The sequence below is a fragment of the Hevea brasiliensis genome, chromosome 5 (genome assembly GCF_030052815.1).
Source record: "Hevea brasiliensis isolate MT/VB/25A 57/8 chromosome 5, ASM3005281v1, whole genome shotgun sequence".
Lineage (NCBI taxonomy): Eukaryota > Viridiplantae > Streptophyta > Magnoliopsida > Malpighiales > Euphorbiaceae > Hevea > Hevea brasiliensis.
This window is the reverse complement of record NC_079497.1, coordinates 103,283,361-103,412,485: the sequence shown is the minus strand read 5'-3', so window position 1 is coordinate 103,412,485 and position 129,125 is coordinate 103,283,361. Positions and strand designations below refer to the sequence as shown.

Here is a 129,125-nt window from a genome sequence, read left to right as displayed (position 1 = left end):
AAAATAATTAATGAGATTTTATTTGTAAAATATTATTGAAACTTTCAAACAGGTAAATAGTAAAATACGTCAACTGGTAATAAAATAGGGGAAACTCCGCTGGTTTCTCCGTCGAAAAATTTATTAACATTAAAATATATCGAGATCAAAATATGAAAGGAATAAAGTAAGATAAGATAGGGTGCTCCGGCACCGAATGTAGCACACTTTGCTCGGCTACACTGTAGTCGGGTGAGGGGTGTTACAAGAACTCACCATGAATAGCTTGTCCTTGCATGTAAATGGTTGTTTGAATGTTGATTTAAATATTTAGTTGTATTGAAGTTGAATTCCATGTGTAAAGTTGGATTTGTAAGCTTGAAAAGTGAAAATGGAAATTGATGGGTATGTGTAAACTTGTGGCAGCCTCATGAAGAAGATTGAAGTGTTTAAGTTCATGAAATATTGTTGAATTATGTTGATTATGGTGACAGCATGTGTATATGAATAATTGTTTGGATTTGGACATGTAAATGAGGTATGTTCATGTGGTTAAATTATTGTAATTGGACTTTAAAAATTCTGAGTTATAATGTGTATGTTGAAGGTGGTTACAAGCTGTCCAAAATAACCAAAATGTGTTGTTATGTATGTTAATGGTATGGTACAAACCAGAATTGGCATGAAAGGTTAGCTTGGTAAGTATTGAATGTGTAATTGGTAAGTGTTGAAGAATGTGTAGCAGGGCAATGTGTGTTTTAGCTTAGAACCTTAAGTGTGTGACTCCAATTGGTACGAGACTAATTGAAGATGAAACTAGGCACAAAATGTGCCAACTTTCATGAAGGAAGCTTACCTAAATTATGCCTAGACGGTAACTTGAAAAATGACCAAATCTGGATTAGTGACTTGAAAGCCTGAAAATTGACCATTTGGGCAGTAGTTAGTATTTTGACCATAACTTACTCAAAACAGGTATAATTGACCTAAAATTTTTACCATGAATACTTTATACATATATCTACAATTCTTATGAAGACACCAAAGCCCAGAAATGACCAGAACCAAGTCAAATCAAGTACCAAAACTGGCCGAACCAAAAGTGACCTAAAAATGACCTAAGCCTACCATTTTAGTGCATTCTGTCCAGCATTGGTAAATTGACCATATTTTGGTCTATACAACTCAGAATGATCTGAAATTTTGCCCCGCGTGCAATAAGACATAGACGTACAAGTTTGTAGTTTGGACCGAAACCCGAAAATCGAGGGAACTAGGTCGTCCCGCTAGGTCAAAATAGTACACCGAAATTCGGTAAATTACAATAAAATGCAATACACTTGGAAATAAAATTGGTAACATATACTAACACCAAAGGGCTATAAAATGTGATATATTGGTAACATTAGAATTGACTCACTTAGAGTGTATCAAGGGTTAACATTATAGGTTGACTAATGAAATGAATTGAAGGAAATAGTACCAAGAAAATTTAAATATTGGATTTTATTGTTAGAAACAAATTCATTGAGTACTGAAACACTTTAAATTGTGTGTTTCAGTTGAAAAGGATATTGAGAAGCGTAAGGAACACTGAGTCAGGGCCAAGAGGCATATATCAAAGGTTTGTGCATAATAATTTTGATTTCTCATTTTTTACTAAAAAATTTAATTGAACATTATAGTTTTAAATTGTGTCTGTGAATAATACTTTTTATATTCACTGCTTTTACCAGAAAATTTATTTGGAGAAATGAGTTATGAATAATTTTTTATTGTTTGGCTTTGGGAATCTTAATTGGAAATTATTGTGTTGCCTACTTTGCAAATGGAAATTTTGAGATAAAATATGATTTGTGGTTTATATGAAGTATTTAAATATTATGATTTGGAATTGTCTTGATTCACACTTGGCATGACAATATTACTATGTTCCTCCTTCATTTATGGGGTGAGAGTGATTATATTCCTACCTCTTTGACTTGCTAGTCTGAGATGAGTGTGGATGAGTTCTCATTATCTAGCTAGCTTCCTCCTTCATTGATTTCGATTAGTGGGGTGAGTGTGCCTTATCGTGATGTACACACGGCATGTTCGGAAAAAAAAATTTGTGTCATGGCCTAAATTGTGTTATTGATTGGCAAAACTGTGTTATTCAGTTATTTGATCAAATTGTGTTATTGATTGGCAAAACTGTGTTATTCAGTTATTTGATCAAATTGTGTTATTGATTGGCAAAAATGTGTTATTCAGTTATTTGATCAAATTATGTTATTGATTGGCAAAACTGTATTATTTAGTTATTTGATCAAATTGTGTTATTGATTAGCAATACTGTGTTATTCAATTGTTTGATCAAATTTGTGTTATATGAGCTTTGAAAAATTGTGAATTGTTTGGATTGTAAATTGTCAATAAAAGTTTTACATACCGCATTTTAAATTGTTATTGTGCACCACTGAGTAAATTTTACTCAGCGATAGCTTTTCATTGCTGTCGCAGGTAGACAAACGGACAGAGTAGTAGAGTAGGCTACTTGTATCATATTTTGAGATTTCACCGGGTATATCGAGTATACCATATTGTGTAGTTTCTGTTGTAATGTATTTGCACTGTATGTATATATTGTACTTGGTCTTTAGCAGTTGTAAACTAAAATTATAAATTATTTTGGCTTGTAAAAGTATTGTGATAAATTTATCTTGTCTCAGCTTTTGGAAACACTGGAGAATTGATTGTTGAACTGAGTTGATAATGTTGAGAAATTTATTATGTTGAACAAATTATTGGAGTTTGGGATTGAGGAATTATATATTTAAAGTGCTTTTTATAGGTTTTTGAAGAACTATTTTATTCAAAATATAGATGGCACTCTACCAAAATTTTTACAGAAATTATTAATACTTCAAATGTGTTATTTGGTTTCACTTCAGTTAAAGAAAATTTAACACCTGTCAATAGTGCTCACCACTGTAAAAAGAAGTAAGAAAAGTTTTAAAATCTCTTGTAGTTTATTTAATGGGTTATCAGTAGACGAAGTTGGTAATTCATTAGGTATACTACAGGATCATGTTATGCTTTACGGAGGGGTAGGGTGTGATATGTTTTAGTGGTATCAGAGCTAGTTTTTAAATTCTGTTTTCACCTATAATGTGAATATTTTTTCTTCATGGTACAACTGCTCAATGTCATTGTTTGATACATACAGTACATTACATTATAAATATGCACTACCGGGAGAAAATCTCCTTGTGTTATTTGTCAGGAGGTCTAAGATCCTAAAATTGACTATGAAAGAGGGGGATCATTCAGTCGATCAATCTATAGAGGCTGAGGTACAAGGGGATGCCCCAGCCCTACACAATGTGAGTGGATCAGCTACACCAATCCCCTCAATACCACAGTTCCCTGCTCAATTTGCTCAGCAAATGGGTGCGATGTTCTAACAGATGGCTGGTAACATGCCTACTCAAGCCCCACTGTAGACACCAGTGGTACAACCACAACCTTCAGTTAGGTAGTACGACAAGCTGATTAAGTATGGCACTACTGAGTTCAAGGGGACAGTGGATCCGCTAGAGGCAGAACAATGGTTAGAAAGGATGGAAAGAGTTTTTAGGAAGCTGTACTGCACCGATGAGCTGAAGTTTGAGTACTCAGTCTCACTTCTACAGGGAGATGCATATGACTGGTAGAAAACCATTCCCTACAGTTTGGTGGAATCCCCAGTGCTGACATGGGAAGACTTTCTTAAAGAGTTCAGACAAAAATATGTCCCAGATACCTATGTGGACCAGAAGCTACAGGAGTTCTTAAGCCTGAAGCAAAGGAACAAAACAGTGGCAGAATATGAGAGAAACTTCTCTCGATTGAGTCATTATGCAGGAAGCCTGCTTACCACTCCTAGAGACAGATGTAAACGCTTTGAGACCGGGTTAAGGCCTAGTCTAAGATTGCAAGTTATGGGGTTTCGACACCAGAATTTCTCAGAGTTAATATCGCAAGCCCTGGAATTGGAAAGAATTGAAAATGAAGAAATAGTTAAAAAGGGTATAGAAGAAAAAGAGAAAATTAGAAAGATTACTGATCAAGTTCCTAATAGTGGGTCAGGAAAGAGAATGCACTTTGGAGGATCTAGCTCACGCGAATCGGTTAAAGATAGATCTTCTGGACAGAAACCACCTCGATCGGATCAGCAAACTCAGCAAAGACCCAAAAATGCGTTGTTGGATCAACTTTGTGAAACTTTTGGTAAACCACATAGTGGGATATGTTGTAGAGCCATAGGAGCATGTTTTAATTGTGGAGAGACTAGTCATTTTGCTAGGGATTGTATAAATCCACGTCGTTCTGGATCATTTATTACACCAGAGGGATCAACCCAAGTTTCTACCCCAAAGAGTTCACCATCAGTTAGTAGAGACAGAGGTAGAGGTAGGGGTAGTACACCTAGAAGTCAGAGTACTGTGAATCAGCCAGAACAGGGTGATGCTTCAGCTAGAGTATACGCTATACAACAGAGGGAAGAGGCTGAGACTTTTGACATCATTACTGGTACTCTCTAAATTAGTAACTAATATATATATATATATATATATATATATATATATATATATATATATATATATATATATATATTGTTTAACCTGGGGTCTGCATACTTTTATGTTAGTGCCAGTATTGTTTGCCTTCCTGCTGTCCCTCATATAAAAAAATTTGTTAGTCACCTAGGAGTAAGTTATAATAATGGAATTGCTCTAGATGAGGGCAAAGATGTTACAGTTAGTAATTGTCAGTGGATATTGTAATCAGAATAAGTTTCGGATATTAGTGAATTCGAAAAGGATAAAAGATAGGAAAGTATGATCTATTGGGATGTATCGTAGTAACTATGCAATGTTCTTGATGTTTATATTGTAAGTTGCAGATTACAGTACTGACTTGAGATTATTATGTAGAACTACGTACTACTCGATAGTACACCAAGATGAGAATAGTTGTTAACGGCATCTATTTTGGTATAGTTATGCTAGGACAGAATTTTATTGTTGAAAATAAAACTCAAAAGTTAGAATATCGAAAGATTATAGTTTAGTACAAAAAAAAGTAAGTTATAGAATATTAATAGATAAAAAGAGTTGTGGAAGTAAAAATTTGAACAGTTGGTTCAGATATAACAAAGAAATATTACGAATATGAGTAAGATTATTGACTAGAATGGTGAAAGGACCCATGACTAGATAAATAATTCTAACATGACCTCAAGGGTCATTCAATAAGGAAACATGAACCGAAATATTAGACAGAACAATAGTAAGAGAAGATTGGTGTTATGCAAACAAATTAAATGTTGTATTAGATTGTTAAAAGTCTTATACAAATTCAAAGGAAAGAAGATTGTACGATCATATAGAAAGGAGAAAATAAACGTATGACTATTATAAGATGGCTATTGCATGAAATTTCGCGGACAAAATTTATTTTAAGGAGGGGAGAATTGTAACACCCCTATGTTCGGTAGTGCGTTCTACTGTTCTGGTGACCAGTGTCTGTCTGGACAGCTAGAATGCCTAAAACTACACTTAAATATTGGTGAGAAGACATAAAATAATGAAATACGAGAAAAACAAAGGAAAAATAATAGTGATGAAATGTAACCAAGTTAAACGAGCCGAGAACCATAGCGATGGGTGACCGCAGCGGGAAGTTGCGGCGTGGACCGTTGACTAGCTCTGGATAGTGGGGAACCCTGGAAAATATTTTTAAGACATAATCAAAGACCTATTGAAGTATAAATGTCATTAGAAATATCAAACAAAAATTAATTAATTAGTACAACGAAAAACGAGAAATCGAGAAAACGATAAAACTCGGTATTATCGAAAAATAGGGAATGCAACCCGAATAGGGGCATTGTGGTCATTTGACATCCCGAGTTGCCTTTTGACCTAAATTTTCATTAAAAATACATGATATTACACTAGAAAAATGTCATGAAAAATTAAAATGGTGGTACATAATCTAAATAGCAAAAGATAGGAGGAAAATGTGCAAAAATTAGAAACTAAATAAATAACTATTAAAATGTTTAATAGTGCTCCACTAACTTCAGCATTTGGACACCTAAAGGGACACTTGGGAGGTGCAGCACTCATCTTCAACCTTAGGAAGAGAACCAGCCGAAACTCCATGGAAGTCCTCCATGGCCGTCCACACTCCAAGCTCAAGTTCACCATGATTTAGCCTTACACTAGCTTTCTTCATTAAAGTTAAAGTACACACCTTGGGCAGCATACTAGGAGTAAGAAAGATAAATTTTGGTGGAGTTTTGAAGAAGTCCCAAAGAGGTAAGTGTATATTTTTCATTCTTGCTTCATTAAACTTTGAGTGAATGTTGTGGGTAGTTGATTTATGGAAGAATTTTTGAAGTTTGATGTTTTAATGGTGGTACACCATTTCGGCAGCCATGAGAACTCACCATGAACAGCTTGTCCTTGCATGTAAATGGTTGTTTGAATGTTGATTTAAATGTTTAATTGTATTGAAGTTGAATTCCATGTGTAAAGTTGGATTTGTAAGCTTGAAAAGTGAAAATGGAAATTAATGGGTATGTATAAACTTGTGGCAGCCTCATGAAGAAGATTGAAGTGTTTAAGTTCATGAAATATTATTGAATTATGTTGCTTATGGTGGCAGCATGTGTATATGAATAATTATTTGGATTTGGACATGTAAATGAGGTATGCTCATGTGGTTAAATTATTGTAATTGGACTTTGAAAATTCTGAGTTATAATGTGTATGTTGAAGGTGGTTACAAGCTGTCCAAAATGACCAAAATGTGTTGTTATGTATGTTAATGGTATGGTACAAACCAGAATTGGCATGAAAAGATTAGCTTGGTAAGTATTGAATGTGTAATTGATAAGTATTGAATGTGTAATTGGTAAGTGTTGAAGAATATGTAGCAGGGCAGTGTGTGTTTTAGCTTAGAACCTTAAGTGTGTGACTCCAGTTGGTATGAGACCAATTGGAGGTGAAACTAGGCACAAAATGTGTCAACTTTCATGGAGGAAGCTTACCTAAATTCTGCCTAGAAGGTAACTTGAAAAATGACTAAATCCGGATTAGTGACTTGAAAGCCTGAAAATTGACCATTTGGGCAGTAGTTAGTATTTTGACCATAACTTACTCAAAACAGATCCAATTAACCTGAAATTTTTATCATGAATAGTTTAGACATATATCTACAATTCATATGGAGGCACCAAAGCTCATAAATGACCAGAACTAAGTCAAATAGCTTGCATAATTTTAGGTACCAAAACTGGCCGAACCAAAAGTGACCTAAAAATAACCTAAGCCTACCATTTTAGTGTATTCTGTCCAGCATTGGTAAATTGACCATATCTTGGTCTACACATCTCAGAATGACCTGAAATTTTACCCCGCGTGCAATAAGACATAGACCTACAAGTTTGTTTGGACTGAAACTCGAAAACCTAGGGAACTAGGTCGTCCAGCTAGGTCAAAATAGTACACCGAAATTTGGTAAATTGCAATAAAATGCAATACAATTGGAAATGAAATTGGTAACATATACTAACACCAAAGAGCTATAAAATGTGACATATTGGTAACATTAGAATTGACTCACTTAGAGTGTATCAAGAGTTAACATTATAGGTTGACTAATGAAATGAATTGAAGGAAATAGTACCAAGAAAATTTAAATATTGGATTTTATTGTTAGAAACAAATTCATTGAGCACTGAAACACTTTAAATTGTGTGTTTTAATTGAAAAGGATATTGAGAAGCATAAGGAACACTGAGTCAGGGCCAAGAAGCATATATCAAAGGTTTTTGCACAATAATTTTGATTTCTCATTTTTTACTTAAAAATTTAATTGAACGTTATAGTTTTAAATTGTGTCTGTGCACAATACTTTTTATATCCACTGCTTTTATCAGAAAATTTATTTGGAGAAATGAGTTATGAATAATTTTTTATTATTTGGCTTTGGGAATCTTAATTAGAAATTATTGTGTTGCCTACTTTGCAAATAGAAATTTAGAGATAAAATATAATTTGTGGTTTGTATGAAATATTTAAATATTGTGATTTGGAATTGTTTTGATTCACACTTGGCATGACAATATTACTATGTTCCTCCTCCATTTATGAGGTGAGTGTGATTATATTCCTCCCTCTTTGACTTGCTAGTCTGAGGTGAGTGTGGATGAGTTCTCATTATCTAGCTAGCTTCCTCCCTCATTGATTTCGATTAGTTGGGTGAGTGTGCCTTGTCGTGATGTATACACGGCATGTTCAGAAAAAAAAATTTGTATCATGGCCTAAATTGTGTTATTGATTGGCAAAACTGTATTATTCAGTTATTTGATCAAATTGTGTTATTGATTGGCAAAACTGTATTATTCAGTTATTTGATCAAATTGTGTTATTGATTGAAAAAACTGTGTTATTCAGTTATTTGATCAAATTGTGTTATTGATTGGCAACACTGTGTTATTCAATTGTTTGATCAAATTTGTGTTATATGAGCTTTGAAAAATTGTGAATTGTTTGGATTGTAAATTGTCAATAAAAGTTTTACATACCGCATTTTAAATTGTTATTGTGCACCATTGAGTAAATTTTACTCAGCAATAGCTTTTCATTGCTGTCGCTTGAGTAAATGAGACAGACAGAGCGTGAGTAGGCTGCTTGTACCACATTTTGAGATTTCGCCAGGTATATCGAGTATACTATATTGTGTAATTTTTTTTATAATATATTTGCACTATATGTATATTTTGTACTTAGTCTTGAGCAGTTGTAAAATAAAATTATAAATTATTTTGGCTTGTAAAAGTATTGTGATAAATTTATCTTGTCTCAGCTTTTAGAAACACTGGAGAATTGATTGTTGAACTGAGTTGATAATGTTAAGAAATTTATTGTGTTGAACAAATTATTAGAGTTTAGGATTGAAGAATTATATATTTGAAGTGCTTTTTACAGGTTTTTAAAGAACTGTTTTATTCAAAATATAGATGGCACTTTGTCAAAATTTTTACAGAAATTATTAATACTTCAAATTTGTTATTTGGTTTCACTTCAGTTAAAGAAATTTCTAACACCTGTCAATAGTGCTCACCACTGTAAAAAGAAGTAAGAAAAGTTTTAAAATCCCTTGTAGTGTATTTAATGGGTTATCAGTAGACGAAATTAGTAATTTATTAGATATTCTACGGGATCATATTATGCCTTACGGAGGGGTAGGGTGTGACAATACTTCTCAAAATGGGTTGAGGTAGAAGCATTGGCTACCATCACTGCAATTCGTTTGGAGGCATATCACTATAGAGTTGGAATATTGAAGGTCCTCATTTTAGATAATGATAGATAGTTCAACAATAAAGATTTTAAAGAATTCTTACGTGGACTTGGTGCAAAGCACCAGTTTGTTTTAGTAGCCTATCCATAAACCAATAGGCAAAAAAAAAAAAGTCATCAATAGGACCATCTCGAATGGCATGAAGAAAAACTTAAAGGAGCCAAGACAACATGGGCTGACTAGCTGCATAGCATATTATGGGCATGCAAAACCACACCAGGGACAATAACTAGTAAAAACCCTTTATCTCTTTCTTATAGGACAAAAGTAGTGATTCTTGTAGAAATTTAAATCTCATCTCATAGAGTCTAGCATTGTGAAAAGGTCAATAATGAGAAGAAACTTATACAGAATCTAGACCTACTAAAAGAAGTCAAGGACAAAGCAACTAGCAAAACTGCAGTATACTAGTAGAAAGCAGCTTGATATCACAAAAAGCAAAGAGAGGAAGATCTAGTATTACGAAGACTAGAAGCAATAGATAAGTGAAAAGGACAAGTGAAGTTAGGCCCAAATTAGGATGGTCCCTTCAAGATAATTAAGGTGATAAAACTAGGAGGTTATCATCTTGAAGACATGCAAGGGAAACCTCTACCACGTGCTTAGAAAATACAACATTTGAAAAGATATTATAAATAAAGGATAAGTCATAAAAGCTTAATAATTATTTTGTATTAAACTCCAAAATTTTAATGATATTGATTGATTTACATGTATGATCTCACGAGTTTTCAAAGAGCCAAAACTATTCTAACAGTTAATTTGGACCCACATACACTAGTCATATAGCCATCACAAGCACACATATATGGGAGTTGACCCTAATACAAGCTTTCTCATTCCAACTCTGCCAATAAGTTAAGCTAAGCATAAACTTTCTCTTAACAATATCCATATGTTTGGGTTAGTGACTATTCTCAACCACAAACTTATCCCACTCAATCCATAACCATGGCCAATGAGCCTAACTCAAGCATGACCTGTCCAATCCATGCCATATATACAATACTGGCTAAAGAACAAATGCTACAAACAACATCCTATCCATCCATATATATGCTCCAAATTATTCCCAAAGCGATCAACCATAAACATAGACAGATAATCATACAATATAGAAATGTATATACAGTAAGTAACTAATTATACATATATAACTCAAGGTTGGTCTCTACTCAAAGCCTAGAAGGAGAGAAACGTTTTACGCTTAAGCTCTGTCTTGAGGTGACTAGAAATAAAACCAATGAACCAAAAATCAAAATGATCTTGTAAAAGGGAAAACGTGAATTTTCAACGGGTTTTCTAGTTTTATGCAACTTATTAGCAGCTGCTACAGTTGTCAGATGCTGAGGAAGGGTAAGAGGAATGTTGGTTGTTCAATGGTGGTGGAGGAAGAAGAAAGAAGAAGGAGAAGTGACATGTAAGAGCTTTGCATGGGTTAAAGAAAAAAAAGGAAAAAGGACTGATTTGATTTAGTCCAATCCAATTCAAGAATAGTTTAATTCAGCACAATTTAGTTCAATGCTTTTTCCTAGCCTTCTCTACCTTGGGACGTTAAAAGATTCTCAAAGAATCTAGAAAAATTCCCTAAGGTCTAGAAAAATATTTAAACTATAAAAACTATTTAGAATGTGCCACTTGTTCTTTAAATATTTAAATAAATTCTTAAAATAAAATGCATTAAATATTCAAAAATCAAAAAATTATACTCTAGAAAATTTGAATAATTTTTAATACTTCAAAACACATAATAAAATTATAAAAATTCAAAACGTTACACTCTCAAAGGCAACTCGTTGTTCAATGATAGCTGTGAGTATGAGTTGAACTCTACTTTTGCAGTAACTCCCTTAAGGTCTAACCCTGCGACTTATTTTCTACATAAATTTCTTATTTTGACCATTGTGGCATCAATTTTACCATCCATAACTCTTGTGCAATTGCAAAACTTGATCAATAGAAAATATATTTACTATCAAGTTATCCTATTGGGTGTGCTAAAGAATTGTTTATGTGCTAAATAGTTTTAAATTCGCTAAACATGTAAAAAAGCTATATGGCATTTTCCTCACATGTGAATGGATTGTAGGTGTGTCAAGGACACTAGGATCTCAATGTGAATTGAGTATGAATACACCCTCCTAATTTTTGCTTAAAATGATTTTATAATGGGCAATAAAGAATTCAGTTGCCCTAGATTATTAAGCATTTCGTCAAGACTATTTACAATGTCAATTTTACAGGAAAATATAAATTATTTGCTTGCAAGAAATGCAAATTGAGTGTTCTTTAAAAGTAAATCAGGATGTGTTGAAAAATAAATTAAGAGTTTTGTAGGAAATGTAAGTCATTGCTTGCAAAAGTAAAAGATCATTTGATTGCATGAAAAGTAAATTTATGCACTTGAAAAAGTCAATGATGGATTTGAAATTGTAAAGGTAACGCATGAGAAAAATAAATCTATGTAATAAAAGTAAATGAGAGTTGATTGAACTTGAATTGGAATATATACCGGTAGATAAAAAATAAAGTGTAATTGATAGGAAAAGTAAATTGAAAATGTTAGAATTATGACTCAAAATCTTAATGAGATTTGGAGAGAGATCTTTTCCTATATAGAATAGAACTCTTATTTTATTGTTATTCTTGAATTGAGTGAAACTTCTAATCAAATCAGGATTAAGGAAATTAATACTATAAATAGGAGAATGGTGGAAAGGTTATTAGGCTTTGCCTATAAGGAGTGACTTTGCCCATGTAGAGTGGCCTTGCCTATAGAGGGTGGCTTTGGTCTAAGGTGGAGAAAGGGCATGGAATTCAAAAAAAAAAGGAATTATTGTCTATTAGTGAGAGGGCTCTTGCCCATATAATTGAAGACACCCTTTGTAGTGTAATAGTAAATATGTTGGGATATGTTTAGAGAAGAATGAGAAGACTAACTAATGTACTATGAGCAATTATGTAGTGGGGGTTCTTTTGGGTGTAATTGAGTTGATGGGTAGTATAGATTGAACTTGTAATTAATATGATTTCTTTGAAGATAGTGAAAGATGGCATGTCCGTGGATAGGGATGATCTTGGTGAGTTCAGTTAAAGGTAGAGCTGCTGTGACATGTAGAAGTTGCACATGGTGATGCAAACTCAAGGTGGTGGAAGGTTAAAATTAAAGTGGAGCTCTTGATGTGAAATTAAGATGGTTGAGGATGCAAAAATTTTTTGAAGAAAGAAGCAAGTTACACCCAAGATGAAGAATGAAGAATGGAGATTTGAATGGTTCAATCTCAAACATGAAAAATTAATGATTTGATAACGCCTAAGATTTTGAGATATGTCGACAACATATTTTGCCGCCCGAAAATCAATAGGCTTTGAAGTAGACCCCCAGCACCAAGTCTCCAGTCATTTTCGATCTCTCTTTGCCAGTTAATCACATTTTCGATCCCTCTTTAAAAGGAATCGAACCAGTACTAAGTCTCCATGTCATTTACATCCTTACCGATCTCTCAAATCAATTACCAAGTTTCCTGGCCAGTCAATCACACATCCGATCTCTTGTCAAACGAAATTGAACCAACATTAGGTCTTCATGCCATCCGATCCCCCTTTCATAAATATTGTAGATAGTTGTTCAATAAAGTTAAGGTTTTAATCCTGCTTAATGGTGCTTCCGATCTTATGTGTTCAGATCAGGTTTCCAATTTTAATAATCTAAAGTTCCGTTTAGTGTTTGTTCTCGGTTTAGGCCGATCTCATGTTTACAATGTTTTGCCGTTCTCTCAAACATAGATTAATAATTGCTTTTAAGTTATTCTAATATGTTCAGACAATCAGGCGCTTATGCAACTTAGATACTTTCCGATCTCATCCAGTCATGGAACAAAAAAGGAACTTCATTTCATTTCAAATTAAAATATATACAAGTCATTCGGCTGGAGGATCACCCCCAGCCTGTTCTACATTTTGTTCACCCCCTCTATCACCTTCAGCCTCCTCCTCGCTATCCTCTTCATCTTGGGGAGCTAGGTCCACCATCCAGGAAAAGTCCTCCTCGGGATAACGCTTCCTGAGCTCGGCCAAGAGATCCCCATGGCCGTTCACATAAGCACCGGCCTCCCTTGTCACTGCCTCTTCTTCTTTTGCTTTGAGTTCCTCAGTGAGGCGAGCGACATCAGCGGCTCGGAGCGCCCGAACCTCTTCAAGAACATGAGCTTGCTCGGCCAGTTTATCCTCGTAGAATTTCATCTGCCCCTCAATTTTAGCTATGTAGTTTTGGGCGGATGAAAGTTGGGATCGGAGGGAAGCGGCTTCCTGACCCACCTTCTGGATCTCCTGCTTTAAATGATGAGCCTTTTCCCGGACGATATGTTGGTTCACCAAACTCTCCACACTCAGGCTCATAGTCTGGGTCAGGATATCATCGAGACTATTCGGGGTTAGCCTATCCCAATCCTTCCAAAGGCAGATGGAGGCCCCCAAAACCTTAGCCAAACCCGGATTCTCCCGAGCAGTTTGGTTCTTCTCCAGGGAGTGGATCAGTACTTGAGTGCCGCGGGAGAGGGTCTTCGAGGTAGGTTGGGAAGGACCTCCTTCCGCACTCGAAGTAACTGGCAGAGGTGGTGGCGGCTCTTCATGTCGAGGAGGAGACCGGATCACTTCTACTTCAGGGATCGGTGGTCCCGAGGGTCGGGACAAGCCTCCCTGCATCTCCTCTGGGTCGTGCCTTAGCGTCTGAGAGGCCTCGGCGAGCTTCATCTCTCGCACTTTTCTGGAGACCTCTCTCTTCCGCTTTCGGCTCTCCTTGGAAGCCTCGCCGCTCGCCATACCTGCACAAAGGAAAAGTCAGTGAGTTCGCTAAGGCCCAGAGATCAGAGATATAGAAAATACTGAGGCCGAGGTCAGAGAGCTGAAGCCCGCGTTCTTTGCCGGTAATCAGCTGCATTGTCTAATGATGCAGTTTGGCCGTCACTGCATCTAAATAAGAGAACTTCTGTGTGGCCGTCTGATCTTTCAGCTCCATTACCATTATGCCCTCTTCCCTATTTAAGGTGATGCGTTTTGGAAGTGAGGGGCCCAGATGCAGCCAGCTACGTGGGAAACCCTCAAAACCGTTCGGAATCTTGCTCCTCAGAATAAAGAAGCGATTCTTCCAATTCTTCAGGGAGGAGGGCAGGTCGGTAAAGGGCTCGCAATGCGATTTCACTTGAAAGAACCAGTACTCATCGTCCTTTTGACGAGTTAACCTATGTAGCTCGGCGAACACCTTTGCTGTAGGACTGAGTCCCTTAGCTCGGCAGAGGCCTCTGAAGGCTACCAGGATCCGCCATGAGTTCGCGTGAACTTGGGCTATGCATACTTGGTGGAATTTCAGAACTTTCTTGAAGAAGTCGTTAAGAGGGAACCGCAGCCCGGCTTTTAATTGCTCTTCGTATACCATGATCATATCATTTTCTTCGAAGAAGTGATCGGCTCGGAGATTGCTATGACACTGATAAGTTTGTATGAATCGCTCCGAATGTTATACTCTTCGCTAAACGACTGCAGGTCGATTTTTTGAAGGATTGACGGCAACTCATCCACCGAAAGGTTTTCTCTCCCTGAAGAATGTGTTCGTCTTGAGGATACTGTTTGACCACGGGCTGGAACGGAGGATGTAGGAGGTTTGGATTGCACACTTGGTCCGACCACCTCAACTTCATCTGATGACCACGAGACGTGAACAGAAAGGGGGCTCGTTACTCTCTGACCATCGGCGCCGCTCATTTTCAAAGAAAAGAGAAAATTTACACTAAAAGAAAAATCAAAACCCTTACCGGAGTGTGATCGGTGTCGGAAGAACTTGAAAAATTGAGAGAAATTTGGAATCACTTGCGAGATGCTGAAAATGACATAAGGGAGCAATTGGCTGTCCTTTCCCCTATTTATACCCATCTGAATATTCAATGCTCACGGTATCCCAAGCGACGCATCGGTCAGCGAAATTAGCCAGCTTTTCTGACACGTCGCAAGAACATTCCAGAAACTCATTAAATAAATAAGGGGAGATCGGTTAGTTAAAGATCGGCGAATTAAAGTAGATGGTCAGAATTATAGATCGATTAAGGGATGTTCAGTTAGGAATCGGATCGGATATGCACATTAGAGATCGGAAAATAACCAATGCAATAATAATAAAATAATAATTATCAAAATAAAATTTCATTTCCAAAAAGTCAGATTACATCATTTGGGCAATCCCAACAGATCGGATTACATTTCCAAAAGGTCAGATTGCATCATTTGGGTGATCCTAAGAGATCAGATTACATTTCCAAAAGGTCAGATTACATCATTTGGGCGATCTCTAGAGATCGACAGTACATTCTATCTAGTAAAGGCCTATGTCAAAGCCTAGTCTCGTAACTGAATCAAAAGATGTGTTTGATCAGGAGACCGGCCATCGACATTGGATAGATGTACAACTCAGATGGGGGGACTATGACTCTCATGAGGATAGGAGAGGTCATTGTCAATGTTATCGCTTTGAACCGAGCCGCTGTCGGGACACCCAATGTGGTAAGAAGCCAAATGAACTTCGAAGGGCAGTCACCAATAATAGGAGGGAAATTAGCAGTCTTCTCACCCAAAATCAGTTTGCCGATTATATCGGACGACCGACTCGAGATTGACACGATCGATATTCTTGATCTGGATCGGTAAATTAGTCCGGTTCTCTCACTATCATCAAATATGGCCATCATAGTTTTCCGATCACCAGGGTCATAAATTTTCAATCGATGAATAAAGTAAACAGTTTGAAAAAGATCAAAAGCAGCTGCCATGGCCGAAATCATTGCTGGAGCAGCTAGAACAGGAAAGTGAGAAGCGGGAGGAGAAAATGAGATGCAGAAGAATGTCTCATTGAAGGTATATATATAGAGAAGGTATGAGCATTTATTGCTAACAGAAAACGAAGTGGATGCCTTGGAAACCGAAGGAATAAATGCTTTGACTGAACCGGCCAGGCATGAGAGATCGGAAAAGGATCGTATTAGAAAGATCGGAAGGGAGGGGAGATCGAAAAGCAAAGAGAATAAGACAACTTCCAATAACTGTCGTCATAATCAGAGCCGAGGTAGTTAAAGTGTTGCAGACGAGATCAAATCTCCACCGCACGCCTCATTTGCAAAATCGCCCACATTACTGACAGGTGCCAAAGTGTGTCATGACAGTCCTGTACATCTCAATCTCTACCGTTGATCTTACTTGTAAGGACAAGCCCGGAGCCCTTGGATCTAAGAAGAAGGCGACAAGACCAGCGCTTTTTATTCCTAGCCCTCGGATCGCCCTCGACAAGAAAATTTTGAGCCGTCAGATTAGAAAAGAGAAAGGACAAATATTCTGAAAAGGATCTCAGCCGTTCATTCTGATTCTCTTTAATTCCCAAGCATCAGATCATGTCCTTTAAAATCCAAACCTTCCATCTCCCTCAAAGAAAATCCTGACCCTTCATTGGGAGCACCCGGTCCTTATAAATACCTGCATGAAAACTGTTGAGAAAAAAGAAGAAAAACAAAAAAAAAAAAGGGGTGGTGATTATAGTGGAAAGGCTCTGAAAATTGATTCAGTTTTGCTACTCTGCTATTTTTTTTTTAAGCTAGAAAGAAACTTCAGAAATCAGTTTTCTAAAGTATTTTTTCTTTGAAAGAGTGTTGGACACTGGAACTCTTGATTTTCAGTTTGTTCATTGCTCTGTGATACCCTTTCTTAGTTCCAGTTCTATTTTTATCACTTTTATATCCACTTTTATTTTTCGAGCTCAATCTCATTCATTGTTATTCTGGTTCGATTACATTCTAACTTGGTATTCTTCATTTCAAGGCAAGCATTAGTCCCCAGACTATTAGCACGTAACTCTGCAACATCCGTGACTCCATAGTTAGTTCAATAGGTTCAACTTCCTACAGGTGAGTGTCTGAACCGTTGCCCTATTTAGTGTTTGTCTTTATTTTCTTCTTTTTATATTCGTAATTTTCGTTAAAGTTTGTCTTATGTTAGAAGGTCCCACGTAGGTGGTTATTCTCTTGAGTTTATCTTTTGATACATAAGTTCATGTTATTTATTTGTTCTTGGTCTTTTATTATCTCTTAATGTAGCTGTTCTGGTTACGGGTAGCGTATAGGTAGTTTGATAAAATATTGGTAACTGTATCTTAACACAAGAGTTTCTTTAAATAAAAGTTCGGATAATAAATAAGAGAAAATTATAAAGATGAGCCACTAAACTAGCTCAAGAAGGTGACTGGGTAAGGTGGGGAGTCAGAGTAAAATCGAATTTTAGACTAGCAAATGAAATAGAGCAAATATGGCTTGCCGAAAGGTACTGGTAAGGCGACCACATAGGAGATCGGTAAAAATTAAGTCTGGTTTCCCCTATCTAGTCACAAGGTACCGATGAGTTAAAAGAAGCTTAATCCGGGTTCCCAGTGTCTTCGGATGCCAGAACCCTTAGCCTAAGGTCCTTGCGCGATACGAACATAATTAAAGTTCAAGAGGTCGGGGGAGAGTTCTTATCTGATCCTCATCCAAACCAAATAGGAGATCAGAGGAGAGTTCTTATCCGAGATCCTTTATCAAAACTCTAAAATTACATATTAAAAGAGATCGGAGGAGAGTTCTTATCCGATTCTCAATTAAAAATTTTAATAAATATTAAAGAGATCGGAGGAGAGTTCTTATCCGATTCTCAATTAAAAATTTTAATAAATATTAAAGAGATCGGAGGAGAGTTCTTATCCGATTCTCAATTAAAAGTTTTAATAAATGTTTAAAAAAGATCGGAGGAGAGTTCTTATCCGATCTTTAATCAAAATTTTTAATAATCATTTAAAGAGATCGGAGGAGAGTTCTTATCCGATTCTCAATTAAAAGTTTTAATAAAGATTTAAAAAAGATCGGAGGAGAGTTCTTATCCGATCTTCAATCAAAACTTTTAATAATCATTTAAAGAGATAGGAGGAGAGTTCTTATCCGATTCTCAACCAAAATTTTAATAAATATGTAGAGATCGGAGGAGAGTTCTTATCCGAGATCCTTCATTCAAACTTTAAATAGAGTATCCCCAGAGATCGGAAAAGCTTTTACCCGGATTTTCTCAAATTCAAACTAAGACAGCACAATACGCAAAGTAACCCCCTAAATAAAACTGCTACGCAACACCAACTCACTAAAGGTCGTCTCATTTATTTATGTGTCTGGGTAACCCGAATTAGTGAAAAATCAAATATTCCCTTTTATCAAAGGGATTAACATCTTCATCCTAACCCCCCCCTAACTATCGATTTTAATAAATAGCGTAAGGTTAAATCTGCTCACCCTTATTGAGGGACGAGGTGGGGTGCCTAACACCTTCCCCACCCGTTTACGGACCCCGAACCTAGAATCTCTATTTTTGAAGTGGTTTCATTTTAATTTATTTTCACAAATGGTTTTCTTTAATTTCCCTCAGAATTAAAGTGGCGACTCCTCACTCTTTTCCACTTCGGTGAGTGTTCGTCCAAGCGACCGCAAAATACCTTGTGACAAGGTATGCAATAGTTGATGGATTTTGAGTCAAGATGGAGATTGTTAGAATTATGACTCAAAATTCTAGTGGGATTTAGAGAGAGACCTTTTCCTATATAGAGTATAACTCTTATTTTATTTTTATTCCTAAATTGAGTGGGATTCCTAATTAAATTGGAATTGAATGAATTAACACTATAAATAAGAGAATGGTTAAAAAGTTAGTAGGCTTCACCCATAAGGACATGGAGAGTGGCTTTGCCCATGGAGGGTGACTTTGCCCAAGGAAAGTGGCTTTACCCATAGAGAGTGGCTTTGCCTATTGATGAGGGGCTTCTGCCCATTGTAGTTTCATAAAAGGAAAGAGACTTCCACCTAAAGTGGAGAAAGGGCATAGAATTCAAAATGAAAGAATTCTTATCTGTTGGTGAAAGGGCTCTTACCCATATAGTTAAAGACACCATTTGTAGTGTAATAGTAAATATATTGGGTTATATCTAGAGAAGAATGAGAGGACTAACTAATGTATTTACTATGAGCAGTTATGTAGTACGGATTATCTTGGGTATAATTGGGTTGATGGGTAGTATATATTGAGCTTATAATTAATATGATTTATTTGAAGATAGTGAAAGATGGCATGTCCATAAATGTAGCCCTATGTTAAAATGGTGAACCACGCAAATATTATTATTTTGTTTACACGACTTTCGTGGTGCACAACAAAAAACTAATGTAAATCTACTGAAAGTTTGTTAATGAATTGACATTGTAAAGATATATTTGTTTGTTATGTTATTGATTGGATTGAAAGAGGTCTAAAATTATATTGTCACGACCCAACCTATGGACCGGACCGGCACTAGGACCTGGGCCAGCCTAAAGCCCCTGAGGCCTGTAGTAAGCCTAACTATTCCTCAAATCCATAACCAGGCCCATAATTTAGGCCCAATATGCATATAAGATAATTTAAATTAAACTGTTATAACTTCATTTCGGGCCAACTTAGCCCAGAAATTTTCAGAAAACTAAAATCAGGGGAGCCCAGCTCAACCCTGTTACCTCATTTACAACTGTTTAAATACCATACAAATCTTCATTTATAAATCTCAAAAATTTAAATTAATATAATTTCTAACAAAGCCCACACTATTACAAACACATGCGGAGTTCTAGATTTTAAATTTAGAAAAGATAGTAAAACAATTAAATAATCGACGTTAAACCTGCGAGGAAGAAAACAGGTTGCTCTGTAAAATAACTCCTCCTGTGGCCTGGAAAAAAATATTGAACAGGAGTGAGCGTTCGACTCAGAGAGTAAAATATCAATTTTAACCATAATCTCTATAACTATCTAAAACTAATGCACCCTGTAGAGTGAAATGCAACATCAGCAATAAATTCACATCATAACAGCAAAAAGGTAATTTGGAGCACTCACACACCCAGTAATATCAATCATAATATATGGGAGCTGATCCCCTATACAGCTCTCTTAAATCCAACCTGGTGCCAGCGAAGAACTCAAGCCGGACTTTCGCTTAATAAACCAAATCGGGGTCCCAGCGAAGAACTCAAGCCGTGACTACCCCGAAGGACTGGGTCCCAGCGAAGATCTCAAGCCGTGTCTACCCGTCCTATCCATAGTCCACACCACATCACACGCACGCCAACGCACGCACACTGCTCCAAATTACCACAACAACATCCATGGCACTTTAACAGTTATGAATGCAACATAAATCGTGCCTAGAGTTTAACTACATAAATATATGCATATAAGTGATGCATGGGCATGCTTGAACATATAATAATAGTGAAATTACAATTAAAATTAATATTTTACTCACAGTATACCGATGACTATTGTGGCTGCTAGATGCAGAAAAATAGCTGACCTCGATCACCTAATAATTAAATTATAATTTTATTAGTGCTAAGTTAAGATGAAACTCTGAAGAGGCAATAGACAGCCTAATTCATGCCGAAAATCCGGCAGATTTTTCCCCATACCTGGGACCTACCCAACCTGCAAAAAGGCTTAAATAACACTTCTAAATTCTCAATTTCCACAATCACATCTCATCAATATCACATGGCCCCTCCTGGGCCCTCCAAATAAGACAATACTCAAAATCTTAAAAATTACATTTTAGTCCCTATAATTGACATTTTGTTAAAATCTACTCAAACAAGCTCTAAAAATTCTAAAATTTTGCCCCGCGGTCCTTAATAATATTATAAGACTATTGCAAAAGGAATTATAATTTTTAGATCATCCACGAATATTTTATGAATTTTATTCTAAATCGATATTAGTCGAAAATGAGCAACTTAGAGTTCGGGTTTACCTATGCCAATTCTGACACCTGGAACGCGTCCAGAACGTTTGAAAATGCTAGGATTCACTGTAATATTGATCACGTTCTGAGACTGGCCGTCGGATCTGGCTGAAAATGCAGTCCCGACGCCGGTGAGCTATCCTCGATCCGATCGCACCTAAATTAAGTCCAAAATTTGTTAATAATTATCATAAAATTATTTTTAAATTTTAGAAATCGAAAAAGTTCGAAAATCTCACCAAGCGATCTGGATCGTCCGATTATCGCCTTTTTCAAACAGTGTCCGATCGGAGTGGGACCAGTCCTATCTCGAAGATCTCGTCATCCTGAGTCCATTGGTGGCCTCAGATTTTCGATCCGGCGGTCGGATCACCGGAAAAGTGAACGGAAATTGAGAAACCCATATGATTTTCTTCCAACTTTCCCTTGCTGGTTCTCTTTCCTCCGGCCACCAAACGGGGTGCCACTGGTCTCATCTGAAAGCTCATCATCTTGGGAGTCCGTGACACTTGGAATCACTGAAAATGGCCGCCGGAGTCGGCCGGGGCGATGCCGCGAAGTCGGGCCCCCGATCGCACGCTTTCCCTCTCTCCTCTCTTTCCTCTCTCCTTCTTTCTCTTTTTGTTGTCTCCTTTCATTCGCCACGCCTAGTAGTTGTTCGGCACGGAAGGAAGGCGGTACCTCGCCACTGGCTGCTACCGAGGAAAATGGGAGGGAGAAAGTGAGGGGGAGAGTGGAGTCGGGGAGAGAGAATGGGGGGGGGGGGGGCTGCTGCGTTTTTTAAGTTCTGCATTTTTTTTTTCTGGGTTGTTACATATATCTACTCCTCCTTTTATAATATTCCTTAATTAGTGATCATACTCACTATACCGACAAATTTAATTGAGATTTTTATTATTTAAACTCGATCTATTATAGACTTAAAATATAAGATGTATGGTAGGATTCACCTATAAAATATATGGATTTTACATATTTATATTTTGAATTCATGATAAATTAGGTTTAGATAATAATTTTCCATTTAATTGTCTTAACTACTATGAAGATTTGTTATGTTAATAACTACTCTAATTTTCAACCGTTTATTATTCTTGTCTTAAATAACATACTTATTTTAACATAATGTGTCTATTTATTAGGGCTATGCATAGTTTTCAGAGTCCTTAATCGAACTAAAGAACCGCACTGAACCAACATAAACCTTACCTAACTGAAATGATTTTGATACTTTGGTTCGGTTCTGGTTCTTCACTAAGAACCGAACCAGAATCGTACCAAAATCAAACCAGAACCAAATTTAGACATATGTTTTTCTATCATTTTTAGATGTATTTTATATTTTTAATATAATTATATATTTATATATGTATATATAATTATGAACTAAATATAACTTAATATTATATTTTATTTTTATATATTCTCTTAACAATTTTAGTTGTAAATACATTAAATTACCTTATAATTTTTAATTATAAAGGTAATATTATATATATGTGTGTGTGTTTATTAATTCATAATTATATTTGTATCTTATAGTTAAATATTGTATAATTAATAAATAGTTATAAAGTATATTATATGATATATTTATACTATTATATTATATAATATATTTAACTCTAAATGATATATGCATTTTATAGTTCAACTCAACTCAACTCAACTCAACTAAGCATTTATCCCAAAAATTTGGGGTCGGCTATATGGATTCGCTTTTTCCACTCTGAACGATTTTGGGTTAAATCCTCAGAAATGTGTAATGCTTCTAAGTCATGTTGTACTACTCTCCTCCAAGTCAATTTAGGTCTACCCCTTTTTTTCTTTCTATCTTCTAACCTAATGTGCTCTACTTGTCTATGACCAAACCACCTCAATCTCCTTCTCTCAACTTATCTTCAATGGCACTACTCCTACCTTTTCTCTAATACTTTCATTACGGACTTTATCTAGTCTAGTATGGCCACTCATCCACCTTAACATTCTCATCAACTCTTATCTTAGATGCATCGACTCTTTCAGTGCTCAACACTCACTACCATATAACATAAAATTTTCCTTTTAATTTGTTGGGAATCTTACGATCACATAAAACTACTTCAACCATCAGGCTTTAATCCTATGACTAACATCCTCCTCACATCCCCATCTACTTGAAGGATGAGCCTAGATATTTAAAGTGATTACTTTGGGCCATTCAAACTAACTCCTTCCCTATCATACTTAACTTAAAACCCTTTGACTCTAGAGTACTTCTCTAAAGTTCTAGCTTCCTATTGACTGTCTCATCTATCGAACAATATCATAAACATCATGCACCAAGGAATACTCTCTTGTATATGTTTCATCTAAAACTAATGTGAAAAGGTTTCATACATATCTTTCAATACTTGTATGTACCTAATAGATACCCTCTTTTGTTCTAACACATTCCATAAGACCTCTCTTGGAACACTATCATAAGCCTTCTCCAAATCAATAAAAACCATGTGTAGATCTTATAGTTAAGAATTACATAATTTAGAAATAATTAAAAGATATATTATATAACATATTATATATTAATAATTCAATTCAAAACTTAAATCATAATTTAAATATGACTTTTTAAGAAAATAATTATATAAAATTATTTTAAAAATCAATAATCGAACCAAATTGAAGCAGAATAAAAAAATCAATAAATTGTACTAAATTGAAACCAGAATAATGAAGAACCAAATCAAAACTATACTTACTTTTTAAGTTTAAACTCAATTAAACAATCTATTTTTAAGTTATGGTGCAAATAAAAGTATTTTTATCTTCATTTACACGCTTGATAATTGAAAATATAAAAAAGAAAACATAAAACCAATATTAAAAAAATTAAATGTTCACTCAATCTACTTTTAACCGCTGGTTTTTTAAAAATTATTTTATTTATAGTATTACAAAATATTAATTATTTGTTTTTAATTTTACTTTATTTTTATTAAATATGATAATTATTTTTGTAATTTTTAAAATTTATTTTATTGTTATTTTTATTAAATATAATAATTATTTTTATAATTTTTAAATTTTATTTTATTATTATTTTTAATTAAATAAGATAAAAATTAATTTAATTAAATTAAAAAATTTTTTTATAATTTAAATAATTTAATTATTTTTTTAATTATTTATAAAAAAATTTTAAAATAAAATAAAATAAAATAAAAATATTAATATTTACCGTCAGATAAATTTTTATTTAAATTTTATGTATTATAAATTTAAAATATAAAAGTATAATAAATATATATATATATATATATATATATATATATATATATATATATATCACTTGTTTATATAAATCAATTAAAAAAAAAAAATCCTTGATGTAATAGATTTGGACTTGAAATTTAAGGGGCAACTGGACACCAAATTGCAGTTAGTGGCGAAGCTTCAGCGATTGAACGCGTCACCATATAAAAATTACACCTTTCACTTTCACTTCACCCACCCACGTACTCTCCTCCAAAAATTTACAAACTTTACCAACAGAAAAAACCGAAAAACATCCAAAAATATTCCATTGATGAAGCTCAGATGAGATCATCACCTCCGGCAAATCCATCTACAATGTCATCATTATCTTCTTCTTCCTCAAAGAAACAAGCCCTTTTCATTACTTCCCTTATTGTCCTCTGGTACTCCTCCAACATTGGTGTTTTGCTTCTCAACAAGTTCTTGCTTTCTAACTATGGCTTCAGGTTCCCAATCTTCCTCACCATGTGCCACATGTCTGCTTGTGCCATTCTCAGTTATCTATCTATTGTTTTCTTCAAGATGGTTCCTCTTCAGCCTGTCAAATCTAGGCATCAGTTCTTCAAGATTGCAACTTTGAGCGTTGTCTTTTGTGGGTCTGTTGTCGGTGGCAATATTTCTCTCAGGTATTTGCCTGTTTCCTTTAATCAGGCTGTCGGTGCTACGACTCCGTTTTTCACTGCGGTTTTTGCCTACTTGATGACCTTCAAGAGGGAGGCTTGGGTTACATATGCTGCTCTTGTGCCTGTTGTTGCTGGTGTTGTCATTGCTAGTGGGGTGATTCTCTCTCTCTTATTTTTTTTTTACCTCTAGATTTTTTTTATGATTAAAATTCTTTTTCCTTCTGAATTTGATCCGAACTTTTGTTTGAGTTTTGAGATTTCTGTTTGTAAAAAATGCAACGCCAATTTGATGATTACAGTGCGGATCTGAGATCTTGTTTGCATGTCTCTGTGTGTTTTAATTGATGCTTGCCGTTGTAACCATTATGTGCTATGATCTTAGGTATCAAATGTTACAAGCAGGTCTTCTAGTGCTTGATATTGTTTGGTAGAACAGCAGTCACTGATGGAAAACATTCCTCACCTTTTCCTCCCTTATTGAAGCTATGAAATGGTGGGTAAAATGTTAAAATAGACTGACTAAACAGTGTTAATAGTTTTGAACTTTGTAACAGCAAGAATGCTGATTTGAATTCCCTCGAACCTTGTCAAGAGTCCTACATTAGAAAGAAGCAAGAGGGCTGGGTTAGTTCTAACCTTTTTGGTTGGTTCAAGTATGCCCATCTCACACTTCATGACCCACTCACTCCCCTCCGCCCATTCAATTCAAGTTTGTAATATGATATAAGAGCAGGTTTAGCCCTGTTCAATTCAAGTATCAAAGTTTCAGTTGTTGTAGCTGCATCAAAGTTCAAGGTTTAAGGGAGAGAATTTCAAGGTTCAAGGGGGAGAATTTCAATGGTTGCCACTTGAGGGGGAGTGTCAAGGGTCTCATATCGAAAGATTATAATGAATTCAATGGGCTTATAAGGATGAACAATATTGAGATAGCTACCTAATTGGTTAGTTTTAACCTTTTAGCAATGTCCTAACTTGAGTGAGCCTATCTCACTCGTCATAGACTCTTGCCTCGGCCCACTCACCTCCGTCTGTTCAATTCAAGTTTGTAATACCTATTTTGAAGAAGCCTCAAAACATATCATAATTTGTTAAATCATAAATTATCTTGACGAAACTCCTCCTTACCATGTTTCTTATCTGTAAATTTGGAGTGCATTGTTGCCAGTATTGCTGTAAAAGAATAGCAAACCTAAAGGGATCGCAGACAATATGATTGTCGGCAGATATAAACTAAGCATTGCTAGGTTCTTTGGAGCTTAAATATTTATAAAATGTCATTGGCTTTATTTTAGGGTAATAAATGGTTTCTAGCAGAATGATCAATTATATGTAATCCAAGTTGGGTGTCTGACTAGAGGATTTTGGACTTATTGAATTTTTCTTTGGTTTTCTTTTCTGATGATAAATAGCTGGTAATGAAGTAATGGTTGAATGTAATCTAAATTAGTGTAAAATAAGTGACCAATGCTTGAATTCAAGTAGGCAATGCATTAAGTTGCTAATTCTGTTATTGGAGGGACATAACAGAGCTCTCACAATTTAATCATCACCAAAATGTTGAATGCAACTTGGACTGAAGATACCGAAAACCTTATAATTTTTCATGTTTATATAAGAATTAATTTCAGATGGCCTAAACTGTCCTGTTTTCCATAAATGATAGTTCCCTTCATTTATTATTGATCTCCCACTATGTATAATGATTTCTTGTAACATTTTGTTATGGTTGTAGACCCTTTATGAGTAAATGCTTGATGGTTGCCAGTTTAGTTTTCACATGTAACCCATTTTTCAGAGAGACAATGGTCGATTCAGTTGTTATACCTGTGCATGCCTCTAGCTAGCCTCTTGGGTCCTATAAACAGCCTATGGAGTTTGCTGTCTTCCTATATTTGAAGGACAAAAATCTTGTGCACATTTTGTCAAGTAGCTGCAACATATAGTCTTACTCTCTCTAGGCCATCATCTTTCAGTTTACTTTTTACTATATATTCCACACTAGAGGAAATTATTTATATTAGCTCGAACACTGTCTATTTTTGGTATTTTTATATTTGTTAGCTACATTTTTTTTAAGGTAACCTTTAGTATTTTAGGTTTTATTCTGTTTTAGTCTTGCAACTTTTGTTGCTTGGTCAAACTTTACTAGTGTCTAAAGTCATCTATGCTGTCTCCTAATCCCAACAGGGCTTTAGGCTTACAATTCTTCTGTTGGTGGCAGGGTGAGCCAGGTTTTCACTTGTATGGATTTATTATGTGCATAAGTGCAACTGCTGCAAGGGCCTTTAAGTCTGTTCTTCAGGGCATCCTGCTTTCTTCTGAGGGGTAAATGCATTTATTTCTTTAACTTGATTTTCACAATGAGTGCATTTCTGTCTTTTTATGTGTATATTAAAAAAGTACGTTCATCATATAATTTTTTAAGTTTTAATCTTCTATTTAAGAGAATTGAAGAAAGAAATACTCTTACTAGTCTTCTCATTATATAATGTAATAGTTGGATACTATTTCATGCCGGTCTTTTTTTTAATCTCTCCCCTCCCCCTTGCGTCCATGTGCGTTGGCATTTTGTATACTTACTGAGATCAGAGCATATTTCTTGTATTATTAATTCTTTTTTCCTTTCATGTGCTATGTTATTAATTCTTAATATAGAAAACATTGTTTCAGAGATTTGAGGCATTTGAAATGAAAATGGTGCGGACACAATGTATAGGGAAAATTGAAGCTGATGCTCAGTTTCAAAATGGATAAGCTCATGAAGGGGCACAAAATAGTTAACAATAATAAAAGTATAAAACAAAAGAATAGCAGAAGACAATCCTAAAATTACAGAATGCTTCACCATTAAAATGACTTCTTTCAAATTTAAATTTCTAAATTAACTTAATAAAAATCTTTTTTACTTGCAAATTTCATTCATGCTGGTCGGACTGTAAACTTTTACTAATATTCACTACTACCTAGTATGTGGGTGTATAGGAAAAGTCAATAGGATATGAGGATATGATATGGCACAATATATATGATATACTGTGCTACTTGAACTTAGGCACAATTATTGAAAACATGCAGGTATCTGGGTGTTTGACTATGCTATTTTCTAAAACTTTTTGTAGATTTTATCAGTTAACTGCACAGCTTCATACTTATATCTTCGTTGTTATCTTATCTGACATGAACTGCAGAGCGTCATACTAATATCTTGGTTGTTATCTTATCTGACATGGACTGCAGAACTTCTTACTTATGTCTTGGTAGTTATTCTATCTGATTTGGTTATCATAGGTTAAAGTGAGGGGTTAAAGTAATTATGCAATATGCATATTTGCAGATATGATAGCTCCTGAAAGAGTAGATATATTATGATGAGGATGCATCAATATGAAAGCGTACATGATGTATTAAATGTTATACAGTTGCAATTTACAATAATAAAATTCGATCAGCAATTGTATGTTTTGTCAACACATGCATTATAAAAGCCATTTTAAGTATCAGGGATGGGTGATTGATTTTGTTTATTGGTCAAAGTATTCATATATAGCAGCAATTTAGAATAATTATATAAGATTGATATGGCTTGAGAATAGAATCAGTTAAGACGTTGCATCTCATTATTGATATGCTCTACTTTAATTTGAATATTATTTGTTTTCTTGTATGTGGTGTTCCTTAGAACTCTGTCTAGGTATGAGTATAGCCTCAGTTAGAACACACATAGCTGGTCCCATGCCTGGTTAAAGAAGGGGGGTGTTATTTAGATGACAACAAGTGTAAAGCTTTATCACATCTTATGATATGGATCCAAAAAGGTATAATGTTGAGGTGTAGATGTAGCCCTATCTGGGTGGAATGGAGAAAATGGACCCATATAGCTGAACCGACTAGTTTAAGATTAAGGTTTGGTTGAATTAATTTGTCATAAGTGGTGTTCCTTTGGTGTTAAGCTATGTCAGAGTCAGATGGATGAACTTTATGGTGTACACAGTTTATCCATTTTACATTTCTGGAATTAAAAGTTGAAAGTAAATTCATATGGGAGGTGCTTACAGTCAGGTGGCAACTTGGTTCGCCATATTTCTTCTTGTTTTTTGTTACAGAAATAGGGAAGAGACATCCAGTGCCATGAAGCATCTTGCTCACATGGTTAAAGTTCTGTTCTATATGGATTATAGCTTATCATTTGCACCAGACATTTATGAATATGTATCTATGTGATACAAATTGCACACTATCAGCTTGTCACAATTAATATATCATCATGGATGCTAAGTTATGCAACAATAATCCTTCCCTTTTTATTGTTACCCGATATTAAATGTTCTAATGATTTTCTATTGTCCCTTTTTCTTATGTAATAATGAATCCTTTTGGGGTTGAGAGGGATGAATTAAAATGAAAAGAATTTGGTAAATATTTTAATTGTTTGGATTGTGATGCTATTTAATATCAAATTCTCTTCTTCTCCTATGTCTTCCCAACTTAAGCAGAGGGTTTCTTAATCTTAAAAATTCCAATACTGAATTTAGCTTAAACTGGTGGATGCCTCATATGTCCAATTCTTTTGCATTGCAGAGAAAAGTTGAACTCGATGAATTTGCTGCTGTATATGTCTCCTATTGCAGTTTTAGTATTGTTGCCTGCAGCACTTATAATGGAGCCCAATGTGCTAGAAGTCACCTTATCCCTTGGAAGGCAACATAAATATATGTGGGTACTGCTGGTTCTTAATTCAACAATGGCCTACTCAGCTAACTTGTCGAACTTCTTGGTCACTAAGCATACAAGTGCACTAACACTCCAGGTTTGGCATTGTTTACCCTCTTCACTATTTTTTCCAATTTATTTATGCGAATTGGAGGATGCATTGCTGAATTTGAAGAAATTGGAAATGCTTATTATTTGATGATTTCAGTAATTATAATGTCTAGTCTGTGTTGATCATGCATAGAATAATTGTTCAGCTGCTGTATTTAGAATCCTGATCCTAAATTTTTTACTAGTAGTAAATAACGCAAAGTTGCCAAATTCATGGGTCAATGGTTGTAGTTAAAAGAAGATGAAGAAAGGTTCTTTTATTGATTTCTTTGGTGCGATTTAAAACTTGAACTGAAAACCAAATGGCCGCCTCCATATTTGTCTTCCCCGAGTGTTGTATGAGTTTTGCTGCTGCTTATACGTAATACCTTGTACAACTGCAATCCCATTGAAACCTGCAACTAACAAAGACAACTGTGTGGTTATAATTTTGGAGAGTTACTTCCATTGGTGCTTTGGCTAGTTTCCAACCCTCTTGAGCCTAAACTTTGAATGTTTTATGGAATGTTGTGATCAGGTTTTAGGCAATGCAAAAGGTGCTGTGGCTGTTGTTATCTCAATCTTCATCTTCAGGAATCCTGTAACGTTTGTGGGCATTGCCGGTTACACGATGACTGTTGCCGGCGTCGTCGCTTATGGAGAAGCAAAGAGAAGGTTTAGATGAATGGGTTTCTAGATGTTTCATTTTGTATATTTGTTTTTGTTTCCACAGAGGTTAGTGGACTTATGTGAGCCAGATTATCATATTTTTAATTTTGGAGGAGAGAGAATTGCATTATCATGTTGTATTTACTATACATGAGGCGTATGCTTCAGTATATTCAATTCTATTCTGATTCAGTGATTTGATGGGGAAGGGTGTTTTTAGGATCTCCATTGTATTCTCCCCCAGTGTTGTATGACAAGGAAGAACTTGACACTTACCTGACATTGGTGAAAATCATTTGCCTCTAAAGCAGAGTAAGGAAAACACGACGTTATTGTATTTGCATCTAAAGCATAGTAAGGAAAACATGACGTTGTTGCACGAAAATACTATAAATTAATATTGAAAAGAGTAATATATTGAAAATAGTAAGGAAAAATATAAAAGTACAATGTGATTTCGAGCTTTAATAAATGTGATTTAAATTGTTAGTTAACATTAAATAATGCAATGCAATATTCATATGGTGATACATAGGTGTTCTGTGCTCATCACATAAGCGCCGTATAAGCATCACGTCTATCATGTGTCGTTACGTCAATGTCATATATTTGATGCGTTAAATATGATGCCATGTGTTCTTCACATAAGTGCCATATGAATATTATGTAAGTATCACCTCTATCATTTATTGTCACATTATTTTTATATATTTGTCACATGAATATCATTTAATGATAATTAACAATTTGAATTATATTTATATAATTTTTTTTATATTTGAATTATATTTATATAATTTTTTTTATATTTTTCTCAAGAAAGAAATTTAATATGATTCTGAAAAAAATTAGTATTAAAAGATTTAAAATTTTTTAATATTAATATGAAATTAATTTTAAATAATAATTTATTATTATTATTATTATTATAGTATACTAGATTATAGTATTAGTAGGAAATTTAAAAAACAAAAAAGCACCTAAAATATCAAGGCATATGCTCCAGTATATTCTGAGTCCGTGATATACTTGAGAAGAATGTGTTTAGAAACTCCATTATATTCTCCCCAAATGTTGTAAACGAGGAAGAACTTGACACTGGCTTGCCATGGTGAAAATTATTTGCATCTAAATGGAGGAGAGGAAAACGCATTATTATTATTATTATTATTATTATTATTATTATTATTATTAAGATGGTTTGATCATGTTCATCAAATTCTTTAAATTAACAGTGAAAAAAAAAAGAAAAATAAAAAAATCTAAAATGATGTGATTATGAAGAAAACTATAATTAAAATATTTACAATTTTTTAATATTAATATAAAATTATTATTATTATTATTATTATTATTATTATAGTCTAGGCCTCTAAAGGCATATACCCAAGTATATACCTTTTTCCCTAACCCAAGCCTCTTCCCAAGTCAAACCTTTTTATTTTTTCACTTTTGTTCCTTCCCTTTGAAATTATCTCAATTGTAACACTTTAATTCAAATTAACATAAAAAATAATTAAAAAAAAAATCATAGAACTTTCAAGAATCATCAATTTTAGATAATCTTTTTGTAAATTTATAATTTTAGATATATATTTTTTTAATTTCATAGATTAAAATAATGTAAAAGTTAATTTTACCATGAAAACTTATGATAACTTCATAAATCAATTTAAAATGTGCAAAGCAGTATGCATTGGAGATTTATGGAGTTTCTACTTGGTCTCTGTCTTAGTGCGGAAGGAGTCAGCATTGTGAGCTTTGGGGAAAGTTTAAAATCAACTCTCTTCGGGCCTTGCAGTAAGGCTATTTCTGTAGTTATAGAAAAGACCAACCTTCTCAAGCCAGTTCGGGACCAGTAGGGAAAACATCATGACCATTATGGTGCTTCGCTGTGTCTCTTTGGACACCAAATTGCAGTTAGTGCCAAAGCTTCAGCGATTGAACGCGTCACTGCATAAAAATTACACTTGTCACTTTCACTTTCACTTCAGCCACCCACCCACGTACTTTCCTCCAAAAATTTACAAACTTTACCAACCGAAAAAACCGAAAAACTTCAAAAAATTTTCCATTGATGAAGCTCAGATAAGATCATCACCTACTGCAAATCCATCTACTTTCTCAAAGAAACAAGTCCTTTTCATTACTTCCCTTATTGTCCTTTGGTACTCCTCCAACGTTGGTGTTTTGCTTCTTAACAAGTTCTTGCTTTCTAACTATGGATTCAGGTTCCCAATCTTCCTCACCATGTGCCACATGTCTGCTTGTGCCATTCTTAGTTATTTATCCATTGTTTTCTTCAAGGTGGTTCCTCTTCAGCTTGTCAAATCTAGGCATCAGTTCTTCAAGATTGCAACTTTGAGTGTTGTCTTTTGTGCGTCTGTTGTAGGTGGCAACATTTCGCTCAGGTATTTGCCTGTTTCCTTTAATCAGGCTGTTGGTGCTACGGCGCCGTTTTTCACTGCGGTTTTTGCCTATTTGATGACCCTCAAGAGGGAGGCTTGGTTTACATATGCTGCTCTTGTGCCTGTTGTTGCTGGTGCTGTCATTGCTAGTGGGGTGTGTCTCTCTCTCTTATTTTATTTATTTATTTATTTATTTTAATTTTTTACCTCTAGATATTTTCTATTGATTAAAATTCTGTTTTGTTTTTTGAATTTGATCCGAACTTCCTTGTGCTTCTGTTTGAGTTGTGAGATTTCTGTTTGTAAAAAATGCAATGCCTGATATTGTTTGCATTTGATGATTACAGTGGGGATCTGAGATTTGGTTTGCATTTGTATTGCCGTTGTAACTATTGTATGCTATGATCTTAGATATCAGTTGTTACGAGCAGGTCTTCTAGTGCCTGATATTTTTTGGTAGAATAACAATAACTAATGGAAAATAATCCTTACCTTTTCCTCCCTTATGAAATGGTGGCTCACAATGTTAAAATAGACTGACTAAACAGAGTTAATAGTTATGAACTATGTAACAGTAAGAATGCTGATATGAATTCACAGAAATCTGAAGCATTCTGTTTTGAATAAGCCTCAAAACATATCATAATTTGTTGAATCATAAATTGTCTTGATGAAACTCCTCCTTACCATGGTTCTTTTCTGTAAATTTGGAGTGCATTGATGCCAGTATTGCTGCAAAAGAGTAGCAAACCCAAGGGACCATAGACAATATGACTGTAGGCAGATATAAACTAAGCATCGCTAGGTTCTTGGAGCTTAAATATTAATAAAATGTCGTTGGTTTTGTTTGAGGGTAATAAATGGTACCTAGCAGAATGATGGATTATATGTAATCCAAGTTGGGGGTCTAAAGGATTTTGAATTGTTTTCTTTTCTAATGGTAAATAGCTGTTAATGGAGTAATGGTTGCATGTATCCTAAATTATTGTAAAATAAGTGACCAATGCATAAATAAAAGTAGGTAATGCATTAGTTTGCTAAATCTGTTATTGGAGGGGCATAACAGAGCTCTCACAATTTTATCAGCATCACCAAAATGTTGAATGAGAACAGGTCGGATGTGTCATGTGGCAACTTAGACTGAAGATACCATAAACCTTATAATTTTTTAATGTTTATATAAAAATTAATTTCAGATGATCTAAACTGTCTCTTTTTTTTTCTTCCATAAATGATAGTTCCCTTCATTCATTATTGATCTCCCACTATGTATAATGATTTCTTTTAATGTTTTGTCATGCTTGTAGACCCTTTATGAGTAAATGCTTGAAGGTTGTCACTTTATTTTTCATATGTAACCCACTTTTCAGAGGGTCGATTCAGTTGTTATAGCTGTACATGCCTCTAGCTACGCTCTTTGGTGCCATATACAGCCTCTAGAGTTTGCCATCTGGGCCATCATCTCTTAGTTTACTCTTTACTATATATTGCACAGTAGAGGAAATTCTTTATGGTAACTGTCTATTTTGGGTATTTTTATATTTTTTAGCTACTTTTTTTAGGTAACTTTTGGTATTTTAAGTTTTAATCTGTTTTAGCCTTGCAACTTTTTTTGCATTGTCAAACTTTACTAGTGTATAAAATCATGTATGCTGTCTCCTAATCCCAGCAGAGGTTTAAGCTTAAAATTCTTCTTTTGGTGGCAGGGTGAGCCAGGTTTTCACTTGTATGGATTTATTGTGTGCATAAGTGCAACTGCTGCAAGGGCCTTTAAATCTGTTCTTCAGGGCATCCTGCTTTCTTCTGAGGGGTAAATGCATTTATTACTTTAAGTTGATATTCACAATGAGTGCTTTCTGCCTTTTATGTGTATATTATAAAAGTGCATTATAAAGCCATTTTAAATACCAGGTATGGGTTATTGATTTTGTTGATAGGTCAAAGTGTTCATATATGGCAACAATTTAGTATAATTATATAAGATTAATATGGCTTGAGAATAGAATCGGGTAAGATTAGACTAGAGAAACTTATCATAGGTATCCATATCACCATGTTGACATGCGCTTCCAATGGCTCTCTACAATTTGCTAGACTTTGCATCTCATTATTGATATGTTCTGCGCTAATTTAAAAATTATTTGTTCTCTTATCATAACGATTTGGTGTTCCTTAGAACTCTGTCTGGGTATGAGTATAGTCTCGGTTAGACCACACATAGCTGGTCCCATGCTTGGTTAAAGGAGAAAGCTTGTGTTAAGTGACAACCAGTGTAAAGTTTTATCACATCTAATGATATGGATCCAAACAAACATAAAGTTATGGTGTAGATGTAGCCTATCTGGGTGGAATAGAGAAAATGAATTGTTATAGCTGAGCTGACTAGTTTAAGATTAAGGCTTAGTTGAATTAAGTTGTCATAATTATGTGGTGTTCCTTAGGTGTTAAGTTATGTCAGAGTTGGATGAACTTTATGGTGTGCACAGTTTATCATTTTCACATTTTTGGAATTAAAAGTTGAAAGTAAATTCATGTGGGGGTTGGTTATAGTCAGGTGGCAACTTGGTTCCCTATATTTCTTCTTTTTTATTGTTATAGAAATAGGGAAGAGACATCCAGTTTTATGAAGCATCTTGCTTGCATGGTTGAAGTTCTATTTTATATGGATTGTAGCTATACTATTTGTATCGGAAATGTATAATATGTCTCCATATGATACAAGTTGCACCTAGACCTGGCCAAGGGCCAATTCTGGTTTGGTTCTGGGTTGGAACCAATAGTTCTTGGGCCTTGGCAAGGTTGAATCCGAAATGGCCCTTTTGTAGACAATTCAAGGTGGTTCTGATTCATTCTAGGTTTCAGTCCAGTTCGAAGGCAGTTCCAATTTGAAGGCGGTTTCGGTTTCAATTTTTGACGGTTACAGTTCCAATTGTGTCGCGATTTTATCCAATTTAGGTCCGGTTCCAATTTTCAAAGAATTATTTTTTTTTTATCGACAAGAAAAATTAATTACATTGATTATTAGAAAAAAAAATCGATTTTTATTTGAAGATAATTTTTTTTTGAACAACTTGTATTTTGATTGATATAAAAATTTGTTACAACAAATTGTGAAAAAAAGAAAAAAAAACATACAATTGAACTTATACAAATATATTAATCTCGATGGGAAAAAAAAAAGGGCTTATACTTAATTATGTTATTAGATTACGCTGCCTATGTATCATTTTAGGTAAAGGAATCAAAGTTGCCGTACTTTGCTTATCGTGTGCTTACAATTTTTTTTCACTAACTTTGACAGGTCCCAGATATCTCTGTGTTATAACTTATGAATTCTTCACCTGTGGAGTTGATTACTTTATATGGTTCATGAGTATCAACTTTTGTCCAATCATCCAAACAAGATTGTGCCTCTAAAGTTTGTGGAATCATACTAGTATAAATTAGCTTTTCATCTAGTGTGAATTTTTTGCACTAAGTGATGGATTGATAACGTTGATACTAGAACTGCCAAAATTTCCCTTACCATTTTTGATAATATTGGAAATTGTGATTTATAGCGTTTCCACCATACTACGGGAAAGGAATAATCCTTGCTGTCCTAAAATTCATAGTAGATAAATAAAGGTCAATTTTATTGTGACAACCTATTCTTCATATTCTCTTTTGCCTCCACATTAGATATTGTGAACCTCTCCTATATTGAGAGGAAACCTCCATCTATTGAAGTGGATGACCTTCCACTTGCAGTGGGCGTTCACCGAAAGTGACCCGTCATGCCGGCATCCGAGTGTGGCATTAAATGAGCAAGGGTTCTCACATCATGGATGGGTGTGGGTAAAGAAGTTAGTCCATAGGACAGATAGTAGAACAAATAGTGGAACAGAACACAAGATAGACATAGAGAACAATAGAAGATATCATAGAAGGAGATCAATTAGGAAGGAATAGGATAGGAGAAGAATCATGGTTGGTACTTGGAATGTTGGATCATTTACAGAAAAATTAATGGAGCTTGTGGATACCTTAGAAAGGAGAAGGGTGAATATTGCTTGCATTCAGGAGATTAAATGGGTAGGAGAGAAAAGCAAGGAAGTGGGTAATTCATAGTACAAACTGTAGTTTATCGGAAAGAAGAGGAACAAGAACGGAGTAGGCATAATCATAGATAGGACATTGAAAGATGTTGTAATAGCTGTGAAAAGAGTAGGAGATAGAATTATACTAGTAAAGCTAGTACTAGAAGGAGCAACAATAAATGTAGTTAGTGCTTATGCCTCATAAATAGGACTAGATAGTGAGAGTAAACAAAGGTTTTGAGAAGATATGGATGATCTAATGCAAAGCATACCGAATGAAGAGAATGTTTTCATCGGTGGAGATTTGAATGGACATGGAGGAAGTGATAGGCAAGGTTATGAGAATGTCCATTGAGGTTTTAGTTTTGACAGCTGAAATGAGTAGAGAAAAAGTATCCTGAATTTTGCTATGGCATACGACCTAATACTAGCAAATAACTACTTTATAAAAAGAGAGTCACATTTAGTGACTTTTAAAAGTGGGCAACATAGAAGCTAAATTGACTTCCTTTTAACCGGGAAGACAAATAGAGCTCTATGCAACGATTGCAAGGTCATTCCAGGTGAGGCTTTAACAAGTCAACATTGGTTGGTGGTCTTGGATGTCAAGTTTATGAACAATTCAAATAAGGTTAGAAGAAATAGCGTAGCTCGAACAAAGTGGTGGGAGTTCAAAGGAGTAAAGCAAGTGAATTTCAAAAATGAGCTTCTCAAGTCCGAAGCATGGAAGCCGAATGTGGAGGCTAATGATATGTAGATACAAATGGCATCAAAGATTAGAGAAGTAGATAGAAAAGTACTTGGAGAGTCTAGAGGACATGGACCACCCTCAAAAGAGAGATGGTAGTGGAATGAGGAAGTACAAAAGGCAGTGAAGAGAAAGAGGGAATGGTATAAGAAATTACCTAAGTGTGATAATAATAAGGCATATGAATAGTACAATATAGCAAAGAAATAGGCAAAAAAGGCAGTTAGGCAAGCAAGAGCACAGGCCTTTGAAATTATATGAGAAACTTGGAACTAAAGAAGGGGAGAAAGATATTTATAGATTAGCAAGGAGGAGAGAAAAGAAATGTCAAGATCTCAATCAAGTTAGATGCATTAAGGATAAAGAAGGAAAAATGTTAATAGACTACAGAGCATGAATATAGACTACAGAGCAGTAGAAAAGAATGTGAATTATACTAGAAGGATTAAATCTTTAGAAGTAAAGAAAGCACTTAAGAGAATGAAAGTGGGTAAAGTCTGTGGACCAGATGGAATACCAATTGAAGTGTGGAAGTGTTTGGGAGATATGGGAGTGGCATGGTTTACTAAATTATTTAATAAAATTCTAAACTCAAAGAAAATGCCTAATGAATGGAGGAGGAGTATTTTAGTTCCTATTTTTAAAAATAAGGGAGATATACAGAGTTGCTTAAACTATAGGTGAATTAAACTCATGAGCCATACTATGAAGTTGTGGAAGAGAGTTGTGGAACATCGACTACGTCATGACACTTCTATCTCTCCCAATCAATTTGGCTTCATGCCTGGTCGTTCAACTATGGAAGTGATCTTTCTCATTAGAAGCTTGATGGAGAAATATAGAGATGTGAAGAAAGATCTACACATGGTTTTTATCTATTTGGAGAAGGCTTATGATAGTATTTCAAGAGATGTCTTAAGGAGAGTGTTAGAACAAAAGAGGGTATCTATTAGGTATATACAAGTGTTGAAAGATATGTATGAAGGAGCAACTACTATTGTGCGCACAGTGGGAGGGGACACAAGAGATTTTCTATCTCAATTGAATTACACCAAGGTTCAGTTGTAAGCCCTTACCTTTTTACATTAATTTTAGATGAATTGATGAAACATATACAAGAGAGTATCCGTTGGTGCATGATGTTTGCAGATGATATTGTTCTGATAGATGAGACGCGAGAATGAGTCAATAGAAAGCTAGTGCTTTGGAGAAGTATTTTAGAGTCAAAGGGTTATAAGTTAAATAGAACGAAGACAGAATACATACATTGCAAGTTCATTGAAGGCCCAACTGATGATAGGAAAGGAGTTAGTTTGGATGGAGTGGTACTGTCCCAAAGTAATCACTTTAAATATCTTGGCTCAATCCATCAAGTAGATGGGAGATGTGAGGAGAATGTTAGTCATAGGATTAAAGCCGGATGGTTAAAGTGGGGAAGTGTTACGGGAGTTTTATGTGATCGCAAGATTCCCAATAAGTTGAAAGGAAAATTTTACCGTACAGCCATATGATCGGCCATGTTATATGGAAGTGAGTGTTGGGCATTGAAAGAGTCGTATGTGTTTAAGATAAGAGTTGCGGAGATGAGAATGTTAAAGTGGATGAGTGGTCATACTAGACTAGATAAAGTCCATAATGAGAGTATTAGAGAAAAGGTAGGAGTGGTGCCAATTGAGGATAAGTTGAGAGAAGGGAGATTGAGGTGGTTTGGTCATGTGAAGCGTATACATACGGAGGCTCCAGTTAGACAAGTAGAACACATTAGATTAGGGAATAGAAAGAAAAGAAGGGGTAGACCTAAATTGACTTGGAGGAGAGTAGTACAACATGACCTAGAAGCATTACACATTTTCGATGATTTAACAAAAAATCGTTTAGAATGGAGAAAGAGAATTCATATAACCAACTCCAAATTCTTAGGATAAAGGCTTAGTTGAGTTGAGTTGAAGCTAATTTAGGTGCATGAAATTCCATTTCAATTGCTCCATAATAGTCAATTTATAAATCACACATTCCATCTAATTTAATTCTAAGGTCAAAAAATGCATCAATAAGATAAATCATTGATAAATCTTGAAAAAAAAATTATGCCACTTATTTTTTATTATTTGTATGTAATTTGTAAGGTTAGAATTTTTACTATGTTCTTTAAAAGGAGAAACAATATTTACAAATTCAACTAAAAATAAATTACATGTTGGTTTATAAACATGTGATAAATTATCAATTGCATCATTAAAAACTTGAAAAAATGAATAATTTTTTTTTTTACAAATTATCCGATTATTTGAAGAACATGTAAAAGATACATATCTATTTCCAAAAAAAAAGAGATCAAAAGATTTATATAAGGAAAATATTGAAATAAAATTTTGTAAGTAGAATTCCACTTTATGGGAATAATCCTCGAAAATTTTCTTGGTTTCATTAAGTTTTCTTTGCAAGATGACTCCCAATCCTAGCTTGTGCATTTGCCCACAAGAAATTAAACATATTTGTAATAGGTTCAATATATATATTTAAAATACTAATGATATTTTGAACACACAAATTAATGTAATGGGAAATAGATGTAACCTGAAAAAATTTACTACTTAAAAGTGGTTAACAAATATTTGTTAATGCACCAAAAGATACGATATTCATAATATTATTGTCAAAATCAATAGAAAATATATTATAAGTTAGAAAATATTTATCTCAAATATTTTTCATTAGCAGTGTAATATTTTGTGTAGTGCATGTTTCATTAAAAATTTTAAAATGTAATTTTTTTTTACCATAAACTCATCATCAATCCAATGGCAAGTTATTCCAAAAAATAATTAATTTGCCATTGATCACTCTAAGTTTTAGAACAATTTGAAACCCTATGTTTGAAATGTTCCAACAATTGAATGATGTCTCTTTTCTTTGTAGTATAATGACTAATTAATGCAAATCTTAAATTATGGAAAGAAATCTTTATCCCTTGAATATTATGCATGTATTGCTCAATTTGCAATCTTTTATCAAAAGTAATAGATATTCGATATTTACCTATGAATTTTCATTGACCTCCTTATCTTCTAGCAAAATTTGGCCAATATTCGGCAATTGATTAAACTCTTTGAAATCTTGAACTTTTGCCTTTTCCTTACCAAATATGTACCTCCTTGAAGTATTTCCATGGCTCGACATTTTTGCTAATAAGTATATAAATAAAATAAAATAAAATAAAATAAAATGATATTGCCTCCAAAACTATGAAAAATGATTTTGCCTTCAAAATATAAAAAATAATAAATATTTTTATAGAACTCAAATTAAATAATGTAAATCAACAAAATGCATAATTTAAAAATTGTAATAATTAGAAAGCAAATAATTGAGAGTTTAGAGAATTTAGAGATTTTAAGTATTGGTATTTTTTGGAACATGTTTATAGGCATATAACGGGTTGAGCAAATTTTCCTATTCCCAAAAACTCCCTAAATTATGGCTGTTATTTTACCGTTGAGAGTGGTATTTTTGTCTTTTTCTTTTTTAAATGAAAAGAAAAAAGAAAAAAAAAAGTAAAATGATCGTTGCATGAGCCAAATGAGAGAGGCTGCCATGTGGCAGACTCTGTGCATGCCACGTGCCACACATGAAGTGGTCCACATGGTAATCTCTCATTCATCCTCCAATACAATGACCAATGATAGGCTGCCACATGGACCATTAATGCACATGCCACATGGCAGATGGATAGTCTGCCACATGGCAGCCTCCTATTGGCCAGTTTAAGTGAAAAAAATGGGGAAGGAAAATAAATTTGAACCAAAACTGAACCAGATTGCTGGTTTGAATCGGACAGCTTCAGGCTGGTTTCAGTTTTTGGTTCAAGCAAAAGGGGGTTGAACAGTAACCAGTCCGCCCTCCCTCCGGTCCAGTTCATGGTTCGAACTGGACCGTGTCCAGCAATGATACTTCCCTTTTTCTTGTTGCCCGATATTACTTGTTCAAATGATTTTTCTGTTGTCCCTTCTTCTCTATGTGATATATCCTTTTGGGGTTGAGGGGGATGGATTAAAATGAAAAGAATTTGGTAATTGTTTTAATTGTTTGGATTGCGATGCTATTTAATATCCAAGTTTTAATCTCTTCTTCTCCTATATCTTCTCAACTTGAGCAGAAGGTTTCTTAATCTTAAAAATTCCAAAACTGAATGTAGCTTAAACTGGTGGATGCCTCATGTGTCCAATTCTGTTGCATTGCAGAGAAAAGTTGAACTCGATGAATTTGCTGCTGCATATGTCCCCTATTGCAGCTTTAGTATTGTTGCCTGCAGCACTTGTAATGGAGCCCAATGTGCTAGAAGTCATTTTATCTCTTGGAAGGCAACATAAATATATGTGGTTACTGCTGATTCTTAATTCAACGATGGCTTACTCAACTAACCTGTCAAACTTCTTGGTCACTAAGCATACAAGTGCACTAACACTCCAGGTTTGGCGTTGTTTACCCTCTTCACTATTTTTTTTCCCCAAATCATTTGTGTGAATTGCAGAATGCACTGCCGAATTTAAAGAAATTGAAAATGCTTATTATTATTTGATGTTTTTGGTAATTATGATAATGTCTAGTCTGTGTTGATCATGCATAGAATTATTATTCAGCTGCTGTATTCTTCAGCTCCTGATCCAAAATTTACAATTAGCAAATGATGCAAATAGTTGAAGATGAAGAAAGGTTCTTTTCATTGATTCCAACCCTCTTGAGGCTGAGCTTTGTGTGTTTTATGAATGTTGTGATCAGGTGTTAGGCAATGCAAAAGGTGCTGTGGCTGTCGTTAGCTCAATCTTCATCTTCAGGAATCCTGTAACCTTGGCGGGCATTGCCGGTTACACAATGAGTGTTGCTGGCGTAGCCGCATATGGAGAAGCAAAGAGAAGGCTTAGATGAATGGATTTATAGCTCTTTCATTTTATTTATTTATTTTTGTTTCTACAGAGTCTAGTGAAGCTGTGTGAGCCAGATTATCATATTTTTAATTTTGTAGGAGAGAGAAAACGGTCAAAATTAGTAGGGATTTTTTTTTTCTTTTTAAGTTTCAACTTGTAGAAATAAATTAAATTTTAATTTTCCCTTCTTATGTAAACAACTTAATTAAATTTTATTTTCATCCATTCAAAAATTTGTATACTGTAAATTTATAGTTATATTTCTTTTTTACCTCTTTTTTTTTTTTTTTAAGTTTGTTGTTAATTTATGTATCAATAAATATAAAATTTCATTTCTAATTTTAATTTTGTTAAATTTCAAATTTTCCATTAACGTTTATACAAAATTCATATCAAAAAATGGAATTGAAAATTGAGTCCAACCAAAATCATAATAGTCAAAAATGGAAAACAGATCCCTTTCAAAATCAATTTGAAACCAAACTGAAACCATTAATAAACCAAAACAGCTCCGCGCCAGCTTCTCAAAGGTTCGTTTGTATTCGACTCTTGACCAAGAATAGTCATAGTCTATTTAAAATAATGTGAAGAAAAATAATATTAAAAATTTATAATTTTTAAAAATTAATAAGAAATTAGTCCCAAACATGATTAAATTATAAAAAAATATATAATTAATTTTAACTAATTTAAAATTAAAACTTTATTATTATTATTATTATTATTATTATTATTATTATTATTATTATTCATAAAATCAATGCGTAAACACTTTATTAAAATTGTAATGATTTTAACAGTAATCAATTCTTATCACTGAGTCATTGTCTGTCTTTTCTATGTAAAAAAAAAAACTATCTATGCAAATCACTCTTTCTTTTATACATATTTATTCATAACATAAATTTGATAGGATAAATTATTATTTAGTTTTTATATTTTAATGAATTAATTATTTAGTCCATATATTTTGAAAATATATTTTTTAATCTCTATAGTTTACTTTCATTAAACTATTTAGTCCCTCCGTTAATTTTTTTTTTTAGTCAATACCGGTCAAACTACTATTTAGTCCCTCTATTTTAGTAAAACTAATTAATTAATCTCTATATATTTTTTTAAAATATATTAATCCTTGTAATTTAACTCCATTAACTATTTAATCTTATTATTATTTTTTATATCTAAACTACCATAATCTCCTCCCATTATTTTTCTCTTATCTTTCATTATTTCTCTCTATGTTTCTTTTCCTATACACTTATGTCCTTTTTCCCTCATGCTCTCTTTGTTTTCATCTGTTAATAAAAATAATACAAGCTTTCTATATAAAAAAGTTAATTAGTTTTTTTAAATTTCTAAGCAATCAAGAAAAAATAAATTTTAATAGAGAAAATATAAAAATGATGTATAAGAAATTAAAAATTAAAAAAAATATATTTCAAATTTAGTATTCACATAGCAAAATTTATATTTTTATCCAAGGATATATTTTCAAAATACATAGACCAACTAATTAATTTTACTAAAATAGAGAGATTAAATAGTAATATTTTTTAAAATACAGATATCAATTAATTAATTAATTTTCTTAAAATAGAAAGACTAAAAAGTATATGAATAGCATGAATAACATAAAATTTAACGAAAGAACTAAATAATTTAATTGAAGCAGAATATATAAATTAAATAATATATTTTATAAAAATATAATAACTAAATAATTAATTTTATTAAAATATAAAAATTAAATAATAACATTTTCAATATGATATTGTCAAAACCAATTAAATGTGGTTGTCGTGTTGCATGTCGTATTAAAATTAAAGAAAAAAAATTTTATATTAATTAAATAGTATCTAATATCTATAAACTGCCAGATTATGTGCCCATTCAGCAATATAATTAGAAAGCCAAAACTGCTCGTTAAAAAAAATTATTTTATTATTTTATTTTAATATTTTTATAACTAAATTTACTAAATTTAATTTTAAATATTTTTATATACAATTAATATACTTTAGAAAAATGTTTTTCATAATAGCAATGGTAAACAGAACCTAAAATATTTCCTTCATTAGAAGGAAATGAGAACAACTTCCTTAATAACACCGAAAATATCAAGAATCTGAAAAGTTTTCGAAAGGCATATACGAATGGTGCTTGTAACAAGTATATACAAGCAATAATTTTACCCAACCCTAAGCCAGACCTTTTAATTTTATCACTTTTATCTTAAATTCAATTTTAACAATTTAATTCAAATTAATACTAAATAATAACTAAAAATAATTCACAAATGATCAATTTTAGGCAATTCTTTTGTGAATTATTAATTTTCACTAACCCTTTTAATTTCACAAATAGATCACAATAATGTAAAAGTTAATTTTACCATGAAAGCTTATGAGAACTTCATGAATCGATTTTAGCATATGCAATGCTTCGGCAATTTATGGAGTTTCCACTAGTCATCATGGCAAAAGAAAAAAATAAACCTCTACATTATTTTCACATATTTACAAACTAAAAGAATTAGCTAAAATTCATAATTCATGTAAAAAATTATAGCTTTTTCCAATCATTTGGTATCAATTTGAATTAAATTGCTAAAATTGTAATCATTCGCACCATAGGGAATAAAATTGACAAAATTAAAAGATTTGATTAAAATTGACAATCCGCTAAAGGGTTGTGGCTTTTTTGGTATTTGAAACAAATATGTACTGGTGCACAAGGAGTCAGCATCGTGAGCTTTGGGAAAAGTTTAAAAACAAGTCTCTTCATGCCTTGCGGCAAGGCCATTTCTACAGTTTCAAAACTTTCTGGGTTATAAAAGGCCAACCTTGTCATTCCTTCTTTCAAGCTAGCTCAGGACCAGAAGGGAGAGCATCGTAACCATCATGGTGCTTTGCTGTGCCCATTTGAACAGGTATGCACTTCAGGACAACTGCGACTGGCATGCTAACTGCGCCGATTAAGACGCTGAGAAGCCACAGTTGCCAGCTTATTGGCACAGTGCCCGCAAAAGTTCCCAAGAACTCCACTATGATGACTTGGAATGTTACTGTTGAAACAATAACAACTACAAATACCGAGCTGTTGAACATGCCCCGGAATACATTTATCTTCTCTACGTCGCGGCTGTTTATTTCATTAAAGACCTGGAACAAAAACAAAATTAAACACCATGCTAAACAAACAAATCAGAAAATTATATCTCAAAAGATTTTAATCCCCTAGAGAATTTGCATATTGACTACTGGCTTTCAACATAAAATATCTGAGCACCACAAAAATGAATTTGTGCACTTATGGGCTACATGCATGAATATACAGACTAGAACTTCATTTTATCAAGATGCACATATCACTCTAGTCATTATGAGAGCCAAAAAATTATAAAATCATCTACATGTCTGAACATTATTATAATGAGCAAAAGAAGTATAAAATCACTAGAATAATCAACTTTGCTTCAGATAATGAGTTTCATTTTTAACAGCATCTGAACATTATTTATGGAAAACAGAGAGAAAAGGGTTTTCTCAGGCTAATTCTTGGATCTGCTCTTTGCAGTTCCAAACTTGCAAATGAAGCAGGAATACAAGAAGTGTTTTTAACATGTAATGAAAAATTCTGCTCATTAGCGACTAGCAAGATTTGACATAGGAATGGAAAAAAGGTGAAATTCCAGACTTTGCAAAATGGAATAGTAGAACATAAACTGAAGCTAAGCTGACAATAGAATGTGAGTTGGGCTATGTAGCAGTTGCATCAGCTCCGCTTCCTAATTTATCCCATGGTTCTTTTTAGCATAGAAATGCCATTGGGCTTCTAGCCTAATGGTCAAGTGCTTGCATTTTAGTGCATAAGGTCAAGCACTCACACCTTGACAGACCCCTCATGGCCTCTCCCTTTAATACTTTCTGAATTACCAAAAAAGCAAAATAATACCAAAAAAAAAAAAAGGCAGAATCCAAAACTATACCTGGCAAAAAACAAAAGAGTTGAATATCAAAGTATTGACAATTTTAGTGGCATCTGAACCACTAAGTCCTAATAGGTGCTTCCCATCAAAATTGAGAACTGCAAGGACAACCAGTTGATAAATACTCTGGCCAAATATATTCCTCCACATGGCCCTTGTGATGAAACTTTCACCCCTGCCTACAGGAGGTCTTTTCATCAATTCATCAACAGGAGGTTCTGTAGCTAGTGCCAAAGCACCAAGAGTGTCCATTATCATGTTGACCCAAAGCAACTGCACAGCTGTTAAAGGAGCAGACCCTAAAACAATGCGAAACAGAAAGGTGACAACTATTAGTATAATACTTAGCATAGCCATCATAGACTATACGATCAAAAGCTTCATAAACCAGCACACCTGAAATGCATGCAGAAACAAAATTGATTACAAGAGCTACAACATTAACTGTTAGCTGGAACTGCACAAATTTTTGAATGTTTCTATAAACTGCACGCCCCCTTTTAGCAACATTTACAATGGTTGTAAAATTGTCATCCATTATAATGACATCAGCATTCTCTCTTGCAACCTGCAAAAAGCATCCATGGAGAAAGGCAATGTCAAATGTGAAGTTACATGGTGAAGACACAAATCAGGTACACAGAAGAAAAAGAAAAGTTACATCTGTGTAGTATCTAAGGAGCTATGGGTCATAAGCAAGGTTTTCAAAATCAGCCTAATCATTAAATAGGTAAAAGCAAAGGGCTAAAGATTTAAGGTTCAACCAGAGTCAAACCAAGGTTTAACCAATATATTATAAAATCAGTCATCTTTTAAAAGGCAATAACAATACATTGTTACAATCATTAATTTGATATATTTTACAAATAATTATTAAATAAAGCAAGTTAAATTGTAATATGTTTTAAAAAATTAATTATAAAATTTATCTAAAGTTTTAGATTTTAAATAATAATATTCTATAATAAAATACTTTTAGAACAAAATTTTCATAACAATAAATTTTGATATATTAAAATTTTATAGCACAATAAATAATAAGTAAAGAAAATTCATATTTTTTATTATGTAAAAGGTTATAAATTAGAAAAATAATTCAATAATTCAAGTTAACATACTAATAAAATAAATTACTGACATTATTAATTATTCATGTCACAATTTAACAAAATAAATAAATTTTAATCTTTTTTATAATTATCATAGTTAGTTATTAATTATTTTAAATTAATATAATTTTGATATATTTTATATGGTAATTTAATAGATGTAAAAGAGAGAGAGAGTGTGTGTATGAAGAGAAATGCACAAATCTAATGCCCAGTTTAGTTGGCAACAACTCATTCCTGAATCACATGGTGCTAGGTTCAAGTCCTCCCTCTGCAAGCTGATTCTAAATTTTTTTGGATGACCTGATCAACCCATTTAAACAAGATCGGGTTGACCAGTTCATCGGTTACCCGGCCGGTTCACAATGATCAACCCCAATTTGTACAAAAAGAGGATTTTATACTTTAACTGGACCAATTAAACTAATTCAACTGGTTGGACTGGTCGAGTTCTTACAAGAATGGTCATAAGAACAATTGTTTCAGTTAGAATCAACTAAGTTGCATAAACCTCAGACTTCAATTCACGATATGCAAAAGGTATAGAAGAACTACTGCCACATCAACAACAGGAATTAGGTTGTGAAATTGTAGAACAGGGTGAAAAGGAGGATATGTACAACACCCCTAAATGAAAGTTTGAGATATACACATTTATTTGAGTCTACATTAATTAGCTCCTCCATAGAAGGTGTTGGACTTAGATTAAAACTCAACTCAACTCAACTCAACTCAACTAAGCCTTTATCCAAAAAATTTGGGGTCGGCTATATGGATTCGCTTTTTCCACTCTAAACGATTTTGGGTTAAATCCTTAGAAATGTGTAATGTTTTTAGGTCCTGTTGTACTACTCTCCTCCAAGTCAATTTAGGTCTACTTCTTTTTTTCTTTCTATCCTCTAACCTAATGTGCTCTACTCGTCTAACTGGAGCCTCCGTGTGTCTACGCTTCACATTACCAAACAACCTCAATCTCCCTTCTCTCAACTTATCCTCAATTGGCACCACTCCTACCTTTTCTCTAACACTCTCATTACGGACTTTATCTAGTCTAGTATGGCCACTCATCCACCTTAACATTTTCATTTCTGCAACTCTTATCTTAGACGCATACGACTCCTTCAGTGCCCAACACTCACTACTATATAACATAACCGGTTGTATGGCTGTAAAGGTAAAATTTTCCTTTCAACTTATTGGGAATCTTGCGAACACATAAAACTCCCGTGACACGTCTCCACTTCAACCATCCGGCTTTAATTCTATGACTAACATCCTCCTCACATCCCCCATCTACTTGAAGGACTGAGCCGAGATATTTAAAGTGATTACTTTGGGACAGTACCACGCCATCCAAACTAACTCCTTCCCTATCACCAGTTTGGCCATCACTGAACTTGCAATGCATGTATTCTATTTTCGTTCTACTTAACTTAAAACCCTTTGATTCTAGAGTAATTCTCCAAAGCTCTAGTTTTCTATTGACTCCTTCTCGCGTCTCATCTATCAGAACAATATCATCCGCAAACATCATGTACCAAGGAATACTCTCTTGTATATGTTTCGTCAATTCATCTAAAACTAATGTAAAAAGGTAAGGGCTTATAGCTGATCCTTGGTGTAATCCAATTGAGATTGGAAAATCTCGTGTCCCCTCCCACTGTGCACAGAATAGTAGTTGCTCATTTATATATATCTTTCAACACTTGTATGTACCTAATAGATACCCTCTTTTATTCTAACACACTTCATAAGACATCTCTTAGAACAATATCATAAGCCTTTTCCAAATCAATAAAAACCATGTGTAGATCTTTCTTCACATCTCTACATTTCTCCATCAAGCTTCTAATGAGAAAGATCACTTTCATAGTTGAACGACTGGGCATGAAGCCAAATTGATTGAGAGAGATAGAAGTATCACGACGTAGTCAATGCTCCACAACTCTCTCCTACAACTTCATAGTATGGCTCATGAGTTTAATTCCCCTATAGTTTGAGCAACACTGTATGTCTCCCTTATTATTATTTTTATTTTTATTTTTTTTATTTATTTTATTTTATTTTTTTATTTGTTGGACTTAGATTAGCTTTAAAAAAATTTCCCCAATAGGAACTGTGTAATTAGCTTCAAGTTTTTTTTTTTTTTTTTTTTGATGTCCACTGTCCAAACAAATGGAGGTTGGAATAAAAATCTTGGAGCACCTCCTCAAATTAAAAAATCACTCCCAGAAGAAACTAATTCATGTTTTCACTCGATAGCACGTAGCAGACATGATAATGAATAACAGCGTTATAATGGAAGAGACAAGGAATAAAAATAAATCACCTTGGTGCTATAATTAACAACAGAAATGAGACCAGAACTCACAAGAATTTTTCTTTTCTTGGCTGAAAAAATCTAGTATTTAAATATTAATTAAATTTGATATGATGCATATAGGAGATACAAAGATAATAGTGTGATATATATTATATATGAAGAGGCGAGAGATTATAAAGGTTGTTATTCAAGATGTAAACAGCATGAAAAGCAAAATAAAACACTAACAATTTTTTGAAAAAATAAGCTTATAACAAATATATTACAGGGATGGAAATACACGTCTTAATATAGTACCAATCAAAATAACTAATGGTGACTCAAAGCTATAAGAGAAAGAGTGTCAAACATCAAACTTGTCAGAATCACCAGTGTGAATTAGAAATAAGCAAATACTCAAACCTCTGTTCCTGATTTGCCCATTGCAAGTCCAATGTCTGCCTTACGCAAAGCCGGAGCATCATTGGTCCCATCACCAGTTACTGCCACAACTTCTCCAAACATATTCCTCAAATTAGTTACCAAGGTGTGTTTGTCCACAGGTGAAGATCGAGCCATCACCTGTTTCCATGATAATCTATTAAGAAATTTATGCATCTATAAACACATATAACTAAAAGATTAAATGTTCCATGCAGTTGTTCAGAAACCTGAATGTTGGGTATGATGCTCCTCATCTCCTCAGAAGTCTTGCTACGTAAGTCTGTTGCTTCCCAGGCCAAGCCATCCTCAGTAAGTATGCCACATTCTTTGGCTATAGCTTTAGCTGTATTTATATTATCACCAGTTACCATTCGAACAGTAATTCCAGCTTCTAAACAAGTCCGAACTGCATCCTTGACTCCAGGGCGCACCGGATCCTTGATTCCAACGATGGCTACCAATGTGTAGCCAAAATCAGGGATGCTGCTTTCTTCAGAAGTGTCATCTAGATCTTTAAAAGCCAAGCATAGAGTTCTCAGAGCTTCAGAGGCAAAGCCATTTATAACATCTGAGATATTCCTCTTCTGTTCTTCAGACAGGTTAGCAACTTTTCCACTATCATCAACAAACTTGTCACACATTTTTAATACTATTTCAGATCCACCTTTGCAAGATGCCTGCAACCTGCCTTCAGGAAAAGCCACAAGCACAGACATTTTTTTCCTGACTGAACTGAAAGGCTCAACCTTGAGTATCTGAAACTCTTTCCGCTGTGCATCAAAATCACCACCCAAAAGCAAACCAAATTCTAGCAGTGCTTTTTCTGTTGGTGTTCCAAAAATTGTAATCTGTCCATCTTCATCCTTACTTATTTCACAACCTGTATTTTGAAATATAACCTGCAAAAGGAAGCTCAAGACACTTTCAGATATTTCCAATCCCAAAATGTCTTCACTGTTATTGTTGTTAATAGCTTTAGCCTTTCCACATATCCATATTTTATCAACTACCATGTGGTTAGTGGTTAAGGTCCCTGTTTTATCCGTGCAAATACAACTAGCAGAGCCCATTGTCTCACATGCAGAGAGATGCCTGACTAGCGCCTTGTCATACATCAATTTTTTCATTGCAAAGGCAAGACTCAAAGTCACTGCCAATGGTAATCCTTCAGGAACAGCAACAACAATTATTGTTACTGCAATAGCAAAGTAGTCCAGAAGTGTGAATGCATCATATGAAGACCAATGCGTGAATTCCTTATGAAGCGCTTTCTCCACCAAAAACCTTGCAGTCAATACCAAAAATGTAAGCACAGCAAAAGCCAAACCAATTTTTCCAATAATTGTAGCAACACCATTCAGCTTCACCTGTAGAGGGGTCTCATCTTCTCCACCTTCATTCAGAGTTTCCATCAATTTTCCCCATTCAGTCTTCATACCAACAGCTGTCACTAGCATCTTGCCTGAACCATCTTGCACTTTGGTTCCTGAAAGATGAAAAGGGTTTTTTTCATCTATATTCACAGGTTCACTCTCCCCTGACAAGCTTGACTCATCAATCACTAAGCTATATCCCGATATGTAAATCCCATCAGCTGGAACTATGTCTCCAGTAGATAATTGAACAACATCTCCAATAACCAAATCATAAATGGAGACTTTTTGTGTTCTCCCATCCCTTATTACTTGGATAGAAATCTTCTTCTTCTCCTTGTCCAGGTCCCTGAATTGCAAGGACTGCTTATAGTCACTAATAGCAGTAACCATGACTACCAAGAATACACTGAGTATGATTCCTAAACCATCATACATGCCCTTTGGCCATCCTTCAGTAGCAATTCCTACACCTACAGAAACCACAGCACAAACCATAAGGATTATTAGTGTCAAGTCCTGCAGCGCTTCCCAAACAAACATCCAAAAACTCTTAGGAGGCTTTTCAGTATAACGGTTGCACCCATAAATCTTTTGCCTGTTAGGTAAGCTGCTCTCGTGGATGCCATCTTTCAGTGAGACAGAAACTCGCCTTGCAATCCCTTCAACTCCGCCATTGGCTCTCAAAGCCTTAATATCATGGTCACGAGTGACAGATGCAAGTTCATCTGGCTCAATTTCAAAACCTGCTTGTCTGACCTCATCTGAAAGCTTGTGTTCAGCTGGCAAACCAACTGCTGCAGCAGCTACAGAATACAAAACCAAGCAAGAAAGAAAACTTAAGAATCAACATCTTAGGACACAAAGATCTTCATGAAACACAAATTTGAGGATCATACCATCAATGAAGTGCAGAGCTGCTTTTTTGACATACAAAGCGACTCGTATCTTTTCCTGGTTCAGTGAGAGAGAGAAGAGGGGAGGCAAGAAGTTAAATACGAATACAACATTCACTCACTGGTTTCATGCTAGAAAATTTCACAAGTCCCATCACTGACTTCTCATATTTTTATATATTTATTTATTTATTTTGATGAATTGCAGTGTCTCATATTTGTGTTAATGTCCATGCACTATACTTTGATAAATATTGCCACAAAAAATAATGAAATACAATTAAAGACCATATTCAAAGGAAAAGCATGGTTTACACAGTTATCAAGCATCCAGCTGTCTTTTTATTTATTCCTTCACTTCTAAAGGCCATAATCAAAGGAAAATCACTTAGTATCATAATTTTCTAGCAAGTTGATCAGCATATTAGATTGTCTTTGTTAAAATGATAGGATAACCATCTAGAGGATCCTACTAAAAGATGAACTTTAAAAAAATCAACTAAAGGATATGAGACCAGATTAGAACATCATGCTTTAAAAATTCAGACTACTAATTCTGACGTTGATAGTATTTGGAACTAAATTTTGAAAATATAATTTGATAAAAACCAACTATAAAAAATTATAAATTAAAGCTCTTTTAATATATGCTTCTTCATTAAGTGAACGTCGAATTCCACATGGCAATAGCATGGATTTAAGACTATGAAATTGTATAACCACAATTTTGTCATGTCTCATTGGTTAATCCATATTTATTGAAGCAAAATTTATCATCTCAATATTGCCACATGGCCTTCTAATTGTCTCTCTATTCCAAACAACAATTCTCAGCATTGTTATTCAACATATTTATTTCTCACTCTATGTTTTTCTAATTAAGATAATTAAGTTAAATCAAACTACAAACCAATATTTCACATAAGAAAACTTAAAAAAAAAAACTAACAAATATTTTTAAAATTATATCAAAAAATTCAAATTCATCTACTGTCAACCTCCCAACACACAAGTTGACAACCAATTTTTTCCAAATTCTAACAATTCATCTTCATGTCATCATATGCATACATAATTTTAATGTTTGGAAACATAATACAAACTAGCTAAATGCTCATGTGCTGCACAATATATTTAAAATTCTACATTTTATAATATAAATAATTCTTCAATTTTTATAGTGAAATGAAATATTAAAAACTTTAGGAAACATTAAATAAATATTAATGAAATATATCTAATATTTTCATCACACACACACACACACACACACACACACATATATATATATATATATATATATATTCAATTTTATTTAATTATCTAATTTTAAATTAAATTATCAATCCCTCTAAAATTAGTTCAACAAAATATGATTCAACTAACATTAGTAAAAATCTATTCATCAATCTTATAAAATTGATGTATAACATTCGATGAAAATATTAAGAAGTTGAAAAAAGAATGATCCAAAATAAATAAATAAATAAATAAATAAATATATATATATATATATATATATATATATATATATATATATATATATATATATATATATATATATGTGTGTGTGTGTGTGTGTGTGTGTGTGTGTGTGTGTGTGTGTGCATATTGCGAGATCTATAAGTATTAAAGAAAAACAATATTTTTGCTATCTTGATAAACTAAAAAAATAATATAATAAAATTTTAAATAATAAATTTAATTATAAAGGCTTTGAGATTTGATAACCAATTGTTAAAAGAAAATAATTATTTAATCATGAAAATTGAGATAATAATGATAATAATAAAATATAAAAGTAAAATAAAAAGAGAATTAAATAAAAAAAAGAAAATTAAATAATTAACATAAAAGATAATAACTATTCTATTACGTGCCAATATCAAAAAAAAAAAAAAAAATCAGCCTACATGGCAACACAAAGGTATTTTTACATATATTGATAGAACATTGCTTCATGACAAAACAGTTAAAATACATGGAAGGTGCCCATTAAAAAAATAATGGGCCCAGCAGCTTCCATGCCGTGTCTCAAATCAAAATGACAAAAATAAGCAACTAAAGAAATTTGAAGGAAGTGGATCAGACGCCGCATGATATGATGATAAGAATAGAAATCATTGCATTGGAGATCTAACGCTTCAACAGCCTATCTTTGTATTCCCGGCCCGACGCGCAAGGGTGATTCACTTGGTCAAAATATCTGATATTTTAATACAGCACTACGACAGTACATAATTAATTTCCTTTGTATTTTTAGTAATACTACAGGATAGGAAATTTCAAGGAAGCTTCGCGGGTTGCCATCATTTGACGCTAAATGTCAAAATTTAGCTTTCATTTTCATCTGGTGCCAAATTTCCCTTATAAAGACCCCACAAACCCATGAAATGAAAATTTTCCCTGTGGAGAAAGGAAGTCCGTGGAAATGAGTGGTCGGCCATCGAATGAAAAAAAAAAAAAAAAAAAAAAACCTAATAGGGTTCATATTATTATTATTATTATATTATTCAACTTTCTTTAATCAATCCAGCGAATCTTAACTGGAATGATTTTTTTTTTTTTTGTTTTTTACAATTAGCTTTAACTAACATTCGAACTTCAAAATTCACAGTTCACAATTCTAGAGATGACTTAATATCATAGTTATTTAGAATGATTTCGATAATTGTTATTTTTAATCTAACCATCAATTCATTCTTTTTCATTGAATCATAGAAATTCTCTAACTTTCTTTTGAAAAAATGTTATCTAATAGGTAAAGGTTTTTCTATAAATCCAGCACAAATGAATAAAAGAACATGCAAAATGTTGAAGAAGTATTTGATATTTCTGTTTGGTCGCCTAGCAAGAAAGGAAGAAAATGAGCTAAATAGAACCGTAGCGTACTGTAGTCAAAGGTAGAAAATTCCAAAAGGAGAGTAAAAAAACCTGGATGCTCCTTTTCTTCTTCTCGGCTACAGATCGCTTGACGAGATCGGCGACATGACGGAACCTTCGCCGTGGATTCTTGACGATGGACACCGCGTTTCTCCATCTCCGCAAGGCTTCCTCAGATGGATTTTTGTGCTCCACTTCAAAGTCCTTCAACAGGCTCTCCATTCTCCTGATGACTGTAAAGTCTACAAATGAAAATTTCGCGGACGGAGAAGGCCAACAGTGCTAAGAGGCTATTCGGTTTGAGGGAAAGAACAATAAGGTAGATAGTAGTAATAATAACGAAAAAGCTTTCGTACCAATCTCGTACGTTCACAAGGTTGTGGACCAGTACGGTGGGTCCACTTTGGAACTCAATAATTAAATATAAGTAAAAATATAACTATTATTTAAAAAAAAAATAACCATTCATTATTGAGTTACTATTACATCTAAGATATCAGTGAAATAACTGCTTTATTAAGTAATTACTCTCATATTTTCTGCTGAAAATATGTCTTCTGTTAATTGTTGGAGTTTCTTGTTGGCCATGGTTGGGTTTCAAGCCTTGCGTGGTTATGGCAGCAACTCCTTCTTTTGTAGTCTCGTTCGTGTTACTCTGATTTGATAGGTTTGGATGATGCCAGTGTTTGAGGTTTCTTCAACCAGATTTGGGAAGAGTTAGGGTTAGGATGGAGAAGGGATATAGGCTTATTTTGCTCAACTAGAATTTGGGTTTGGGTCTTTGTATAAATCAAGCTTGTGGCCTTAATCTCTGTAACTTGCTCAATAGGTTTTAATGCAATGTTAAATTAATTTTTTTTTTAAAAGTAATTACTCTCATTTTACAGGAAAATTTATTAAATGCTAATGGTACAAACCGACTGGTTGGAGTCAGTTTTGGGTTAGAATAGAGATGGTCGAGAGGGAATAAATCGAAATTAAATTGGACCAATTTGATTCCAATCGTTATTAATTTTTAATTAGTTTTGGTTTTGTTTTATTCTGTTTAAAGATGATTATGACTTTAGTTTTAAAATGATTTGATTCTTGTGACACACTCTAAAACTATAAAAAAAAAAAAAAAATTGGAAGAATAGCATTCTCAAATATATATATATATATACTACTCGTTTAAGATTCAAGTCAACTAATTAAAATTTTATGTGAATGTCTAACATAGTAGTGGTTAAAAGATCAAGCGAGTCAAATAAAAGTATAATGAACTAAAATAAAATCAAACAAAATACCTTTAAGGCAAACAAAAGACAAACCAAGTAATAATTATGTTAAGTTCGGATCTCACATACCGAACAATAATCACGCCAGTAATTAAGTAAAGAGCAAATTTTATACAAAAAATTTCGGAGATTCAGTTAAGATTATCTCCATAAATAAAGCAGTGAGTATTTTCCTAAAAAGTATATAATTACCAACCAAGTAATCAGAAATAGATATGCATATTTTCATTTTCAAATTCATATTATTATTCTTTCAATATTCTCACGTTTAGTATTTTGATTTTAGTGTCGGAGTGGCCTATCAGAAGGTCATCACCTTCATCCTCTTTTTATATTGTAGATTTATGTGGTATATGATCAGGCTCCTGAAACTCTCCAATAGCATCAAAATATATATATATATATATATATATATATATATATATATATATATATGAAAAAAATATATAGTTGTGGTCATTATTTATTTCATATTCAATTTCCGGAAAGCATTAATGGGAATTTTGCATTTTTGAATTTGAAAGATACCATAATAAGGAGGTCCCTTCCAGAAATGTCCAAGCTTCAGACAATCACTGACTTGCAAATTAACAGGACAAGGGAGAAACTTGTTTATGCTTATGAGACCAGACCTCAATTTTAAAAAATCCCATAATGAAAACCCTCATTAAATGTTGGGCTTTCAGTTCTTCAATGAGAAGATATATCAAATCATGATAAATGTCGATCAATTAATTTTATTTTTAAATAATAAAAGTTTATTAATAATTATGCCCTTATTTTAAGAGATAAATAATTATTTATTTTTATATTTAAAAAAATAAAAATATGCATAATAATGTATACATAATATAATTAAAAATTGTCACATCATATTTTTATATAATAAAATAATCAAATAAATAAATTAATTAACGCGGTGAAAATAAAATGTGAGATTTCTCCTGCTCACAATAATAATAATAATAATAATAATAATAAAATGATAAAAATATATTCTCATTAATCAAAATTTTATCAGTATTATTAATAATATTAATAAAAATTTTTTTATTTTATTAAATAATTTTATTATTTTAAAATTTTCATAAATTTATAAATCATATAATTAAAATATAAATATTATTTAAAAATAAAAATAATTATATTTAAATATATGTAAAACATCAATGCTAATAAAAGCTAATTTATATAAATAAATTTAAATAACATACTCTTTATATTGATATGAATATTTTTTCATAAATTTAAATTCATTTAAAACTCTATTATTCTATTAAAATTATTGAAGTCATTAGAAAACGATTTCAATAAAAAAAAAAAAATCTTTCTTTTTATTTTTATATTTATTTTCTTTCATGTCTATCAATATCTTTATTTAGTCCGATAAGAAAGAAGTCTATCATTTCTTTACACGTAATTCAATTAGGTATCATTCTTTTCAAAAACTTTTCTCACTCTCATTGTTTCTCTCCCAGTTTTATGTATAAATTATAATTTATTCCTTAAAATTCAAAAAAACATGCCGCTTAATTCTTAATTCTTATATAACTCAACTCAACTCAATTAAGCCTTTATCTCAAAAATTTAAGGTCGGTTATATGGATTCGCTTTTTTCACTCTGAACGATTTTGGGTTAAATCCTCAGAAATGTGTAATGCTTCTAAGTCATGTTGTACTACTCTCCTCCAAGTCAATTTAGATCTATCCCTTTTCTTTCTTTCTATCATCTAACCTAATGTGCTCTACTTGTCTAACTGGAGCCTCCGTATGTCTACGCTTCACATAACCAAACCACCTTAATCTCCCTTCTCTCAACTTATCTTCAATTGGCACCACTCCTACCTTTTCTCTAATACTTTCATTACGGACTTTATCTAGTCTAGTATGGCCACTCATCCACCTTAACATTCTCATCTCTGCAACTCTTATCTTAGATGCATACGACTCTTTCAGTGCCCAACACTCACTAGCATATAATATAGCCGGTCCTATGGCTGTACGGTAAAATTTTCCTTTTAATTTATTGGGAATCTTACGATCACATAAAACTCCCGTGGCACGTCTCCACTTCAACCATCCGGCTTTAATCCTATGACTAACATCCTCCTCACATCCCCCATCTACTTGAAGGACTGAGCCTAGATATTTAAAGTGATTACTTTGGAACAGTACCACTCCATTCAAACTAACTCCTTCCCTATCACCAGTTTGGCCTTCACTGAACTTACAATGCATGTATTCTGTTTTCGTTCTACTTAACTTAAAACCCTTTGACTCTAGAGTACTTCTCCAAAGTTCTAGCTTCCTATTGACTCCTTCTCGTGTCTCATCTATCAGAACAATATCATCCGCAAACATCATGCACCAAGGAATACTCTCTTGTATATGTTTCGTCAGTTCATCTAAAACTAATGTAAAAAGGTAAGGGCTTATGGCTGATCCTTGGTGTAATCCAATTGAGATCGGAAAATCTCTTGTGTCCCCTCCCACTGTGCGCACAATAGTAGTTGCTCCTTCATACATATATTTCAATACTTGTATGTACCTAATAGATACCCTCTTTTGTTCTAACACATTCCATAAGACCTCTCTAGGAACACTATCATAAGCCTTCTCCAAATCAATAAAAACCATGTGTAGATCTTTCTTCACATCTCTATATTTTTCCATCAAGCTTCTAATGAGAAAGATCGCTTCCATAGTTGAACGACCGGGCATGAAACCAAATTGATTGAGAGAGATAGAAGTATCATGACGTAGTCGATGCTCCACAACTCTCTCCCACAAATTCATAGTATGGCTCATGAGTTTAATTCCACTATAGTGTGAGCAACTCTGTATGTCTCCCTTATTTTTAAAAATAGGTACTAAAATACTCTTCCTCCATTCATCAGGCATTTTCTTTGAGTTTAGAATCTTATTAAATAATTTAGTTAACCATGCCACTCCCATATCTCCCAAATACTTCCACACTTCAATTGGTATTTCATTGGGTCCACAGGCTTTACCCACTTTCATTCTCTTAAGTGCTTCATTTACTTCTAAAGATCTAATCCTTCTAGTATAATTTACATTCTTTTCTATTGTTCTATAATCTATATTCACGCTATTTCCATTTTGACTATTATTAAAGAGATCATTAAAATAATTTCTCCATCTTTCTTTAATGTCCTCATCTTTCACCAACACTTTCCCTTCTTTATCCTTAATGCACCTAACTTGATTGAGATCTTGACATTTCCTTTCTCTACTCCTTGCTAATCTATAAATATCTTTCTCCCCTTCTTTAGTTCCAAGTTTCTCATATAACTTTTCAAAGGCCTGTGCTCTTGCTTGACTAACTGCCTTTTTTGGCTCTTTCTTTGCTATCCTGTACTGTTCATATGCCTCATTATTATCACATTTAGGTAATTTCTTATACCATTCCCTTTTTCTCTTCACTGCCTGTTGTACTTCCTCATTCCACCATCATCTCTCTTTTGAGGGTGGTCCATGTCTTTTAGACTCTCTAAGTACTTTTCTAGCTACTTCTCTAATCTTTGATGCCATCTGTATCCACATATCATTGGCCTCCATATCTAGCTTCCATACTTCGGACTCGAGAAGCTCATTTTTGAACTTCACTTGCTTTACTCCTTTGAACTCCCACCACTTTGTTCGAGCTACACTATTTCTTCTAACCTTGAATTGTTCCTAAACTTGACATCAAAGACCACCAACCTATGTTGACTTGTTAAAGCCTCTCCTGGAATGACCTTGCAATCCTTGCATAGAGCTCTATTTGTCTTCCTGGTTAAGAGGAAGTCGATTTGGCTTCTATGTTGCCCACTTTTGAAAGTCACTAAATGTGACTCTCTTTTTATAAAGTAGATATTTGCTAGTATTAGGTCATATGCCATAGCAAAATCCAGGATGCTTTTTCCCTCCTCATTTCGACTGCCAAAACCAAAACCTCCATGAACATTCTCATAACCTTGCCTATCACTTCCTACATGTCCATTCAAATCTCCACCAATGAAAACATTCTCTTCATTCGGTATGCTTTGCATTAAATCATCCATATCTTCCCAAAATCTTTGTTTACTCTCACTGTCTAGTCCTATTTGTGGGGCATAAGCACTAACTATATTTATTGTTTCTCCTTTTAGTATTAGCTTTACTAGTATAATTCTATCTCCTACTCTTTTCACAGCTACTACTGCGTCTTTCAATATTCTGTCTATGATTATACCAACTCCGTTCTTATTTCTCTCCTTTCCGGTAAACCACAGTTTGTACCCTGAATTACCCACTTCCTTACTTTTCTCTCCTACCCATTTAGTCTCCTGAATGCAAGCAATATTCACCATTCTCCTTTCCAAGGTATCCACAAGCTCCATTAATTTTCCTGTAAGTGATCCAACATTCCAAGTACCAACCCTAATCCTCCTCCTATCCTGCTCCTTCCTAATTGGTCACCTTCTATGATATCTTCTATTGTTTTCTATGTCTATCTTGTGTTTTGTTCCACTATTTGTTCTACTATCTGTCCTATGTACTAACTTCTTTACCCACACCAGTCCATGATGTGGGAACCCTTGCTCACTTAACACCACACCTGGGCGCCGGCATGGCGCGTCACTTTCGGTGAACGCCCTACACCCTTGCATATTTATCACTACACCCGGGCTCCGATGTAGCGCGTCGTTAGTAGAGGACGCCCCAACGTTTATATCTTTTGAATCCATATCATAGGGTGTGACGAAATTTTTAGGCTGGTTGTCACCTACCGCAACCCTCTTCCTTTATCCAGGCTTGGGACCGGCTAAGCGCAAACTACTTAGGCGGAGTTAATTCTTAATTCTTATATTTTTAAAATTTATCTATTTAATTATTTATATTTTAATAAATTTATTATAATTTTCATTAAATCACCGTTAATCAACTTAATATTAAGTTGGTCAATATATCAATTTATTTTTAATATTTTTTTAATATCTTAAAATATTAATATATTTAAAAAAATTTATGAATAATTTTATAATATTATCGTGATTTCATACAAGTAAATTTATATAAAATAATAAATAAATAAATAATTTATATATAAATAAAAATTATCATTTTCACTCATTCTTTTTTTTTATTTTAAATAAAGTTATATTTTTTTCCAAATTCAACAACTGTATCTGCTTACGTGTAAACTACCCATTAATTTATCATTCTACTCAGGAATGTCTATGTGCAACAAAATCCAAGATAACAATTACCACTTAACAAGTCTGAAAATCAAAACAATATACCCATTTCTCAAAATCAAAACCACCCATTCTCACACCCACCCACCACCGAAGCTTGCAATTATGAAGCCTAAAAAATCCAATACCCATTCGTCTCATGTTGCGGGGCAGTGGCAGTGACACTCCGAAAGGATACTCTGGAACCAAATGGGCGACTTTTGGAGGAGAAGGCCCTAATGACGTAGCGGACACTGCAAATACTAACAAGGAGAAGTAGGAGGAAGAGGTGCAGAGTAGGACCGTGATTTAATTGCTTTCAACGATTTTTTATTAATTTTAATTTCTGAAATAAATTATTTATAATTAAATTTATTTTTTAATTTATAGAATAATGTGTATAATCAAAACAATTTAGAAATAAATCTATACTTAAAATTCATAATACAAATTATACATTAAAAATTAATTTCTTCTCATTTATTATTATTAATAAATGTAAATATATGATAATTTTATTATTTATTATTATGAATAGTTTAAGATGTTCAGAGTAGTTTAATAAGTAGAGTGAGCAATCTGTTAATCAAATCAAACTTTTTAGCACAATATGTACATTATTTATGTTTATTATATGTATTCATAATTTAATTTTAATTTTTTTATGTATGATATAATATTATTTTAATATATTAATGTTTAATAATCAATTAAATTTAGATTTCCATCGTTATAATATCAAATCACCGGTTTTATTTTACTTCAATTTAAAGTTAGCTTATATATATATTTTTTATTTTTTATACATTTTGTTTGCTAATTATAAATAAAGTTCAATTATATATATATATATTAAAAATCGTATTATTATAAGGATAAATCATTATATTATTATTAACAACGCACATATTATGTTATTTTTATAAATAGTATTGATAATGCACATATTGGAGATAATCAATTTTAAAAATATCCATCCATCATTAAAGCCATAAATTGAAAAAAAAATTGATATAATAAATCTAGAATATGTAACTCCAACAAAAAGACATACAATTTCTAATTAACCAATTAGTCTCGGAGTGAATGAAATTCCTAAAAATTAATGATAATTAATAGAAAATATTTATACTTCAACATAACTATTTTAATTGCTTTGCTAATATCCTTTAATGTGGTATATTTTTAAACTTTCGTTAATTATTTACTGTAATAATTAATATTTTATTCATTTATTTGTTTAAATAAAATTACATTTAATTTGCACTGCAGTTGAAAAATAATATATAAAATTAATTTAAATTAAAAATTTTGTAAATATTAATATAAACTTTGTTTTATAATAGAACTCAATAGAAGCATTCTTCCATATTTGTTCCCTAAAATCGGCTTTTTTTTTTTTTTAATTAGATGTGAATAACAAGTAGACTTCCAAAATAATAATTAATTTTTTTTTTTTTTATAAGTAGAGTAACACGCTGTTCGCATTATAGAGGTAGCCTCGTTCCACTAAAATTGCCATGATAATATCATTAATGTTATTTCAGAAGTCTAATCATTTTTACTGAATTTTATTAAATAAATTACTTAATAATTATAAAATTTAAATTAAAATATATAAAAATATAAAGGTAAATTAAAATACTAACAATTATTTTAAAAGTAAAGAAATATTAGAATTACCGAAAATATCTGTTATTATTTATATTATTTATAATATTATAAATAATATATATATATATATATATATATATATATAAATTTATACATAATAATATATTTAGCAATGCTAATACTTTAGCAATAAGAGGGGATTCATTTTATTTCGTCCTTAATATCTTTTAACGATAATATATCTGTCGTTAAATTTTTAAATAATTTTAATTTTTAATACTATTATAATTATTATAAATTAACATTTTATTATTATTTTAATAATAATTATTATATTTATACTCAAATTTTATTATAATTCTTAATACAATAATTCTATTATCTTAATCCTATAAATTTTATTAATTCACTAAAAATTATTTAATTTATAATAATAAAATTAATAAAATACTTTAAACACCAAATCTAACTTCTACTAATTTTTTTCTCTAAATATTTACAAAATTTGTACTATTAAATTTTATATATACAGGAGTAATAGGATAAACAAAAATATTCCTAACATTATTGATAAAAAATTAACTATTTAATTGAACAAAAATTTGTAATACAAAATTCTAATTTGTAGCTATTTTTTTAAATATTAATAATAGATAAGCTTTAACTTAATATTAAAATAAAAAATTTGAATTTTTAATCGAATTTAAATATAACAATCACTTTATTAGTTATAAATTTATAATTTTTTTTAAATAATATAGATATTGATAAAAATATATCTTTAACCAAACTTAGAATTTGTTCTTATATATAAACAAATCTTCATTTATTGTATTTTCATAAAATAAAATATTTTTAAAATTTCAAATTATTTTCAAGTATAATAAATTAAAAAATAATTTTTATTGAAACATTAATAAAATTATTATAATTGCAATTGAATTTTCACTGATTTAAGTAAATAAAATAAATCTAACACTAATTTTACAATCTTTATAAAATCACTAAATTAACAATTAAAAAAAATAAAAAAAAAGGTGCATAGAGTTTTTTTTTTATTAATTAGTTGTATTTTCAATTAAATTTTAAATTTTTGTGTCAATAAAATATTCTAATTTACAAAGTTATTAAAATTTTTTTTAAAAATTCTATTTATAAAAATCATTTAGACTTTAGTTACATAATTAATCATTCAAAACAAAAATAAATTTTAATTTTGCATTAAAATACAATAAAATATCAAATTTAAATGGCTGTTCATTTCAAATTTCTATAATAAGTTTTATATTATTACCTAACTATTCAAATATATAAGCATTTAAAGTTATATTAAATAATAAAATTAATATATAACATATAATTATAATAATGTATTTTAAATTATATAATTTAATTTTCATTAATATATTTATGATATATATTTTTTATTATAAATATTTCAATTCACTAAAATTTTTAATCATATCAAACCAAATTTGTATTACGACTTTGGTTCTTTATCAATGACGGAATCGAAAATAGTATTAGACCGTACCAAATAAAAGAACTAAAACTAAAATTAATTTTGCATATTTATTTTCAACTTTTTTATATATTATAATAAAAAATAAATAAACTTATAATTAAGTAATTTCAATTGATGACCATTTATAAATAGGGATGGTAATGAGACGAATTTTTGGAGGTATCTGATCTGACAGAACTCTAATAGAATGAGTTTGAATAATATATAATAGGGTTTAGAATGGGTTCGAGTTTGAAGTTTAATACTTGTAATGGGTTTGAGTCAAATTCAGATTTTACATATTGAGTATCTGTCACCCAAACTCATTTATATAAATATTTAATAAAATATAAATATATGTTTTTTAATAATATTTTTAAATTTTTATATATTTTATTTTATATAAAATAGAATTTATATATTTTATAGAATTATTAAATTTTTAAAATATAAATTATTAATAAAAATAATTTTTTATATATATTATTAATTAAAATATACAAAATTAAATGGAATCAGTATTTTTCGAGTAATAATAATTGAGTTTGGAACGAATTTTGAGAGTTAAAAATGAATTTTAATTAGATTTAGAACGAATTTAAATTTTAAAAACATTAATTAGATTTGGATTTGGATATGATAATTTTCACGGATACCCTCTTCATTATCATCTTATTTACTACTCATTATCATCTTATTTGTAAACTGTGAGATATAGTATCGTTGTATATAAAATTTGAAAATTTATTTTCCTCGTTTATCACATGGATGAGATGAAAAAAGATTGCATGGATGACTTTGAATGAAAGAGAAGTAGAGAACCTTCTTTTTAAGATTTGACTCTTCCATTTCATTCATTGTTTGTTCAAAAATGGCTACTTGATCTTCAACCACTCAAATGTTTTATGTTCTCTTCCATTTTCATCAAATGAATCCGATCCTTGCTTTTACCAAGTTCTTTAAAGATTCAGTCAATTTATTTTAAAAAATTCTAAATTTTGATTTTATTTTTTTTTATTTGATTAAAATTTAAACTCAATATTTCACAGTACTGCAGGGATTCTAATATTATTATAATAAGACCTTATTTGATCCGAGGGAAATTCTTGTCTAAATTTAATCCACCATGAATTTAAAATATAAATACGTAAAACTTATGTATTTAATAGATGGATCTCGTAATACATCTTATATCTTTTATCCATAATAGATCAAATTAAAAAAAAAATTCCTTGATTACATACATTTTCATGTGCCGTTGGTCAAAATTACGAAAAGCATCATGTTCACATGTTGTATTATGTTTGTTGAAATTTACAACATTACCACCATCTCTTTTGATAAAAAGATTGCCGCCTCGTCTACTTGGTAGTAAAGTAGTTATTCTCTTTTGTGAAATTGCCATTAGAATTGCATGCCTTTGATTTTATTGGACAATCACAATTTGCCACAATGACCTTCAAGTTCCTATATGGCCACATATGTAAGGGTATTTACAAATTTTAAACATTTATTATTTATTTTAAATAGTGGATTTATCGTTTTTTTTTTCCTTGACGTGTGAGAGTTAACCAATGAAAACGTACAACTGCACAATGAAGCACATTATAATTGCAATATTAATTTTAGTCCAATTGAGACTTAAAAATGTTTATTTCTATGATATTTTATGAATTATTACCTAAAATTAATGAAAAGTAATCGTTAAAGTTTAATTGAATTAAATTTTTTAGGTCAATATTATCATTAATGATAAATAACGAGTTAAGGGGGCATCTAACTTTATTTTAAAGTTTATTTCATTAAATTTGTGTGCTTTGATATGATCATTCATCCTATATTTGACTTTACAATAGTACAAATTTCAGCTTTTCATTGACATTTAATTTTATTTTACATATATGCACATAAATGTATAAGTATTTCAACACAAGAATAATTTGTTACCCCCGAGTCTTTCTTGAGTATGAAGGCCCTTATTATTGATTAAGATTAAATTTAGACCTCATTGTAATATGAAATACACACTTGATGAAAATATTGAAACATTATTTTTGCAGATAAATGTTCAAAACCCATAGTGCTCACTAGACCACCAACGAACCTAAAGTGTAAAATTGTATGTGAACACTTATCGAGTAAATTTGTTTACACAAGAACTTAAGGTGTAATTCTGCCTATAAAAAATTCTGCCTATAAATTTGTTTACTCAAGAATTTAAGGTGTATATGCATCTACCTAAGAAACTAAGGCGCATATTCGCCTGCAAAGAATTAAGGCATCTATTTGCCTAAAAAGATTGCAAATCTGCTTGTTAAGACATTAAGGTATAAATCTATCCAAGTGGCATAGATAAAGTCATCTAAGACACAAATTTGCTCAAATGGCATAAACACAACCATTTAAAGCATAAGTCCATCCAAATAGTGTAGATAAAACCATCAAGGTGCAAATCTGCCTCAATGATGTAGACACAGCCATATAAAGCACAAATTTGCCTAAATGGTGTAGACAGTCATCTAAAGTATAAGTCTGCCAGAAAAGGTATCAATAAGCCATTTAATGCATAAGTTAGCCATAATAGGCATTGACAAGTTATCCAAGGTATAAGTTCGCTATAAAAGGCATTGACAAGCCATCCATGGCATAAGTCAGCCCAAAGCAGTGTTGACATGCCACCTAAGCATAAGTCCGTTATTAAGGTGTCAGACAAGCCTCTTAATATAGCAAAAGTTCGTCATATCAAGGCATTAGACTGCCCAACCATTTTAGGTAATAGTATGTCAACAAAAATTTTAAGGCCATGTTTCATCAAAATATCTCAAAATGCTATATCACATGGCTAGAGCTTTGTCTTTTGACACACTATCTAACATCGAACCCAAAGATTCATAGTCAAGGGGGGGACTAATGATATAATACCACTCCAAAATACCCAAATAATAAACTCCTAATCCAATGCAAATATTATTCATTAGGGATAAGCGTCCCTATTTACCTGGATTCCGAATGCCATTCAATTGGACTTCCTCTAAGATTGAAATCCTTTATCGCAATCCTAATAATAATAATCTAAATTTATTCGATGCCTATATAAGTAGCTCAAACCTCCATAACCAGGTGCATTGTTCTCTCTAATCAATGATCTATACTCAATACCATTACTGACTTAAGCATTAGAGAAATTGTCCAAGACAACTAACCCGGTGTTTTCTCCCTTATCTTGCAAGTCCAGACTCGCAAGGAAAATTCATGAAAAACATCATTTGTGACATCCTTTACCCGTCTACAATGTAGCCGAGCAAGATATGCCACTTATTGTGCCGGAGCACCAAATCATATTTCAATTCAATTTACCCTTTTTACTTATTTATTTACAATTTTTGATTAATCTGAATTTTTCGCAAATTTTATAGAAAATCCGGCAGAATGTCGGCTATAAATTGGAAAAACAGTTCTTCTGAATCTGTTAAAAACACTTCCAATAAAATCATCACATCATTCTCAGTCAACCACCAATGTATTCTCAACAATTTCTCAAATGACTTTAGTATCTCAAAATTCAATTCATTTCATATCACACTCAATTCAATGAGAAATGCTCACATTTAGTACTGAACATAGTTCATAGATAATTACATCAAAAACATAATTACATTAATTTATAATATACATTACAGAAGTTTACAAAATACGAAATACTAAAATACCAAAAGTGGCCTAATGTCCTACCAAATGCACTGCAAATGTGAGGTGACTCTGGACTCCATGTGCAGATCTGAAAGCTCACCTTGTATGAGATCTGCTGGACTCCCCAGCTATGTCTCCAGTACCTGCGCGTGGCAAAAGCGACGTGCTAAGCAATTCTGCTTAGTGGTGACAATATGAAATAAAATAACTAAAATAAAGTAAATATGCAGAATGTATGTTTACATTTTTTGTAGACTAAATTTCTGATATTTATTGCAGTATTATTTGATTAAAATTTGGTAAGATTTATTATCATTGCCCGAGTAACCCTTACTAGTTGATTAGACTGGATAAACGGGTAAACTGGCACTGGGTACTAAGTACCTCGGACTATCACACCATCGGTCACATTATGTCTCTCGGTGTGCAACAGAACAGCTAATAAGTTGTAATAATTATTAGGGATAAAACCCAAGTATACTATCTCAATCAACATAGCCAAAGGCTATTTTATCACAGAATGGCACGTAAGGCCATAAAACACAGAATGGCATGAAGCCATATGCAGTACTGCTAACAGAACCCTATTGGCATGCCAATCTATCCAAACTAATCTTGTTAGGTATACTAGGGCATATTACACTTTTAAGTTTTACAATTCTTGAAATTCAAGTTTTGGATTACTATTCAATTCATTAGTCAACAAAATGTTGACTTTTACATGGACAATAGGTACATTGGTTTTAATACTCCCAACATACCACATTTTTCATTTTAAAATTATTGGTATTGGTTGCCAATACCATTTCTAAGCTTAATGTTAATTGTTCAAAATTTTCAGATTTCAAGCTTTGTGTTTACTGTTCCATGAGTCATTTTTGCAGTGGGAATTTGGCAAAATGATCAACATGAAAGTTGTTCCTTACTTTGTCTAGTTATATTTCATTTTTTGAATCACTCCATTTGGAGCTTTGTAACTCAAGTTATAGCCTAAAAACCACAACTGGCCGGATTATAATTTTTTCATAATTTCTGGATTGACCAAATCTATAGTATTTTGAGCAGTGACTGCAGGTCACTTTTTGAATATGTTATGGTCATAATTTGGGTTAGGTTTCTTTATGAAAGTTGTATGTATATATCTCAGCTTGTTGCTGGTAAAATTTTAGGTCAATTGGACCTTTCTACATTGAGTTATGACTAAATGACTAAACATTGTTCATTTGGTTATTTTGCCCAGGCAGAATGCAGGTCACCCGGATTAGGGCAATCTTTAGGTTAACTTGGTTTGGTTTTCTAGGCATGGTTTCTTCACCAAAGTTGTGCCATTATGTGTTTAGTTTCATGTCCAATTGGCCTTGCACCAATTGAACCTCTACAATTCTAGTTATTGCTGCCCAAACCTGCTAGACTCATGCCTAATCCTGCAGGTCACCAAGGGCAGCCACACCAAACTCAATTCCCACTACACAACCCACTTCATTTTTTATTCACACACAGCCAATGGTCAATAATTGACCATTAAAACTCTCTTTTACCAAATACATGAACAAGTCTCAATTTCAAGCTCAAACCTTAGCTCAACTATCTCAAAACTTGCATTCACTTACCTTTCACTATCCTAACCAATAAATTAATGTTAAGGGCAGCCACTATACCACTTTAATTCTAAGAATTCTTCAAAACACTACCAAGTTCAAGGCTGCTGGAATTTAGAGCAAGACATACACATAATGTTTACTAAATTTTCTTGCAAATTTGCATCAATTACCACTCCTTCAACATGAATTTAAAGAGAAAAACAAGTTTAAGTCACTAACCTCTAATGGAGTGAAATTGCAACTTGCTAGGGTTCTTCTTTTTCTTTTCTTTTTGCTCCCAAAAGATTTACCAAGATGAAAGAACAAGTTTTTGTATTGGAAACATAGGGTTTAGTTGGGTAAAAACCAAGCAAATCAAGCTTTGTAAAGCTTGAAAATTGTGGACAATGGGAGAGGAGGGAGACGGCAAGGAAGAAAGGGATAAGGCTTTCTGATTTTTTTTCTTTTGTTTTCTATCCATTAAGTCTTTTTAAACATATTAATGCTATGTGTCAACATTTGATTGGGTGGGAGAATAGTAATGACATCATAATGATGTCAAAATCCTCATTTTTTCTTATTTTCTATTCTTTTCTTGTCTATTTAATTTCAATTAAATTTTTAACAATATTTATTCATATTTTATATCATATAAATTATTTATTTAACTGGACAAGTTAGCCAAAAATAATATCTGAAGACAAAATGACCAAAATGCCCTCCGTTTGGCTTAACGAGCCAAAATTGTGTGTACCGATAGAAAAGTTTTTTTAAGCATTTTCTTGGCATTCTAATGCCATAAGAACCTTAATGACCCTTCTTTGGAGTCCCAAAAATTATTTTATAATTTTTTCCCTGGGTCTAGGGTTGTTAACGGCCTTCACCGTCACTTCCCCTTCGGATTACTCATCACTGGGGTTTTGGCTCGTTTAACCTTAGTGTATTTCGTTTCTAAAAATTTTTCTTGATTTTTATGAGCATTATTTAGTTTCTTTATAACTCCCCACTTTAGTCTAATTATAATTTCAAACATTCTAGCTGTCGGGACCGACATTGATCACCGAAACAGTAGATTGTACGAACTAGCTAAAGTGAGGATGTTACATCATTTATGATATTTAAAGTTATTGATTTTAGAAATTTGATCGTTTATTTTAAATTAGAATGATAAATTATATTTATCAATAATATCCTTTATTTTGCCCAAGTAAGACTTGAAATATCCATCTTATTAGATAAAATACTTTTTCCTCCAATTTTTTTTTATTGTTCATAATTGTTTTAAAAAATATTTAAATTAGTATTGATAACAAAAAAATTTTTAATTTTTCAAACTTTTTTTGCTATAATAGCCAAATCTTTGTTTTTTGAAAAATTTAACTTATTTTAAATATTTATTATTTTTAGTAAGCGGTGAAAATTTACAAAAATTGATAGTCAAAATTAATATAGGTCAATTAACGGGAAAAGAAACTAACAGTTAAAATTATGTCATATTAGCTTATTTAAATCAATTTTGATTATGGGTTAAAAAAAAATTTTAAACCAAGCTAAAATTGTAAAAAAAAGAAAAAGCTATAACTGTAAAAATGAGAATTTTTTTAAATATTAAGTTTTTATATTACATAGTATTATTTATATTAATAAAATTGTTTATAAGTTAGGATACCTATAAATATTTTTCAAAATAGGATTTACAATAAGATTAAAATTTTAATTTATTAATTATTATTTTTTGTAAAATAAAAAATTACAATAGTAATTTGATCAGTTCATTAATTATCCCATTCATACATTTATCTTTATTAATTAATTATCATAAAAGAATACAAAACTACAAGTGTAAAATTTGATTGATGATTGGATGAATTTTATAATTTTTATTATTATACATATAATTATATATAATTTCAATTCTTTAATTTGACTGCCCTACTTGAGTAAGGATATTATGGAGACGGGGAAGACATTTGTAGTTGAAAGAGCTAAGTATTCTACATTTGATGTTGGCCAAAGGCCTATATTAGCCCTTAAAGTATAGGCCAATAGTTATATAAGTCCTTGAAATGTGTTGGGGTCTAATTAAACCCTTTAACTTTTAAAAAAGATCAAATAAGTTCATTTTAAAAAATATCACGCAAGCCCTTCTACTATTTTATGGACAAATAAACCGTTTAACTTTTAAAAATAGATAAAAAATAAATTATAATTTGTCTATAATATAAATCCAGCCCGTGCATGAAGATCTTCTATTGCACAGGTTTTCATCAGTAATCATGCATATCTAATTTGCAGCATCCTAATGCACTAGAAGATCTTCGTGTACGGCTATAGTTGGATTTACATTAGAGGCAAATTATAGTTCAATATTTTTTTATTTATTTTTAGAAGTTAAAGGACTTGTTTGATCTATTTTTAAAATTTGAAAGACTTATTTGATATTTTTTAAAAGTTGAAGGGCTTAATTAAACCCTGAAACACTTTAAGGATTTACATGACTATTTGACTTAACTTTATGGGCATAAATAGGCCTTTTTCCTTTGATGTTCTATGTGCACATATATAGAAGATAAGATCTGCTTATAGAATTTATAATTCAATTGATAGAAATGAAAATCTAATTTCTATAATTCATGCAATTTGCTTATAGAGTATATCAAGAATTCCAAATTCATAATTTAAGAGAGAAATAAATGGATTCCAAACAATAATAAAATTTTCAAATGAAAGGGAAAATAGATAAACTAGCATTGGACATCCATATCAATGACTCAATAATATGATAAAAGTAGTACCAAAGAATGTGAAAATGCTTAGCTAATTAATAAAGGGCCAAGAGCATGATAGACATAATTGATCGTCCTTATCACATAAATAACAATTTGTTATTATCTTGTATTCTAAGTAGTCCTTATCATAAACTCTTGTAATTATGCCGTATCGAAACTCTATGCCTTGTGCCCTTATATATATATATATATATATATATAGAGAGAGAGAGAGAGAGAGAGAGAGAGAGAGAGAGTACACATCCATGCAAAGTTAATCGATTCCCAAACTCATGCATCTCTTTCACACAATACCCTGGACTTTCATGCACTTCAGGGTTGGAACTAAGTTTCATTGCAATTTAGAGATGAAACTTCCTTGTTTACATCAATGCCATGTTAGAATCACGTTAGTAATTTTTATGCCTTTTTATTTTCTCACCTAAGAGTAAAATGTTGAAAGTACATATCCTTAAATTGTAATAAAAAAGTTTAAACCCTAAATGCTAAAAACACGAAAATTTCGATAGTTAATAAAAAAAATTAGGAGAGAAAGAGAGAGATCTCCCATGCCTCCCTTTGTTTCCTATTTTTTATTCTCTCTCTCTTTCTCTCTCTCTCTCTCTCTCTCTAATTTATCAAGTTAGACTTTGTATAGGACTTATACTCAAAATACTTGTAAAGTTAAAGCCTATAAAAGGGCTAATACTTGTTCTAATCAATTCATCCCATACATACAACACAAGAATCCTTAGTTTTTTTTTATCTTTTTCCTTTCCCAGAGATCACCTTATTACTAACTTTTAAAGGTTAGTAAAAACCCATATAGTTTTTGTCATCCCTTAAGCAACCCAAGAGGGAGGGGGGTGAATAGGGTACTAATTAAAATTTTAAAGGTTAAGAGGGATTTTTTAAGAGAAAGTGCAAGGAAGAGAGAAAGAAGAAAGACATAAGAATTTATTGAGGTTCGGCTATCCCAAGCCTACGTCCTCTCCTCAAGGCCCTTCTTAAGAGTTAACTCCACTATATTTCTTCTTTGGGTAAAAAGTAATAACCTCAAGAGCAAACCCTTGCTCTTTTATAGACCCTTATCTCACAAAAGCAACCTAATGCTCTAACACACTCTTGATACAATGAATACACTCAACAACCTCACTTTCAATCTCAGAACACAATAAAATTACAGCTCAAAACAAGCTCTTAAGAAATTAATTGCAAAGGCTCAAGTTCTAGAAATGCATCATTTGATTTGTATTCCTACTAAGATACCGACTTTGATGGAAGTATTCTTGATAGGAAGACTACTTCAAGTACTTGTTAACTCCTAGGACATTCTTTAGTTTCTTGGTGTAGTAAGAAACAAAGCTTGATTGCACTTTTCACTGCTAAAGTCGAATATGTGTCTGTGGGTCTTTGTTGTAGCCAAATTCTTTAGATTAAGCAATAATTAAGAGACTTCAAAGTGTCTCTTGATCACATTCCTATTAAATGTGATAATACAAGTGCAATTAACTTGACCAAGAACCATATACAACATTCTAGAACCAAGAATATTGACATCAAATGTCATTTCATACGTGATCATGTGGAAAATTGTGATGTTATTCTTGAGTTTGTTAATACACACAACCAACTGGCTGACATTTTTATTAAACCCTTATGTGAAGAAAGGTTTAATTTTATTGAGAGAGAGTTGGGTATGCTTAATAGCCATAATGCTTAAGATTGTCTTGTTTTTAATACTTATATGTTTTATTCTTGTTATATGTGCTCTCTTGACACTCTTCCCATACTTGTTTTATTTAAACAATTTTCTTAAAATTTTTAAGGTTTTAGGTTTTTTTTTTCAATGTCCTTAAAAGTTTTTGTGATTTAAGGTGTTTAATTATTCAAAAGGGTTTTTAAACTTTTTTTTTTTTGCTTTAGAAGTACGCTTTTAATTTTTCTGGCAGAACCAAGTTCGGTAGCCGAAACTTTGTTCTTTGGTAGTTGAAAGTTTTAAAGGTTTTAAATTTTCAAATAGAAGCAGCTGTGAAAAAAATTGAGCAGAACCAAGAGCAGTAGCTGAAACTCTTGGGTCCGGCACCGAAATTCAAATTTTTGTTTTGTTTTCAAGCAGTCTTGGCTACGGCAGTTGAATATCATTCTTCTAGTTGTCGAACCTTGATTTTAAAAAGGCCCAAAACCTCTTTCCTCAACACTTCAACTTTCCCTCTCTCATTTTTCTCTCCTTATTCTCTCCTAACACGCTCTCTTCATCACTCTTTCATATAATTTTTCTCCAAAACGCATCAATTTTTCATTTTTCCAAACTTGAATTCATCAAAAGTAGCTGGTTTTGGAAGCTAAATTTGACTTTTTAGGGTTTCATTCTTCTTTAGGTATTTTCTAATCTTTTTCATTATTCTATTAAAATTTCTTGTTTTAAACTTCGTATTTATGCTTATTGCATATACTTTATTATGATATTTGCTAGTTACTTAGAGTTTTGGGTTATGGTAAGTCACCCTATCTTAATCTTTTGTTTTGTTTCATGATTTCTGCTATACATAATATTGATGTTGCTTTTGGTTATTTGGTTGAATATAGTGTTATAAAGAAATCTCGCTGTTGTGTACAATGTATGGGTTGTTAAATATTATATGATATATATATTCTTACTGCTGAATTTTTTTTTAATGTTATTATCCTTTCTCTTTGGTTTTTAGCATGATACTGATGCTAGTAGTTGCCATTGTAACTGGTTTTATGACTTCTATTTTTTAAAACTTTTAAAAGTATACCTAACTTTGTTTCTTTTTATTTGCTACACTAGTTCAGTGATAATGCTTTTAGTAGTGTACCTACTCTAGCTTTTACAAATCTTTCTTAGTTTACTTCCTTCTATGATTCTATGAACATAATGTTAGGCTTGTATTCAATTATGTTTGAAACCTAATTATATTTACACTGACATTTTGCTTCTCTTGAATTTATGCATGTGATCTTATTAAACACCAGGGTTAGCACCTTAAGTCTCAAATTTCCTTTAGGAAAAAATTCTCTGCTAATTTTTTCAAATGTCCTCAAACTCTTATATCCACTGAACTCATGTTGTTTTTTCTACTTTGCACTTTAATTGTTCTTTTACACCTTGCACATCGTATGTCTTGTTTAGCATTGCTTAGCTATTAAAATGCTTTGTTAAAATCCTATTTTTGACATATTTGATATATAAATATTCTATTTTCCATATTAATATCTTATGATAATGAGTTTATTAGGTTGAGTTGCCCTTGTGATGCCTTATTTTGGAAATGGACTTTCTGAGTTTGCCTTATATGCAATGTTCTTATGACTATCATACATTGCCATATGTTTCTATGTCTTCACATTGTTTATACAGTTGCTAAGGTTGGATATGCTTCTTATAATAATAGTTGTTTGATTTGAGAATATCTATGTCATTGATTTACATGTTATGTCCAACAAAGATGTCAAGTGTTTTATGTCTATTAGTGATAACTTTTGGACTTGGCATAGAAGGCTTGCACATGCTAGCATGGAGTTTCTTGCAAACTTGAACAAGGATGAACTTATTGAAGGGCTTCCAAAGATCAAGTTCCAAAAAGACAAAGTGTGTGATGCATCCTAAATGGCTAAACAAGTCAAGAGTTCATTCAAGTCAATTCACAAGGTATCTACTTCTAAACCCCTTCAATTATTCCATATGGATTTGCTTGGTCCAACTAGGGTAGTTAGCTTAGATGGCACACATTATGCATTTGTCACAATTGATGACTACTCTAAGTATACTTGGGTTGCATTCCTTGCTCATAAGGATAAATGTTTTGATGTTGTTGAAAGGTTTTTAAAAAAGGTTTAAAATGAAAAATGTTTTCAAATTTCTTCAATTAGGAATGATCATGGTAGAGAATTTAAAAACGAAAGATTTGAAAAATATTGTGACTCGCTAGGGATCACTCTCAAATTTTCATCTCCTAGGACTCCCCAACAACATAGTATTTTTGAAAGAAAAAATAAAACTCTTATAGATATGAGGAGGACTATATTAAATGAACATAATTTGCCTATTTATTTTTGGATGAAAGCCATCAATATGGCTTGTTATATTTCAAATAGAGTTTTGATTAAACCTATTTTAAAGAAAACCCATATGAGTTGTGGAATGACGAGAAACCTATAGTAGGCTATTTTAGAGCATTTGATTGTAAATGTTTTATTCTAAATACTAAGAATAATTTGGATAAATTTGGCTCCAAAATCAATGATGGTATTTTCTTGGGGTACTCTATATCTAGTAAAGCATATAGAGTATTCAATAAAAGAACCTTACTTGTTGAAAAGTTAATGCATGTTGTATTTGATGAAGTTAATCCCTGTGGTCCTAGAAAGGATGTTTCTTGTGATGATGATGTTGTAGGTAACCTTGATGAGTTAACCCTTGAAGATCCTCAATCTAGTAGAGATTAAGATCAACTTAAGGAAGATCCCTTGAAGGCTTTGGGAGATGATGAGGCTGACCTCCAAGGGCAACAAGGTCAAATAGTTCCATATCAAAGAGTTCAACAAGACTTGCCCAAGGATTGAACCCTCAAGAAGGATCATCCCAAGGACTAAATCATTGGTGAAACATCAAAATGGGTAACAACTAGATCCTCTTTTAGAAATATTTGTAATAATCTTGCATTCATTTCACAAATAGAACCTAAGTTTATAAATGAGGCCATTAAGGATGAAGGTTGGGTGTTCGTTATGCAAGAAGAACTCAACCATTTTGAAAGGAATAAGGTTTGGACCTTAGTTCCTAGGCCTAAGAACCATTCATCCATAAATACCAAATGGGTGTTTAGAAATAAGCTAGATGAAGATGGCAACATAACTATGAAAAAAGTTGGGTTAATAGCCAAAGGCTATAACCAAGAAGAGGACATTGATTATGATGAGACTTTTCCCCCTGTAGCTAGATTAGAGGCCATTAGAATCTTGCATGTATATCCATCAGATATGAATTTTAAACTCTTTCAAATGGATGTGAAGAATGCTTTTCTAAATGGTTTTATTGATGATGAGGTGTATGTTGAACAACCTCCTGATTTTCAAAATTATGAGTTTCCAAATCATGTTTATAAATTAATTAAGCCTTGTATAGTTTGAAATAAGCTCCTAGAGCTTGGTATGAAAGACTTAATAATTTTCTTTTAAAAAATAGTTTTTTAAAAGGAAAGGTTGACACAACTTTTTTTGTCAAAAATCATGAAAATGACATCCTTATAATGGAAATATATATTGATGATATTAAATTTGGTGCTACTAATAAGTGTTTGTGTGAAGGGTTTTCTAACACCATGAAGAGTGAGTTTGAGATGACCATGATAGGAGAACTCAAATTCTTCCTTGGACTTCAAATCAAGCAAGCTAAGGATGACATCTTCATCAGCCAAGTCAAGAACACTAAAGAGTTGATCAAGAGGTTTGAGATGGGGAATAGCAAGCCAAGTAGAGCTCTAATGAGAATAAACACTAAGCTTGACAAGGATAAAAATGAAAGATAGTTGATAAAAAAGCTTTATAGAGCTATGATCGAAAGTTTTTTTATACCTCACAGCTAGTAGACCGGGTATTATATTTTTTGTATATTTGTATGCATGTTTTCCATCTTATCTTAAAGAGTCTTATTTGCAGGTCGTAAGATGCATTCTTAAGTATTTGAGTGGTACATTGCATTTAGGTTTATGGTATGCCTACCAACAAATTTGATGTTTAGATAAATGCATTTGTATTATGTGAATAAATGAAAATTGATTCTTTATGATTGAATAGAAAATAATTATGTTTTGATAATTATGCTTTCCTTCCCTTTTGATGATGCCAAAAGGAGGAAATATATTGTGGATGACAATTGTATCTATTAGAAATTGTTTATAGCACTATCATTCATTTATGACTCATGGCATCTTTGCATTTATTGAGTCAAAACCTCTCTTATGTGCTCTCATTATTTTGTCTATTGAGGCATCAATTGTTTTTAAAATGGGGAGTACATTAATGGGAGAAATTTTTTTTTTAAAACTTACACACTACACTTGTGCTTCATGTTTTTCTCATCCACTAATTGTTTGTCATTATCAAAAAGGGAGAGATTGTTGACCTAGGTGTCTCAACCTATGTTTTGATAATAATAAATAATTAGTGTACTATTAATTATATTGGAAGTATTTGTGATGAATTTGTAGACCCCAAATTCAAAATTGTCAAATTACTTCAAATCAAGATTAAAGAAGAGCAAAATAGAGAAGCAAACCTTTATGGGATCCTACAACGTAATTTTTTTATTAATTTTTATGCGTTGTTAATCCTATTTCATTAATTGTGTTAGTTTAAGTCTAGGTATTACTAAGAAAATCTGGTTTAACGTAATTTTCACCTAGTTCTTGAATAAGGGGGAATTAAATAAATTTTATATTTTTTTCAAAAATGTCAAATTAATTTTGGAAAGTGTTTTAGTTGAAAAATATATTGAATTAGCTGTCCAACGCTTTAAACAAATTGAAAATATGATTTCAGGGTCATAAGTGATGTATTTTTTAAGTTTTCAGAAAAATTGAACAGAAGGGACTTCAGTAGCTGAACTAGGGGACTTAGGCAGCTGAAGTTTGTTTTTGAAAAATGATATTTTTGTAGAATGAATTTCGACAGCCGAACCTAGGTTTCTAAAAGTTGTTTGAATATGTTTTTTAAGTGGTCGAACGACTATTTTTCTATCTAATGCACCCCCAACAATCATATTTATGCCAAAACTATAAATATAAAGTATTTGTGATATGAAGAAAGTTACAACAACCTTCTATTTGAGAATTTATTGATTTCTAAAGTGCTTTTACTCTTTTTCTCTCTAAAATTTTAGCCTTTGCAATTAATAAGATGGGATTAACAAAGCAAAAAATTTAATAAAAAAAAAATTACATTATAGGATCTTACAAAGGTTTGCTTTTCTATCTTGCTCTTCTTTAACTTTGATTTGAAGCAATTTGATAATTTTGAATTTGGGGCCTGCAAACTCATCACAAATACTTCTAATATAATTAGTATCACACTAATTATTTATTATTATCAAAATATGGGTTAAGACACCCAAGTCCAACAAATTTTTTAAAGTATTGTAAGATTCTCTGGCCTCCAACTCACCAAGCTTTTTAAGGTTTTGCGAGATTCATCAACCTCCTTTAGGGTTGGTGAAGACCTTAGAGAATAAAATAAAAGGATAATATTTTTAACTTAATGTTTCCTTTCCCCTCATTTTTTTTAACTTTCCAAATAAAATAAAATAAAATTATTTTCATTTCTTTACTTTTTATTTTCCTTTCATACAAACAATAAAATGAAAGATAGATATAGAACTTTCTTTTTTATTTTCCTCTCTTATTTTCTTTTCTCCCAACTACAATTGGTAGAGTGTAAAGTTTTACAACGTAATCAATTATGTAACACAATCAAAATTGTAATGTAATGTAATTATCATTACATTGTTATGTTTAGTTGCCTAAAAAAATATAAAAGTGATGTAATGTAATTATAATTTTTATTTTAATATTTAATTTATTTATAGTTTTAATAATAAGTGGTAATTATTGTAATGATTGGTAGTCGAGTGATAGTGGTGGTGATGGTGGCGACAGCAGTGGTTAGGTGGTGGTGGTAGCAAGGTGAAGTAGTGGTTGTGGTAGAGGTGGTAGTAGCTAAGTAGTGATAGCGATAGTCAAGTGATGATGGTGGTGATGGCGATGATAGTGGCAGTGGTTAGGTGGTGGTGGTAGCAAGGTGAAGTAGTGGTTGTGGTAGAGGTGGTAGTAGCTAAGTAGTGATAGCGATAGTCAAGTGATGATGGTGGTGATGGCGATGATAGTGGCAGTGGTTAGGTGGTGGTGGTAGCAAGGTGAAGTAGTGGTTGTGGTAGAGGTGACAGTAGCTAAGTAGTGATAGCAATAGTCAAGTGATGATGGTGGTGATGGCGATGGTAGTGACAATGGTGGTGGTAGTGGTTGTGGTTATGATAATGGTAGCAATGATGATAAGGTAGGGGTAATGGTAGTAATAACAGTGATAGCTAAATAATGGTGATGATGGTAGTGTTAATAATAAATAAAAAAAATATTAAAATAAGTAATCATGATTACATTCATTTTTACATTTAATGATCACTATGCTATTTAAAATATAATTGATTATATTATGTAATTATCATTTCATTACATCAAATTTTTTTATATTACCAAATAACATAATCAAATATGTAATATAATCATAATTATATTACAACTTTGATTACGTCATACCAAACATAACATGTTGACGAACATAGTATTGATATGTACCTAAAAATATTCCACACATCTTATCTAATAATATAATCTCATTTACCGAATATTAATTATTATTTACATATCCTTAAAACAAAAATAAATTACTATTTAATCCTTATATTTTTAATAAAACTAATTATTTAGTCTTTCAATTTCAAAAAAATACACTATTTAGTTACTCTATTGAACTGTTTTATCCCTCCATTAAACTTTTTATTAGTTAATATATTTTAATGTCAATATTTTTAGCCCCTCTATTTTATGAAACTAATTAGTTGGTTTATGTATTTTAAAAAATACTACTATTTAGTCCCTATAATTTAGTTCGTTAACTCTTTAGTTATATCATTTTTTTAACACCCACATTGTCTCGACTCTCTCTCCCTTATTTCTTTCTCCCCATATTTCTTCTCTCCTGCACTCATACCCTTTTCCTCCTTATTATTTCTCTGTTTTTCATCTTTTGATAGAAAATAGTACAAGTAGTTTGTGCAGAAACATCAACTAATTTTCCTTTATTCAAGTGATTAAAGTGATAATTTAGAAAATTTGTTCTGAATAGAGAAAAGACAAAAAAGATGCATAAGAAATTAAATGAAAATACTCGAACAATTAAAAAAATTGAAATTCATATTCAGTCTCCGCATAACAAATTTTCATTTTTATCGAGGAATATGTTTTTCAAAATATTATTTTCAAGATACATTGATTAACTAATTAATTTCACTAAAATAAAGAGACTAAATAATAATATTTTTTTAAAATACATAGACTAATTAATTATTTTCACCATAATAGAGGAACTAAATAGTAATTTAACTGATATAATCCACTGACTAATAGAAAATTTGATGGAGAAAATAAAGAGTTTAATGTAAGCAAAATGCATGGACTCAATAGTGTATTTTCAAAATATATGAACCAAATTGTTAGTTTCATTAAATGTATCAACTAAATAGTAATTTTCTCAAAAAAATTGGTATTTGCATAATTCCCTCTCTATATCTCAAATACTTCTTTCTAGTTAGCTTCAAGAATCCATTGCAAAAGCTACTGCTGCAAAATTTTCTCTCTTGAAATATGTATTATAAATGTCTAAATATTGGTTAGTCATTCACCCATTTAGAACCAAATTAATTTTTTTTTTGATACAAAGGAGGGGAGACCCACAACAAACAAACAAACTACTTAAGACATCAAAACAACTTTGGGAGAAGTCACTCCTTGCAAGTCCCAATGAAGAAGGTTCATGGCTTCCTTAGCAGAGAAAGAAGATGAAAACTAATGTCCGCTCCCACTGCTAGATTCGCAAATCTGTTAACCACTTACCCAGTCACACCTGTCATAGGCGATGAAGCAACTCCTTACATTGAGAGATAAGATTAACAAATTGAAGATTAGACAACGCTTCTCATCTAAAAGAATATCTAGAGTAGTCTTGGAGTCTAACTCCACTTCTAGCTTCTGAAATTCTAGCTCCCAAGCCATGTGAAGACCATTAAGAGGGGCATGGAGCTTAGCTTGGATAGAATTGCACACTCCGAGTCTTACTAATAAACCAGTAACCCATATACCTCGACAATCCCTAATAAGCCCGTCTCCACCTCCATGACTTGGATTCCCTTTGGAAGAACCATTAGTGTTAAGCTTAACCCAACTTTCCTTAGCAGGCTGCCATGCCACTAAAATAATTGTTCTACTAGTATTCCTCATTTGAATGCCAAGCCAAGTGGTTAGTATGAACTTGGGATTGAAAGATCGCTTTCTTAACATTAATCAAAGGATTAGTGCCTCTAAAAACATACTCATTCCTCCATTTAGAGATCCACCGATAATAATACAGAGCATTTAGAGATAAGAAGAGGCAAACCAAAATTCGAGCAGAAGGTATTAGCATTATAAGACCAATCAACAATAGGCATACTATACAACCATCATAGAAATGAGAAATCTTAGTGGCCACACAAAATTAAACTTATTATATTGATTTTCTTTTGTTTGCTTTTTAGGTAATAGGGTTAAGGTCACGATAATATTAAACAAGGACATATATGAGAGATCAATCACCCAATAAATATCTTAAAATAAAATGTTTAAAATGTCTGAAAGAAGCATTTATCAAATGTTATGCATGTTTGGGAGTCACTTTCACCACATTATTAGCCAATATGCCACAAACTTCCTTCCTCTATATTGATCATTCGCAATGACAAACCATTACCACTCTATTAGGCATTTTGCCTTTTAAATTTTTTTTACCTATATCCAATCCATCATAGATCTACAACACATAATAGGATCCACATATTAAATATAAGAGTCTCACATGTTTGTGTTTTGAGTTTATGATAAACCGAATCTAGACTTTTAGCAAACTAAGACGAATTGTACTTAACTTAGAGATGAGCTCCTATGCTCCATCCTTGTTGTTACTGTAGTATAGATCATCATTTTTGATAGAGGTAGACTTTGTAGAGGACTTGTACCTAATACACATGTAAAGTTAAAGCCTACAAACGGGTTGACAATTGTTTTAATCAATTCGTCGTAGACATACAACACAGGAATCTTTAGTCTCTTATCTTCTTTCTTATTCCTAACTTCAAAAAGTTAGCAAAGACCCTTATAGTGTTTTCAAAAGTTTTGTAAGATCCTCTTACTCCTAAAGTCAATGAAGACTCTTGTTAAGCTTTTTAAGATTTTGCAAGATTCATCCACCTCTTCTAAGGTTGGTAAAGTCCCTTGTTGCACTTCCCAAGTGTTGCAAGCATTCCCGACCGTTATAAGGCTTCTAAAAGCCTTGCAAGCCACTTTGTCTTCTGGTTACTCCAGGCCAAAGTGAATCATTCCTCTATTAAAATTGTTGTTATTTGTAAACAATCAATACAAACTTGCGACATGCTCACCTCATTGAATACTTCATTTGCACATGAGCAACATACATCACTAAGATCACCTTGGCGCCGAAAATATAATTCAGACTGTAAAATAAAAAAAAAAGGTTTCACATATAAACAAAAATCCATTTGGATTAAAGATTTGTTAAATTATATCTTGATTTAATAAATTTTCTTCAAAATCCTTACGTACGTTCTAAATTTTCTCAATTCACTGAAAGAAAAAGGAAAAGGCTAACGACAATGGTTTTTAATACAAACGACATGTATTGTTTTGTCTTCGTTCCCTTTTGAGGAATTGCCATTCTGAAGCTAAAATCCTACTCAGCCTTGATACCTCTCTGGCCGTATGTAGCAACAACAACGTCTATATCAAAACCTTCAAAGCCCTCAAACGACAAAACCACGCAGAAAAATGACATGGAGCTCTTGAAATCTGAGGTGGCCTCTTTTGCTCCCTCACTCGGCCTCTCTTCTTTTCTCCCTTTTTCATCCTCTGGTTTCAATGATGCCGATTTTCGAAAATCAGGGCCTTTGAAGAAACCAAAGTCCTCAAAGAAAAAAAACCCAACTCGATAAAACCCTCATCAACACTAGTAACGACAGTGAAAGCTCTCCCAAAACCCAATTAGATAAAAGCTCGAAGAAGGCCAGGGATTTCAAAAACAAGGATAGCCAGTCTCACAATAATGAGATAAGATCACATTTTGACCAAAAACCCAAGCAAAAACCAGTACCAAAGCCTCCAGTTTATCACTTGATGACAATAACAAAAGCAACAACAGTACAAGAGCATTTGACAAGTACAAGAACCTCCCAAAGCTCCCTTTAGTGAAGGCTAGTGCATTAGGTGTGTGGCATGAGGATGGAATGGAGTTTGAGAAGAAAGTGTTGGGTGAAGGGAAGAGCAAGTTGGAGTTGAAGATGGGTGTGGAGGAGTGGAAGGGTGTGGTGGAGAAGAAGAAAGAGTTAGGAGAAAGGCTTATGTGGCAATATGCGCAAGATTATGAGCAAAGTAGAGGGCAGAGTGCAGATATTAAGATGCTGGTAACTACTCAGAGGTCTGGCACAGCTGCTGATAAGGTGTCTGCTTTTTCTGTACTTATTGGGGATAATCCCATTGCAAATTTGAGGTCACTTGATGCACTTTTAGGTAAATGAATGTCATTGTTTTTGGTGCATTTAAGTTTGGATGTTTGTTTAACTAATTTTAATTTGAAATTGTTTGTATTGAATATTTTAGCTGATGCATTGTGTAGAAAACATAACCTATGGTTAATGGGTTGAAGCTTTAGTAATTATTTCATAATTGAAGATTAGTTTACTTAGCATTGATGGATTTTAGCCATTTAACTAATGAGTAAATGATCCTGTCAATCATAAATTATGTGTTTCGATTATGGTGGAAGTTGCTCCCTTCAGTTTGGCATCGAAACTACAGAAATGATGAATCAAGGCAATTGAGTGTTTTAAAATTTTGAGGTACCTTATTGGTTATATTGAAGATTTCCGAGAGAAAAAGAATAGGTGACATTGATGGATGAAAGATTCTTAGAAAAAATTAATAGCTCATGGATTCTCTATAGGCCTATTTGGCAAAAGAATGATGTTACTAAAGCTCTGGAACTGAGTTCTGCTGTTTAGATTGTTGCTAAGTGATTGATAACCTTGTTTAGTACAACTACTATTCATATATCATCTCATACGAGGCCACATACAAGCTTCTTGAATATAAATATGGTAGCATATCCATCTTCTTTTGTGACAAAGAGGTTTGATTAAAACTTTTGTATCTTTTGCTCCTTGATATATATAATGATGCCAAAGGCGCTACAATGCTGATTCCCTGATTTTTAATCTGTCTATTATGGGCTAGTTTGCTCATTTTATTTTGCCTAAGCATGGATTTCCTACTTGTTAGCCTGTATGGCTAGCCTTCAGTGAATGCTTACCTGAAAAATTTGTAGGAGAAAGTGCTGTTAAACTACTATTCATATATCATCTTATATGAGGCCCCATACTTATGCTAGATGCTATTTTGTCCATGAATTTCTTGATTGGTCCTTAATAGTGTGAATGGATGGTATTGAGTAGGAAAAGACTAGAAGGGAGTGCAGTGCAACCTAGTTACCCTGTCTGGGAGATTTTTTTTTCTTAATGGAGGGGAAGTGGATTGGACACCTCCAATACATAAAAGGTGTTTACCCCCATTTTTTTTTTTTAATTTTGGGGCGGGGGTGGTGGTGGTGGTGGTTTTGGATTGGAAGGGATTGAATTTATTATTTTATTCTATGATCTCTCAAATATTACTTTTATGTTGAAGTTTTTATTGGTTGCCAGTATTGGTGAAAGATGAGGACATTAAAGAAAGATGAAGAAATTATTTTAATGATTTCTTTAATAATAGTCAAAATGGTAATAGCGTGAATATAGATTATAGACCAATAGAAAAGAATGTGAATTATACTAGAAGGATTAGATCTTTAGAAGTAAAGGAAGCACTTAAGAGAATGAAAGTGGGTAAAGCCTGTGGACCCGATGAAATACCAATTGAAGTGTGGAAGTGTTTGGGAGATATGGGAGTGGCTTGGTTAACTAAATTATTTAATAAGATTCTAAACTCAAAGAAAATGCCTGATGAATGGAGGAGGAGTGTTTTAGTACCTAGTTTTAAAAATAAGGAAGACATACAGAGTTGCTCAAACTATAGGGGAATTAAACTCATGAGCCATACTATGAAGTTGTGGGAGAGAGTTGTAGAGCATCGACTACGTCATGATACTTCTATCTCTCTCAATCAACTTGGTTTCATGCTCGGTCGTTCAACTATGGAAGCGATTTTTCTCATTAGAAGCTTGATGAAGAAATATAGAGATGTGAAGAAAGATCTACACATGGTTTTTATTGATTTGGAGAAGGCTTATGATAGTGTTCCAAGAGATGTCTTGTGGAATATGTTAGAATAAAAGAGGGTATCTATTAGGTACATACAAGTGTTGAAAGATATGTATGAAGGAGCAATTACTATTGTGCGCACAGTGGGAGGGTACACAAGAGATTTTTCGATCTCAATTGGATTACACCAAGGATCAGCCATAAGCCCTTACATTTTTACATTAGTTTTAGATGAATTGACGAAACATATACAAGAGAGTATTCCTTGGTGTATGATGTTTGCGGATGATATTGTTATGATAGATGAGACACAAGAAAGAGTCAATAGAAAGCTAGAGCTTTGGAGAAGTACTCTAGAGTCAAAGGGTTTTAAGTTAAGTAGAACGAAAACAGAATACATGCATTGCAAGTTTAGTGAAGGCCAAATTGGTGATAGGGAAGGAGTTAGTTTGAATGGAGTGGTACTGTCCCAAAGTAATCACTTTAAATATCTAGGCTCAGTCCTTCAAGTAGATGGGGGATATGAGGAGGATGTTAGTCATAGGATTAAAGCTAGATGGTTGAAGTGGAGACGTGCCATGGGAGTTTTATGTAATCGTACGATTCCCAATAAGTTGAAAGGAAAATTTTACCGTACAGCCATACGACCAGCTATGTTATATGGTAGTAGCTATGTTATATAGTAGTGAGTGTTGGGCACTGAAAGAGTCGTATGCGTCTAAGTTAAGAGTTGCAGAGATGAGAATGTTAAGGTGGATGAGTGGCCATACTAGACTAGATAAAGTCCGTAATGAGAGTATTAGAGAAAAGGTAGGAGTGGTGCCAATTGAAGATAAGTTGAGAGAAGGGAGATTGAGGTGGTTTGGTCATGTGAAGCGTAGACATACGGAGGCTCTAGTTAGACAAGTAGAGCACATTAGGTTAGAGGATAGAAAAAAAGGGGTAGACTTAAATTGACTTGGAGGAGAGTAGGACAACATGACATAAAGGCATTACACATTTATTAGGATTTAACCCAAAATCTTTTAGAGTGGAGGAAGCGAATCCATATAGCCGACCCAAAATTTTTGAGATAAAAGTTTAGATGAGTTGAGTTGAGTTATTATTGTTGACGAGGATAGTGTATTAAAAAATATTGATGAATGCAGGATACATATTCTTTAGTTTTATCCATGTCCTGATTGAAATGAATATTTGTTGCAGGAATGGTAACATCAAAAGTGGGAAAGCGCCATGCTCTTACGGGATTTGAAGCATTAAAAGAACTTTTTGTCTCAAGGTTGTCATCTATTCTACTACTCTTACCATCTATTTCTCTCTTACTTCTATCTTATGTGTTTTGGATGCTAACCACTTAAATGCATGTGACCTCGTGAAATATCTTTGGATACTTTCAATAATTCAATCGTTGTTCTTCTTTGCACTATTGATGTTGTCTCTTGTGTTTTCTCATGATTTAAAGGTCATTCTTTGAGTATGAGAAGTAGAAATGCCTTTTTCGTTTTTTATCTTGATATATGATCTGACATAGCTGCAAAATATAATAAGTGAGGTGTTCCTTCTTAGTTAGGGATTTTGTTGGATACAATGTTTTATCATAAATCATAATACTCAGTGGCTCTATGCTTGTAGTTATTTTACATTATATATTTATGGGTTATGTGATTTAATGGCATACTGATTATATCCTATGCCAGTTTATTGCCTGATCGCAAGCTGAAGACCCTTTTGCAGCGGCCAGTAAATAGTCTTCCTGAGACAAAAGATGGTTATTCTCTTCTACTTTTCTGGTATTGGGAGGATTGCTTGAAGCAGAGGTAGGCCTTTTCATTTTCTCCCATTGATTAATTGCTAATGGCATACATTATCTGTTCTTGTTCTGAATTTGACAAGAAGTTTGCATTACTTGGTTCATTTCATTTAAACATTTATATTCTGTTACATTTAGTTCAGAGTACATGATAATGATATATATACATCTGTGAGACATCTGTGTCCCTTTCCTGCATTGTAACTAAAATTTTGAACTTTGAAGGTATTGTCGACACCATATTTTGGCCGATCCCCAAAATACTTTGAAACCGATCCCCGGTGCTAAGTTTCCTCGGAGTAGCTAATCACGTTTCCGATCCCTCTTTGGTAGGCGGTCACATTTCCGACCTCTCCTCGCAAAGACGTGAATCAATGATAAGTCCTACGCATCCCTTGAAACTCAGCCGATCTCTCAAATCATTTACCGATCCTTCAAACCCGTTGCGGATTTAGGACACATCAAGAATATTCCGATCCTGTTGATAAATGGAGTGAACTAGCACTAGATCTTTTCCTACCGCTTTTATTGCCGACCTCCTTTCCGAAAGTTTAAGAGCTAAAGTTTTGGTTCGATTCCGATCTTAAGTGTTCGAGTTAAATTTTGGGTCAAGTTACATTCACATTTCTTCCCTACCGATCTCATGTTCAAAGTGCTTTCCGATCTCTCATACTTAGATTAATAATCACATTTAGTTTTTGTTTCTTTGTGCTCATACAATCAAATACTCGGACAAATAATGGTTTAAAATTTTCCGATCACAATCATTCATTGAACAAAAGGCATTTCATTTCATGTCATAATTTGTACAAGTTATTGGTGGGGATCACCCCACTGATCTACATTTGGATCACTCCTCTCTCCCTCTCACCCTCGGCTTCATCCTCACTATCTTCACCATCGCCCCGGTGCAGTCGTCCATCCAAGAAAAGTCTTCTTACGGGTAACGCTCACGGAGTGCGGCCAAGAGATCCTTGTGAGCCTTCACATAGGCCTCGGCTATTCCGTCACCATCTCCTCATCCCTCTCCTTAAGCTCCTTATCCTTCGCCTCGAGTTCCTCTATAAGTTGAGCGACACGAGAGGATGCATTGGCGTGGAGCGCTGGACTTCCTTAAGAGCGCGGTCCCTCTCGTCCGAAATACGGTTCTGTTCGCCAACCGGTCTTCATGGAGCTTTGCCGTCCCTCGACACGAGATATATAATCCCGAGCCGATGAGAGTTCGGATCGGAGGAATCCACTTCTGGTTCTTCTTCGATCTCCTTACCCAGCGCTGAATCCTTTCGGATCATGGTGCGGTTCACGGACACTCCACGTTTAAGCTCATGGTCCGAGTCAATATGTCATCAAGGCCATGCAGGATAGCTGTCCCGATCCTCTGAAAGAAGATGGTAGACCCGGGACTTTGGCGAAATCGAGTTCTCCTTGACAGTCGGTTATTCCTCAAGCGATCGATGCTTGAGCGCCCGAGAAGAGGTCCTCGAAGCTTGAGAAGGCCCCCTTCCTGCTTGGAACAAGCTGCGAGAGTCGGAGGTGCTCCTCCGATCTAGGAGGAGATCGGGTAGCCAGTGGTCGGCGGACCGAAGGTTGGGAGGATCACTTTGTATCTCCCGAGTTCGTGGCCGGGCGTTTGGAGTCGTTCAACGCTTTATCTCCTTTATCTTCCGAGATCTCTCTCCTTCTTCCGTTTCCTTGAACCCTCACCACCCGCCATACTGCACAAAGATAAGGTTAGTGATATCACTAAGGTCTTGAGAATTGAGATATAGAAAATACCGATGCCGAGGTTAGAGAGCTGAAGTTCGCAGTCTTGGCAGTGGCTTTGAAGCAGTCCAATGGTGCGGCTCGGCGATCACCGAATCCAAACAAGAATACTTTTTAGTGGCAGCCTCACTCTTGAGATCCATCACTATCAAACTTTCCTCTTCGCTCGAGGGTAATATGGTTGGAAGCAAGGGTCCACGTACCACCAGTGCTGGAAGTCCTCAAAGCGGCTCGGATCTTTGCTCCTCACAATGAAGAAGCGATTCTTCCAGTTCTTAAGAGACGAGGCGATCGGAAAAGAGCCCGCGATTGGCCGCTGAAAGAACCGATGGTCATCGTCCTTTCGGTGAGTTAGCCAGGTGCGGCTTGGCGAACACTTTAGTCAGAGGTGCGATTCCCTTAGCTCGGCATAGACCTCGGAAAGCAACCAAGATCCGCCACGAGTTGGGGTGGATTTGAACAATGGATATTCGGTGAAATTTTAGGACCTCCTTATAGAAATCGGCTAGAGGGAACCTCGGGCCAGGCCTTTAAGTTCTTCGTACACCATGACCATGTCATCCTCTTCAAAAGAATGATCGACACGAAGATCGCCATGGCATGATCGGCTCATATGAATCGGGACAAATGTTGTATTCTTGAACAAGCGATTGCAGATCAGTTCAGAAGAACGATGGAAGCTCGTCTATAGGAAGGGTCTCTCTCCTTGAAGAAGAGGCGCATACGCCTTAATGGTACGACAGGCCAGGCACAGGCGGGGACCCTAAGGGGTCCAGGTTGCGCGCTTGCGTTGCCTCTTCTTCATCAGACGATGACCAAGAGAACTCAATGGAAGGAGGGCTCGCCGCTCTCTGACCTTCGGCACCGCTCATTTTCAAGAAAAAAAACAAAGAACTTAAACTAAAAAGAAGATTAAAACCCTTACCAGAGTCTAATCGGTGTCGGAGAAACTGGAGAAAATGAGAGAACTTCGAAGTTGTGAGCAGGGGATTGAAAATGGAATGAGAAAACAACTGGCTAACCCTCCCCTATTTATACTAGTCCGAGCATTTAATGCTCGCGAGGTTCTAGGCGGCGCATCAATTGGTGAGACTCGGCGGTACATTACGACACTTTTCTCAAATATCCGAATGATCAGAGATCAGTTAATTGGAGATCGGCATAATAAGTTAAATATTTTGAATAAAGGATCAGTTAAGTGTCATTCAGGTAAAGAACCAGATCGGATAAACACAGTAGAGATCGGAAAATAATCAATGCAAAATAAGATGATAACCGACAAAATAAAGTCTTTATTCTCAAAAGATCGGATTACATCATTTGGGCGATCTCTAGGGATCGGATTACAATAAAGGTCTAGCTACATCATGTGGCCGATCTCTAGAGATCTGATTACATTGAAAAATTACATCATTTGGACGATCTCTAGAGACCGGTGAAAAATCCTATCTGAAGAGGCTGATCTAAGGATCAGTTTATAACTTATCCCAAGGATACTCCCAGGAGATCTAAGGATCAGTTTATAACTTATCCCAAGGATACTCCCAGGTGTTCTAAGGATCAGTTTATAACTGATCCCAAGGATATTGCCGACCGGATGCTTCATCCGCTGTCGGAACACTCAATGTGATGAGAAGCCGAATGAACTCAGTTGAGCAACTCGAGATCGGTACAACCGAAGCCCGCAATACGGATCGGTCAAATTCAGTTCTCTCACCATCGCCAATTAGGAACATCCTATCACCTGGATCGTAAATTTTCCGTCGAGGAAAATGGAATTCCATCGGAAGAGGATCAAAACCACGATTGTAGCGGAACTTTCCGAGCAGCTAGAACCAAGAAACAAGGAGAAAGAGAAAAATCGAATGAAGGAAATGCCACTATCAACGAGGGTATATATAGGGAAAATGGGCATTTAATCTTGGCGGAAAGCAAGCGGGCCTGAAAATCGAGATGTAATTAATGCTTGGACCGAATCGGTGATCAAGGATAAAGAGATCGGAGATAGGAGATCAACATGAGAGATCGGAATGGGAGCTAGGGGAGGATCGGAAGACAAAAGAATAAGACAAATTCCGATAACCGTCGTCGAGAATCGAGGCCAGAGGTAGTTAAAGCGTGGCGACGAGATCCCCACCGCGCCTAAGAATCGCCACGCAATCTTGTGGTGCGAGGGTATGTCATGTGATCCTGTACATCCCAATCCCCACCGTTGATCTCACTTGTAAGGATGAATCGGAACCCTTGGATCAAGAGAAGGCGACAATACGGCGTCTTTCACTCTCGGCCCCGGTCGTTCGGACAAAGGATTCAAGACCGTCCGGATTAAAGAGGAAAAGGACAAATATTTTGAAGCGATCTCGACCATTCGTTTTGATTCTCTTTAATTCTGAACATCCGATCATGTACTTCAAAATCGACCCTCCATCTCCCTCAAAATGAATCGACCCTTCATGAGCACGATTCCTATAAATACACATGAAAAAGCTGTTCAAGGGGAGGGCGGACGAAAAAAAGAAAGGTCATTATTATAGCGGAAGAACTCGAAAATTTCATTGGTTTGTTATTACGCTACTTTGAAGTATTGATTGGAAAGACTTTTGAAACTAGTTTTTGAAGTGTTTCTTGAAAAGGATTTTGAACACTGGAACTCTACATTTCGGCTTGTTCATCACGATCACGCCTTCACTTTCAACTCTTTATCATCTCTATTTTCATCCCATACATTTGGAGCTCAAATCCCACTCGGTTGTTATCTTGACCTAATCACATCATAGTTAAGCTCCCTCCAGTTCCACGGTGAACATCAACTCTCGAGCTAATCGGTCTTGTTTCTAGTGGCCACCCCATAATTATTCCCTCTGATTCAGCTCCTCCCGGTAAGAGCTCACGTCATTGTTTTATTAAGTGTTTGCGTTCATTTCTTAGTAGTCTCTCTGTCCTTTTTACGTATGTGATTTTTCTCCAAGTTCATCTCGTGCAAAGAAACCCAGAAATGTTATTCTCAGGTCATCTCTTTAGTGATTAGTGTGCCTTTTATTAATCTTCGTCATTTCTGAATACAAGCTTTTCTGGTTCCTAGTAGAGTGTAAATGGTCAGGTAAGACGTAGGTAACTGCAACCTAAAGATCTCTCTTAAAGGGAAAATCTGAATAATACATAAGGAAGATAGTCAAACTATTAAATTTGTATAACGACAGATTCGGCAAAGATGCCATAAAATGGAAGTAAAAGAAGCGAGTAGATTGGTCATAAATAAATATTGGTAAAATAAATACATGAGAGGTCGGTAAATCGGTCTCATTTTCCCGTCTAGCCGAAGGATATTGATAAGTCCTATCCCCAACCTCTTTAAACTTGGGATCCTTATCTCTAGGTTCTTAGGGCACCAAAATGCGGAGATCGGAAAAATACCTTTCAGGCACCTTTCTAATTTAAAAGAGATCGGAGGAGAGTTCTTATCCGGTCTCAACTCAAAATTTTATTAAATAGGGATCGGAGGAGAATTCTTATCCGGTTCCCATCTCGAAATTTTAATAAATACCTAAAAGAGATCGGAGGAGGACCCTCACCCGACCTCCAATTAAATTTTAATAAATAATCCAGTAGAGATCGGAGGAGAGTTCTTATCAGGTCTCTATTCAAATAAATATTAAAAAGAGATAGGAGGAGAGTTCTTATCCTATTCTCACACCAAATTTCAACCGTATGCAAGATAATCCCAAAACCCAGAACAATTAAACGCCAACTCACTAAAAATTGTCTCATTTACTTATGTATACAGGTAATCCTAATTAGTGAAAAATCAAACATTCCTTTTACCAAAAGGATTAACATTCCCACTATAGCCCTTCTAACTAATTTATAAATGACACAAAATTAAATCTACTTACCCTTGTTAAGGGACGAGGTGGGGTGCCTAACACCTTCCCACCCATTAATGGACCAGAACCTAGAATCTCTGTTTTGAAGTGGTTTCATTTTTAATTTAACTCCTAAATGGTTTTCTTTAGTTTCCCTCAAAACTAAGGTGGCGACTCCTCACTTTTCCCACTTGGTGAGTGATCGTCGGCGACCGCAAAATCCGTTCTGACGACTTAGCGACTCATTGGGAGCATGTATCCTAACTTGATCTAGAGGTCCAAAAGTAGGCTTAATTTTTGTGCGATCAAATTATAGTTAGAGGGCTCACTCGGCAATGTCTTATATGCTAATTATTATTCTGCTAACTATTTTGTTTTACTGTTCTATCTCCTCTGATTGCTCTTCATTTCAAAGAAAAAGGAAAAAAGGAAAAAATGGAAAAATAAAATCCCTGAATCGGAAGAGGTAAAAATGTCCCTTCACACACGAACACTTACACAATGTCCTCACACACTATAGTCCTAACAGGGCTTTCTTACCCTTTTAGGAAAGTAGGAGGGTCATGTAGCGGTGCAGTGGGTTTTACCCGTTAGTATCAGTGAAGGCTCTGCTCAAATTGAAACTCGTTCTATCCATTGTGATACTCGTGGAATTTTCCCGACAATATCATGGGGGTAGAATGGGGCTCTCTTGTTCTGATGAGGGGCAATTTGGGAACTGTGGCTATTAGAAAAATTAGATCTGAGCTAAACCGTCACAATAGTGAAAAGCGTAGTAAAGCGCCTCATAAGATAGAACCATCCGGATAGGTAGCGCTTACAGGTATCGAGAGTCTCCCTATTATAGGACAAAGGGGACATGTTTACTCTTACCTTACTCTCTTTCGATTTCTTTTCGTTCATTTTGTGAGGGTAATCTTGAATTCTCTTTGAAACACTTACACATTTTCCTACTTTGATAAATGTATGCGTGTCACTCTGTCAACAGTATGATTCAAAATTACCTAATTTGTCTTACTAACGAATCTTCCATGAGGCATCACCAAACCGAAGTGCAGTAAAAGGATAGGCATCATTTTTATCATGGCATCCTCGAGTCGATCGTGAGAAAAGGTTGAATGCTAAACTTTAGTGCAGATCGGCTCATGTTCGGTACCCTCCCAAAATGATGCTTTCAAGCGCACGCTAGCTCGCTACCTTCCTTTGGATTTGGATGAAATAGAGGTCAAAATGAACAACCTCGAGTGCTGTCTAGTAAATGGAGGTCGCTTCGATCAGGTCAAGTGCAGTTTGAAGAAAATGCGGAAGGATTGCAACCTTAATGCAAGTCAAGGTCCAAATCCGGCATTAAAAGCCATGTTGTCGGTTTGGAATCCTAAGTGCAGTATTCTCTTTCAATGATATTGACACGGTCCCCACTATGGAAGAATATCGGGCATTGCTAGGGATCCCATACTCCTTGCGAGCGGATCTACTTACACCTCGAGCATAAACGGACACAGAAGCGGTTGGCACACATGTTGGGTTTTCCCGGAAGAAGTAAAGTCGAAAGCGATCAAAGGGAACACGTATGGATGGTATTGGGCGTACCTTGAGAAGCGGTTAGATCATCGCCTCCAAGAAAGCGATGGGATCGAGTTTCGTAGCACTCGCCTTGGGAATCTATGGTGCGATCCTGTTCCGGGGCCATTGGGGATCATCACTAGCGGCGATGAGGTATTTTGGGCGGTAGAAAGGCGGGGATCAACCCGTCTGGCAATCCTTGCTGAAACCTTGTTAACCCTAACTACTGCGGACAACGGGGAAAGGGTCCATTAAGTGTTGCTCTCGGTTATTACACCTCGGACTATCGGTCACATGTGTCTGAGGAGACAAAAGGATTGACTTGGTACCTTGACCAGCCTCCCATTGAGAAGATGATCAGGTTAGTGATAAGCGAAGAATGAAAAAGCGATGGCGGGAGCGGATTACGAGTTTCAATAGCCATGATTCTTGTTGGAGGAAGGCTGTGGGCGTCAAGCCAACTGTCTTGATTAGTGCAGGAGGTATTCGATCGGTGTCCTAATTGGAATAACCGGGTATACAAATTACACTCCGGTATTGGTAACAAGGCAGTTTGGCTCAACACAATCTGTGATCAACATTGAAGAATACCACCAAGGACACTTCTACCATGAACTCAAGGAAGAAGAAGGGTTGAAAATGGCTCGCAAGTCTTGGGAAAGCATCGCTCTGATAGAGAAATCACCCAAAGGCCCAAGTGCCTCGGACGATTATCTTAAATGGAGGGACGGGGGCCGAGAACACTCTCTTGTAGAATTCAAGGGCGACAACCCTCGCCAAGGCGCCTTATTAGAGAAAGCGATGTCGCTGGTTGACTCGCTACAAAGGCAAATCTGAGAACTCACAATTGCGGGAACAAATAAAGCAATGAAGGACCAACGTGAGAAAATTAAGAGGAGGATAAGAAAGCTCGGGAAGAGGCAAGGGTAGAAAGAATAGGGTTCGAAGAGCAAGAGTGCAGTGGGAAAAGGAAAGAGACTCTCTCAAGGTGAGGTTAAAGAGATGAAAGGGCGAGAATAGTAAGCTTAGGAAAGGATGAAGTACCAAGAGGTGCTCGTTGAAGAGTATAAGCAGAAAACAAGAAGAAGAAGCTTGAATTAAAAGCAGGCACTACTCATCAACGATATCTTGAAAGAGTGTGCTAAGAGAGAAAAGAAAAGAAAAACAAGCTGCCCTCTATCAAGAACTAAAAGAGAATGTAGATCAGCTGGAGAGAACAATAGCACAAGGAAAACAAGAATTATTACCAGAATCCGAGTACGCCCTGAAAGCATTCGATCCTGCCAGGCAAGAAGGAAGGTTATATGAGTATCTCGAGAAAATGTCATCTCATTATAAAGAACCTCCCGAGCTTAGGCGATGTAAAAGATCGATGTACAAATTATTGATTAATGAAGTGATTTTTGGACCATTGTTTAGCAAAATTTGTGAATGAATAGTATGACTCCGTAGGAACTTCCTCGCTAGGGTTATGTGAAAAATTGAAATCGTTGTATGGACCCGATTATCATAAATGCGCACTCAATCTCGTCATTCACGGTCGGACTATCGAGCGATGCCATGATAAAGTGAGGCAATTATCCTTTTCTGATTTCAACTTGGCTCTCAAATGCCACTTTGTATCCCGTCGGACCGGGACTTTTTAGTTTCTCTGCAAAAATCCAAATTTTATTTGATTTTCTTTTACTCCTCCCGGAAATCAATATTGATTCAAACAAGGCAAGTCGACCAAGCACAGTTCAACCCAAGCGAGTGTACTTAACAAGATCTCGAACAAGAAAGATAATGGAAAATCGGGAGCAAATCTGAGAACCTACGAGGCGGTCTCGAATTGAAAGATCGACTTTACGAAATCATGAGACTAATGAAGGAAATGTCTCAGAACAAACCTACTTGAGAACCTAACCCACCATTACCTCCTCGCCTCCTACAACAAATGATCCTCATCAAGCTTCAACCTCTTTTACCTTTCGGTCTCCCATTCGGACCCAGATCCTTTGTCAATCCGGTGAGCATGAATAATGACCCACCTTTCTCCTATTACCGGTGTCTCAAATGCCGAGCCTCACCCTTCAATCCCGATCCATCGATTTACTCCACCCCTCGGCTCCGGTTGGAGGAGCATATCACCTGATGGAAGGAGAACATAGGGCGAGAGATAACGAGAAACTATACGCCTAGAAGAAAAGGCGAGGGCAATAGAGATTTGAACATGTATGGTTCGATCGATGTGTCGTCACTAAGATTGGTGCGGATGTGGTGGTACCACCCAAATTCAAGGTTCGGATTTGACAAGTACAGGAAACTCGGATCCCGCATCCACACGGCAACCTACATTGCCAAAATGTCCTTAACGGAAGGCGATAGACTTCTCATTCACTTCTTTCACGAGAGCCTCTCGGAGGCGGCTACGAGATGGTGCATACAATTGGGCGAGAGCAAGCTACACTCTGGAAGGATTTAGCGATACTTTTCTAAAGCGGTACAAATTCAATTGTGATGCGGCACCCACGAGGAGGACCTCGGAGCACTGATGCGAAAGGCGGGAAGGTTTCAAGCGGTATGCCCAACGATGGAGGAGAAGGCGCGAAGTATATCCTCGGTGACCGACAATGAACTTTGCTCCTATTCATCGAAGCGTTGAAGGCTCCTACTTCAACTTGATGATCGGAAATACCTCCAACGACTTCTCGGATATCATCCAAGCGGTGAGAGAATCGAAGCCAATCGAGAATAGGAAGGTTCTGAGTTGGTGAGAACCTGTAAAGAAAAGCGCCAATTTTGGCAAGAAAAAGGAGGGTGATGTACACTCTATCACCGTCGAATAATTACCCCAATTTCCCCAAAATAACTACAGCCATATTCCCCTCTTATGGCCAAACCATATCAACATTCCACCTCCTTTCCTAATTATCCACAAACACGCCCACAATCGCCCCACCCACAAATTTCCAACCAAGACCACCTCCTCCACCAACTCAACCACGAGCACCACAAAATAACCCGAGACCTCCAAGAAATCTGATCCACCTTCCCCTCCTCTCGGTGAAATATACCGATACCTTGTCGGTATAAACCAAATCGTGCAGTCCCTTTAGACCCAATCCGGCCGCCATATCCCGGGTGGTATGATGCCTGACCCGTTGTGAGTATCATGGAGGAGCACAAGGGCATTCAGCGACAAGCTGCGGGGCACTCGGAGGAGAGTGCACGCTCTAATCCGGGCAGGTGGTTGAAAATCGAGGAATGGTTCCCTCCCCAATGTCACCTCAAATCCTTTGCCCAACCATAATGCGGGTAGTGGTGTAAATATGATCGAATCTAAGGAAAGGGATCAACACTGAAGTGGATGAGTGGTTCCATACTTTGAGGAGATTTTTGCTATAGCAATGAGGGAAGGTTATCTTTCCCCGAACAGCGGATTAGAGGAGAATACGGGGTGTCCTTACCATGGAGGAGCGGTGATCATGAGTGCGAGATTGTGAGGGTTCGGGCAAGAGGTCGGAACTTATTGTCTTTTAAGGGGTTGAGATGTCGGAAGAGGTCAAAAGCGGAAGGGAAGTGAACACCACAAGATTCACCAAAGCGCTTCTACCTCCAAGCCCGAATCACCTTCTCACCCCGGTAGCCTCACCACTAGTGTGATTATTGAGACTCATACGGCTCCCCATCACCAACACTCATGCTGTCCCTTGGAACTATAATTTCCAAGTTTTTACTCAGGGAGCGTCAAGCAGCACATCCGCTCCTAGCCTCGCCTCACCTCCGGCACTACCAAAGCCATGTTTCGCTCCTCACGAGCACTTGGGATGACTTATCTTTGGACACTGCCCAACATCGCTCCCCAAACAAGTCCCGACTGTTATTGCAATAAAACCCTCTCCACAGAGCAAGAAGTCGAGTTTATAACCCGAAGTGGGAGGTGTTACGGGAGCGAGGAAAGAGAAAAGAAAAGGGAAAGTAAAGATGGGAGAGTCATCGAGAAACACGGAAGAGGAGGTTGAGAAAGCGAGGAAGCGAGCACATTGAGCATAGAAGATGAAGAAGCTGTTGCTCCAAATAATGAAGCGAGCGAGTATGGCGTGGTGGAGCAGTTGAGAAAGACACGCTCGGATTTATTGTTATCGATTTTGAGTTGGAAGTGCAAGCAAGCCTTGCAGAGAATCTGGATCGGGCCTTTGTCAACCACGACATTACTCCGGGGCAGTTTGAGAAGTTAGTGGGACAAAACCAGGCATCCAGCTCTGTAGCCTTTTCTGAAGAGGAGGTAGACCCTGCAGGCTTAGGTCATAATAAAGCTCTGCATATAACGGTAAAATGTAAAGGCTGTATAGTGGCCAAGGTCCTCATCGATAACGGATCAGCCCTCAATGTATTGCCTAGCGCTACCTTGGCTAGATTGCCAGTTGACCAATCAGACATACGTCAAAGTACTATGGTGGTGAGAGCTTTTGACGGAACAAGGAGAGAGAGTCTTTGGGGGCGTTGACTTGCCAATCGGTCGGTGCATGTACTTTCAATATCACGTTTCAAGTGATGAACATTGAGCCGACTTACACCATCTTTGTTAGGAGGCCTTGGATCCATTCTGCGAATCTTGTTCCTTCTACTTTGCACGAAGATCAAATACATTAAGGGCGGCAAAATCATCACGGTGAAGGGCGAAGACGCCATACTAGTCACCAAGCCGTAATCACTCCCTTATGTGGATGCAGACGATGAGTCATTGGAAAGTTCTTTCCAGGCCCTTGAATTGCAAGATACTGGGAAGGAGGGGGCCATGGCTATGGTGGCCAAAGTAATGTCAAGAAGCGGGTATGAAGAGGGTAAAGGCCTAGGCGCCACATTACAAGGGATTGTCAAGCCTATACCGGCCATTCAGAAGATAGGCCGTTGTGGTTTGGGATATGAGGAGGATGCCCTCGTGGATGGGCGATTACGGATGAGAAGAATGCTTGGGATCGAGATTTGACGGAAGATAGGAAAGGTGAAAGTAGTCCGAGAATCACGGAAATCTTCACTAAACCGGTCATTCAACATCCGCAAGTACGGAAGAATCACTGATGATCCATCCATAGATGTCATCCAAGCTGGATTCCTTGTATGAGGCCCTAATTTTGCCAATGGCTGAAGAGCGGAGCTTGACAAGCTGGACAACGGAGGATATCCTGTACTCAATCTCGAGTAAAGTACCTGCAGTTATCTACACTTGATCACTTTGTCCATGGTGACAAGTGTAATACTGTAAATGGACCTTTTCTTATGGCATTAATATTAATGAATTAATAGCGCATTTTTAATTCAATACTCTTTTTCTTTCCATCCTTATAACATGTTCTATTCTTTATTCCTTCAGGACAATTCATCAATTAACACCTAATAACCCAATAGACTCAGAAATTCCTCTGGTTAATTTTGAAATCCCCATAACTGCCATTACTTCAAGTAATTCTGAGGAAGACCTTACAGAAGAAAACAATGAAAAAGATGAACCCTCCCTCGTGCCTTGTGAAGACAAAACGTGCACAATAAACTTAGGCACGGAAGAAGTAAAAAGGGAACTTAAGATAGTGGAGAGTGAGGAGTTGGAAGATATGATCGATGCAGCAAGGAATTTCTCGGCGTGTTCTCTTGGAGCTATGATGACATGGTCGGTTTGGACCCTCGGATAGTGGCGCACAAGATTCCTTTAATTAGGAGCGATCCGGTGAAGCGAAACTAAGGAGAATGAATCGATACCTTTGCTCAAGGTTCGAGATGAAGTCAAGAAAGCTTGATGACGCCGGGTTCTTAGAAGTGGTCAAATATCCCCAATGGGTGGCTAACGTCGTCCAGTGATGAAGAAAGACGGAGAGTCGAGGTGTGTGTTGACTACGAGGATCTTAATAGAGCTAGTTTGAAAGACGATTTCCCTCTCCCCACATTGATGTGTTAGTTGACAATGCCGCGGGTTTGGGCGGATGTTCGTGTATTGATGGGGCATCGGTACAATCAGATCCCAATGGGCGAGGAAGACAAGGATAAAGCGCTTTTATCACCCAATGGGGTGATACGCTATCGGGTCATGCCCTTCGGGTTGAAGAATCACGGGGCTACTTACGGTAGCGTAATGGTCACATTATTCCACGATATGATGCATAAAGAAGTGGAGGTGTATGTGGATGATATGATCATCAAATCCCGGGAGAGGAGAGCCACGTTGGTGATAAGGAGGGTGTTTGAAAGACTCGGGAAATACCGGTTGAAGCTGAACCTGCTAAGTGCATATTCGGAGCTAGATCGGAAAAGCTGTTGGGATTCATAGTAGCGAGAAAGGGATAGAAGTAGATCCGACAAGGTTGAGCTATTCAAGAAATGCCGTCCCCAAAAGCGAGAAAGGGAGGTGCGCGATTTTAGGAAAAGCGAACTACATTCGAGGTTTATTTCTAATCTCCTTGCCAAAGTGAGCCTATTTTGATTACTCGGAAAAACAACTCTACTCAATGGGATTCGGTTTGTCAAGAGGCTTTTGAGAAAATCAAGCGATATCTGTCAAACCCACGATGTTGGTCCCACATGGCGAGTAGGCCTCGATCCTGTACATGGCGATCCAACGAATTCCATGGGATGTGTTTTGGGACTGACATGATGATCTGGCGAAAGAGAGGGCCATTTATTACTGAGCAAGAAGTTCAATGATTGTGAGTCAAGGTACTCTTCCTTAGAAAAGACTTGCTGCGCATTGGCACAGACGACAAATCGCCTTAAGCACTACATGTTAAATCACAAAACATGGCTCATCTCGGGATGGACCCTATCGGATATGTATTTGAGAGCCCCTTCGTGCGGGAAGAATAGCCAAGTGGCGGTTATACTCTCCCAATATGATATAGTCTACATGACCGGAAGCGGTGAAAGGTAGCGTGATTGCGACCTCTAGCGAGAAAACCCTATCCGGATTATGAAGCTCACGAATTTTGAGTTCACGATGAGCATATTAATGAAGTAGGCTGCGAAGAAGGGGAACCAGCCAATGTATGGGAAATGTATTTTGTGGAGCGGTCAATTTATCAGGGAGCGGAATCGGGCCGTACTAGTATCCCGGAAGGAAAGCACTTCCCAATAGTGCTAAGTTGGGATTTGTTGCACCAACAATGTCATTTGAATATGAAGCTTGTGTGATGGGTCTACATGCCGCTATAAAGATGAAAATCAGAAAGTTGGAGGTGTATGGAGACTCGGCTCGATAATTTATCGAGTTAAGGAGAATGGCAAACCAAGGATCCCAAGCTAATCCCCTATCGAAGCACTACTTGGAGATGATCAAGGAATTGAAGAAATCTCTTTCACTCATCCGAGTAGAGGCAGAATCAATTTGCGGATGCCTTAGCTACTCTGTTATGGCTCAAATCGAAGAAGGACAGACGTTTGAGACGTTCAAGATTAAGGTAAGGGATGAGCGACCTATTGTCTCATGATTGAAGAAGAGCGACGGAAAGCCTTGGTATCATGACATCACAGTCTCTTGTAGAGCAGGAGAATTCCCTTGAGGGCAAGCAAGAATGAAAAGAAGATGATTCGGAGATTAGCATTAGGGTACTTTCCCGGTGGAGAGACCCTATACAAGAGGAGCGCCAACGGAGTGCGAGATGCGTAGATGCAAAAGAAGCTAAGAGAATCCTCTTTGAGGCGCATGAGGAAATTGTGCCACTCACGCCAATGGTCACATGATGGCGAAGCAAATCATGCGGCGTGGGTATTTTGGACCACAATGGAAAAGGATTGCATCGAGTATTTCGGAAGTGCCACAAGTGTCGATTCTGCAGATCAGATAAATATGCCACCTCACAAGGTGTTCAATCTCGTCTCACCGTGGCCTTTTGCAATGTGGGGCATAGATGTGATTGGTCCCATCAATCCCAAGGCATCCAATGGGCGCAGATTCATCCTTGTAGCCATCGACTATTTCTCCAAGTGGGTCGGGCGACATCCTATGCTCACATCACGCGAACACGTTTCTCAAATTCTTGAAACAATATCATCTGCGGCATGGTCTCGAATGAAATTGTCGCGATAACGCCAAGAACACGAGCAGTCAGAAGATTGAAGGCGTGTGATCAATACGAATCCGACATCTCAATTCCTCCCCATACCGTCCCGGATGAATGGGCGGTTGAAGCCGCGAACAAAAACCTCAAGAGAATAATCCAGGAAAATAGCAGTCACATATAGGGATTGGCATGATATGCTTCCTACGCTCTCCACGCATCAGGACTTAGTAAGAACCTCGGCCGGCAACACCATACTCAACGGTCTACGGGATGGAAGGCTGTGTGCCTATTGAGGTTGAAATCCGTCCTAAGAATTTTGAAGGAATTAGGGATCGATGAGTCGAATGGATCGATCAAGGTTGGATCGATTGAATTTCTTTGGATGAGAAAAGGTTAACGCGGCATGTCACGGACAATTATACGAGAGAAGAATGGCGGGGCATTTGATAAAAGCGTGCGCACGGGAATTTCAACAGGGGACTTAGTTACGAAGAAATGCGCCAAACCAAAGCGATCCACGGGGCAAATGGTCACCAACCTCGAGGGTCCTTATGTGATTAAAGGCGTTTTGGAGGAGCCTTGATCTTGACTCACATGGGCGGTGAAGAATTCAGAGACTGTGAATGCCGAAACCTTTGTCAAGAGATACTATGCATGAAAAGGAGAAAGGATGAAAACCCGAAAGGGCGTCTTAAAAAAAAAAAAAAAAAAAAAAAAAAAAAATATTGGGGTGAAAACCCAAAAGGCGTCCCAAGAGAAGTGGAGGAATAAGGAAGGGGCATGAAACCACGGATAGAAAAGAGCCGAATTCGACATGCGGCAGAGAACTTCGAAATAATGGCGGTTAAAGACTTCAAAATTAACCATAAGGAATATGTGAGATCTATCCCTATGGCCTTTCCCTTTGAAAGTTTATCTTCGTTTTCAAGACCATAATAAAGTTATACTTTATTCCTTAGCTCTTATTTTTACGCTGCTTTTAATACTGCCCTTTCTCTTTGTTTAATGTGCTATTAATTAGTTAAATTTTTGCCATAAGATTTGAATTCGAGAATTGATAACCTCACGTACTTTGCTATGAGATTTGCAGGGAATGACGGCCTTAAAAAAAAAAAAAAAAAAAAAACTAGCGAAAAAAAGAAAAGCGCTTCTAGCCAAGATAGACGAAGAAAGTGAAAACCCAAGAGCGCTTTAAGTAGAATAAGAAGAAAGTCGGGAATGAAAAGGGGCATCAGAAAGAATGAGATCATAGGTCGGTCTTGCAACTCCTCCTCCATTAATCGTCGCCCGTTATCTTGTTGAGTACACTCTTTAGGAATAACTTCATATGCCAAAGTCGGACTTGTTTTGTAAGTTGATTTTAATTTCTGCAATTTAAATTTCCACCATCAATCTATGGATCCTTGATCCAAGTTGATTTTATTTTCCTGCAATTCCACCATCAATCTCTGGATCCTTGATCCAAGTTGATTTTATTTTCCTGCAATTCCACCATCAATCTCTGGATCCCTGATCCAAGTTGATTTTATTTTCTGCAATTCCACCATCAACCTCTGGATCCGATCCAAGTTGATTTTATTTTCTGCAATTCCACCATCAATCTCTGGATCACGATCCAAGTTGATTTTATTTTTCTGCAATTCCACCATCAACCTCTGGATCCTTGATCAAAGTTGATTTTATTTTCCTGCAATTCCACCATCAACCTCTGGATCCTTGATCCAAGTTGATTTTATTTTCATGCAATTCCACCATCAATCTCGGATCTGATCCAAGTTGATTTTATTTTCCTGCAATTCCACAATCAATCTCTTGATCCTTGATCCAAGTTGATTTTATTTTCCTGCAATTCCACCATCAACCTCTGGTTCCTTGATCTAAGCTGATTTTAATTTCATGCAATTTAAATTTCTTATATCAAACTCTGTTTCCTTGATCTAAGTTTATATTAATTTCCTGCAATTTAAATTTACATTATCAACCTCTGGTTCCTTGATCTAAGTTGATTTTAATTTCATGCAATTTAAATTTCTGTTATCATCCTCTGGTTCCTTGATCTATGTTGATTTTATATTCCTGCAATTTAAATTTACATTATCAACCTACAGTTTATAGATCTAAGTTGATTTTAATTTTCTAGGTCATTAACTTAGGTGTGCTTTAGTTCCCTAATTTCAAATACCTAATCGTCCAAAATATGAGTCGGAATCTTTACATAATTCCTATCTGAAATTTTTCCTTTAATAGAAATTACGTAAGAGAGGCGGTGTCGACACCATATTTTGGCGATCTAAAATACTTTGAAACCGATCCGGTGCTAAGTTTCCTCGGAGTAGCTAATCACGTTTCGATCCCTCTTTGGTAGGCGGTCACATTTCGACCTCTCCTGCAAAAGGCGTGAATCAATGATAAGTCCTCGCATCCCTTGAAACTCGGCGATCTCTCAAATCATTTACCGATCCTTCAAACCCGTTGCGGATTTAGGACTGTCAAGAATATTCGATCCTGTTGATAAATGGAGTGAACTAGCACTAGATCTTTTCCTACAGTTTTATTGCCGACCTCCTTTCAGAAAGTTTAAGAGCTAAAGTTTTGGTTCGATTAGATCTTAAGTGTTCGAGTTAAATTTTCGGTCAAGTTACATTGACATTTCTTCCCTACAGATCTCATGTTCAAAGTGCTTTCCGATCTCTCATACTTAGATTAATAATCACATTTAGTTTTTGTTTCTTTGTGCTCATACAATCAAATACTCGGACAAATAATGGTTTAAAATTTTCCGATCACAATCATTCATTGAACAAAGGCATTTCATTTCATGTCATAATTTGTACAAGTTATTGGTGAGGATCACCCCGGCTGATCTACATTTGGATCACTCCTCTCTCCCTCTCACCTCGGCTTCATCCTCACTATCTTCACCATCGCCCGGGTGCAGTCGTCCATCCAAGAAAAGTCTTCTTACAGGTAACGCTCACGGAGTGCGGCCAAGAGATCCTTGTGAGCCTTCACATAGGCCTCGGCTATTCCGTCACCATCTCCTCATCCCTCTCCTTAAGCTCCTTATCCTTCGCCTCGAGTTCCTCTATAAGTTGGCGACACGAGAGGATGCATTGGCGTGGGCGCTGGACTTCCTTAAGAGCGCGGTCCCTCTCGTCAGAAATACGGTTACTGTTACAACCGGTCTTCATGGAGCTTTGCGTCCCTCGACACGAGATATATAATCCGGCCGATGAGAGTTCGGATCGGAGGAATCCACTTCTGGTTCTTCTTCGATCTCCTTACCCGGTATTGAATCCTTTCGGATCATGATGCGGTTCACGAACACTCCACGTTTAAGCTCATGGTCGAGTCAATATGTCATCAAGGCCATGCAGGATAGCTTTGTCCGATCCTCTGAAAGAAGATGGTAGACCCGGGACTTTGGCGAAATCGAGTTCTCCTTGATCGGTTATTCCTCAAGCGATCGATCGACTTGGCGCCCAGAAGAGGTCCTCGAAGCTTGAGAAGGCCCCCTTCCTGCTTGGAACAAGCTGCGAGTCGGAGGCTGCTCCTCCGATCTAGGAGAGATCGGGTAGCCGGTGGTCGGCGGACCGAAGGTTGGGAGGATCACTTTGTATCTCCCGGGTTCGTGGCCAGGCGTTTGGAGTCGTTCGAGCGCTTTATATCCTTTATCTTACGGGAGATCTCTCTCTCCTTCTTCCGTTTCCTTGAACCCTCACCACCCGCCATACCTGCACAAAGAAAAGGTTAGTGAGATCACTAAGGTCGTGAGAATTGAGATATAGAAAATACCGATTCCGAGGTTAGAGAGGCTGAAGTTCGCGGTCTTGGCAGTGGCATTGAGCAGTCAATGGTGCGGCTGGCGATCACCGAATCAAACAAGAATACTTTTTAGTGGCAGCCTCACTCTTGAGATCCATCACTATCAAACTTTCCTCTTCGCTCGAGGTAATATGGTTGGAAGCAAGGGTCCTGGTACCACCAGTGCGGGAAGTCCTCAAAGCGGCTCGGATCTTTGCTCCTCACAATGAAGAAGCGATTCTTCCAGTTCTTAAGAGGCGAGGCGGTCGGAAAAGAGCCAGCGATTGAAGCCGCTGAAAGAACGATGGTCATCGTCCTTTCGGTGAGTTAGCGGTGCGGCTTAGCGAACACTTTAGTTTGAAGTGCGATTCCCTTAGCTCGGCATAGACCTCGGAAAGCAACCAAGATCCGCCACGAGTTGGGGTGGATTTGAACAATGGATATTCGGTGAAATTTTAGGACCTCCTTATAGAAATCGGCTAGAGGGAACCTCGGGCCGGCCTTTAAGCGTTCTTCGTACACCATGACCATGTCATCCTCTTCAAAAGAATGATCGACACGAAGATCGCCATGGCATGATCGGCTCATATGAATCGGGACAAATGTTGTATTCTTGAACAAGCGATTGCGGTCAGTTCGAAGAACCGATGGAAGCTCGTCTATAGGAAGGGTCTCTCTCCTTGAAGAAGAGCGCATACGCCTTAATGGTACGACCGGCCAGGCACAGGGCGAGGACCCTAAGGGGTCGGGTTGCGCGCAGCCCGTGCCTCTTCTTCATCGACGATGACCAAGAGAACTCAATGGAAGGAGGGCTCGCGCTCTCGACCTTGGCACGCTCATTTTCAAGAAAAAACAAAGAACTTAAACTAAAAAGAAGATTAAAACCCTTACGAGTCTAATCGGTGTCGGGCGGAGAAAATGAGAGAACTTGAAGTTGTGAGCGGGGATTGAAAATGGAATGAGAAAACAAGCGGCTAACCCTCCCTATTTATACTAGTCAGAGCATTTAATGCTCGCGAGGTTCTAAGCGGCGCATCAATTGGTGAGACTCGGCAATTGTTACGACACTTTTCTCAAATATCAGAATGATCGAGATCGATTAATTGGAGATCGGCATAATAAGTTAAATATTTTGAATAAAGGATCGATTAAGTGTCATTCGGGTAAAGAACAGGATCGGATAAACACGGTAGAGATCGGAAAATAATCAATGCAAAATAAGATGATAGCAGCAAAATAAAGTCTTTATTCTCAAAAGATCGGATTACATCATTTGGGCGATCTCTAGGGATCGGATTACAATAAAGGTCTAGCTACATCATGTGGCGATCTCTAGAGATCGATTACATTGAAAAATTACATCATTTGGGCGATCTCTAGAGAGGTGAAAAATCCTATCTGAAGAGGTGATCTAAGGATCGGTTTATAACTTATCCCAAGGATACTCCCGGAGATCTAAGGATCGGTTTATAACTTATCCCAAGGATACTCCCGGTGTTCTAAGGATCGGTTTATAAGCGATCCCAAGGATATTGCCGGCCGGATGCTTCATCCATTGTCGGAACACTCAATGTGATGAGAAGCGAATGAACTCGGTTGAGCAACTCGAGATCGGTACAGCGAAGCCCGCAATCTGGATCGGTCAAATTCAGTTCTCTCACCATCGCCAATTAGGACCATCCAATCAAGGATCGTAAATTTTCCGTCGAGGAAAAGAATTCCATCGGAAGAGGATCAAAACCACGATTGTGGCGGAACTTTCCGGAGCAGCTAGAACCAAGAAACAAGGAGAAAGAGAAAAATCGAATGAAGGAAATGCCACTATCAACGAGGGGTATATATAGGGAAAATGGGCATTTAATCTTTGGCGGAAAAGCAGCGGGCGGCTGAAAATCGAGATGTAATTAATGCTTGGACCGAATCGGTGATCAAGGGATAAAGAGATCGGAGATAGGAGATCAACATGAGAGATCGGAATGGGAGCTAGGGAGGATCGGAAGACAAAAGAATAAGACAAATTCCGATAACCGTCGTCGAATCGAGGCGAGGTAGTTAAAGCGTGGCGACGAGATCCCCACCGCACGCCTAAGAATCGCACTTAATCTTGGCAGTGCGGGGTATGTCATGGCGATCCTGTACATCCCAATCCCCAGTTGATCTCACTTGTAAGGATGAATCAGGAACCCTTGGATCAAGAGAGAAGGCGACAATACCAGCGTCTTTCACTCTCGGCCCCGGTCGTTCGGACAAAGGATTCAAGACCGTCGGATTAAAGAGGAAAAGGACAAATATTTTGAGAAGCGATCTCGACCATTCGTTTTGATTCTCTTTAATTCTGAACATCAGATCATGTACTTCAAAATCGACCCTCCATCTCCCTCAAAATGAATCGACCCTTCATAGGAGCACGATTCCTATAAATACTGCATGAAAAAGCTGTTCAAGGGGGAGGGCGGACGAAAAAAAAGAAAGGCATTATTATAGCGGAAGAACTACGAAAATTTCATTGATTTGTTATTACGCTACTTTGAAATATTGATTGGAAAGACTTTTGAAACTAGTTTTACGAAGTGTTTCTTGAAAAGGATTTTGAACACTGGAACTCTACATTTCCGGCTTGTTCATCACGATCACGCCTTCACTTTCAACTCTTTATCATCTCTATTTTCATCCCATACATTGGAGCTCAAATCCCACTCGGTTGTTATCTTGACCTAATCACATCATAGTTAAGCTCCCTCCAGTTCACGGTGAACATCAACTCTCGAGGCTAATCGGTCCAGCGGTCTTGTTTCTAGTGGCCACCCCATAATTATTCCTCTGATTGAGCTCCTCCCGGTAAGAGCTCACGTCATTGTTTTATTAAGTGTTTGCGTTCATTTCTTAGTAGTCTCTCTGTCCTTTTTACGTATGTGATTTTCTCCAAGTTCATCTCGTGCAAAGAAACCGAAATGTTATTCTCGGTCATCTCTTTAGTGATTAGTGTGCCTTTTATTAATCTTCGTCATTTACGAATACAAGCTTTTACGGTTCCTAGTAGAGTGTAAATGGTCGGGTAAGGCGTGAGTAGCGCAACCTAAAGATCTCTCTTAAAGGGAAAATCTGAATAATACATAAGGAAGATAGTCAAACTATTAGGTGTATAAGCACAGATTCGGCAAAGATGCCATAAAATGGAAGTAAAAGAAGCGAGTAGATTGGTCATAAATAAATATTGGTAAAATAAATACATGAGAGGTCGGTAAATCAGGTCTCATTTTCCCGTCTAGCCGAAGGATATTGATAAGTCCTATCCCCAACCTCTTTAAACTTGAGGATCCTTATCTCTAGGTTCTTAGGGCACCAAAATTACGGAGATCGGAAAAATACCTTTCAGGCACCTTTCTAATTTAAAAGAGATCGGAGGAGAGTTCTTATCCGGTCTCAACTCAAAATTTTATTAAATAGGGATCGGAGGAGAATTCTTATCCGGTTCCCATCTCGAAATTTTAATAAATACCTAAAAGAGATCGGAGGAGGACCCTCACGACCTCCAATTAAATTTTAATAAATAATCCGGTAGAGATCGGAGGAGAGTTCTTATCAGGTCTCTATTCAAATAAATATTAAAAGAGATAGGAGGAGAGTTCTTATCCTATTCTCACACCAAATTTCAACCCGTATGCAAGATAATCCCAAAACCCGGAACAATTAAACGCCAACTCACTAAGGCTGTCTCATTTACTTATGTATCTGGGTAATCCTAATTAGTGAAAAATCAAACATTCCTTTTACCAAAAGGATTAACATTCCCACTATAGCCCTTCTAACTAATTTATAAATGACACAAAATTAAATCTACTTACCCTTGTTAAGGGACGAGGTGGGGTGCCTAACACCTTCCCCACCCGTTAATGGACCCCGAACCTAGAATCTCTGTTTTGAAGTGGTTTCATTTTTAATTTAACTCCCTAAATGGTTTTCTTTAGTTTCCCTCAAAACTAAGGTGGCGACTCCTCACTTTTCCCACTTCGGTGAGTGATCGTCCGGGCGACCGCAAAATCCCGTTGCGACAGGTATATCTATTACTTTTAAAGCATCACACAGACACAGATAGGGACACTTTTGCACTTCTTAGTCAAATTCTTTGGAGCATATTTTCTTGTTGATTGATTGTTTATATTCATCTTAAAGCAAACTTCACTGCTGCCTTCTTATGCTGCATCCACATTTGAATAATTTTTCCACTTCCATTCTGTGCATGGATATGTGCTGATTAAGAGTGGAGCCGAACAATTGTTGGTGGCAGACACTCGTTGCAGAACATTGTTATCCTAGGATCAAACTATGGCAACATTATTATTATATCAAAGAAGAAAAAAAATTCTGTTGGTGTTGGATCAAATTATAAATGACTTTTCATTGTCATGATTTCTATTTACTTAATTATATTTAATGAAAAATTTGGAAAATAGAAGTATTATTGAAACTTCAAGCAGACCTCATGTATTACTCATTTTTAAGCTTTTCTATCAAAACAATATCTTTGATTATTTGTTAATGTATTTAATTTCAGACATTGACATTATCTTTTTCTTGTTTTCTGGGATATAGATCTGGTAAGCTTAGGATTTCTGACTTAAATTATGAAATTGTGGGGCATTAAAGTGATTTTATGCTTTTGTTCCCTGATAAATTTTGGGTTATTTCTTTGAGAATATAATATAGTGTGCTTAATATGACAACTACGTTTTTGAAATCCATCGTTCTAGTGAATATTTACTCAAGTGCGCTCTTGTATTTTAATTTCTCAGGTTAATTTCTATTGGTCTAATATTGTCTTCTATGTTCTATCTTAAAATATATACCCTTGTTCTTATGTGAACTTACTTTACTTTCTTAGGTATGAACGTTTTGTTTTTGCACTTGAAGAAGCATCAAGAGATATGCTGCCCGTACTAAAAGATAAGGCATTGAAGGTTAGTCTGTTCTTAGTTTTCAATGTGTCACAGTCACTAATTTATGCATCTCGAGACAGATAAAGAGGTTTTCCATGGACTTCCATTTGTGTCCCTCCATCCAAGTACTTTATACATGAAGAGACGTGGCCAATCCATCTGAGTGACCACTTCCTCAACTCATCCTCAATGGTCCCATTTTCAACTTTTGAAAAAAAATATGCCTTGTGTGGCCCTTTACATGCCATCTTATACTTTAGCATCTTCATCACTGCTGTGCTCACTTTGTGAAATTGTTGTTTCTTCATCGCCCAATATTGGTCATGATAGTTTTCTTTGTAATTTGTTAATTTTTTTTTATTACATTTAGTTTTAAGTGAGCATGATAATTTTATATTAAAACAAACTCATTTGATGATCGTGATTTCAGATCATGTATGCTCTGCTGAAAAGCAAATCAGAGCAGGAGCACAGATTGCTTTCTGCCCTAGTTAATAAAGTAAGTTAATGTTGGCTTTTGGCCTCCTTAAAAATTGAACCTGACACTGTTTTCCTTGGTACAGTTCTTGAAGCTAATATGCAGGCATGTTTCTATATTTTGATTACTTGCAGCTAGGTGATCCTCAAAATAGGGGTGCATCCAATGCTGACTTTCACTTGTCAAACCTTTTATCTGACCACCCAAATATGAAGGCACAACTTCTAATCTAGTCACTTAAAACTCTAATTAATTTGTTTCCCAATTTTTCATTTAGTTGACTAGTTACAGGCTGTGGTGATTGATGAAGTGGACTCTTTTCTGTTTCGACCTCATTTAGGACTAAGAGCAAAATGCCATGCTGTAAGTCTTCATTATTTTAGTCCCTTGTTTGGTTTCAGAGATTACTGCATGGTGTTATATATATATAGTTTCATTTGTATTAGCACTTTTGCCAATGTAATGGCATTGGGAAAATGCCTTCCTAGTTCATTGATAATGCAAACTCATTTACAACATTTGGATGCATTTACTTTTATAGTCATCCTGTTACTCATTTGATCATTGTTTCTCTTCATAAAGAAAGGAACATGTCAACATGAGCAGCAGGTTTAGTGTTGACCATGAAGCCCTTGTTTTTTTGTAGTCTTCCCCTAGAATTTTGAACCTCTTTTCTCTTTAGGTATAGACATCTGGGACAAGATTTACTCGTAATGCATACACAATGATTTTTTATATTGCACAAGCAAATTGTGCACGTTTCTTATCATCCTGAATATTGTTCTTTAATTGTGCTTTTATGTGCCAAGCTTCTCTGGTCATGCGTGGACAATACTTTATTCCTATTTGATGCATGTTTTGAACTCAAACCACAGTGTACTACCAAAATTCAATTTGGTTAAGTTTTAACCTATGGCCCTTATCTAGCTTCCCTTATACATGTACATGTTAATTTTTTGAGCCAGATTCGCCTGAGTCATGAAGGAGATGGACCAAAGGTTGCAAAACATTTAATTGATGTGTACTTTGCTCTATTCAAGGTATCAATGACCTTCCACTTTTTTTTTTTTTTTGCTTTATTCAACTCAACTCAACTAAGCCTTTATCCCAAAAATTTGGGGTCGGCTATATGGATTCGCTTTCTCCACTCTAAACGATTTTGGGTTCAATCCTCAGAAATGTGTGATGCTTCTAGATCATGTTGTACTACTCTCCTCCAAGTCAATTTAGGTCTACCCCTTTTTATCTTTCTATCCTCTAACCTAATGTGCTCTACTTGTCTAACTGGAGCCTCCGTATGTCTACGCTTCACATGACCAAACCACCTCAATCTCCCTTCTCTCAACTTATCTTCAATTGGCACCACTCCTACCTTTTCTCTAATACTCTCATTACGGACTTTATCTAGTCTAGTATGGCTACTCATCCACCTTAACATTCTCATCTCTGCAACTCTTATCTTAGGTGCATACGACTCTTTCAGTGCCCAACACTCACTACCATATAACATAGCCGGTCGTATGGCTGTACGGTAAAATTTTCCTTTCAACTTATTGGGAATCTTACGATCACATAAAACTCTAGTGGAATGTCTTCACTTCAACCATCCGGCTTTAATCCTATGACTAACATCCTCCTCACATCCCCCATCTACTTGAAGGACTGAGCCTAGATATTTAAAGTGATTACTTTGGGACAGTACCACTCCATTCAAACAAACTCCTTCCCTATCACCAGTTTGGCCTTCACTGAACTTGTAATGCATGTATTCTGTCTTCGTTCTACTTAACTTAAAACCCTTTGACTCTAGAGTACTTCTCCAAAGCTCTAGCTTTCTATTGACTCATTCTCGTGTCTCATCTATCAGAACAATATCATCCGCAAACATCATGCACCAAGGAATACTCTCTTGTATATGTTTCGTCAATTCATCTAAAACTAATGTAAAATGGTAAGGGCTTATGGCTGATCTTGGTGTAATTCAATTGAGATCGGAAAATCTCTTGTGTCCCCTCCCACTGTGCGCACAATGGGAGGGTACACAAGAGACTCTTTTTTGCTTTATTCAATGAGTTATTTATAGATGCAAAGTTCTGAATCTGCTCAACTTATTTTCTTAATTGAAGAGTCTATTTATTATTAAATGGGGAATATTACTGTCTAGTCCTTGTATTTTAACGAAACTAAAAATTACTGTCTAATCCTTGCATTTTAATGAAACTAACTATTTAGTCCCTCTATTTTTTACAAAATACACTATTGAGTTCCCCTTTTTTTTGTCCGTGAACTGTTTAGTCCCTACTGTTATCTTAAAGCAAAACTTTTTTCCCAACTCAACTATTCAGTCCTTATAATTTGAATAATACAATTATTTAATCCCTGTAATTTTAAAGCAATCAATATTCAGTCTTTGTAATTTGAATGATACAACTATTTTCTCTCATTTGACTGAGTTGACTAATAGAAAAATTGCTTTAAAATAATGGTAGGGACTAAATAGTTGAAGACTAAAAATAGGGGGACTAAATAGTATATTTTCAAAATAGAGGGACTAAATAGTTTTGTTAAAATGCAGTGACTAAATATTAATTTTCCATATTAAATAAAGATTTACTTCTGAGTAGACATGTGATTACATTGCTAAAACATTAAATCATGCTTGCAATTTGATAATATTGTTGGAAAACCAAAAACATTTACAAATAACAATTGCAGTTGCTGATTACTGAGGCTGAAAGCAGTCAAAAGATGGATAAAGTTGGCAAAGCAAAGGATAGAAATACTTCTAATCCTGTCAAGAAGAACAAAGGGGAAAGTTCATCAGAATCTCATTTTGAATTGGATTCACGAATTCTGTCAGCTGTTTTAACAGTCAGTATGAGAATCTCTTTTTCAAAATGAAAGTTATGGTATGTAGGAGAAGATTGAATTAAGTTCATGCTTTTTACCTAAATTTCTACCATTTTTAGCTTTGTTGTGTGTTTTTAAAGCGCTGCTCCGGGACTCTTGCTTACTTTCACTGGCCATTTTAGGGTGTTAATAGAGCATTTCCTTATGTTTCTAGCACTGAGGCTGATGACATTATTGAGGTCCAAACACCAATGCTCTTCCGATTGATAAGGTTACAGTTATTTGTTATTTTGGTTGAAAAATAATTTTGTGTTAGGCAGCTATTTATCGATGGGGCTTAACATGGTTATGGTGCGTTGCCGACAACATTTAAATTGACTGTACAGGTTCATTCAAAGAATTTTAATGTAGGAGTTCAGGCATTGATGCTTCTTGATAAAATCTCATCCAAGAACCAGATTGTTAGTGACCAGTTTTACCGTGCTTTATACTCAAAACTTTTTTTTCCAGCTGCCATGAATTCTTCCATGGCAAGTCTAACAGGGTACCTGCTTTTAGCTTGGTGATAATGTGAATTTGCCCATGCTTGACAATTGTTTATGTCTTTTGCAAATAACCAGTTTGTTTTCTTTTTCTAGAAATTGAATTATTCCAAAATTTTCTCTTTAACAGTGTAACTCTAATATCATGGTACATATGTTTTGAAGAGAAAAAGAAAAATCAGTTCACATCATTTTAGGGTTTTGCAACTCTTTTGCTAACATTTAAACTTTCAGATGGGCTTATTCTATACATATGGGTGAGATCATTTTTCCCCATTTATGTTTATGCAATTCAAGATATGCTAAGCTTTGTAGCATGCCAGAAAATTGGGTGATATTGAGGATGCTTTTTAATTTTTTTTTCTGCATTGATCTTTCGTCCTAGCATGGGATAGGACAGATTTCTGTCCCCTTTTGGCTTCTTTTTGTCCAAGACAGTTCATTTATTCAGAAATGTAGATGATCTGGGGATCAGTGAATTTGGTATCTGGCATGATTTCTTCCTGTTTTAAATTTCACTTCCAAACTTTTATTGCACTATATTATTTTTTTCTTGATTCCTTTAGAGGTATAAGGTGGCTTGAAGTGCAGCATTGCACTACATTGACATCCTCACTCTAACTTCCTTTTCTTGCTGTGAATTTTGATAAAATGTGCAGTTTCTTAGTGTATTGTCTACAATGATCTGTTGTAAAGGCATAATTTCAATTTTGCAATCATCTGAACAAAGTCTGTCATTTACTCACTTGACTACATCTCCCTTGTATATGGTTTATTTTTCAGGCGGAAATGTTTATTGGACTCCTCTTGAGGGCAATGAAAAATGATGTAAATTTGAAGTGTGCGTCTGCCTTCTCAAAGCGACTACTTCAGGTTAGTAACTTGTATGCTTGTTGTACTATGACATTTCTTTAGTAAATGATGTGAAATGAAAGCCTGTTTCTTTTTGGTTAGCTGAGAAATTTTTCTGTTTAAAACGAGTAGTAATGATGCCTGAATATGTCAGGGCAATACGCTTGAAATGTCAGCTATTTCTTTGATGTGGTTCCGTCTTCACCATGATAGTGCAATATATGGTTATTCACATTTTATATTTCAATTGATTGCCCAAACTCTTTTCTTCCCTATTGGAAAAGACATTCTAAATGAAAAAAAATCAGTCATTAGAATTTCATATTGGGTGTTTTTTTTTTTTTTTTAATTTTTATTTTTATCTGTTTCAACTGCTAGTTTGAGAACTTTGAATGATGTTACAAAATTCCTTAAATGTCAGGCATTTTATGTTTCAGTATCAGTATAGGGACTTGTATTTTTTGATGGTTTACGCTTCAAAACAGAAAATGACTATGTATATACTTGAACAGGTTTCCCTCCAGCAGCCATCTCAATATGCATGGGGTTTTCTTATTTCTTCTTTCTGAAGTTCTTAAAGCAAGGCCTCCTTTATGGTAATTCTGGTTTCTTTTGATCAATGAACTATGTTCTCCTCTTTATGGGTAATTAGAGGATTATCTTACATTAAATTAAAGCTCTCTCATCATTCAGGAACGTGGTAATGCAGAACGAGTCGGTTAATGAAGATCTTGAAAATTTTGAGGACATAGTGGAGGAAGCGGATAATGAATCTCACATGGCAGCCAAAGCAGAAAATGAACTTGAATTTGTTCATAGTGATGCTAAGGCTAATCCAGCAAGTGAATCTTTATAAGGCGAAGTTTCTCCTGCCCCTAGCTCTGACAATGATGATTCAGATGAAGTAGAAGAGCTACTTGCAGAAGAGGGCTCAAAAGAATTTGAAGAATCCCAACCACTATCCAATTGTAATGGTAACCAGTCTCAAGTATTCTCTACATGTTCTTCCCTGCCTGGAGGGTGTAATCCTCAGCATAGAGACCGTCTTACTAGTATGTTGGTGTTTTCAGCAATATTTTGCTTAGAATGGTTGCTTTATTTCTGTGAAAGATGCTAGTCATGGATTGAATGAGGAAAAAAGAATGAAAAGCAAATTGTCTTATCATTTCATTTTTAGAAGCATGGAATTACATGATAGTCTGGTAACTTAAGACTGCCAGTTTATTTTCTATGTTGGTTACCCAATAGAGTGTTGTTCTTTTATTTTACTAATTTTAGCATCTTCTGAATCAACAGCAATGCAGATCATGCAAGCTGGTGGGAACTGATGGTACTCGCTTCTCATTTGCACCCATCTGTTGCTACCATGGCAGGGACTCTTCCATCTGGAGCCAATATAGTTTATAATGGTAACCCATTAAATGATCTATCACTTACTGCTTTTCTAGACGAGTTCATGGAAAAGAAACCAAAGCAGACCACATGGCATGGTGGCTCCAAAATTGAACCGGCCAAGAAGATTAGTTTAAACCTATCTAGAAGTTAACTTTTGTTACCTTGGTTTTCACATTTTCTATGTTGAAGACTTTAAGCTGCAGATCTTTTGCCTCTTTCTTTACTTTTGAAGGACCTTTAAATTATCAACGTCAAATTATGAACCCCTCTTAATATTGCTAACTCATTTCATGTTTCCTCAGCTTGACATGAACAATCATTTAATTGGATCAGAGATTGTGTCATTGGCTGAAGTGGATGTGCCTCCTGAAGATTTTGTTTTTCACAAGTTTTATATGAATAAAATGAACAGCACAAAGCCAAAGAAGAAGAAAAAGAAGCAGGCAGCTGAAGAAGAGGCAGCTGAAGAGCTTTCTGATGTGGGTGATGGCGATGAAGTTGGTGGTGCTGATGAGAGTGATAATGAAGAGATTGAGAATAAGTTGGATTCTGCTAATCTTTCTTTTGATGCTGATGGTGAATATGACTGATGATTTGGACCAAGTTGCCAAAGAAGACGATGACAATTTGATTGGTAATGCCAGTGATGTGGAAATGGATGTCCCCTCTGATTTTGCTATGGGGGCAGATTCTGATGGCATTGCTGAAGGTGGTAACACCGATGACGTTGTTGCAGCTGTCGACACATGGGATTTGGACGCTGGTAATTATAACGAGGACGAACTTGATAACAAGAAAAGAAAACGGAAATCTGGTGGGAAGGTTGCTGCGTCGCCTTTTGCGAGTCTTGAAGATTATGAACACTTGATAAATGAAGAAAATCCCTCAGAAAAGAAATCTATGAAAAAGAAAAAACCGAAAACACAAAAGAAGAGGAGGTCATCAGACTGAGTGCCTCATTCACAATCTCATGAAAATCAGGTTACACCAATTTCTTCCCTGGTTTAGTAGGAATGAGAATTGAATGAATTGCTCTAAACAGTTTGGTTTATGCAATATTAAGTTTTAAGTAAGCTATTAGGTTACTGAAGTGATGGCTGATGCTGGGTAATTTTGATTGAGCAGCCGGCGGGTCAATAGCGAGATAAGATGATATAATAAGGATGAATTTATACATAAATTAATTATTTTTTACTTGTGGATGTCTGTATTTTTTTTCTTGTTATTTAGGGTTGTAATCTTTGCTTTTAGTAAGTTTTACATAGGCTTTTAGCCCCCCAAGCAATTAAGTTAAAAGCTTTGGATATTAATTGTTAAAACTTTAAATGTTTGAATATTATTTTATTTTAGGCGGGTAATTCGCACTTACCGTCCTTGGACTTTAGGGTGTTTCATTTCAGTTCTTTATTCTTAATTTATTAAAAAAAATTCTTAAATTTTAATTTTCGTATCATAAAGTCTCTTATTACCTGTGTTGACCTGTTATAGCAAGTTTTTCGATTATTAAAAGTTAAAATTACCTTAATACTCATATGACATCCATCATTCTCTTTATTTTTTAATGAAATAATTAATACTCTATAAATATTGAGAATATAATTGTTTATTTATAGAAATATTTTTATTTTATTTATTAATTGAAAATATTAAAAATAGAAATAGTTAATAATAATATTTAAAATATGAATATTTTCACAAAATTTAAAAATACTATTAAAAATTTGAGATATGTATACAATATTGAAAGTTTGATTTTAAAAATTAAAATTTAATTGATTAAATTTATTTACATTATTAATTAATTAATTAATTAATAATATCTAATGCACTGACAAAAATTAGTTGCCCGTAGCCTCCATAGCCCCAACCCCACGCTAGTTCTAAAACTTTGGTATCGTTGCAGTTTTGGCAGCTCTAGGTTGATATGGGGATGGGCTGGCGAATGGAGGTGAGCTCTAACTTAACTACCATATGTGGTGATTGATCAAGGTAGGGAGACTCATGGCTTTCGTTTCTCTTTCTTCACTGTAGATATCATATTTTGGTCGATCTTCAAAATCATAGTTGAATAATTGCAATTATGTCGATCTCCCTAGTAAGCGTTTGACCGATATCAACTAGTTATTCGACCCCAAGTCATTTTCTTTGAGCTAGTAACCTCCCAGATAAATAATAAACTTCAAAGTGCGCTCAAACAAAGTGTTTTCCAATCTCCCCGACTCGTTTTGATTAATTTTTAGACCATCTGATTTTGTATTTTGTTTCTGATCTCCTCACATTCAAGATTCCAAATTTCGGGACGTCTTGTGATTAGTTACCTTGCCTGAATTGTTCAAGTGTTTAACCAAGTTAATGTTTTAATCGATCTTTAATAAGCGGTCCCGAACTCATCAAACTCAAACTAAGACCTGTTTTCAAATCATTTTTATAGATGCGTCGACGTTTTATTCGGTTCGCGGTCACTTGGCTTTCCATTCTTGCACTCGTGATTAAATTTATCTGATCCGTTGAAGCTGTTATTTCACTATTTTTAACCGATCTTAAGTTAGTGTCCGAGCTTATCCGATCAAGTGGGAGTTGATTTAATACTCATCCATACTTAATTTAATATTTTTCGATGTTACTAAGAGTTAATCACAAATAAAAAAAAGAACTTTAAAATTCATCACAGGAAATAAAAAAACACAAGTCATTCGGCAGGAGGATCTTCCCTAGCCTACTTTTCAGTTACATCTTCAACATTTACTCCCTCTTCTCTCTCTTGTTCGCCCTCACTCTCAGCTTCAGCACCTAGAGCAAGTTCCTCGAGCTAGGTGAAGTCCTTGTCGGGATAATTTTTGACAAGCTCGGCAAGGAGATCACTATGAGCTTTCACATAACCCCCAGTTTGTCACACCTTACCCCTTTGTAAGGCATAACATGATCCGTAGAATACCTAATGAACTATCGAACTTCATCTACTGATAACTCATTAAGTACCCTACAAGGGATTTTAAAACAATTTTCTTACTTTTATAAGTGGTGAGCATTTTCTACTAGGCATTAAAACATTTAATTAGAGTTTGAAAAACTAGTTAAAATTTTTGTCCCATTTTATTTTTTTTTTCGCAAATTTTATAAAAATTTAAATGATCCGTCTGTATTTTGAGAAAACAGTTCTTCTAATATCTGTAAAAAGCACTTCCAATGATTTATCTCAACTTCATCAAATCAACATTCATCCCAATCAATTTCAACATCATTTCTCAATTTCCAAAATTCAACATCATCAAAAATACTACTAAGTAATTTCATTCAAATTAAAACAAAATACTTCCATTCATATTTCATTAAAGATAAAACAATTTACATACATCATTCCAAATTTTACATTAGGAAAAATTCAAACTAAAATTTATTACAAGCTTTATACAACTGCTCATGACCATTTTCTACATTTACATACATCAAAATAATATTTACAATCAGGGTATAAAATATACCCGATAAACTTCAGGGTAGGAGCTCCACAATCCTCAGCAGCTCACTCTGCTGCTCCTTTAGTCTCTATATCTGTGATAGTAATAACAACCATCGCTGAGTACTAGGACTCAGTGGTGCACAACATACTAAAATAATCCTTATGCCGAATTTAAATCATATTTATTAAAAAATTAAACTGAACATGAAATATAAATTCAAAACATGATTTATAAGATTTTAATCCAAACAATTTTATTTCGAAAGCCTCAAAACAAATTTCATAAAAACACACAGTTATATCATGCCATTCGAAACAAATATCATCTCAATAGCCAGAGGCTTTTGAAAAGTCACATCACAAGGCTAGCTAGCTCAAATATATGAGAATCCATTCTTTTTCTTCTTCTACTGGCAAACACCTCAACACTTTAGCAGAGAAGGAATCAAAATCAGCGATTTCTCCACTAGTCATGCTAGTGAGGTATTCAAATATATGGTCATGACACTATGGTTTCAAAACTATCTTAAAAATTTACTAAACATTTAATGCCATTCTAAATATATACAAATAAACTTTCAACAATCTAAATCAAAAGCATAATAAATATTTCAATTCATTCAAAACAATGTGTAGAAGAAAATTTACAGAAATTCTATGTTGTGCACAAACCTTATACGAGTCACCTCTTGGCCTTGACTCGATCCCTCGGGTTCTTTCCTGGTATTCTTTTCCACTGAAACACACAGCCACAGTGTTTGATATCATAACTATCATAAATCCAAAAATAATTTCAAATTTACTTTTACCTAGCTTTAATATGCTAAACTTGGCGTTCTTTAAAATTTTCATGTTGAGGTTACTATTCATAGTACTATTCAAGTCAAAATATTGACTTTCTTATGCTTAAAAGGTATGGGAACTCCAACCATACTCACATACCACATTTTGGTTACCTAATTTATTGGTTTTGATTGTTTACTCGAAACTTGAGTCTTTTAGGTAAAATTTCAAATTTTCAGTTTTGGTGTCCTATGTTGCACTGTTCCATTAGTTATGTTACTGTTAGAATTTAGCTAAGTTTTCTTCATAGAAATTGTTCCTTATTGTCTTAACTTTATTCTCCTTTTTGAATCACTCCAATTGGAGTTTTGTAGCTCAAGTTATAGCCATTTGAATCATGGCTGCGGATTAGTCTAACCAGATTTTACAGGCACTAATTTAGTTACAGTAGTTTTAGATCACTAACGTTCGGTGGCTAAATGACTTGGTTAAGGAAATAATTTGGTTTTGTGTTCTTCATGAAAGTTATATGTCTATAACTCAGCTATTAACTGGTACATTTTACGTCACTTAGACCTGCCTAGCCCAAGATATAGCTAACTGAACAATTTGTTCATTTGGTCATTTTTCTGATGAGAACACTCACTTTGGTTTGGCCAATTTGTTCACTATGCTATGGCCACTTTTTGGGTATGATTCCTAAATGAAAAATGTGCCATTTGTGTCTAGTTTCACTCCTAATTGGCCTCACACCAATTGGATTGGTAAATTTTCAGTTTTGGTACCTGAAATAGACCTTGGTCATGCTGCCTGCATTATGGCCCTAAGCAATCCGAATTTAAACCTAATTCTAACACTTCCAACGTACCACAATTGGTCACATATGACCATTTTCAGCTTAAACAAGGTCAAACACACCATTTGACTAATTCTCCAATTTTGTCTTCCAAACCCTAGGTTCAAACCCTAATTCACTTGATTTGTTACATTTAATTGATTCCAAGCATACCAACACCATTTCTCAACTCATTCAAGCTTACATACACTTTTAATTCATTCAAAACACATCATATTCTCATACATCTATGGCTGGCCGAAATTCACATATAGTCCTCCAAAGTTGTTTTCATTTCATTTTAAGTATATTTCTAGGTTTATTTAATTATAAACACAATTAATTCAACTAGAACTTCAAGTTTAGATTACTAACCTTTATGCAGAATTTTTTCCTCTTCAAACTTCTTCCTTTCTTCTTTCTTTCTTTTTGAACCTTCTTTTCTAGTTGCCCAAACAAAGTTTAGTTAGGGTAATTGAATTTTCTATGGTGGGATTTGGTTGTCTTCAAGCTCAAAAATGAGCTTCCATGGAGGATTTGGTGAGGTAGGGATGAGAGAGAGAGAGAGGTCACGGCATGAAGATGAAGATGGACTTTTTGCTTTTTTTTCTTTCTTTCTTTTATGCATTTTTAACCTTTTAGGAAGACCAAAAATTATCCTAAATTTAAAATTTTAATTATAATGTTTATTGCATCATGCATGATGTCATGCATGATGTAATCACTTTTTCACTTTTTCTTTTTCCTCTTTTTTTTTTCATTTATTTTTCTTTAATTCTTTAATTTAATTCTCGACTCCAAAATTTTCTTTTCTCCGATTTTATTTGACAGTTAGGTCAGGAGTCAGCTCTAGGGGTCAATTGACCAAATTGCCCCTCGCCGGTTTGACCTGGTTTGCAAATAATTCAATATTTCTTCTGGATCCCTGACCTAATTATTTGACCATCTTAACATTTTTTTTTATGATTTTCTCTTTTCCACTGTGTTTGCAATAGTCCTAAGGACCGCGGCGTCACATTTTACGGTTCGAAATTTGAGTTTAAATCGACTTCGCAGTCCTTCCCGAGAAGGTCATCCATCATTGCGACTCTCGGCTCATTTAACTTTTTGTGTTATGTTTTTCTTATTTATACTTAACTAATTGACAATTACTAATTATTTGTGTTCAGGGCTTATCTAGTTGTCTTAGATGTGGTTCTAATCCCCTTAATTATCCGGATGACAGATCAGGAATAGTGAAATATACGAGCTATGCAAATAGGGGTGTTACGGCTTCTTTCATTAGAGCCTCCTCATCCTTCATTTGAATCTCTTTGGAGAAATTAACCGGACATTGTCAAGCTCCTTTTCGTAGAAATTTGCCTTCTCTTAAGACTTTGTTTGTTCTTTTAGCTCGGCGATCAGGGCATTCGCGGTAAAGAGTTGGTTACGCATTGGCGCCATGTCTTGAGGCGACCTTGACATCTCCCTCTTCATAAGATAAACCTTCTCTCACATTGCGTCTTTGGTTCACCATTGCTTTCGGCTCAAGCTTATTGAAAGTGAGAAGATCATCAATATTTTAGGACCCATTACGGTCCAATCCTCGAAACAAATCATGGTGCTCAATACTTTTGCCAAATCAAGATTTCCCTGCACTGATTTGTTCTTCTCCAATGATTAGAGTAGTATTCTAGCGGCTTGTGAAAGAGGTCGTCTAGATGAAGTTCCTTGTCCTGAGGATCCGCCCTCTGAAGCCGAAGTGATCGGTGGTTGGGGAGGAGTTTTAGATTGAGCAGGAGGCTCCACGGCAAGGATTTGCCACTCTGGGATAGATTGATCTTGGATTAGAACTGCTGAGCATGTCTCTTTAGTTTGGGCTCTCTTCTGAGCTTCAGATCTCTTTATTTTTAATACCTTCCTACTGAGCTCTTTATTTCACTTCCTAGCTTCCCTTGTTGCCTCATTTCCAGCCATACCTACATAGAAAAATGAGATTAGTGAGATCACTAAGGACTAAGAGATTAAAGATTCAGGTTTTACCCGTCCTGAGACCCAGATCAGAGAGTTGCAGCTTATAGTCCTCATGGATGATCAATCGCATCATCCACCATTTCAGCTCGGCCATAACCACATCTGAACATGAGTATTTATAAACGGTTGCTGGATTCTTTAATTCTTCCACCATGGCATCCTCGTCTTTGTTTAAATTGAGCTTCTTTGGCACTTTGGGGACCAAATAATTATAGCTACGTGGAACACCCTTGAATCCATTCAGATCCTTATTCCAAAGTGTGAAGAACTGATCTTTCCTGTTCTTCAGCGAAGAAGGGAGATCGGTGAAGAGCCCACAGTTCGGTTTGGCTTGGAAAAACTAGTATTCATCGTCCTTTCACAGAGTAAGCCGATTTAATTCAGTAAAACCTTTGCCGTAGGGTCAAGTCCCTTAGCTCGGCAAAGACCTCTGAAGGCCACCATAGTTCGCCAAGAGTTCGAATGCACTTGGGCTATCTGGACATGGTGAAACTTTAGAAACGACTTTGTAAAATTCATCCAAGGAAATCGGGCCCGACTTTTAATTGTTCTTCATACACCATGATCCGATCAGTCTCATCAAAGAAGTGATCAGCTCGCCGACTTGCATGGCATTTTGTTAGCTCGTAAGAGTCGATCCGAAGGTTGTATTCTTGGCTAATCAATTGGAGATCGGCTTCCTCCAAAACCGATGGCAGTTCATCCACAAGTAAATTTTCTTTTCTTGGGGCCGAAGTCTGAGCTGTTTTGATTTAGCCGGTTAACCGAGAGACCAAAATAATGGATGTGGTAGTCAGGAGCCCACTTGGCACAGCGCATCGATGTCCATGAAATGTGGATGGAAGGAGGGTTTGCAACTCTCGACCTTCAACGCTGTTCATTTTCAAACAACAAAGATAAATTTAATGGGAAAAGATCAAAACCCTTACCAAAGTATAAGTCGTCCTTTGGAAAATACAAGAACTGAGAAAGAGCGTTGATGTTGTTCAGAGAATAAAAAAACAACATAAGTATGTAAATGGCTAACCCCCCCACCCCCTCCTCCTATTTATACTCGTCCGAGCATTAAATGCTCACGAGGTCCTAGGTGACGCATTAGTGAGGGGGATTTGATTGTTTCAATGATGCAACAAAGGAAAATTCTAGAAGCATGGCAGAGATCGGACAAGTAAGATCATTCTGGGGATCGACCATATATCAGATAGAATAAGGTTTTGAACCAAAGGGATCGGTAGAATGGGGATTCGATGAGGGATCAGATCGGACGCAATTATTAGAGATCGGAAAAAAATAATCAATGTAATAATAAAAAGGAATACACTGCATCAATTTTGAATAAATAAGACTTCATTTCATTTCCAAAGGATCATATTTGGGCGATCTCTCAAGATCAGTAATTACAAATGTCCCTACACTACATTCTACATATCTTGCTCTCATAGTTTGGATCACTACCGATCTCAAGAAGCCGTTTAAGAGATATGTGGAGATCGGGAGGGTAGCTCTCGTCAACTATGGTAAAGACTACGAAAAGCTCGGTGTCATCGTTGATGTCATCGACTAGAGACTTTAGAAATAAGGCCGAGAGAGAACTGTGAATTTAAATATTCTTTGTTGCTTTCATTTTGGGAGCCCTTAAGTTTTCTAGAGACTTTAGAAATAAGTTTTCTAAAGGATCTTATCACCAGAGCTATAAAATATAACAATCTCATACATTCAGTATTCACACGCCAACTTCAAGGCCCAATCTCAGATCGTTGCCAAGACCCCGTTCTCATCATCTCCAACAGCTCAAGTCATCCCAGTTCTAACAGTTCCAGCTTTGCGGAGCATTAGTACTGAATCTCCCATCACTTCAGCTCTCCACAGGTAAGCATTTTAACCCTTTATCGTCCAAATATAAATAGCTCGTGTTCATGATGTAAGAACTTTTAGGATGCCATGTCATACTGAACCTTCAAGATAGGATAGCATTAGTTTAATTTGTTTCACAAATGTCACCGTAGCTTTCTATTGTGACGTCTGCGTCATCTCAAAGAATTTTTTTATTTCCATCCTTATTTTTTAGTATTTGAATAAAGTTTGGGTGACATAAAAGTTACTGAGATTTCATAAGTATTGTAAAATGCAGGTGGGAGTGTTGACATTGAGAGTCAGATTGGTTAAAGGGAAAATAATTAGTGTCACACCTTACCCCTCTGTAGGTATAACATGATAGTAGAATACCTAATGAACTCCGAACTTCACCTACCGATAACTCATTAAGTACCCTACAAGGGATTTTAAAACAATTTTCTTATTTTTGATAAGTGGTGAGCATTTTCTAATAGGTATTTAAAACATTTAATTGAAGTTAAAAACTAGTTAAAACTTTTAGCCCATTTTATTTTTCCGCAAATTTTATAAAAATTTTGCCAGAGTTCCATCTGTATTTTGAAAAGCAGATTCTTCAAATACAGAAAAAACACTTCCAAAAATTTTCTCAACCACTACTTCAATTTCACAATCAATCTCAACAAATTCTCAAACCTCA

General features: G+C 34.9%; 3 protein-coding genes and 1 pseudogene across 6 annotated transcripts; 3 read left to right on the top strand and 1 right to left on the bottom strand.

Annotated features, from left to right (window-relative positions):
- Positions 1-24,685: 24,685 nt before the first annotated feature.
- LOC110662728 (UDP-URONIC ACID TRANSPORTER 1) lies at positions 24,686-30,870 on the top strand. The gene is made up of 4 exons (XM_021821805.2): positions 24,686-25,333; positions 27,401-27,504; positions 29,758-29,986; positions 30,518-30,870. Exons 1-4 carry the CDS (start codon positions 24,839-24,841, stop codon positions 30,662-30,664), a joined length of 975 nt encoding a protein of 324 aa, XP_021677497.1. The 5' UTR covers positions 24,686-24,838; the 3' UTR covers positions 30,665-30,870.
- A 1,574-nt stretch (positions 30,871-32,444) lies between these two features.
- On the top strand, positions 32,445-43,033 carry LOC110662726 (UDP-URONIC ACID TRANSPORTER 1-like). Of its 3 annotated transcripts, none has more exons than XM_021821803.2 (5): positions 32,461-32,955; positions 33,085-33,210; positions 34,763-34,866; positions 42,125-42,353; positions 42,663-43,033. In XM_021821803.2, exons 1-5 carry the CDS (start codon positions 32,521-32,523, stop codon positions 42,807-42,809), a joined length of 1,041 nt encoding a protein of 346 aa, XP_021677495.2. In that variant the 5' UTR covers positions 32,461-32,520; the 3' UTR covers positions 42,810-43,033. The 3 variants fall into 3 exon arrangements, with proteins under 3 accessions (XP_021677494.2, XP_021677495.2, XP_021677496.2); XM_021821804.2 differs by having other exon boundaries at positions 32,738-32,879; positions 33,041-33,210; XM_021821802.2 differs by having other exon boundaries at positions 32,445-33,210.
- A 2,420-nt stretch (positions 43,034-45,453) lies between these two features.
- On the bottom strand, positions 45,454-56,131 carry LOC110636192 (calcium-transporting ATPase 4, plasma membrane-type). Of its 2 annotated transcripts, none has more exons than XM_021785765.2 (7): positions 55,858-56,131; positions 52,927-52,981; positions 50,882-52,833; positions 50,634-50,792; positions 47,196-47,367; positions 46,800-47,098; positions 45,454-45,972 (listed from the first exon to the last, which is right to left on the bottom strand). In XM_021785765.2, the coding sequence occupies exons 1-7, from the start codon at positions 56,026-56,028 to the stop codon at positions 45,670-45,672; spliced, it is 3,111 nt and encodes a 1,036-aa protein (XP_021641457.2). In that variant the 5' UTR covers positions 56,029-56,131; the 3' UTR covers positions 45,454-45,669. The 2 variants fall into 2 exon arrangements, with proteins under 2 accessions (XP_021641457.2, XP_058003259.1); XM_058147276.1 differs by lacking the exon at positions 55,858-56,131 and having other exon boundaries at positions 50,882-52,500; positions 52,611-52,833.
- A 28,881-nt stretch (positions 56,132-85,012) lies between these two features.
- LOC110640154 (protein SLOW WALKER 2-like) lies at positions 85,013-120,850 on the top strand (annotated as a pseudogene).
- Positions 120,851-129,125: the final 8,275 nt, after the last annotated feature.

What these genes read in the sequence shown, in the direction of transcription:
- LOC110662728 (XM_021821805.2), top strand. Translation starts at nt 24,839, where the DNA reads ATGAGATCATCACCTCCGGCAAATCCATCTACAATGTCATCATTATCT. An exon ending in GTGTTGTCATTGCTAGTGGG is followed by an intron (nt 25,334 to 27,400) that starts GTGATTCTCTCT and finishes TGTTGGTGGCAG; the next exon opens with GGTGAGCCAGGTTTTCACTT. An exon ending in ATCCTGCTTTCTTCTGAGGG is followed by an intron (nt 27,505 to 29,757) that starts GTAAATGCATTT and finishes TTTGCATTGCAG; the next exon opens with AGAAAAGTTGAACTCGATGA.
- LOC110662726 (XM_021821802.2), top strand. Translation starts at nt 32,521, where the DNA reads ATGACCATTATGGTGCTTCGCTGTGTCTCTTTGGACACCAAATTGCAG. An exon ending in GTGCTGTCATTGCTAGTGGG is followed by an intron (nt 33,211 to 34,762) that starts GTGTGTCTCTCT and finishes TTTTGGTGGCAG; the next exon opens with GGTGAGCCAGGTTTTCACTT. An exon ending in ATCCTGCTTTCTTCTGAGGG is followed by an intron (nt 34,867 to 42,124) that starts GTAAATGCATTT and finishes GTTGCATTGCAG; the next exon opens with AGAAAAGTTGAACTCGATGA.
- LOC110636192 (XM_021785765.2), bottom strand. Translation starts at nt 56,028, where the DNA reads ATGGAGAGCCTGTTGAAGGACTTTGAAGTGGAGCACAAAAATCCATCT. An exon ending in AGCTCTGCACTTCATTGATG is followed by an intron (nt 52,834 to 52,926) that starts GTATGATCCTCA and finishes TGTATTCTGTAG; the next exon opens with CTGCTGCAGCAGTTGGTTTG. An exon ending in GCATCATACCCAACATTCAG is followed by an intron (nt 50,793 to 50,881) that starts GTTTCTGAACAA and finishes TCATGGAAACAG; the next exon opens with GTGATGGCTCGATCTTCACC.